Source organism: Apodemus sylvaticus, chromosome 3 (assembly GCF_947179515.1).
Source record: "Apodemus sylvaticus chromosome 3, mApoSyl1.1, whole genome shotgun sequence".
In the NCBI taxonomy this organism is placed as follows: domain Eukaryota; kingdom Metazoa; phylum Chordata; class Mammalia; order Rodentia; family Muridae; genus Apodemus; species Apodemus sylvaticus.
Genome location: NC_067474.1, coordinates 147450172 through 147590415, shown reverse-complemented (window position 1 = coordinate 147590415; position 140244 = coordinate 147450172). Strand labels below are relative to the sequence as shown.

The following is a 140244-nucleotide window of genomic DNA, read 5'->3' as shown; positions in this document are numbered from 1 at the left end:
CTCTAAGCACGACACAGCAAGGCTATTTCAGACCTAGGGACTCCAAAGACGCTGTTCACCTAACCTGGGTCAGTCCAGCTTCCAGTCTGGAGATGAGCCAGCCCCCAGCAGGTACCCCCAGAGTGAGAAATAGGCCCACTGCCCTAATTCTCTTCGCCCTCTCTACCTCCCTCCTTCGTGAGAAACTGGAAGGAACCAGAACTTTGACCTGCCCTGTGTCCCAGCAGTGACTCAGGTTTTATAAGGGGTATACATGAAAGGGCCTGAGGCCTACAGAGGGCTGACTCAGCTCCAGGACCACTGATGGCTACCACAGAGTCTGGGGTAGACTCTGTGGGGCCCCTGACAGCCTGTGAATGAGGATGGGGAGTCCAGGATGAGCCCCAAGACTTCCCTAGCCCGGGTGTGTTGAGAACAGACACACAGACATCCTAGGCCCAAACTCAGCTCCTTACAACAGCCTGATCCTCCCACCCTCACTGAAGTCTTGTTCCCTCCCCTGGGATCCCCCACTTTGTCCCTTACTCAGCACCACATAAGTCCCCTCTTCCTCCCAGAGTCTCCTATCTTCATTTTCCCCAGATCGCTCGTCACTGACAGCAAGCGACAAAGCTTGAGCTGTAACAGATTTGGTCACTCATTCATTCATTCAGTGCTAATTATTTGGGGCAAAGTGCCAAGTCCTGGCCAGACTCACCCAAGGCTAGCTTTCTTAGGAAGCTGATATCCCAGGAGTCCGCAGCTAAAGGATCAGATGTTTGGAAGGTCCCGTGGGCTTCAGCAAAGCCACCAGGGAAACAGCTCGGAGAAACTGAAGGAAGGCAGTCGGCTCACGGTCTATCAACGACTTCCCAGCAATCAGCTCCATGCCTTCCTCAGCCCAGCCCAAGCCGGAGACAACACCCCCAATGATCATTCATGCCTTAGGCATGTGGTCATAGCTTCTGCCTGCATACTTCTAGGGACAGGGAGGTCACCTCCTGACAGTTCACTTGTCCCATCCCTAGACAGTCAGGACGGCTAGAATGTTTTCCACGTGTGTTGGAATGTGCATGCCTATAGCTCCCCATTTTTGTCTTTGTCTGCAGACACACCCCAGTAACCTAGCTACCACCCCTGCAAACAGAAGTACCTGTTCCAAGAGCCCTCTATTCTCCAAGTCCACAAGTGGATTTGCTAGCAAGGTGACCTGTGACCTCTAAGCAAGGTGTGTGGGTAAGGGAAGGGAGAGGCTGAGGGGTGTGTGTGGGGGAAGGGGGGAGAGTGTGGGAAAAAAATCTCAGCTAACCCAACAAGCCCTGAGATTCTCCCCGCTTACCTGTGAGTCACCCCCAAACTAGGCCAAACCAGTCCACAGGCCCACATGCTGCCAAACACATGCGGCATCAGACAGGCATTCACAGGGTCTGAGACCCGCCACGTCACACAGCACAAAAACACAGAGACACCCACCTAGACAAACGCAGTCAGGAATGCACAGCAACACACACATGGTCGCACAGCCAGAGACAGACACAGAGGCACGGTAGGCATGCAAGCCACATGCTCCACCACAGAACACAGAGGCGCCATCACACACATGTGCACGTATCTCCCACACACTCCCATTCAGCTCACAGCCAACAAACAAGCTCTTTCTCCTGTCCAACCCCTCTGCCCTTGAACAGGGACCTGCACTTGGTACACACAGAGCTCACACCTTCCCACACGCTGTACTCTGCCCTTTCCCCACAGTAGTCAAGCCTGCTTAAAGAACCCTCCAGCAGACAGTGGGTACAGAGGACAGTGTCCCTGGGAGTCAACTTCCTTCCTCTCTACGTGCCTCCTAGATCCCAGCTCAGGCTTTATTTACCTAGACCCCAATCAACCAGAGCCCCATGTCTCTCACCTCAACCTCCTGCCTGGTCCCATCTGTTTCTAAAACCAGCTGACTTCCTACCCATTCATCCTTTTACAGGCTGTCTCCCCATACGAGGGTCCCCTGGCAACTCTCAGGGCTAGTTTGATCACCCATGTCCTCCTCCCTAGGGACAGAACCAGGCACACCAACAACTACCCAGGGAACCTGGATCTCCATGCTCTGGCTTCTGTGAAGGGTGTTTTCAGATCCACAGTATGTCCCACACAGCAACCACAAGCCACCCTGGGCTCTGGACAGGGCCAAAGAGACCTCTTTGCAAGGTATGTGGTGGGTGTGGGTGGGTGTGGCTAGGGCGTAGACAGACCTGGGTTCGAATTCTGACTGTCCGGTTTGCTTTGAGCAAGGGCCTTATCCTTGCTGAGCCTCAGTCCCCTGCTCTAACTAGCTGGGGGTAGTGGAAAGGTTAGCTCCTAGTCTGTGGATTAAATAAGATTACACTTGCCCTTAAAAAACAAACCACAGATGGTTGGCGCCTCTGACATCAGCAGGAGCTTCTCAGAGGCCCCTCTGGTGGCCTGGGACTTGCCTACCGAGGTCCCATCTTCATTCCTCTTCAATGAGTTTTGAAGACTCCATACCTCCCCACTCCAAGCCTGCCGGGATGATTTAGGAGACTCATTTCAACACAAATAAAAACCTGAGCTTGGGAGTCTCGGGCCTCTTTTTTGCGGCGACCAGCAGAGCCAGGTGGGATAATTACCCTCGCCAATGGCGTGTAATTAATAAGCATCCCTGCTATTTTGCCAGCCCAGCTCAATGGAGTTCAAAGCACGTTCCCGTAGCCACCTCCTTCTTCCTCATCTTTGACTACCATACCCATTCAGCAAAGCAAGACTCAGAGAACTGAAGTAACCTGGGCCAGGGCACCCAGCACCTTGGCTAGGTGCCTAGTCCCAGGCTGGGTCCGCAGCCTCTTGCAAAGAACCGGGAATGAACAAGAGTAACTGAGAGGAAGAAAGGAACGAAGGTTACCCTGACTAGCCCAGCCTCTCCATGATGGGATTTCCCTTCCTAATGGTGGGCAGGGGAGGAAGACAGAGGGGGCATTCAGCCTAGGGGGTGGGGAGAGAGACAGACAGACAGACACACACACACACACACACACACAGAGAGAGAGAGAGAGAGAGAGAGAGAGAGAGAGAGAGAGAGAGAGAGACATAGAACCAGGGAGTGGACAGAGTCTACTGGTACCCAAGGCGCCAAATGATTGATAGCCTGAAGCTTGAGGAGTCGAGCAAGAAGGCAGAGCGACCCACGTAGGAGCTGCCACATCAGCCTCGCCGCCTACCATCACGGCCCCCGGGCAGCAGCCTTTACTTACCGGCTGTGTGGGGATCCAGGTTCCCGGCCCACTCGGAGCTCCTGCTGGGCCTTGCTTCCCTGATGCTGTGGGACTCTCAGCGGAGACTCCCCAGGCGGGTTGATTGGATACCCAGTGATGGGGCGGAGTTCCTGGGGAGGCTCCTGCCAGCCCTTGGATTCCTCTGGGCCACAGGGGTGGGGAGCTGGTCGGGCCGGTTCCTTACCTTCTTCCGCAGGCGCCCGCCCGCACCCTTGCAGGGTGACAGTGATATGGTAGCGGGTCCTTCTGACACACAGATGAGTGTGAAGGGGCTCTGGCTCTGGCTGAGCTGGCCCCGGGGTGTCAGGCTTGCCCTTTGCCCTTGTCGCTGTGAGGAAGGACTCCGGGTGGGGCAGTAGGCGTGAGTCTTCCAGGTTGCCAGGTAGCTCTGGCTTCAGGAGAACCTCTGAGGCGCTGTGTTGGGGGCGCTGGCAGGGGCTGCCTGGCCATCCCTGTTTCAAAGAAGAAGAAGCAGGCTCTGGGCCGGAGGGATGGCGGGGACCACCAATGGCGTCAGCAGAGCCTGCTGTTGGCGGGCACTCATGCTCTAGCAAGCCATAGCTGGCCAGGTCACACGCACTGCCCACAGCTGGCCTCTGTAGCCTCCCCAGGGGTTCACTTTGTCTTCCTGAGATGTGGAGTCGCTTGTGACTCCATAAACCACCATGGCTCCTGACCCGAAGGTCCCATTCTGAATGGCTTTGGGTTTGGACCTGGTAGAAAGCAGAAACAGGGACAAAGGGACAAGGACATGCTGTGGCATCTCCCCTCTGGAATCCAAACCCTGGCTATCTTTGGCTGTCCTCCCTGACCCACAGGAAACTGAGTAGGACCTCTCAGAGCAAGACAATGGGACGGGACCCTGGCCCAGCCTCTCCTGACAGAGTCACACGGCAGGGAGGGGAGGACTGCTAGCTGTCAGGTACCACACTGCTGCCCTATGCACAGGGGTGGCGCCGAGCCACCTGCTCTTCCTGAAGCTACCTTACAACCATGTTGCTGCTTTCTGAGTCCCCAGCCTCTGGCCCTAATCTAGGGATTAGGGAATGTGTGGGCAAATCTGGCCCAACTGCCCATAGCCTCTGCCTGTTCCCAGTCATCAAAAGGCCTGCGGACTCCTCCCTTCAGCCCTCCCAGCCCCAAGTTCCCACAGTACAGTTGGGAGGATACATAGGGGCATTGAGGTAAACACGGGGCAGGAGAGAAGCAAGAAAAAGCTGTACAGAGGAGGGGGACAATTCCTGACCTGTCTGCTGTCCTCTCTGGGATCCAGCCAGTTGTGGGAATATTGGGAAGATAAGGATCCCAGATACTGGCCTCACATTACCTTTTTTTTAAAAAAAAAAAGATTTATATATTTTATGTATCTGAGTACACTGTTTCTGTCTTCAGACACACCAGAAGAGAGCATCAGATCCCATTACAGATGGTTGTGAGCCACCAAGTGGTTGCTGGGAATTGAACTCAGGACCTCTGGAAGAGCAGTCCGTGCCTTTAACAGCTGAGCCATCTCTCCAGCCCACATTACCTTATCTAGGGACAAGGTGCCATCTAGCAGGGGCCTTTGAACCCATCATTCTTTTCTGTTGTGTTTCTGTGTTTGTGTTTTTTAAGAAGGGTATCACTCTGTAGATCTGGCTGTCTTCATTCTGTAGACCAGGCTGGACTCCAGGGATACACCTGCCTCTTTATCCTCAGTGATGGGATCAAAGGTGTGCGCCACTATGCCCGGTGGGATTCCGTCATCTTTAAATAACTCATTTATGGCCTCAAGTTCCTCAGGCGCTAGACTGCCTGAGAGAGTCAAGAGACAGGATCACCAGGCCCTCAAGGAGGCTATCTGGGTTGGAATCCCTGCTCCTCAGCACTCTAACAGGGGTGGACAGTTCACACCTCAGTTATGTAAACTGGTATGCAAATTAGGTATGTAAATTAATCATGATCAGAGCAGCACTTGATTCCTGACATGCTGCACAGAGATAATCGGTGCAGAGTATCCAGGCCCAGGAGTACCTACTTATACCACTTATACAAAGAGGAGCAAACGGGGAGGACTTGGCTGCTTGATGACCTCAGGAGGGAGGTATCTGTTTTTTTGTTTTGTTTTGTTTTGAGACAGGTTGAGACAGGGTTTCTCTGTGTAGCCCTGGCTGTCCAGGAACTCACTCTGTAGACGAGGCTGGCCTTGAACTCAGAAATCTGCCTGCCTCTGCCTCCCAGAGTGCTGGGATTACAGGCATGTGCCACCACCGCCCGGCTCTATTTATTCTTTTAAACATTTCATCTTTTAATTCATTGGATATTAATTTTTAGTTATATTATGTGTACATGAATCTGGCTGCAGGCAGGCGTGTACAGGTGCCCACAGAGTCCAGGTGGTACTGGATTCTTTGAAGGTAAAGTCACAGGCAGTTGTGAATCACCAGATATGGGGTGCTGGGAACAGAACCTTGGCCTCAAAAAGATCTGCAAATGCTCCTAAACGTGGAGCCATCTCTCCAGCATGGAATGCACACACATTTGACACCCTGAGATCATGTTGGCCTTTCTGCAGCCATTATTGAATTCCCCCCACAGCTCTGACAGAGGTACTACTTGGCCCCTTCAGCAGAGGAGCTGGAGAGATCTCCAGGGCCACACAAGGCATCAAGAACAGGGAAAGCCCACAAGTCTGGGTCCCTCATCCTGCCCGGCCCTCCAGAGCTCCTTCCCCCAGCCCCTGCATTTCAGGTTTATCCTATCTTGAGGCTGACATCGTTGGTGCTGCCCTGACCCCCCTGAGCAAGGTCAGGGCAGCTCTGGCCACCCCAGGGCCTAAGAAGGAAGCACAGGGAAAAAAGAATAAGGAAAATTCTGCTGTCCCAACACCTTCCCAACACACAGAGTGAGATTAGCAGCCCCTGTCCACCTAATCCAGGCCCACAGCCCACAGCCCAGCAGAATGAGCCCCACTCAAACCCTTAGAGAAGGACTGAAGCAGCATCTTCTGCTTCCTTCACCAGTTCTCTAACACACACACACACACACATACATACACATGCACACTCACACACACATGCATGTGCATACACACATACAAAAACACACACACACATACATACACACATATACACACACATATGCACACTCACATACAAGCACGTGCACACACATACATATAAACACACACACATACACATACACTCACACACACACACTCCCTCGCACACAACAAGAACACAGTCCCCTGATAACTTTAATATTTCCTGTTTACCAAAGCCGTCTGGGTGCCAGGCTTAACCCTAGGGTCCCTACCTCTCTGATCATTTTTAGGCCTCAGAAAAATGTCAGCATCTGTGTTCTTCAGATAAGAAAAACAGAGGCACAGAGAGTCAAAGTCACTTGCACAGTGTCACACAGCTGGTGAGCCTTAGGCAGAAGGTCGGAAGAACTGTCCTGCTCCAAAGCTTGACTGGACATTGTACTAACTGGAGAAAAATTTAGAAGTGTGTTGCCCAACCTGATGCCCCTCCCCTGAGTGGGATCAGCCAAGATCAGAGGCCTGTGCCTCCGTTCAGGGTCCTATTCCCACGGCTGGTGAGAATGGGGCCCAACTGTATCCGCGGCCTGCATGTATCATCATGCCAGCTCTGCAGTCCCTCTCCGGCCCTCCTCTCTCCTGACTCACCTGCACCCCAAGCCAGCCTCCTCTCTGAGTGTGCAGTGGTGTGGGGAGAGCCTATCAGGCCTATAGGGCAGGTTTCTGCCAGACAGGGTAAGGGAGAGGGTGTGTCTTCCAGGTGGGAGTGGGCTGAGCTCTAGCAGGGTGTGGGCACCCCAGGGCACTCAGGCTTCCAGGCACAGGGTGGCTGGGCCCTTCCCTCTTCGGTGTGAGAGAGCATTCCCATCCCCTCCCTGCTGCCCCCGCCACGCCCTCTTCCCTCCTGGGCCAGCAGGCCTGAAGACAGCTGTGTCACGATAAGATCAGAACAAATTGCCCAGTAACTGCATAGACATACAAACACCCAACACCTGGTACCAACAGCACACCCCCACACTCCGCTCAGGCAGGGCCTACAAACTGTGGGGGCCCCCTGGATTTTCACTATCCCCTCGAAGCCATGGGGTTCAGCCGTCCACAGGGCAGGGCTGTTCTCCATCTGAGATAGCATGAAGGGCAAAGAGAGGAAGGAATTTTCCCAGGTTACTCAGCCAGCAGGTAGCCATGGGTGGTAGCCAACCATCACTGGCTTCTGTTCTCTCGCATCTCCATGGCGACAGGACTTTTGGAGAAGTGCGTTCAGAAGTCAGCCAGCTAAGGGGTGTATCTCAATCTCATCACTTCCCAACTGTGCGACTTTAGGTAGGTGACTTCACGTCTCTGAACCTTTACTTCCGGATCTGAGTCACACGGGATATATGTCTTCTAAGGCTGCCAAGAGGATTGCTTCAGATCATCCAGGGAAAGCAAATGGTGTATAAAGGTTTATTGTGGGTACAGTCTAGAGTTATCGCCAGGTTCCGGGGTGACAGGGGGAAACCCGTGCATGGCCACTGAGAGCAGAGACAGTTCCAGAACCTGTCAGACTCACAACAAAGGACCTCAGAGGCCAGAGAAACATTGGCCTGTGACGGGAGAGCCAAAGTCCACGGCCACAGCCAGCAGCAAGAGGAGGGACTGCTGGGTGGAAAATCTTTGGTCGGCAGCTTGCCTGACAGGAAGCTGTCAACGTCGCTTTAAGTTACAAAACAAAAACAAAAAACACCGACAATCCAAAGTAGCAGAGCGTATTTGCAATCCCAGCACTTGGGAGACTGGGCAAGAGGACAGGCACAAGTTCGAGGCCAGTCTGCTCCACATCCATACCCCACTACCTTATCTTCTAACATGCACACACACACACACTCACACACACACAGAGAAATTCCACAGTCCACAGATCCAAATCGTGGCACGTGGTCACTACTCATGCATGCTGATTAGAACTCTCATTACATTTTTATACACGCATGAGTAACAGCCGCATACCCCTAGGCCTGGGCTGCTCCACACTGCCTTTTTCCATCTCCCCTCACCTATCCTGGAGTCTGGCCTCCTTTGAGATCTTCCCTTTCCTCTCCCTTCGGCCCACTAGTCCAGTCAAGACCTGGGCCAGGCGAGCTCGGAAGCCCCTACGCTGCTCTCTCATGGCGAGATCCAGGTCTTCAGGTCTGCGGCTTTGGACCGGCGGCGGGGCACTTGGCTGAGGGTGCCACCCGGATCCATCCACCGTCCAGGCTAGAGAAGCGCCTCCTCCGGCCCGGCCCTCTGAGCAAACAGCGACCTTGGTAGCCCGGGCCGCGGGTGGGGACCTGATCCAGATGCTGTCCGTGCCCTGGGGCTGCGAGTGCACCCTTAGGGGGCCGTGACCACCCCAGGTCTCAACCCGGAGCACTCCTCCCAAGTCCCACACAGACCTCCCCCTCCCGAGCTCCTGCTCTCTGCTCGGTCCGTGATGGATTTGCGTGAGTACTCGGGGAGTTGGACCTGTTCACAAAAGTTTGCAAAGACGAAAGGAGTCTGGGACCCCCCACCCCCACCCCGGGACTAGGAAGCTGGACGGAGCCTAGGGAGCCCCGGGAGTTGCTAGACCCCTGGAGCAGAGAGCCGGCAGGAAGCAGGCAGAGTCCCGCCAACTGGGCCAACTGGGCGGGGCTTAGCCCGAGGGGGCTGGCATCCCCGCACCCCAAAGGTGTGATAGAAGGTGTGTCCTTCGTTGCTGGCAGGGCCAAAGCCCACCTCGCCGTTGTCTGGGCTCCCTAGGCGGGTTCTCTCTCTTGGAGCCACCTGTCACGTGGAGTGGGATTGTCACTCCATATAAGGAAGCCATGCGAAGCCAACAGGGGTGCGACTGGCACCCCCTGCCACAGAACCTCACAGTGGCTAGAAATGAGTCATTCGTTGTAGCCTTCTTTTATTGCGCCTCTAATCTAATCGTAGCAGGCAGTTGATGACGTTCCTGCCTGGCTCACGGGTCAGGGATAGGAACACTTCGCATATCTGAGGGGATCCCGGGAGGGAGGCCATTGGTATGATTCAATCGCCCCACTCTTTTGCCGGTTTTTCCCTTTCTGTAGATCTGATTGGCTGGACGCCCCTTGCCCTCTGGTCCTGATACACAGGGGACATCATGATTCTGGGTCATGAGAGGGCAGGAATATCTTTTTTTAAAGACCTATTTATTTTATGTATGTGAGTACACTGTCGCTCTCTTCAGACGCACCAGAAGAGGGCATCAGATCCCGTTACAGATGGTTGTGAGCCACCGTGTGGTTGCTGGGAATTGAACTCTTAACTTCTGAGCAGTTAACCACAGTCAGTGCTCTTAACCGCTGAGCCATCTAGCCGGACAGGGAATAGCTTATGTCTCTTTTTTTCACCCCCATCCCGGGAGAGAGTTGCATCCCACCGGATCATGGGAGGTAATACCAGCTGACCTCTCCTTTGGCTGAAGAAGGAACTGCAATTAGAAAGCGGTAGGCAGGAACCCACAGACCAGTGGGAGGTGCTGGGGAACGTGCCCCGGAAGTAATGCAACATATCCTGTGACTGGCCAACGTACAAATCCATTCCTGCTTCATTCTCCAGTTACTTAAAGATGCCCAGTCCATCAGACCGGGCAACTAAAGTGTCTGATGATAATCTCACGGCCGAGGTCCTCCTGCCCCTGCTGTCCCTCCTCCTGCCGAGCACACTCTGCCTACATCTGGTCCTGAGAAGTAGCACTGTCCACTGGTTGAGATGGAGAACTCAGTTCCAGATAAGTCACAAACAAGAGAGCGGAGCCCAAACCCAGCCTGAGGCACATGGCTGCATGGACCCGCCTGGACATGGGCTGTGTGCCCTGCAGTTTCCAGGTGACAGGTGGGATGTGGTAGGACCTCCCCTGGAGACACTCAGGAGGTCTTGACTCAGCACCGAGACCATCTTTTCATTGCCAACACTCTGCCCCCACACAAATCCCGGCACCACCGCTCAAGCTGGCTGCCCCTGCTTCGCCTTGGATTCTGAGGACGCCTTGTCCATCTTCTCCTCGTCCACAAGATCTAGTGCTCCTTGGTGCCACTGGGTAAGGCAGGTGAGAGAGGCGACGGGCAGGTGGGCGTGGGCCAGGCCCCGGAGCTGAGGAGCCTGCAGTCTGTGGTGCCGCTTAGGGTAGATATTCGGTGTGAGGCGACCTGGACAGAGACTGCACTGGAAGGGCCTGGCCCCTGAGTGCAGGCGAAGGTGGGTCTTGAGATTGCTGGAGCTACTGAAGCGCTTGTGGCACGCCTGGTAGAAACGGGTACTCCGTCATCCCTGCCCTCCAGCTGACTTGGGGACACTCTCCCCACCCCTACCCGTCTTGGAAACACCTCCCCTAACCCATCTCCCTGTCCATGCTGACCGGAAGCTCTTCCTCCTGGGTAGAGCCTGTGGGCGGGGCTTAGCTTTCTTCTTTCATTTCTGTGTGACCCTGTATGAGTGACTTGCCTCAGAGTGTCTTTCTTTCTCTGCCAGCCATGGATGGCCACTGATTTTTGTCCTCATCAGTTAGAAAAGACCAACTAAGGGAATCACATAGAGCACTAACGCAAGGGGCTGCAGCATCAGGGGGCGCAGACAGCACTTACTGGGGGGCGGGCAAGCCAGGCACGGACCTTGTGTGGGTCTTCCCAAGAAACCACTAAGTGAGCAGAGGCTCAAAGGAAAGGAGCCACTAGCCAAAGGCCACACGAGTTGGGAGGAGGAGCTAGGAATTGAACTGTGGTCTGACTTTGTATCTTAGACTCAGAACCGCCACACCGTTCTTACTTCTGCCCCCGTCAAAAGGGAGACTCCCTGCCTCTGCCCTCCCAAAGGATGAGGGCAGACTCAAAGAAGGAACTCAGGATCCGACTGTTGCCCTACTTGGAGTCTTAGCTTAAGCTATGACTCCTTCAACAACCCAGGGAGGGAGGAAAGGACATATGTGCTCCCTCCGGGACCTGTCTGCAACTTCATCATTCTCCATGTATAGACATGAGGCTGTGTTTTCTTCTCCAACATCACTTATTCCTGTCTCTCTCTCTCTCTCTCTCTCTCTCTCTCTCTCTCTCTCTCTCTCTCACACACACACACACACACACACACACACACACTCACACTCACACACGTGCACACCAGTTCTCTCCACTACCCACCTTCTCACCCTCCACACCCTCCTCCACATCTTTATGATTCTTAGGGGTTAGGTTACAGGTGCCACCCCTCCAGGGACTTCGGATTCCTCCCCAAGCTGCAAGTGCACGCGTGAAGGGGAGAAAGGTGTCACCTGGCACTGGTGGGGCCGCTCCCCGGTGTGCACCAGGTGGTGCTTTTGCAGGTGGGCCAGCTGGGTGAAGCGCTTGTGACACAGGGCACACTGGAACGGGCGCTCCCCACTGTGTACGCGTAGGTGGACCTGGAAGAAATTTTGCCAACTGCGTAGAACATCTAACAGCCTAGAGTCCACTCCAAATCCCCACCCACATCCTCTGCAGGATCCTTTGCTGCTACCCAGGCCTCTCTACCACCTCCCTCAGAAGTTAGTACCCAGATACTCTCAGGACCCAGACCTACCCTGTAGCAGAGATTCAGGAAGCTAGATAAGGAGCACCCTAGGTATCCCCTAGAATGGCTGCTTCAAGTACAATTCACAGACCAGCAGCATTGGTATGACCTTAGGAACATGCTAAAAATGCAGATTCTAGGGGCTGTCCCCTAGCCCTGATGAGTCATTAAGTCTGAGGCTGGAGGCTGGCCGGGAATCTGTAGGTTAGATAACTCTGTTTCTTCAGTAACTGTAACGTGTGCATAGTTTGTGGTCCTTGCTAACAGCCAGGGACCCACGGGCAGCCCAGGCCGGATGATGCCTATACAGACGACACCTATAACCCCTGGCCTTATTTGTGGGACTCCACTTGACAAAGGCTGCTGGTAAGCCTGTGGTCTCGATTTACCAAAGCCTACCCATTCCCCTTCTCTTTTTAACTTCCAAAAGCAATAAAGAGGCCTAGCTAGGAACCCAGAGAGGAAGCTGTCTAGGAAAGAGCTTAGTAGTTGATGCCAAGAAACTGAAATCCAAGCTTGAGCCCACTAATAATAAATTGTGGCTACCCTGGAAATTCCTGTCTACTATGGGCCTCAGTTTCCCCATTTTTAACTTACATAAGGTGATGTCAAAGACAGTCTTTCAGGACGGAGGAGACTTTGATATGCACCTTTTCCCTTTATTATTTTTTTTTTTTTTGACATGGGCTCCCACTAGGTAGCCCTCGTTGTCCTGGAAGTTGCTATGGAGACCAAACTGGCCTCAAACCTACTGAGATGCTGTGCCTGCCTCTGCCACCCAAGTGCTGGGATTAAAGGTGTGCACCACCACGCCCGCTTTTATTTTTAGATGGAGTCTCACTATATTGCCAAGGCTGTCCTTGGATTTGCACTGATACCCTCCTGCCTCAGTCTCCTGAATGTTAGGACCAAAAGTGTGCTCTGCCAAGCCCAGGTGGTGCCCAGCTCATCCTGTGAGACTGACGGGGGCAGCAGGCCCCGGGGAGCCGATACCTTGAGGTTGGAGAGTTGCCCAAAGTTCTTGCCACACACGTTACACTCGTATAAGATTTTCCCATTCTCTTTCTTCAGAGGGTAGGGCAGGGCTATGGCACCTGCCCGGGAGCCTGGCACAGCCCGCCTTGCCGGAGCTGCCACACCAGCTTGTCCTGGGGTCCAGGCATCTCCAGAGCTCCGACTCCCAACCTGGGAGTGCAGGGTGTGGCCAGCACTCTGAAAAGCTCCTGTGTAGAGAAGCAGGGTCTTCTCTTGGGGGACACAGGGTCCAGGCCCATTGGCTGTCCTAAGCAAGCTGGGCCCAGCCACTGTGGGGTATGTGGACTCTGGGGGCAGCATGAAGAGGTACGGGCATTGGGCAGAGGGTAGGGCCCCATAAGTCAATAGGTAAGAGAGAGGCAGAAGTGGGTACCCAGGAACGATGGGGTAGATGTAGGTAGGGGGTTCCTTGGAGATGAGAGTGGGAGGAAGCCAGGGCCAGAAGGTCAAGGGACTAAGGCTCTTTCCATCCAGCCTGGCATCTTGGAAGGAGCTAGGAAGAGGAGGGAGGAGTGAGTAGATGCCTCCTGTTTCTGGCCGGTTTCCCATCTCCTCTCTGTTTGGCGGGTCCTTGGTTGTGAGTTTCTCGCTGTCGGTAGAGGCTTTGTAGAGGCTTGGTGGCTGGTGTCCTAAACCAGAAAGGGAAGATCATCAGGCCCTGCACTGTCTGATGCCCAAGAGGAGCTCAGAGCTGGGGAAGAGCCCACAAGATGATGGGTCAACTTAGATGCGGCACATTCCTCTGGGACTCAGTTTCCCCACTGAGCCTATAATAAAAAAAAAACCTGCCAGTGTGCAGGGAATGACTGGCAAATTCAGGGAGAGAAAAATCCTATGAGCAGCCCACTAGAGCTCAGGGAGAGGTTGAGTGTATAGAAAGGCAACCTGGAGTTTAAGGGAGAGGCCCCAGATTAAAAATATGAATTTGGATGTCATAGGTCAAGAGGGGGCTGCCTAGGGGTCCCACGGGGCAGCTGCAGAACACATGACTAAACTTAAAGTACATTTAGTAAAATGTTCAGTTCTTTGCTGGGCAGTGTGGTGCATGCCTGTTGTCACAGAACTTGGGAGGTAGAGGCAGAAGAATCAGGAAGGAGTTCACTTCCATCCTTGACCACATACATAGTAAATATGAGGCCAGCCTGGACTACATGGGATCCTGTCTCAATAAAAGAAAAAAATTAAAATAAAAAATGATAGAGACCCCAAGATGGCTCAGCAAGGAAAGGTGCTTGCCAAGCCCAAAGCTCCAGAATCTACCTGATAGAAGGAGAGAACTCACCCCTGCAAGATGTCCTCTGACTTCCCCCTGCACTCCAGGTACACAGGCCGCAAAGTGTGCCTGGGGCTCTATCCTCATCAGTGACAGAGTCCCAGTCCCCTCTGCATCCCCAAACCTGTGTCCCCTTCAACCCACCAGCAGAGCTCTCAGATCCAGCCCCAAGGCCCCAGACTCACTAATGTTTGAGGCGTCGTCCTCTCTGAGATCCTGTGGGGCTCTGCCTAGGGGTGTCTTCTGCAGGGCACACCGGTATAGGCCCGGGCCTTCGGGACAGGGCAGCCAGGAAGACTTAGCTGGTGCCAGGGGTAAGGGGCACATCCTCTCGCTCCAGGGTAAGTCATGAGCATCCACTGTGTCTGGAAGTGGCTGGGAAGTATTGGCTGAGCGGACCTGGGAAGCAGAGAAAGGGACTTGGGGACCTGGAATTGGGAGTCTCTTGGATAAACTCTAAGGGGAAGAAGGTAAGCCGTGGACACACACCCACTACACCTTTCATTCAAATGGCTCTCCTTCCCTCCTCCGAAGGTTTCTCCAAGGGCTTCGTTCATTGACTGTCTCCTCTCCCCCATATAACTTGTCCTGTTCTCCCTCTAACCCCCCACTCCTGATGACCCTGGTTTGCATCTCTTGGTTATCCTGAATGGAACCAAGGTAAACGTAGGGGAAAATCCTCATCCTGGACTGCAAACTCCGCAGGATGGTGCTGAGCCCCCTTCCACTAAAGTTCCAGTCCATGCACATCTAGAGAGGTTTCTGTGTGGCCTTTCCCTTTCCTTGTCCATAAGACAATCTGAGCCGCCTAAAGCATGTACTGTCTGAGGCCTAACCCAGTCATGCACTCCGCCCTCCTATGAGTCGGCAGACATTCTCTGAGAGAAGGTTAGGCCCCACCCTACCTGAACTTCTTGATGGAGCTGGGAGCCCAGAGTGTGGTACAGGGAGCCTTCTAAACCATCCAGGGCTTTCATCTCGTAGCAGCAACCCAACTAGGCAGCTGGCTTTCCCTCCACCTTCCCACTGCCTGAAGGGGAGATGGGTCAGTTGGATGAGCTGAGGAGGCTCCGCCGGTAAGCAAGTCACTTTCTTCCTGGCCTCAGTTTCTCCATTTGAGAAATGGAGGACAGGGACTAGAGACATCAATTGGTTGGCAGCGTGGGTGTCTAGCATGCATGGGGCCGTGAGTTTGATCTCCAGCAATACATAAACTGGGCATGGTGGGGAACACTGTAATTCGGGCACTCAGGAAGAAGCAGGGGACTCCAAAAGGTTAAAAAAAAAAAATGGGTACGTCCTAGCTAACGTGTGTCTTTTTGTTTGTTTGATTGGTTTGTGCTATTTTTTTTCCAAGACAAGGTTTCTCTGAGTATCTGGCTGTCCTGAAACTTGCTCTGTAGACCAGGTTGGCCTTGAACTCAGCGATCCACCTGCCTCTGCTTCCCATTAGTACCACCACCATCTGGCTGACAACTGTCTTGGTCCTGACATGCAGAAGCCAATAACTCTTTCCAAGAAAGTGCAGAAAGGCCGGGCGTTTGTGGCTCATGCCTGTAATCCCAGCACTTGGGAGGCAGAGGCAGGCGGATTTCTGAGTTCGAGGCCAGCCTGGTCTACAGAGTGAGTTCCAGGACAGCCAGGGCTACACAGAGAAACCCTGTCTCGAAAAAACCAAATCCAAAAAAACCAAAAAAAAAAAAAAAAAAAAAAAAAAAAAGAAAAGAAAAGAAAGAAAGAAAAAGAAAAAAGAAAGTGCAGAAAGGATATTTAACGAAGAGGAAAGCCCCCATGAGGGCTCTGAGGGAACATTCTGGATTCCTCAAGGCTGATGAGAATTGAGAAGCCTGCTCTTCTTGTGAAGAACAGGACTATACCAACCAGAAGCTGCTACCATCCAGGCTTACCTAGGTGGCTTTTCTGGGAAACATGAGGAAACACTGGCAGATGCCCCAAGAGCTGCCTGGCTAGCCTGACAAGAAGATGTGCATCTGGATGCCAGTCAGCTCCCCGCTGCTCTGGCATCCTCATCTGAGGCCACACAATACGGGGTCAACTTGGCTAGGCAAATGCTTCCACCCCACCCTCCCTCCCAGGTGGCTCCAAATGCCGCCCAGACTCGAAAACCCTCAATCCAGGGACTCAGACCCCTCAACACCCCGATCTTTCCCTCTCTCCCAACGGTTGCTCTGCCTCAGGTCTCAAATACCTGAGGCATCACCAGGGGGCCATGCGGGCTCTTCCCAGCAGCGTCGGGCAGGGCGGCAGGGCAGGTTCCGTCGGGCAGGCTGGCAGCGGTGCTTGTATCTGAGGCCCCAGTGGGTGAGAGAGTTGACAGGAAGATGCAATGCATTTGAAGTTGTCTTAAATAGACTTCCAGGAAAGAAAGAGAGGGGTTCCGGGCAGGATGCCAAGGCCCCTTAGGTCCTAGGGCACGATCTTCTCTTTTGGATTTTTTTTCCTCTTTTTGAAACAGGGTCTCCCATAGCTGAGGCTGGCCTTCAACTCCCTGGTCCTCCTTCATCTGTTTCCCTAGCGATGGTACTAGGGGCACATTTACCACAACCACCACTCAGACTCGGGGTATGAGTTTTGGCTGTGGTCCTGGCTGCCTCCTGTCTCTATTTATGTATTATGTTGCTATTGTTGTTTTGAGACAGGGTTTCATGGAGTCCAGCCTTATAACTCCCTCTCCAGCCCACGCGGGCTCTGAACACTGGTCCCCTCCTGCCTCCACCTCTGCAGCCCTGAACTTCGACGGCTGGCCTTTTGTTTGTCTGCCTGATACATTTCTATCTCTGTGCAAAGTTAGGCAGAGGCTCTCCCACAGCAGTCTCTCCATTTTACAATGGGAAATCCATGTGACACACACTCCGACCGGAAGATGTAGCAACAGGTTAAGGATCAGAGGAAACAGCTGAGCGAGCAGTTTGCTATGTGCCTGGCCCTGTGCAAGGGCCTTCAGGTGCTTTTATCCCTTTTAATCTCCACCACAAATCTGAGGAGTTGGTTTGATTCTTCCCATGATCAGTGGGCTCAGATGGAGTACAAGAGGGCTGGAGAGATGGCTCAGCGGCTAAGAGCACTGACTGCTCTTCCAAAGGTCTTGAGTTCAAATCCCAACAACCACATGGTGGCTCACAACCATCTGTAATGAGATGTGACGCCCTCTTCTGGTGTGTACAGTGTACTTACATATATATTAAAGGAAAAAAGCCCAGCGGCAGTGGTGGGGCATGCCTTTAATCCTAGCACTTGAGAGGCAGAGGCAGGTAGATTTCTGAGTTCAAGGACAGCCTGGTCTACAAAGTGAGTTCCAGGACAGCCAGGGCTACAAAGTGAGTTCCAGGACAGCCAGGGCTACACAGAGAAACCCTGTCTTGAAAAAAACAAAAACAAAAAATGAAAAAAAAAACCAACCAAACAACAACAACAACAAAAAAGATAGAGTACAAGATTCAGCCAAAGTCAAAAAGCAACTAGGCAAGAAGTCTCTACTGTCAAACCTTAGACTTTGGGATCTCTTGGTAATGTGAGTTCCCCATGCTAACACACCAGAGAGAGCCAGGTACTTGGGTCCTGATAATTATTGCCCTACTACTGTCCTTTGTCATGTTTTGCTGGCTGTTTATGCACTGGGCTTCTTGGGGCTAAACCCAGGGCCTTGCACAAGTGAGCAAGTGTTTTACCACTATGCAATATCTCAAGCTTTCTCTTTACTTTTTTGGGGTGTGTTTGTGTGCATGCATGTGCACATATATATGTCCATCTGTATGCACATGTATCTGTGTGCACACACATCTGTGTGTACATGCATATGGAAATCAGAGGGCAACATCAGGTTTCTTCCCCCATCATTCTCCATCATATACATATATTCTTTTTATACGTATGCTTTTATGTATATATGTACTTTTAAAATGTTCATTTTTAAGTGTGTGTGTGTGCATGTGCGTGTGCATGTGCGTGCGTGTGTGTGTGGTGTGTGTGTGTGTGTGTGTGTGTGAGTACAGGTGCAGAGAGACAAAAGCAGCCAGATCCTCCAAGATCTGAAGTTACAGGAAGGCATGCTGTATGGGTGCTGGGAAACATACTCCAGTACTGAACAAGAGCAGTAAATGCTTTTACCCTTGATCCATCTCTCCAGGCCCTTCATCTTCTTTTTCTTTTTTTTTTTCTTGATATATTTTTTTATTTACATTTCAAATGATTTCCCCTTTTCTGGGCCCCCACTCCCTGCAAGTCCATAAGCCCTCTTCCCTTCCCCTGTTCCTCCATCCACCCCTTCCCACTTCCCTGTTCTGGAATTCCCCTATACCCTTGCACTGAGTCTTTCCAGAACCAGGGGCCACTCCTCCATTCTTTTTGGACATCATTTAATTTGTGGATTATGTCCTGGGTATTCAAAGTTTCTAGGCTAATATCCACTTATCAGTGAGTGCATACCATGATTGATCTTTTGACATCTTATTTTTCCAAAGTAAGATTGCAGTCCCCAGCTTTTTGTGAATGCTGGAAATCTGAACTCAGACTTATTTTACCCACCCAACCATTTCTCTAGTCCTTGTCTGTCTATCCGTCTTAAGACAAGGTCTTACTACGTAGCCCTGGCTGGCATAGAACACACGCTCTTTAGGCAAAGACAGCCTTGAACTCACAGAACTCTGCCTGCTTGTCTCCTGACTGCTGAGGTTAAAGGCATGTACCACACCTAGCTGGGTTTTGCTTTTTTGTTTTGTTTTGTTTTTTGTTTTGTTTTGTTTTTTGAGACAGGGTTTCTCTGTGTAGCCCTGGCTATCGTGGAACTCACTCTGTAGACCAGGCTGGCCTTGAACTCAGAAATCTGCCTGCCTCTGACTCCCAAGTGCCGGGATTAAAGGCGTGCGCTACCACTGCCCAGTGGGTTTTACTTTTTAAAAGACAGGATCACACTAAGTTGCCCGGGTGTTATGTGACAAGACTTTTCCTGGGAAAGTATCACATGTGTACCTACTCACGGATGTGAACCACCCAAGTCCACGTTGGTGAACCAGTGAGTTTTACTGAGGTCACTTTCTTTTTCTTTTCTTTTCTTTTTTTTTTTTTTTTTTTTTTTTTTTTTTTTTTTTTTTTTGGTTTTGGGTTTTTTGGATTTGGTTTTTTCGAGACAGGGTTTCTCTGTGTAGCCCTGGCTGTCCTGGAACTCACTCTGTAGACCAGGCTGGCCTCAAACTCAGAAATCTGCCTGCCTCTGCCTCTGCCTCCCAGAGTGCTGGGATTACAGATGTGCACCACCACTGCCCGGCTTACTGAGGTCACTTACAGGAATATGGCTGAGGGGTTATTTACAGGAGCAGAAATATGACTCAAAGACTCAGGGTCTTCTAAACAGCTGGTCTGGCCTGCATGTCTTCTTCATTGTTTGCTCTGGGAGGGAGGGTCCTAATGGATCTGGTCTGTTTCAGGGACTTCCTGAACTTATTTTGAGTTGTTTACCCGCTGTCTTAAGGAGCTTCCGTATGGGACTGAGTGTTTCAGTGTAGGAGGAAATCACCACAAAGCAAGAGGCTGCCTTTGAGTTTACCATGCTCCTGCCTCAGTCTCCAGAGTAGTTGGGATTACAGGTCTGCTCCACAACCCAGTTTCTTCTTCTGCTTTAAATTTTTAAAAAATATTTATTTTGCCAGGAATGGAGGAGGTGACAGCCCTGGCTGTCCTGAAACTCACTCTGTAGACCAGGCTGGCCTTGAATTCAGAGATCTGCCTGCCTCTGCCTCCTGAGAACTTGGATTAAAGGTGTGTGCTACCACCAGATAGCCTTTTTTTTTTTTAACTGGGTAACAAAATTTCTATTAGCATTTTTAACGGAGGCTAGACTATTGTTGAAACTTGCAATTTCTAAAGTGATTTGGGGCAAATGAACCAGTAAACAGGTGAGTGAACCTGTTTTTCGAGTTTTTTGGGGGAAGGGGGGGTGATGGTGGTGGTGGTGGTGTTAGATTTATTTGTATTATTTTTAGCTGTGTGCATACATGTGCCCATATGTGGGTTTGTACAGATGTGCACAGGTCCCTGAGGAGGCCAGATGAGCCGGGCATGGTGGTGCACGCCTGTAATCCCAGCACTCTGGGAGGCAGAGGCAGGTGGATTTCTGAGTTCGAGGCCAGCCTGGTCTACAGAGTGAGTTCCAGGACAGCCAGGGCTATACAGAGAAACCCTGTCTCGAAAAACCAAAAAAAAAGGAAGTTCTCTAACTGCTGAGCCATCTCCCTTAGCCCCTAAATTTTGCTTTTAATCCCTGCATTGAATTACAGGTGCATGTCCTCTGCTCTCTTTCTGCCCCCAGCATCACCACTGCGCCTCTCTTGGTTCCTGTCATGCCTCACACACCTGTCACCTACTCTGTCGTAGCTGGGTAGTGCTCCTTTGGTGCTCCTTTGGTGCTCCTTTGCAGGGGTGTGCTCCCTTATGGTCTTTCCCTATTGGTGGACAGTGAGGGGGAGACAAAGCTGAAGAGCCCGGCAGAGTCAAGGCTGTGCTGTGCGGAGTGGTTAATCCAGCCCTGCTAGATTTAGTTCCTGCAACTGTAAATCTCCTAAACTGTCTTGTTTCTTCACCTGCCAATCTCTGCTTCTGGAGGTTTGTCCAGGATCCCTCAAGATAATCCGTATAACGCCATTTAGGGTGGGCCTGGGCCTCAGCAAGCACTTGGAACAAGTGAGTAACTGTTTAGTGTGTTTCCCTACATCTGTCAGGCAGGGACCTCCTAAGACAGCTTCCTAGAGGGTTCAAAAGGGCGGGGCTGCACTGGGGTAGACACATTAACCCCTTCCTGGCTGGAGAGTGCTGCCCATGTGCAGCGCAGCCTGTCCCATCCATTCTGCAGTGCCGACACCCCTCCTCGTGGCCTGGCAGCCGTCACCATGTGCCAGCAGCTGGGTAAGTCCCATCTACCACACCATCAGCAACAGGATGCGTCACCCCTTCAAGATGGATGCTATAGTTCCCAAACCCAAACCCACACACAACAAAAGAAAGTGACTCCTCGGTCAACATCACAGAACTCCAAGTGCGATGACAGACAGGAGTTTTTGCAGGGGTGCAAGGTGAGCCAAAGGGCACAGAGCTGCAGATGAGTAAGGTGATCTGCTCAAAGACGGATGAGGAGGGAGGGAGGGAGACTGAGTGTGCCAGAGAAAATGGGGGATGGGGGTGGGGGGGTGGGGTAATGATCCAGAAGAGGAGGATCCCAAGTTCTAGGTCAGCCTGGGATTTTGTGTGTGTGTGTGTGTTTTGAGACAGGGTTTCTCTGTGTAGCCCTGGCTGTCCTGGAACTCACTCTGTAGACCAGGCTGGCCTCTTGAACTCAGAAATCCGCCTGTCTCTGCCTCCCAGAGTGCTGGGATTACAGGCGTGTGCCATCACTGCCCAGGCCAGCCTGGGAATTCTAAATGAAAAAAGAACAGGGAGGAGGAGGAGGAGGAGGAGGAGGAGGAGGAGGAGGAGGAGGAGGAGGAGGAGAAAAAGAAAAAGGAAGGAGGGGAGGCTAGAGAGATAAGGGAGCAGCTCTTTCAAAGGACTAGAGTTGGAATCTGTCACCGCTGCTAGAAAACCCCTGTAATTACACCTCCAAGAGATCCAATGCCTCTTCCTGCCTCAGAACATACCTGCACATGAGCACAGTCACATATATAAAAACTTACCAAAATCTTAGCTGGGCCTGGTGTTACACACCTTTAATCCCAGAACTGGACAGGCAAAGGCAGGAGGATCTCTGTGGGCTTAGAACCACCCTGATCTACATAAAGAGCTCTTGCCAGCATTCTGAGACCCTGTCTCAGAAATGAATGAATGAATGAATGAATGAATCTTAAAGCAAAGAAAGAGAAAAGGGGAGCTGAAGAGTGGCTCAGTGGTTAGAGACACTGGCTGTTCTTCCAGAGGTCCGGGGTTCAATTCCCAGCACCCACATGGCAACTCACAAGTGTGTATACTTCCAGTTTCAGGGGATCCAACGCCCTCACGCAGGCATACATGCAGGCAAAACACCAATGCACATAAAATAATAAAAATACATTTAAAAATTTTTAAGCCAGGCGATGGTGTTGCATGCCTTTAGTCCCAGCACTTGGGAAGCAGAGGCAGGCAGATTTCTGAGTTTGAGGCCAGCACAATCTACAAAGTGAGTTCAGGAGAGCCAGGGCTACACAGAGAAACCCTGTCTCAAAAAACCGAAAACCAAAAACCAAAAAAAAAAAAAAAAAAAAAAAAAAAAACCCAAAAAAATTTTTTTAAAAGAATTTCGGAATATCCTGGGAATTAGTCATGAGGGACAGATTTTAGACACTTTTTGTCTGTGGTGCTGGAGACTGAACTAAGGAAATGTCATCTGTTTTAAGCACATTTTTATGTGAGTTTGGTTGCTTTGAGACAAAGTTTCCAGTAGCTCAGGCTGGCTTTTAACTCACTAAGACAAGCAGAGCCTGAAGTAGACCCTCTTTCCTCTACCTCCCAAGAGCTGGGACTGCAGATGTGCGCCACCATGCCTAGTTTAGCACGGGCGCGCGCACACGTGTGCACACACACACACACACACACACACACACACACACACGGTCACTGTGGGCATGATTACTATGTTATTTGACTGGAGTAGTCCTTTCACTGCATGAATTTGTGTGTGTATACATACACATAAAACTTGTCGTTAAACCTTAAGTATATGTATGTACACATACATGTACACATATGCACATATATTTTAATAAATATATGGATACATTTATAAAAATTACATTAAGTTAGTATTGGAAAGTCCCCTAGGAGAAGGAACGTACAGGCTCTATAAGATGGTATGATAAAAGACCATAAAATGCCCAGAAAAATCAAATACAATGGACAGGGGTCCAGAGTAAGGGCTGGGGAGAGGAGCTGTGAAATGGGCACCTGGCATCCCTCAGGAGCCTGCCACTCATCACCCATGTGTTCTGGGACAGGATCTCATGTAGCCTAGGCTGTCTGAATTTCTCTGTTAGCCAAGGATGACCTTGAATTCTTGATCCTCCTGCCTCTGAATCCCAACTACTGGGACTCAGGCATGTATCACCACATCTGGTTTTCTGGGGTGCTGGGGAGCCCTACGCAGGGTTTATTCACCCTTGGTAAGCACTCAGCCAACCCAGTTAAAGCCGAGCCCTCGTTCACATTTTCATCGATTGCCCATGAGATACCAGGCATTGACAGCTTCCTGAGGGCTGTCTTGCAGGAGAATATGGCCCAGACCTTGGACTCTGCAGACAAGCTCACAGAGGGCTTGCTGGGTGTTGTGGACTCAACACCAGGACCTCATGGCTGTGAGGACAAAGCTTGCAGGACAAGGCGGAGTTGGGCAGTTTAGGGTACAATGGCAAATCCGCTTCCTCCTCGAGGCCTTCTTTGTCCTGTAGTCAATGCCACCTCTAAGGCTGAGACTAAGCAACCGAGTGTCATCCGGCTCTGCCCGTGCCTCCCAGAGCTCTGTCCCAGGCATATTTTTGAGGGTACCGTGCTGACACTCCGGCTCAGGAGAGGGCCTGGCACTGTGGCTGACTCAGAGGGAGAAGCAGACATGTAGGAAGGGTGTGTTTCTGAGGACAGTGCTACAGGCTACAGGGGTGGGGGCAGCGGTGGGGGGGGCGTGTGGATATGGGGGGGCTCCCCTACCTCTGTTCTGTGGTTGACACCTTCCCTCCCTCTGCCTGACACCTTCTCACTTATCTCCTAGGGCAGCATAAGTGTCAGTCTGTCAGATGCCCTGAGTGGGCGCTGACTTTACACCCCTGGGGGAGGAAGAGATCGTGAGATAGGGTGGACCAGCTCTCACTTGTGCAGAAAGCCAAGAAGCCTCTTGCATCCTTCCTCACCACCATCGGTACCAAAAGTGCAACCATGTCTTCAGGTGACATCCAAGGTCTTTTCACCAAGCCTCTCATTTCCACCATCCCCAAGGCTTGGAAACCAGAAGCCACGTTGCTGAGGTTCAAATCCTCCCCGTCCTGTTCTTCGCATGCCTAGGAATGAGTGTGGTGCGCATGCGTAAATATATGCACGTTCGCATTTACAGGTGCTGGTGCTAATGGAGGTCTGAGGCTGACGTTGAGGGAGTCTTCCTCAGTTGTTCTCCGTTCTGCTCATTTCTGCAGGTTTCTCAGTCATGCCCAGAGCGTTCAGGTGAGGTTGGTTTCACTAGCCAGCTCTCTCCAGGGAATCCCCCATGCTCCACCTCCCCAGAGCTGGGATTATGAAACTGGGAGGGTCCGAACTGGACTCTGGCACAGAAGTGCTCTATCCACTGAGCCATCTCCTCGTATCAAAAGAGCTAACATACTTAGCCACTAGGCAGCATCGCCTATCGTGTGCACGGATGTGCATGGTCCAGTGCTGCAGGGCACGGGGTGGGGTGGGAAGGAGAGCCCACCTCTACAGCCACGGGAAAAGGAATGCTGTATATAACGGACATCCACATACCAGCTCTTGTGATGCCCAGGAAGAAGCAGATGCTGGATTTAGTCGGGGTCTCCACTATGCCAAACCTCTTTAAATTTGTCTCACACAATAGCTGTCATCATGGCTGACGGCAACAACTATTACTGTCCCCATTTAACAGCTGAGTGTCCCAAGACCGTGGGTCCGGCTGACGGCTTCGATGCAAGAGGTGGTGAGGCAGCCAGAGAATAGGCAAAATGAGCACAGTGCCTGGTGTTCAGACCTGGTGTCAAGGATGCGGCCGGGAGGCCTAGGCCTGAGGCAGCGCCCAGAGCAGCGGCCAGTTTTGGAACAGCTGTATTGCACCTTATTAGAGGTTAGTACTGCCAAAGATCTTAATTGTTCTAAAATAGGGGAAAAATCATGATTTTTTTCTTTTCTTTTTCTTTGGTTTTTTGTTTCTTTGTTTTTTGTTTTTGAGACAGGGTTTCTTGGTGTAGCTCTGGCTGTCCTGGAATTCACTCTGTAGACCAGGCTGGCCTCCAACTCAGAAATCTACCTGCCTCTGCCTCCCAAGTGCTAGGATTAAAGGCATGTGCCACCAGTGCCCGGAAAAATCACGATTTTTAAGGGGGAAAAAAATCTCAATTTTTGTTTTGTTTTGTTTTTTTGAGATGGGGTCTCACTATATTGCTCTGGCTTTGAAGATTTTTCCAAAACATAGAAGAAATGGGAACACTAAAATAGTCTATAAAGTCAATGATGTCCTGATGCCAAAACCAAAGACAGAGTGATGTGCACCTTTTAAAACAAATTCTAGCCATGTAGTGATGGTGTATATCTTTAATTTCAACATTCAGGAGGCAGAGGCAAGCAGATTTCTGTGAGTTTGAGGCCAGCCTGGTCTACCAAGTGAGTTCCAGGACAGCCAGGGCTATACAGAGAAACCCTGTCTTGAAAAACAAAACAAAACAAAATTCCGAAATTATAAAAAATATGCAAGGTAATATTGGAGGCACTATTAGTGGTAAATATATTTCTATTTATCTATCTATCATCTTGTAGAATATTTTATATGTATGGGTGTTTTGCCTACATATGTACCACTTGTGTGCTTGGTACCCATGGAGGCCAGAAGAGAGCTTTAGACTCCTTGGGACTAGACTGAGAGATGGCTGTTAGCCCTCTTGTGGATGCTGGGAATCAAACCCTGGTGCTCTAGAAGAAAAATCAGTGCATTTAACCACTAAACTGTCTCTCAAGCCACACCTCCATGCTGTGTCCTGTGAGTGTGTGAGACACAGAAGGTTTCACGATGTAGGCCTAGATGGCCTAGAACTCACAAAGATTGTCCTGCCTCAGAAAGCCTGTACCACCACACCAAGGTTTATTATTCCTTCACCCCTCACCGAATCCCCACTCCTTATCCCCACCCTGGGCCCCCAGCCCCAGAAGCATACATGTCATACACAGACACAGTCCCAGGCAAAACACGCACACATAAAATAATAAAAAAAAAAAAAATCACAAAATAAAGCCGGGCAGTGGTGGCGCACGCCTGTAATCCCAGCACTCTGGGAGGCAGAGGCAGGCAGATTTCTGAGTTTGAGGCCAGCCTGGTCTACAGAGTGAGTTCCAGGATAGCCAAGGCTACACAGAGAAATCCATGCTTCTTATCTAGAAGTGCAGTGTGCCAAGCAGGCTGGATGCCAGGCCATGCCTGCATTTTCTTGTAATATATTCGTGGGCTCTGGGTATGTACATGGTACACAGACATACATGTAGGGAAAACATATAAATAAAGTATACATATAAAATAAAGCAAATCAGAAAATAGAAAATTTAGAGAGAGGGGTGGAAAGGGAGGGAAAGAGACAGAGGGAAAGAGGAAAAGAGGAAAAGAGACAGGGATACATTCAACTCCATGAATGACGTCCCCGGAAAGATTTTAGAAAATTCTGGATTCCATGGGTTCCTGGCTGGGGGAGGGGAACCTGGAAGCATGAAGCGAAGAAGGCACGGAGCAGAGCGGGCGTGGCTCAGTTCCGGCCTCTTTCTGACCTTAATGTGCTTTAGTGGTGTCTTGAAGCGACTTGCTGGATTCCACCACCTGTATGGAAGTTCACTTGGTTCCTATCTTAGATGGGAGAGAGAGAGAGAGAGAGAGAGAGAGAGAGAGAGAGAGAGAGAGAGAGAGAGAGGAGAGAGAGAGATTGCAGTCAAGCTCGACCGGGTGAGTCTGAACCCCAGAACCCAAAATAGAAGGAAAGAATTCATTCCTGCAAACTGTCCCCTGACCTCCTGATTAGGGATTTGGCACACTTGAATACATATGCATCCATCGTATACATGCTCACACCCTAACTAACTAACTAACTAACTAACTAACTAACTAACTGTTTTTAAAAAAATAATGGGTGGCCGGGAGGTGGTGGCACATGCCTGTAATCCCAGCACTCTGGGAGGCAGAGGCAGGCAGATTTCTGAGTTCAAGGCCAGCCTGGTCTACAGAGTGAGTTCCAGGACAGCCAGGGCTACACAGAGAAACCCTGTCTCGAAAAACCAAAAAAAAAAAAAAAAAAAAAAAAACCAAAAAAAACAAAAACAAAAACAAAAAAAAAAAAAAAAAACCCAACCAACCAACCAAACAAACAAACAAAACGGGTGGAAGAAAGAGGAAACCCGCACTTGAGGAAGGCTCTTCTTAGAGACAGGGCAGGGGGTTCCTCACGGCCCCTGACCCTCTACCCTACCCCTCTCCGTGCCCACTTGGGCCTCTAAACCAGGGGCCTTATTCCCCCACCCACTCTCCCCAGCAGAGCAGTTGCTTCAGCTGCTGGTCTGTGGTTTCCCTCTGCTATTAGAACAGCTGTGGGGGCAGCAAGGTGGGGAGGAGTTGAGAGGGCTGTGGTAGACCAAAAGAAGGTGTCACCTCCCTAAATAGCCTCTGAGGAAAGAGTAGAAACCATTCTGAGGCAGACTCTCACCACCCCCACTTCCAAGAACCCCCCCTCCTCGAAGTTCCTAAGAAACGTAGCCTTTGCTCCAAAATCACAAGCCCTCCCGCATAGGTTGGGGACATGCCCAGGGTCTCATGGGTCTGCCAGGTTTGGAGGGCGACCAGGGAGCACAATGAAGAGGGACAGAGCTAATGACTAGACAGTCAGTCAATCTGACGTGCTAAAAGCAAGAGCCGTGTCTCCCTGTCTGAAGGTTCCCTGATAGAGAGAGCATGACACCCTCCCCTGGAGGTGGAGATGCTCCCCTGGAGGTGGGGATGCTCCCCTGGAGGTGGGGATGCTCCCCTGGAGGTGGAGATGCTCCCCTGGAGGTGGGGATGCTCCCCTGGGGTGAGGATGCTCCCCTGGAGGTGGGGATGCTCCCCTGGAGGTGAGGATGCTCCCCTGGAGGTGGGGATGCTCCCCTGGAGGTGGGGATGCTCCCCTGGAGGTGGGGATGCTCCCCTGGGGTGAGGATGCTCCCCTGGAGGTGGGGATGCTCCCCTGGGGTGAGGATGCTCCCCTGGAGGTGGGGATGCTCCCCTGGAGGTGGAGATGCTCCCCTGGAGGTGGGGATGCTCCCCTGGAGGTGGAGATGCTCCCTTGGAGGTGGAGATGCTCCCCTGGAGGTGGGGATGCTCCCCTGGGTGAGGATGCTCCCCTGGAGGTGGGGATGCTCCCCTGGAGGTGGGGATGCTCCCCTGGAGGTGGGGATGCTCCCCTGGAGGTGAGGATGCTCCCCCTGGAGGTGGGGATGCTCCCCTGGAGGTGGGGATGCTCCACATTATAGCCTCTCTTGTCTCCTATCAGAGTAGATTTTATATAAACCTCAAAATGTAGCTGTCTTTATTCTGACACTGGTGAAGCAGGAATATAATCTAAAAACTAGGAAAGCTGACGCAAGAGGATTAGAAATTCTAGGTCAACCTGAATTCCAAGTGTTTTATTTGTTTCCATTTTGGGATTTTTGGGTTAGTTTAGTTTGGTTTGGTTTTTTGAGACAGGGTTTCTCTGTGTAGCCCTGGATGTTCTGGAATTAGCTCTATAGACCAGGCTGGCTTCGAACTCACAGAGATTTGCCTGCTTCTGCTTCCCAAGTATTGGGATTAAAGGCATGCATCACCCCTATCTGGCTTGAGTTACAAGTCTTAAAAGCAAAGAAAGACAGGGCAGGGACTGGATTGGTGGCTCATGTGTTTAATCCCAGCACTCAGCACTTGAAAGGCAGAGCAGGAGGTCTCTGTGATCAGATCTCTGAGTTCGAGGCCAGCCTGGTCTACAGAGGGAGTTCCAGGACAGCCAGGGCTACACAGAAAAACCCTGTCTCAGAAAGAAAGAAAGAAAGAAAGAAAGAAAGAGAGAGAGAGAGAGAGAGAGAGAGAGAGAGAAGAAAGAAGAGACAACACAACAAAAGAAAAAAAGAAAAAAGAGACCGCAGCCGCCGGGCGGTGATGGCACACACCTGTAATCCCAGCACTCTGGGAGGCAGAGGCAGGCGGATTTCTGAGTTCGAAGCCAGCCTGGTCTACAGAGTGAGTTCCAGGGCAGCCAGGGCTACACAGAGAAACCCTGTCTAGAAAAAAAACAAAAACAAAAACAAAAACAAAACACCAAATCCAAAAAAACCAAATGAAAGAAAGAAAGAGAGAGAGAGAGAGAGAGAGAGAGAGAAAGAAAAAAAGAAAAAAAGAAAGAAAGAAAAGAGACCTCCGCTGTCTGAGTCTCCAGGAAGCAGGGCCTCCACCACGACCACCTCTTCCAACCTCCTCCCTGAGTGTCCTCCTCCTGAGGCCCAGCCTCCACCCTCAGAGCTGCTTAGCTCCCAGGTCCAGCTCCCTGGACTCTGCTTCCTTCCCAGCATCGCCAGGCCAGGTTCAGCTTTGTCTGTTTCCAGCCTCTGCCAGGGGCAGATGCTGCTGGCTAGGTCATTAACAGCCCATTTCTGATAATCAGCTCTGCTCTGGCCACACATGAATGGATCACAAGACTGGTCACACCCTGAAAAGGATAAGAGCGCCGGGCCCTGACTGGCTGGCTGTGTGCCAGGCGCGTGCTAACTTTTCCCAGCTGTTCCCATATACCCAAGCAGCTGCTTCAGAGCCTCTCCTCCTCACAGGCCTGAGCTGGCAGAAGGATGCTGCAGAGATTTCTGTCTCCTCTGTGGGCACACTCTCCCAATTCTAAGAGGTCAGCATGCCGGTCCCCATGTCACCTCATCAGAGGTCCTGACTTGGGACCTCTCAAAGTGGCAGGAAGCAGTGATGTAATCTAAACACTAGGGAAGATGAAGAGCTGTCACATGAGGACCAGTCTGCAGATGGCTCATACGGCCTGGATCCCGGAGGGTCTAAAGCTCAGACACTGAGGGTGTTTCCTGTGTGGTGCTCAGTGGTAGAGCTTAGCGTGTGTGAGGGGTTGGGTTGGATACCTTAGACTGAAAAATAAAGTAATGAATGAAGAAAGGATGAGTTAACAGATGACTGGCAGTTGGGGGTGGTAACCCTCATGAGGAACGCATTCATGGGGGGGGGGCAGTCTGCTACCATGGGAGTGACAGGAACTGCTGCTTTTGATACATATAGAGGGACAGTGTATCTAGGAAACAGCAAGCTGGGTTCATACATATATATAACTCCTTGATGTCATACCGAGAGAGAGAGAGAGAGAGAGAGAGAGAGAGAGAGAGAGAGAGAGAGAGAGAAGCCGGACGGTGGTGGCACACACCTTTAATCCCAGCACTCTAGGAGGCAGAGGCAGGCGGATTTCTGAGTTTGAGGCCAGCCTGGTCTACAGAATGAGTTCCAGGACAGCCAGGGCTACACAAAGAAACCCTGTCTCGAAAAAACCAAATCCAAAAAATCCAAGAGAGAGAGAGAGAGATGGGGTGGGGGAAGCAAGGGGAAAGGGAGGAAGGAAGGAAGGAAGGAGGAAGGGAAGGAAAAAAATCACCTTTCTATAACATAAAAAACAGTCACTGGGCCCAAAGCGATGGCTCAACAGTTAAAAATGTGGGCGCTCTCCCAGATCATCCTAGTTTGATTCCGGTCACCTTGAGTGGCTCAAACCATCAACTCCAGTCCCTGGAGATCTGACCCCTTCTTCGGGACCTCCATGGGCACCAGGCACACACACCCATACACACAAAATGAAGTCCATCTTTGGAAAACATCTCAAAGTCATTGAAGTGCTGTTGGTCAGGGTCACAGTGTGTGCACAGGATGTCAAAATCCCTGGACTCCATCCCGGGTGCCGTGGCTCATAATAACATGGATGTTAAAATTACTAGTTGGTGTTTTGTCTTATGTCAAGTTGACATAAACTAAGAACATCTGGAAAGAGGGTACTTCTATTGAGAAAATGCCTCTAAAAGACAGGCTGTAGGCAAGATGGTGGGGGGGGGTTCTTTTTACATGTATTTATTTTTCATTTATTTATTTTTTAATTTTAATTTAATTTATTTATTTATTTATTTATTTATTTATTTTGGATTTGGTTTTTTTTTTTGAGACAGGGTTTCTCTGTATAGCCCTGGCTGTCCTGAACTCAGAAATCTGCCTGCCTCTGCTTCCCAGAGGCGTGCGGCCTCCACTGCCCAGTGAATTTTATTTTTTGAGACAGCATCTCTCTATGTAGCCTTGACTGTTCTGAAACTGGCACTGTAGCCCAGGCTAGCCTTGAACTCACAGACATCTGAGTGCTGGGAATAAAGGTGTACACTCCCACTGCCTGACTTAGGAGCATTTTCTTGCTTGGTAATTAAAATAGAACAGTCCCCTGAGCAAAGGATCCTGAGTTAAACGAAAAACAAAAGAAATAAACAAAAAACAGGCTGAGGAAGCCACAGGGGCAAACCAGGAAGCAGCGTTTCCTCCATGACCCCTACTTCCAGGACGCTGCCTCAGTCTCCAGCCCTCCCCTCCCCTGGCGATGGACCGTGGTCAGAGATATAACCCAACGAAACCTTTCCCTTCCCATGCTGTGTTTGGTCACAGTGCTTTATCACAGCAATAGGCAGCTAACTGAGATGGAGCTCTAGAGAGATGGCCCAGCAGTTAAGAGACTGCACAGTTACAGGAAATAGCATTCATTCAGGTCCCACCACACACTGAACAAGCTGGATGTGCCATTGCTACCTGTGACATACCTGCTCTGAGCAATCCAACACCGTCTGCCTGACTCCGTGTGTGCAGGTGTGAGCACGTGTGAGCACAGGCACTCAGATACACACACATGAATAAACCATTAAAACAAAACAAAAGCCGGTCAGGTGATGATAGCCGGTGAGGCAGAGGCGAGTAGATCTCCATGGGTTCAAGGCTAGCCTGGTCTATAGATCGAGTTTTAGGACAGCTAGGGCTGATTTGAAAACCAAAATCAAACCAAACCAAAACACCTTACTTGGATGAAGGTTTAGTGAGAAAAAGGATATTTACATAATGTCAACAACTGTCCCTATGGGATATTTAATTCCAAATGGTTAATAGTGGCTTGTCCTGGAGAAAGCTGGCAAACACCACCCCAATCATGTGACCCAAATTCAATACTCCCCTCCTCTAATGCGGCAAAGTGACATCATGTACATCTTTGTGTGTAGGAAGAAACATACATCACATTGGTGATACTCATGCCAAGAACGAGTAATTTGAATCTAATTATGAAGAAACATCAGACAAACCCACACTGAAGGATCTTCAGCCCTGGTTGCTCTTACAGACGATCTGAGATCAATTCTCAGTCCCTAATAAAAGTGGCTTACAACCATCTGTAACCCCAGTTCCAGGAGATCCGACACCCTCTTCCAGCCTCCTCAGGCACCATGTGCCTATGGTGCACAGACATACATGTAGGCAAAACATCCATAGACTTTGAATAAAAACAAATGTGTTATGTGTGAGTGTTATGCCAACATGCGTAGTATGTGTGTACCACGTTGGAGCCTGGTGCCTGCAGAGGTCAGAAGGGGCCATAAAGTGGAAATTCCTGGTTTCTTTGAAGACTCAGGTTCTAGTGATGTTTTGCTTGGGCAGATAGGTGGAAGAATGTTTTGCTGAAGCAGACACAGGTGCAAGGAAAGGATGCTTTGCTATAGCAGACATGTGAAAGGACACGTGATATTTAGAAAGAATATAGCTGGGCGGTGGTGGCACATGGCTGTAATCCCAGCACTCTGGGAGGCAGAGGCAGGCGGATTTCTGAGTTCGAGGCCAGCCTGGTCTACGGAGTGAGTTCCAGGACAGCCAGGGCTGTACAGAGAAACCCTGTCTCGAAAAAACCAAAAATGCAAAAAACAAAAAACAAACAAGCAAACAAACAGAATATAACTATGAACCCCAGGCAGTCAGAGCTCAAGCACGGCCCGCCTTGCTCCAGCTCGCTAGTCCTTGCTGTTGACACGCATGTATTGCTTCATTTTCCACAGAGATGCTGAGCTTCGATTGTGGTAACTTCATGGAAATTCACCAAAGAACTGCTCGTGAGGGACTGGAGAGCACTGATTGCTCTTCCGAAGGTCCTGAGTTCAAATCCCAGCAACCACATGGTGGCTCACAACCATCCATAACAAGATCTGATGTCCTCTTCTGCAGTGTCTGAAGTGCAGCTACAGTGCATGTACATATAATAAATAAATAAATCTTTAAAAAAAATCAAAAACAAACAAACAAACAAACAAACAAAAAAACCAGCTCGTGAGATTCCTGTGGTATCTTGCCACTTCCGAGGGACTTTGGCTGATTGAGGAGCCTCAGGGTTTCTTTTGGATTGAGCTGCTGCTGCTGCTGCTGCTGCTGCTGCTGGTTCGTGTGCAGTGTCTGCCGAGTGGATGAGTGGACTGGACTGAGAACAACGCAGATTGGAATCACTCCAAAGAATGATTTTTAAACATGTCTGCCTCCCCTGCATCCTAATAACCTTTCTTTCCCACTCCCTCTGGTGGGTGGTGGGTTAGAGGGGGGGATGAACCCTTGTTAAAGTAGGTTGTAAAAAATATATACAGGGCCATCCCTGGGGGGAGTCGGGACTGAAACCTAAGACAGAAATGAGAAGCAGACAAGCAAGGAGTGCTTGCTGGCTTGCAGCTTATATTTAGCTAGGTTTCCCGTACTGTCCAGAGTCACCTGCCCAGGGACCAGTGCCACCCGGAGTGTTCTGGCCTCCTCTACATCAGTTAGCTCGATCAAGACAATTCCCTATAGGCATGTCCACTGGCCAATCTGATCTGGGCAGTCCCTCAACTAAGACTCCCTTCTCAGGTGACTCTAAGCTGTGTCAAGTTGACAGCTAAAGCAGGCTGGAACTGATGGACAGCAGTTTGAGTGCCACAGACTTACCGTCTCAAGTGAATGTTTATGTGCAAGTCTTAAATTTCAAAATGCTGAAAAAGCCAGAGATATTTAAAACAACAACAACAAATACATAGCACCATCAATATTACAAGAATAATATTGTAGATTGGCTCATTGCTCTGCCATTTTCCAATGGCAGATAGCTAGCTCCTGGCTATCTATCTACATGTTAAATTTTCAGTAGTAATTAAAATGTCATCAGGGCATTTCCTCCCAGGAAGGAGAGACAGACACTGGCATTGAGAACCCCTCCAATCTGCTCACTTCTGAGGAGTAGATTTGTGGTACTTGGTTACTCAAGAAAAGCCCCCAAGATCAGCTGACTGGGAGAAATTGCAAAGAAAATTGAATGGTGGTGTGTTGAGGGGCCTGGAGCTCCAGCTATAGGAGGATTCTGCTTCTGACCTCAGCTGGATTGGCCCACTCACCCCCATCTCCCTACTCGCCTCATCTTCGACCCCCACACAGGCATCCCAGATTTCCTCCCAAGGCACATCGTCGTTGTCGTCGTCATCATCATCTTCTTCTTCCTCCTCCTCGACACTTTCCATCCGGCCAAGAGTTAGGCCTCTGTTAAGTTTCAGTTTAAAAATCCATTTCTCAGGAGTTTTGTGTGGTTTCCTGTCCTTAACATTAAATCGCTATACTTATGCATTCGCTGTCATCCCTTCTGTGCCACGAGGTCTTGGAACTTTGTGTGTCTTTTTCATGCTTGTGTTTTTCCCGTCTGCGCACTGGATCTGGTGCACAGTGCCTGGCACACAGCGGCACGCAAACCTTTTCAAATGAATGAATGAACAAAAGAACTAGCTGGTGGCTAAGGAAAAGAGCCGCGTGGGGAACGCGCGCCCCCTGCTGGGAGCCCAGAACAGCATCACTAATCTGGAAGGTGTCTGGGAATCCTCATCTCTGGATTTGGGCCAGTTCTCCTAGATCAACTCTAGGATCACTCTCCTCCCAACCTTCTCGGTATCTATCTAGTCCTGACTCCCAATTGTTTGGCTTTTATCCCCACCCTCCCCCACCCTGCAGACTGCTTTGGCCCAAGCTCCAGTGACCACTGTCCAATTCTACCCACAATTAATATCCCTCCCTCCCGGACCTTTAGTTTTGAATAAGAATAGGACCAGATTCCGCCATCGATCCTCTCTCTCTCTGCTCCCTAATCAATCAATCAGAGCGATTGACTGAGGCATTGGGGTGGGGGTGGGGGAGATACAGGGGCAGCAGTATGTAAAGTTGTTTGCGGTTGGGGATGTGTTTTGTTTTGTTTTGTTTTTCTGAAATAGCCTTCTGGCAGAATAGGGACTAAGGGCTTGGTTTTGGGGCAATGGGGCATTAAATGAAGAGTCTCCTGTGCTGAGGTATTTAGACAAAGATGAACGCCGAGTTGCCAGATACTGGTTTTCCCTGAGGAGTCCGCTTATCCCACTACCCCGGTTTACACACTCCGAGTGCACCTAGAGGAGAGGAGTTGAGAAGAGGAGCCAGAGCTGAGAGCCACGTGGGGACAGGAGGGCACAGAGAGTACCACAGAGCGGGGCGGGGTCAAGGGGAGATAGAGGTCGCCTCCCCAGCAGGAAAGATGGTAGAAGAGGCCACAGTGTCACTCCGTCTGGGTCCCCATCCCACTATGCCCCCAATCAGACGGAACTGGGGTAAAGTGACGGTTATTTAGGTTATTTAACCACGCAGAGTCCTGCTAGCTCTTTTGCACATCCTTGTAGTCCCTGGTGAGCTAAGGGGGGACTGATGCCAAAGTCCAGGTTATTGATCTCTGGCCCAATAGGTCAGCTGCAGGGCCACGGGCATGCTGCCACTGTGGGAGACGGAAGAGACCCCGAGACACTGGGGATGGGCGGCAGGCTGATTTCCACACCTGAATTCTCGACTCTCCATGGTCTTACACACTTCCTCCTCAGTCCTACCCCGATGGAGTGTCCCACAATAGACTTTGGGTATCTGGACTTTGAGGTGTCTGGGGAACAGAAAGCTGGGCTTCCGGGGAATAATTTACAGCCACCTCACCCACAGGACAAAGCCCTGGAAATCCATGATTTCCAATTTCCTAGAATCCGGGGAGATAACGAAGATAATGAACATACTTCACGATGGCTGCAAAAGCGCTGATGATGGCGAAGGCTCCAACCCACAGTGGGGGGCTGGGGGGGGGGGAGGGGCGCGCCGGGAGCAGAGTCTGGGCACCATCTGCTCTGCGGCTTTCGCTTTCTGCGGGCTGCGGAACCTTTAAGACCTTGGCACTCTCATCCATAAGAAAATTGGCGCACGCTTTTAATCCCAGCACTTGGGAGGCAGAGGCAGGCAGATTTCTGAGTTCAAGGCCAGCCTGGTCTACAAAGCAAGTTCCAGGACAGCCAGGGCTACACAGAGAAACCTTGTCTTGAAAAAGCAAAACAAGCAAGCAAACAAACAAACAAACAAACAAACAAACCCCAGAACTACTCTAGGCCTTTGCAAGTAAAAGATCTCATTCTTAGCAGAGCAGTGGTGGCGCACGCCTGTAATCCCAGCACTCTGTGAGGCAGAGGCAGGCAGATTTCTGAGTTTGAGGCCAGCCTGGTCTACAGAGTGAGTTCCACGACAACCAGGGCTACACAGAGAAACCCTATCTCGGAAAAACAAAAAACAAAAAAAAAAAAAAAAAAAAAAAAAAAACAAAAAAAAAAATCTGGTTCTTCTTCTTCTTCTTCTTATTATTATTATTATTATTACTACTACTACTACTACATTCACTTATTCTCTCTCTCTCTTTCTCTCTCTCTCTCTCTGTGTGTGTGTGTGTGTGTGTGTGTATGTGTGTGTGCCTACTTCCTAGAATGTGTGTGGAGATCAGAGAACATGAAGGAGTCAGACCGCTCCACCATGATGGTCCTAGGGATCGAACTCGGGTCAGTAAGCTTAGCAGCAAGCACCTTTACCCACTGAGCCAGCCCCTCAGCCCACATCTGATTCTAAGGAGGGCTGAGAGTGGTGAGGTAATAGAGTAGGTCAGATTAGGAGCCGGCAAAGGGAAGTCTTGGAAACAAAAATGCAGATCCTAATTTTGGCCATCATTAACTGTGGAGCTTAGACAAACCATACATTTCTCGGCAAATAGATATAAGGAATTGTGCCAGGTCTGGGGCTGGATCTTCATAGACAATACAAACACAGATTTCTGGATTCAATTCTAATAGTTGGTGGGAAAGGAAAGTAGGTAAAGGAGTTGGGCGAGCGTCCTGTCAGAACTGAGAGAACCCTGGGCAAAGGTGTTGGCTAGGTGAGGGGTGAGGCCAAGAGGCCCCTGAATAGGTGGGGTGACAGCTTTGTTGGAGCCTAAAAAATGACCAGTGGCCGGGTGTGGTGGCTCGTGTCTGGAGTCCTCACCCTTAGGGGGATGAAGCAGGACCAGAGGGAGGAGGCTCGGCTGGCAAAGGCGCTTACTGCCCAGAGCCTCGCAACACAAGTTCAGTCTCCAGAGCTGTCACTGCAAGGTTGTCCTCTGACTTCTCCACGCCTTATGTCACATGTATGCTAATAATGATGACAGGAGGGCTGGAGAGATGGCTCAGCGGTTAAGAGCACTGGCTGCTCTTCCAGAGGGCCTGGGTTTAATTCCCAGCACCCACGTGGCGGCTCACAACTATCTATAGCTCCAATTCTAGGGGATCTGACACCTTTAAAAGTACATGCAGGCAAAACACCAGGGCACATAAAATAAAAACAATTCCTTTAAAATAGAAAATAAAATTAATGATAAGCTAATAAGATGAATTTTAAAAAGAATTCCAAATCAGGAGGCTTGCCACAAGTTTCAAGGACAATCTGAGTGACAGAGTGAGACTCTGTCTCAAAAATAAACAAAAGAAGTGTCCTGGAGAGATGGCATTAGGAGCACTTGTTGCTCTTGCGGAGAACCAAATCTGGGTTCAGCTCCCAGCACCCACCTGGTGGCTCTCAATCAGCCTCCAGTTCCCAGGAGACCTGGAGCCTCTTCTGATCTCTGTGGTTACCATGCATGAAGGCAACACTCACGTACCTAAAATATGATAAATAAATCTAATTTCTTATGAAGAAGATGGAAGTAGTGGCTCTTACATTTAATCTCAGCACTTGGGAGGCAGAGGTAGGTGAATATCAGAGTTTAAGGGCAGCCTGTTCTATATTCTGAATTATAGGTTAGCCAGGCAAAGAGGAGAGGAGAAAGGTGGAGTAGAGAAGAGAGGTGGTGGGGAGGAGGGGCAAAGATGGAGGGAGGGAGCGAGAGGGAGAGACAGGGACAGAGAGAGAGAGAGAACAAAAGAACACTGAAGCAGAACCTGGTGTGTGTCTGTTGGAAGGCTGAAGCAAGACGATCAGAAGTCCAGTCCGAGGCCATCTTTGCTATATCGAAAGCTAAAAGCCAGCCTGGGCTTCATGAAACCCTGCTAAAGAAATAAAATAAAATAAAATAAAATAAAATAAAATAAAATAAAATAAAATAAAAATAACTACAACAACAATAACAACAGCCACCAACAAACTGAAAGTCCAGGAAATGGTTCTTTATGTCGAGCCAGGATCACAGGGAAATACCAGGAAGAGAGAGCCAAGGGTGTGTCAGAGTAAGAGATTATTATTTATTCCCTTATTAATAGAAGGGATGGGTAAGTCAGGGAGCAGAAGGGTGGAAGTGAGGCTGGAACCAGGGCGGAGACCTGCCTCACCTGACCTAACTGCATACCCCTCCTGTTCTGGCAGCTGGAATTTCTAGGATCTAGACAATAAATGGGAAATCACCTTGTGGTTAGAAGAGCATTGCACAAGAGAGTATGTAGCCAGGCGCAAGGGGTCAGGGGTCATGGAAGCTGCCTCAATAGACTTTGTGACTATTTAAAAACAAACAAACAAACTTGTCTGAGGCCACACAAGTGGGGATCCAGGATTTGAACCCAAAGTCTGCTCTCCAACCCCAAGTCTTTGCAGAGGACTCATCCTAAGGATGCCAGTGGGTAAAGTCTACAGAGATCAGGTTCAATTCTGCAGAAGAAGCGACTTCGCTATTGCTGCCAGAAGTGTGTGAGATGGTGGTGGACAGCAAGCGGAGTCGGCTTGGGCAGGACAGAGAGCCTTGTCTCCTCTGTGGAATGTGACTGTGGGCACCTCCATTCCACCCCGCTCCTCCTGACAGAACTTGAGCGGGGACATCTGCGTGCAGAACCTCACAGTGCTGCCAACCCTTGGTAGAGGCTGGAGAGAGAGTGGGCATAGAGTAGGCAGGTTATGCCTGTGTTTTCTCTGGGATCCTTCTGAAACCATAGACACCCTGAGGTTAAAAGATGACGGACGAGAAGGGAATGCCTAAATGTGCTGGCTAGGTCTTCCTTCCTTCCTTCCTTCCTTCCTTCCTTCCTTTCTTTCTTTCTTTCTTTCTTTCTTTCTTTCTTTCTTTCTTTCTTTCTTTCTTTTTCTTCCTTCCTTCCTTCCTTCCTTCCTTCCTTCCTTCCTTCCTTCCTTCCTTTCTTTCTTTCTTTCTTTCTTTCTTTCTTTCTTTCTTTCTTTCTTTCTTTCTTTCTTTCTTTCTTTCTTGTCAACTTGTCACAAGCTAGAGTCACCTGGGAAGAGGAACCACACTTGAGAAAGCTGGCTGATAGGCAAGCCTCTAGGGCCCCTTCTTGATTAATGACTGGCATGGGAGAGCCCAGTGGTCAGTGCCAATCTTGGGCAAGATGGCCCTGTGTTGTGTAAGAAAGCAGGCTGAGGAAGCCATGAGGAGCACGCCAGCCATCAGGGCTCCTCCATGGCCTCTGCTTCAGCTCCCGCCTCCAGGTTCCTGCCTCGAGTCCCTGCCCTGCCCTCCCTCAGTGATGGAGTGTGTGACCGGAGACTTATAAATTGAAATGAACCCTTTCTTCCCTGAGTGGCTTCTGGTTGCGATGTGTTGTCATAGCCTTAGAAGACCTGACACACGTGACATTTAGTAGCCTTGACTCTGGGATGACCTATATGTGTTGCAACTCCCCAGGAAATGTCTTGTCTCAAAACACCAGGTGAGCCAAATATTCTGGCTGTTCCTCAAAGAACCTGCTCTGTTCACAATCCTAACTCCCACCGTTTCCATAAGGCTCTGCCCTCCCTAGCTTTCCAACTGATATCAGCGGCACACGCCTTTAATCCCAGCACTTGGTAGGCAGAGGCAGGCAGATCTCTGAGTCTGAGGCCTAATCTAAAGATGTAGTTCCAGGACAGCCCGGGCTATACAGAGAAACCTTGACTTGATAAAAAACAAGAAAATTTCAAAACAAATAATCACATATATACATATATACAAGTACACACATATACATACACATACATATATACAGAAACATATATACACACATATATACATATAAATATACATATATATGATATACATGTAAATATACATATATGTGATATACATATCATATGTTTATATATAACAAAAGAAAACTCTATACAAGGTCTAACACAATGCTACACCCTATTTGAAGCCTGCTATAACATATAACACATGTGAGTGTCTACTGTGTGTCAAAATCACAGTTTCATGTATTTGTGTTTATCCTTCTGTCTGCCCCACTGATTTTAGCCCTGGTAAACACAGACTGGAGGACGTGAATATGACCTTACAAATCTAAAGAAGTTTGAACAAGAAAGGCATCCATAGGTCCATATATTTGAAAACTTGATTTCTAGTTGGTAGAACTATTTAGGAAGGATTAGGAGGCATGGCCTTCTTGGACAGGGTGTGTCACTGGAGTTAGGCTTTGAGATGTTGAAGGCCCTGCCAGGTCTGGTCTCCCTCTGCTTCCATCTTTTGGATCAAATGTAAGATCTCAGCTCCCGCCATGCCTGCCTGTCACCATGATGACCATGGGTGACCCTCTGAAACTTTAAGCAAGCCCCCAATTAAATGCTTCTCTTTAAGTTGCCTTGGTCAACTTAAATGGTATCTCTTCACAGCAATAGAATAGTAACTAAGACAATGTCCTACTAAAAGGAAGATACCCCAAGTCACATATCAGGATATCAGTTTTTGTTATTTACTGGCTAAGACCTCAAACAAGTTACTTGGAGAGAACTATCTCTTCATTTACTAAATGGGGCAAGGACAACAATATGGGGACACTAAGACTTAAGCCTCTTTTCTTTCTTCCTTCCTTGTTTTGTTTTTGTTTTTGAGATGGGGTGCCATGTAACCCCAGTTGTTCTTGAATCTTGTTATTGTTGTTGTTGTTGTTTGTTTTTTTGAGACAGGGTTTCTCTGTGTAGCCCTGGCTGTCCTGGACCACTCTTTAGACCAGGCTTGCCTCAAACTCAGAAATCTGCCTGCCTCTGCCTCCCAGAGTGCTGGGATTACAGGCGTGGCCACCACTGCTCGGCTGTTCTTGAATCTTTAATCCTCCTGCCTCCATTTCTGGGGTGCTGGGATTATTGAACCTGAAGTTCACCTATTCAGCTGTCTGTGTACATTGTACATGGCTCTAACAACCCTCTTACTCTTTTAACAGAAGATGCATCTCTGTGTGTGTGTGTGTGTCTGCGTGAATCTATGCCATGTGCATGCATACCCACGGAGGCTGGAATACATTGTCCCATCCCCTGAAGCTGGAGTCACAGGTAGTTGTGAGCCACCTGGGAACCTAACTCAGGTCCTCTGTAAGAGCAACCAGTGCTCTAACCACTGAACCTTCTCTCCAGGCACTTTAACCCTCTTCTAATGAAAGAGGCATAGAGAACTGATTCCAAATGACAATTCCAGAATCAACCAATTAGCCTTCTCCACAACTGTCTCTCCACTTCATCAGTGACACAGTGAAATTAGCCATGTCTGTCTCATAGAGTTGTTGGTCACATTGATGGATTATTGTTGGCTTTTGGGGGGTAGCTTTTTTTTTTTCTGAGACAGGGTTTCTCTGTGTATCCCTGGCTGTCTTGGAACTCACTCTGTAGACCAGGCTGGCCTCGAACTCAGAAATCTGCCTGCCTCTGCCTCCCAAGTGCTGGGATTAAAGGCGTGCACCACCACTGTCAGGTGTTGTTTGTTTTAAAGACAGGGTCTCACTATGTAGCCCTGTCTGTCCTGGAACTCTCTGCAATCCAAGCTGGTCTGGAACTCACCTAAATCATGCCTCTGCCTCCTGAATGCTGAGATTAAAGGGCTGTGCAACTATGCCCAGATTGTTGGGAAACTTATGTATAGCACTTGGTACATTGCCTGGCCCACGGTGCGCCTTCAAAGAAAGTTAGCGGTGTCATGTGTTTTGCTCCACTGATAACTCAGAATCTGGAAAAGACATCTCCCACTTCAATGTCCTCAAAGCAAGCCATACATGTGTCCTTCATTTGGCTCCAGTGTGCAGAGCAGAGTATAAAAGAACATACGCTGAAATCACCAGCGGAGGTGAATAACTGGGATACAGCTCAGCAGCTGAACATCGGCCTCCCTGAAGGATAGTCAAGGCCCTGGGCTTGATCCCCAGCCTCAGCACTGGGAAAACACAACACAAGCAAAATGCAGAGGAGCAAGCTCCCATGTGCATGGTCTGCCAGGCACCTCTTTCCCCTGTGTGTGTGTCCATCTGTCTGTCTGTGTCTGTCTGTCCATCCATCTGTGCCAGTGTATATAGAGGGCAGATGATAACACTAGGGTATCTTCCTCAATAGCTTTTCCTCTTGTTTGTTTAATAGTTTCACTCTGCAGCCCTGACTAGCCTGAAATTTTTTATATAAACCAGGTAGCCTCGACCTCGCAGGGATCCCTTTGCCTTCTGAGCACACCACACGAACACTTCCAAGCATCTTTCACTGACCCTGAAGCTTACCAGCTGGCCAGAGAGCTCTGAGGATCTCCTGTCTCCTCCGCCCTCAGCGCTGGGTTTACAGCCGGATGCGGTGATGTCTGTCCTTTCATGTTTGTCTTTGGGGGAGCCAAACTCAGGTCCTTATTCTCACCCAGCATGTGCTGTACCCACCTGGACACCTCTCTGGTCGACTCCAGCATGAATGTTTTCTTGGGCAGTTACTAGAGGATATTCTCCTTGATGCCCAACCCCCAAACTAGTTCCTGTATGAGCCACAGGATGGTGATACACAGCTTTAACCCCCGTGCTCAGGAGGTGGAATCTGTGAGTTCAAGGCCAGGCTGGTGAGGCAGAGGCCGGCAGATCTCTGTGAGTTCAAGGACAGCTTGGTCTACAGAGTGAGTTCCAGGACAGCCAAGAAACTAAGAAACCAAGAAACCCTATCTCAAACAAACAACAACAATAACAACAACAAAACGAGAAAAAAACAAACCCAAATCCCCATATGTATATTTATATATTTTGCTTATTATATATATTTTATTATAATATATATTTTATATATCCAGAAAACACTAGTTCTAACCTGAAAAGCAGGACTCCTTGGAAGACCGCTGGGAAGCAAACCTAGAGAACAGGCGAGATAAGGAAGAGGAGACTGGCTCCAGGAGACGTAAAGATTTAACAAAAAAGAAAACAGTCAATCCTTTGAAGGTAGGTAGGTGTGCATCAGCAGGAAAAGTGGCTACAAAGTCCAAGGAAAAGAAGAAGCAGTGTAAGGAGAGAAATGTCGCGGTGGGACATTTGCGTAGTCAGGACAGAGTAAACATCGGTTACCAATTTAGCTGAAAAAGGTGATTTATCTGTACTTGGGAGGAAGGGGAAAGGGCCCTGTAGGGGCGAGTTCTCATCCATCATAACAGGAAATCAATAGCAAAGGGCTAAAACCAATAAATCAAGGACCAGACATCCATGTATATTACTTAGAGATCCGGAAGTACCCTCCAAAGAGGTTCAGAGAGAGGCTGTGTAAGGGAACGGAGAGCGGTTTGGCCGGGTGCTCCCTTGGATTAGAACTCCTTCCACACCAATTGACGTGCATTCATTGCTTCATCTGTCTGGATGGAGAAGAATATCTTCTTTTGTCATCTGTGAGTTGAGGCAAGCTGTGACACTACACTACAGGGTCCTATGTCTTATCTGGGGAATCACAGCTGGCTGCTTGAAGACCGGAACAGACAGTGAGCAGGGCACATAGGAAACAGACTCACGTGCAAAGAGTAGCTGCTGTGTCAGGAGAGAATGGGTCAAAGTCTAAGGCTGAAACGGGACTTAGGAAATGACAGGAGACCCTCGGCTAGCAGGCACATCCCAGCGGGGTATTAGAAGTTCTACCGTTCCTTCAGGATACCTGGAGGGACCGACCTTGGACAGGGGGCTATCATGTGCTCATCATTTTCTCTTGTGGGGGACGTGTCAGAAAGAAAAGATTTAGAGGCTGTCAGGGTGAGGGTCAGAGGTCAGCTGGGGTCAGGAAGTCTATTCCATTGAGGTCACTTTTGTCTCCTTTCAATCTAATGAAGCCATTATTGGTGAAAGCAAGCGCCTGGCGTCTTGCTCCGTGAAGCAGGGCCAGCATGGGGAGCAGATGAAAGAAGGAACGGGGCTCCCTCGGCTGGTCCTCCTGCCAGCTCTGCAGGCCTATGAGGTGAGCGGTGCACGGTCTGATGGATGTGGGAAGCACTGATCCCTGCAGCGGATGAGATAGTAGCACGGGGCGAGAACAGATTGCTTCTTATTGTAGTTAGGAATGGGATTTCTCTCGTTTACACATACATATACATATATACACATACTTACATACACACATATATGCATACATTCATATACATAGACATATAGAAAATACATATATACACACATACATGCATATACATACATATAGACACATAACACACATAAACATTTACACACATATACAGGCACATACAAACATATACACACATACACATATATACACACATACACACATATACACATATATGTACATAGACACATATATACACATGTACACACATATACATATATGCACACACATACACATATATACATACATACACACATATATGTACATACAGACATATACACATATATACATACACACAAACACATATATGCATTTACACATAAACACAGTAAACACACACATACATACATATACACACATACACATAAATACACATACATACACATTCTGGTCTAGAAGACACATTTTGTCACCAGTGAATCCAACTCTCAATTTAGCCTTAAAGCCTATGCATGTTAGCATGCCTTTAATCCCAGCATTCAGGGGGCAGAGGCAGGTGGATCTCTGTGAGTTCAAGGCTGACCTGATCTACATAGTGAACAAAAATAAACACTTGTGATCTTCTCTTGAGACCACAGAGATGAACAGACTAGAAGTGTGTGCTCTGCACGGTCTCCAGGGCCCCCATGCCTGTTGTCTGTCTTTCTCTAGAGTGGGTCCATGAGGACAGGAAGTTGACCTCTTCCGCTCATTGCCGTGTCCCCAGCCTTTCACAAAGGGCCACCTCAGAAAAAGTAGATGCTCAGTAAGTATTTGTTCCGTGAATAAGCTGATGAAACATCATGTTGTTTTTAATGTTACTTTCGTGTGTGTGTGTGTGTGTGTGTGTGTGCATGTGTGTGGTGTTCAGCCATGCACCTGTGTAAAGGTCACAGAAGTGTCACCATGTGGGTCTCCAGGATTGAAATCAGGTCATCAACCTTGACAGCAGGTGACTTACGTGCTGAACATTCTTGATGACCCCTTCTTTATTTTATTATTTTTTTACTTTTGCAGAGTGTCTCACTCTATAGCCCTGAATATCCTGTAACTCACTCTTGTAGTCCAGGCTGGCCTAGAACTCACAGAGATCTCCCTGCCACTGCCTCCTGAGTGATGGGATTAAAGGCCTGTGCCACCACTGCCCAACCACATTTTTTTTTGTGGGTGGGGGAGGATTGAGACAAGGTTACTTTCTACAGTCCTGTCTATCCTGAGACTCAGACTCAGAGAGACCTGCCTCTGCCTTCCAGGCGCTGGGATTAAAGGTGTGCACCACCATTCCTGACTTCTCCCTTCTAATATAACATTACATTTTTTTTTCTTTTCAGTGTGCACACATGAGTATAAGCACAGATGCATTAGTGCTATGGTGCACATATAGACATTAGAAGGTAACTTTTGAAACTTGGTCCCCCCCCTTCTCCCATGTGGGTCCCAGAAATCAAGCTCAGGCCATTTGGCTAGGTGGCAGGTTTCTCGCTGAGCCCTCTTACAGACCCCTTTCTGGATGAAGCTCAGACCATTCCCTTTGCACGGGAAAGATGACTAATCCCCTGCCTTTTAGATACTTTTACTGCATGTTCTCCAGCAGGGCAAATGATGACTTGCAACTTCTGATCTTCCTGCCTTCACATCCCTGGAGCTGGGACTGCAGCATGTTCTTGTTTGACAAAACCTTTTCCTGGGGGGGGGGGACACTGCATATTCTTCTCCATCCACCCCCAGATAGGGAGCCTCCCAACAGATCAAAGTACAGAGTCTACCAAGGGCCAACTTGAAGAACCTAGGGGTTTTATTGAGGTTACAGACAGGAACACAGGTGAGGGGTTACTCACAGTAACAGAAGTGACTCAAAGACCTGTGTCACCAAGGCCCACCCCAGCATGGGTGACAGCTCACAGACGCTGGGAACCTGGAGCACACTGTACAGCCTGCGGGTAGTTCAACAGGCTGGAGAGTGGCCTTTCCAGGTACCTCACTTGGTCTAAATCTCTTTCAGGCCACTGGGACGTCTTAAGGGTCTTCTGAGACGCCCAAAAAAATTACTGGGTCAGGGAGGGGCTTAGTGGATCTGCTCAGTTTCAGGGAGTTCTTAAAGTTTTTCTTTTAGGCTGGACATGGTGGTGCACGCCTGTAATCCCAGCACTTGGGAGGCAGAGGCAGGTGAATTTCTGAGTTTGAGGCCAGTCTGGTTTACAGAGTGAGTTCCAGGACAGCCAGCACCACACAGAGAAACCCTTTCTCGAAAAACCAAAACCAAAATAAAAAAAACAAAAAAGTTTTTCTTTTAGATGTTTACCTTCCCCCTTAAGGAGCTCCCCTGCAGGATGGAATGTTTTGATCTCCAGAGGAAACTGTTTCACTTCTTGCTTACCACCACATCCAGCTTAGGTAGGGCTCTGCGCATGCTCCACATCTGCGCATGCTCCACATGGGCGCATGCTCCACATCTGCGCATGCTCCACATGGGCGCATGCTCCACAGGCCCTGACCTACATCTCCAGCCTGTACTGCGGAGCTCTCTTCAGCCCATGTTGGAGTGAAACTCATTCAGTATCCCAGGCTGGCTTCAAACTCACGTCCATGCCTCAGCATCCTGGGTGCTAGGCTTATAGGTATGTAATACCACCCCCGGCCAGTGGGACAGATATCTTGAGGGACACATTGGGGGAACAGTTTTCTTAGGGGGCACTATCATTCATCTTTGCAGATGGCTGGGGCTTTACCTGCAGAGCTTTTCTGGTAATGGAATTTAAATACATAGCTGAGGAAAATCAGAATTGGAAGTATTTCGACAATGCACGCTGTTTCAATTCAAACCTGTTGAGGCTGGGTGTGGTGGCTCATATCTGTAATCCTAGCACCCAGGATGCTGAGGCAGGAGGATGGACATGAGTTTAAGGCCAGCCTGGGATACTGAATGAGTTTCACTCCAACATGGGCTGAGGACAGTGATCTAATCTTAAAAAGCCAGCCAACTTACTAACAATAACAACAACAAAATAATAACCCATTTAGGAGGCTCTTCTTGGTTGATTTCTGCAGCCCAGTCACATGGCTTTAGTAGTGGGAAGTTTGGAAAAGAAAACAAACATGGATTTTTACATTGTATTTTCTAGCATTACAGATGCATCATATCTATATCTACATCTATAAGATGTATCATATTATAGCTGCACCACACTCCTGTGATATAAAATAATATTGTGACTGCTTTATAATACATAGTCATGAGCATGGTTTATCAGAGTTAGGATTTTCAATTTTGTTTATTTATTTTACGTGTATGAGTGGTTTGCCTACATGTCCATCCTCCTGCCTCAGCATCCTGGGTGCCAGCAGATACCAGAGAGGCTGCTGGATGCACTAGGACTGGAGTTTCAGATGGTTGGGAGCCACCATGTGGTTGCTGAAAATTGAACTCGTGTCCTCTGGAAGAGCAGCCGAGCCATCTCTCTTGCCCCCACAGTTTTTGAGGTCTGGTGTATTAAGCCCAGGCCTTGGCTCAAGAGGCCTTATGTGTGCTCAATCGACACTTTACTCAGCTGAGCTGCATTCTGAAAAGATCTCCCTGGACTCCCTAGTGCCCATCCTTTCTTCTCACAATACCTCTGAGCACTAAATATTCTTTCTCATGGTCTCCATGGACAGGGGAGGAAACTGAGTCACATAAATGCTTAGCAGTGTTGCCTCCTATCACAGAGCCGTGAAATACACAGGCAATGTGACTGAATCTGTTCTCATATGATAGTGCAAAGTTGGTGCACACGTTTAATCTCAGAGCTTGAGAGACGGAGGCAGAGAATTAGGACTTTGAAGTTATTCTTGGCCATATAGTCATTCTGAAGTCAGCCTGGGCTACAAGGGACCCTGCTTCAAAACACCAACAAAAAAAAGTACTCTTCAATAATGGAACTAATGCCCTGGGCAGTGGTGGCACACTCCTTTAATCCCAGCACTTGGGAGGCAGAGGCAAGTGGATTTCTGAGTTTGAGGCCAGCCTGGTCTACAGAGTGAGTTCCAGGACAGCCAGGGTTACACAAAGAAACCCTTTCTCAAAAACAAAACAAAACAAAACAAACAAAAAGTGGAACTAATTTTAAATTATCAGTAAATAAATTACTTTCTCTTCTACTCTGGTCTTATTATATTCAAAGATCTTATCTTTTTTCATGACCAAATAAGTAGGCCTAAACTTTTTTTTTTTCTGAAGCTGAGCTTGCAATGTGTGCAATGTTCTGACAGAATCATTTACTCCCAGAAATGTCTTCCTTAGTATTCAAGAAATATTCAGACATGGAGAGATGGCTTAGTTATAAGAACACTGACTATTTGTCCAGAGGACTTACGTTTGGTTCCCAGAACCCCAATTTGATGGCTTACAACCTTATATCACTTCAGTTCCAGGGGATCCAACATCCGTTTCCAGATTCTGCAGGCAGCTGTCCTTATGTGACATAAAATAACCACGTACAAATAAATACAAGTAAAGTAAAAAGAAAGAAAGATCAAGGCCAGCCATGCGACAGCCCCTGTAATTTCGGTTCTGAGGAGGCAGAGGTAGAAGCCTGCAATGTGATTAAGGGCAGCACGTGACACGCAGCAACACCTCGTCTTAATCAAAAACAAAAAATAAAACATCTATTTGTCCCATGTGTGTCAGGGGACCTCGGGGGAGAATCAGGCTTTGTTTTGGAAGAACTTGGACCTAAGAACACAGGAAGGACAAGAAAGCATAGACGTTTCAGCACCAGGGACAGAGCCGTAGGCGTCCTCAGCACCCTGGACAGAGCAAGTGACCGTGCCTGCCAGGGGAAACCCAACCTTGTTGGAGTCTAACCAAGAGAAACCTCATGTTCACCTCTGTCTTTCTTCTTCCCTTCAGAAGACCACAACCACCAACTCATGACCCTCAAGAGCAACTGTATAAGGAACAGATATTGTAAAGGCGCTACTTGACAGGAGCGGGTTGTATAAATAAAATGACTTTGGTTGATACACTCGGACAACTACAAAAAGGTCCCTAGTACTTAATGATACTTAAATTTTTCAGCTAAGTAGCACAAGGCTCACCATAGTCTTTTTTGTCCCCACCCCCAGGTCCTATCTCATACTTTTTATGCTCATACAAAGCACTTGTAGAAAAGAGGAAAATATTCTTCTTCATAGTCGTCTCCTATCCCACCGTCTGTTTCCCTACCCCATCATCTTTTTTTCCTCTATCTTAGATACACACTTGCTTACGAGCGCGCGTGTGCACATGCGCACCTGCAGCGTGTGAACCACAAGAGATTTCTACACACTTGTGGAGAAGACTGAATTCAGGATAAGCTGATGCCCCTGAAAGCAGGCTCTGTCCCTTTAAATGGGTTGTAGCTGTGGGGGAGGGGAACTGACCGGAGCTGGCATTGTCCAGTTTGAACTGAGCACCGGAAGTGAAGGGGCAGGGCCAGGGCCGTGCACTGAGCCCCGGGCCATTGTCCATCTCTGACCAGGGCAGTGGCCACCCCTCTGGTCCACCCTCTTTATCTTCTAGTAGGGAGTTTACCCCTTTAAGTGAGAAGCCTTCCTGTCCAGTCTTTTTCACCAGGCACACTACCCGATGGGTAGCTCAATTTGGGATGGTGACTGAAAACAGGAGGGTCTGGGAATCAGAGTGTCCCGAGTCCTGGAGGAAGTGCCTCCACCCACCAACGGATCTATTCTCTGCTACCAACGGATGGGACAGGACGGGACACGGCAGGCAGGGGCCCGATGAGAACACAGCTAGCAGAGGGCAGTCTTCAGGGTTTCCTCATGCTTGCCCAGGGTTTCCTCATGGTCTCCCAGGAACCTGTACCTGGAAGCAACTTTAGGTGTAGGCTTAGGAGGGAGCAAAGGACACTTCGCACAGTATCAGTTAGGAGCTTGTCTCTGATTGGGACAAACCCAGAGAAACTGATGCTGAAATTTGGAGATGGAGACATCCAGTGGCAGTCAGAGAGGCTGAGTTGGAGAGGCAGCCCCTAGGTTGAGACAGATCAGCTCTGTGGGGGCTCCAGCCGCTTCCTTGCACCCCTATCCCGGCTTCCTAGTGCCCAGAACTCCAGGTCTATCTAAGCACACAGAGGTGGGGGGTGAGAGCAGGTCAGCGCCAAGCAGCCGGGTCAGCTCCGGAGGCCTGAGGGGAAAGAGGGGGAGGGGCGCTGAGGGGCTGGGGGAGGGGGAGGGCTCATCCATTTCTCCCTTGACAGGTGGTTTGTGTTTCTGATTGGACAGCGCCACCAGGCTCACACCTCCCTCCCCCAACTCTCTGGAATGTATAATTATCTGCCCGGGGGGTGGGGGTGGTGTGTGTGTGTGTGTGTGTGTGGGTGTGGTCACGTGGTTATAAAACTACCCCCCCAGTCCCCCACCTGTGTCCGCTTTGGATACCCGCATTGAGTCCTCAAAGTGCAGGATCCCAAATTCTGGGGTACTGAAGACTTCTAAGGCAAAAGATCCCCATCTCCAGATGTTTGTATGTGGAGGGGGTGTCAAATCTCAAGGTTCTGGGAAGGGACACCCCAGAGGTGTCAGAGACCAGAGCAGTGGGGGAGGGCCGAAGCCAGAGCCAGAGGGAAAGGGAGGGGTAAGAAGAGAGGGGAGGGGAGGGGGCTGCCCGCGGGGGGTTGGGTCATTGTCTTTTAGAATTTGGGAGCCTTTGAAAAGCCGTGGGCCCTCCCACCGCTATTGTGCGGGGGAAGATGTAGCAGCCTCTTCTCCGAACCACCCCTTTGCCTCCGGACTTCTCTGGGGCCAGCAGCCGCCCGACCTGGGGCCCGGGGCCACGGGCTCAGCCGACGACCATGGGCTCGGTGTCTAACCAGCAGTTTGCAGGTTCGAGCTTGCGATTCAGCGGGCACACCTTAGGGTGCAGGGCGCCCAATGGCTACATAGAAGGGAGGTGGGAAAGTGTCCCATGGACTTGCCCGCGGGACCCTAAGTCCCTGTGGCCTCCTCCTTGGGGCCATCTCTGGACTAGGGAACCCGGAGTTCCCGTGGCTTGTACGCCGAGCCCGTGGGGGCGGAGGGAGAGAAGAGGAGGGGCCTGTCCCGCCGCGTGTGCATGGGCAACTTGTTGTGGGAAGATGAGCAAAACTTTCGGGGCGTCAGCATCCTCGGTGTAAGCTTGGGGAGGCAGCCAGGACAGGTTTCTTCTTACCAGATGCTTGGTAACTGCCTCCTCCTGGGTGTCTATCCGCGGGCTGACCACCGCGATCTCCCAGACGGGTCCCCGCGAGGGCCTGCGGTCCCCGGGCCCCCAGCTGATCACCTGGCCCTCCCTATCTCCAGGTGGCTGCGCCAAGGCAGCGGAGAAGGCGCCCGAGGAGGCGCCGGCTGACGCGGCCCGAGCGGCAGACGAGCCGCAGCTGCTGCACGGGGCCGGCATCTGTAAGTGGTTCAACGTGCGCATGGGGTTCGGCTTCCTGTCCATGACCGCCCGCGCCGGGGTCGCGCTCGACCCCCCGGTGGACGTCTTTGTGCACCAGGTGAGACTCATTCTGGAACTTTGCTAGGGGGGGAAAAGGCTGGGAGTTCCGATGTATGGGCTTGACTGGTGACCCCCTCCTGTCGGTTTGGAGGAGATAAAGGACCCTCATTGTGCGTCCCTATCTTTTCCAGGACACCCCAGTTTTGAGTTTGCAGTCTCTGCGGTGGTGCCAGGAGGAGGCACTACTGACTACCAGCACCCCTCCCCGCCCCCTTCCGGGAACCCCTCTGGCTTACCACGTGTCTATTACCTCTTTCCCCTGGGAAGGGAGCAGGGGGCAGGGAGGTGACCCCATGTGGCAGAAACTAAGGTTGTATTGTGCTTGCCGGTGGGGGAGGGCGAGGAGGCCGACCAGGGAAGCACATGCCGGGCTTGAGCTGGGCGTTAGCGCCCTGAGTTCTGAATGTCTGAATCTAGTTCCCAGGGAGGAGAGAGTGAGCAATTTGCTACCCTACCTACGGGCATGAACCTGCGACGTCAGGCTCTTCCCGTTTCAATGCAGACCTCAAGTCAGGTTGGCCACCCAAAAGCCAGGTCCTGTGTCCGGGGTAGATTTGGCAGATCCCGGAAGGAGCAGTGTGTGAGCTCCCTTAGAGGTCTGGCTATAGCTCAGGACTGGCAGGCACCTCTGGCTGTCCACCCGGTCCTGCCAGGGAGGAGGACCTTCAGAGCCCAGGCCGTCATTCCTGGCCGTGGCAATCCCAAGTTCTCAGTTAAAGAAGGGCAACACAGTAGGGAGTGAAATTCAGTGTCGAGGGGGCAGGCGGTGGAGGGAGACTGGCCTCTGGCTCTATTCTCCTCAGCTTGGCATTTATGGCCCCAGACAGCCATTGATTGCTCTGCCTAGCATTCCTAACCCTAAACAAGGAAGAGAGCAGAGCTTTCAGGTTTCCCTTTTCCCGGTCATTCCCTTTCTTACGGGGGCTGGGGGGGTGGTGTCCCAGCGGTGCCATTCCGGCGGAAAGGAAGTCCCTGCTCCTGCCCTTTTCCACATTTGGTGGGTTAAGGCTGGACCAGGAAAGAAGAAATTGCTAATCCCTGGCCCGGGAGCTTGACACCCGGGCCGGGCAGGGAGGGGTTACTTCAGGGAGGTTAGCTTTAGGAGCTGTTGGGGGAGGGGAAAGGAGGATGTGGGGATTAAGAGTTGGAGCCTGAGGGATGGCGTTCTTGAGGGGGAGGGGTGGGGAAGGAGATGCTGGATGGACTGGTTGGGGGCTGCCGGGAAGGCAGAACACTGCCCTCCAGTCAGGAGGTTGGGGAGTGGAAACCGATTTGGGTTGAAGGAATTTGAGGACCAGCTCTTTGCTGTTGGTGTCCTTGGGTCACTGGGCTTCTGGAATATGTGCTTTCTTAAGGGACCTAGAGCAGTCCCCTCAACTTTTCTGCACCCCCCCATCACTGCCCCCAGACTGCTGGTTTCAGGATGGTGGCTTTGTGCCCCCCATCTCATTTGCATATGTGAATGATAACCCACAGGAAGTAATTGTGAGACAGAAGGGAATTGGCCTCCTTAGATCTATTAAATCACTTTATTACAGGAACCAGTTCTGAATGGCCCTCCTCATCGGGGTGGGTGGCAAGCCTCCCCAATTCCGTCTATTTATCTGATCACAGATTAAAATATTTCCTGGTCTGGAAATGGGCTGGGGACCTTCTTCATTTTTGGGAGGCTGGGATATAAGAAGGCTCAGCACTTTCTTGACTCCTTGCTAAGGCTAAATAGGGAGGCGCTGGGGAGAAGGAGCCTGGGTTCATTGAACGGAGAGCGGTGCCTCACTTCGGATCTATACCAATTGGAAAGCTATAGGGTATCGAGGAAGGAGAGCAGCCGTCTCCAGTACGGACCAGCTTGGAGACTGGCCCACACTTGTGGTTTTTGGGTTTGGTTTTCTTTGTGTGTTTTTGTTTTTGTTTTTTGAGATGGGATTTTTTTGGGGGGGTGCTCAGTGTGGCTGGCTTGGAATTTTCCCTGTCACCTAGGCTGGCCTTTAACTCAAGAGGCGTCTACATCTTACTTCTGGTGCCTACCTCTGCCTTCTGGATGTTGGGGTTTAAAGGCCCAGGCGCAGGTTCCTGGCTGGCACCCCTGTTTGAGGGACTCAGTCACCTCTCCACTCTCCATACACTTTAAACTGGTGTTTTACCATAACCTGCCTGGTCCACTCTCTACCAGGAAATTTGGTTGTTGAGCTGAGGTATCTCTTCCGGAGGAATGTTTTAGATACAGGTTAATCTCTAAAATTTGTTTACTTTGGAAGGGGAGTGTAGAGAGGGTGGGAAATCTTCAGCACAACTTCTTCTCCTGCTGGAGCCTGGGAACAGGGCAGGATTGTGTGGTGGGGGAGGGGATATTTGCCATGCCAGGGAAAGGGGGGATCAAAGGACCTTTCCAAGATTGAGGTAATATGGTTCCCAACATCCTGTAAACCACTGTCCTTGTGCTGGTCCATACACACACACACACACATCTCATATATATACATATATACATATGTATGAGATGTGTGTGTGTGTAGCCGAGTTGGCTGGCAGTTGGGTGACACCCCTTTATCTTGATGTCTGACTTGTACATGCCCCATTCTGTTCCCAGTAAGGGTGAGGGGCCGATGACACAGGTCTCTCTAAACACCCATTTTATTTGGCCTTTAGATTGTGAAATCTGGACGTAATTGGTAGTGAGAACCAAAATGTCTCCCTATCTTGCCAAAGGTCCCTGGGGAAGCAGAATCACATCTAATTGGGAAAGGGTTTTAGCAAGATATTTGTCAAAATTATTAGAAGTCTCTTACCACTTTTAAGTTTGGCTTTAACTCTGGTTTCCTGTGGTTCAAAATCGAAACCACCAAGATCTGTAGAAATTAGGAAATAAAGTGTAGTGGTTTTCAGCTCCTCAGAACATGTTTTGTTTCTAAGGCAGGCTCTTTGGCAGCACGTGTTGGGTGGCTTGATGCTATACCTGCATAGGCCCGGTGCTCAGATCATAGGTGTGCACAACTGGGCCACCTTCTGGCCCAGGTACGTTTTTATTGGCTTTTTTGCTTACAGGCAAAGGAACTAAGTTGGTTTGGAAACAAAAAAATGTCAATATTGACCCAGAAATTTAAGCCAAACCAACTGCATGAGCCCCAGTGGTTTGCACCTTCAGAGAATGCCTGAGGAATGACAAATAGCCTCCTCCAAGGGCCCGGGTCGGGCAGCTGGGTTGAGGGGCATATGTGGGGTCTTGCCCTCCTGCACCTCGTTAGTGATGCCTTTTGCTGTCTCCACCAATGTGGATGTCATTTCTAGAGAAGGACTTGGCTGTCTGGGTAGGTTTATAGTTCCGACTTGATCTATGTGAATGTGGGGGGGAGGGGGGCCTGTTACAATGTCTTGAGGAACTTGGAGGTTGAGGAGTAGATGCAGTCTTAACCAGAGGAAACAGGGAAAGGCTGTGTGTGAATGAGGCAGCTTCTTCTGTGCTGGCTAGGAAATAGGACAGCACCATGTGGTGTGCCATGAGTATTTGTGGGGTATTTTGAACCCCTTTACTTTGGTTGGCTTGATCTTGGACGCTACTTGTCATTCCTATGTCAGTGGGAAGAGGTGGCTTAGGAATGTGTGTGTGTGTGTGTGTGTGTGTGTGTGTGTAAAGATAATATGAAGAAGTCTATGTTATTTTGTCATCATGAAATATTTGGCACCTTTTTCTGAGGAGATGTGCTTTTCCTGGGTTAAGGCTTTGCCTTCCAATATGGTAAGGCCTTGTGGGTGACATTGCTGATTGTCACTACCACTACTAGTGGTTTTTCAGTGACTTGGTCCAGGGTATAGGGCATAATCATTGCTCAAACATTCCTAATCAGAAGTTAAATTTCATCTATTAACTCTTTAATTCATTAATTAATTTTGAGAAGCTGTTACTGTCACCTGCTTGAAGAACAGGTCTGTGTAGTCCAAGTCTGGGGTGGGGTTTGGAGAAACATTTCTTAATTGTGACTACCTTTTAAGCACGATTTCATGTTGCCATTAGACAGACACTGACATGATGGCTTTCTCTGTGGTTCTGGAATAAACTCCAGGAAGCTTTTTCCTCCCATTCCTGCACTCCTTGCTCACGGCCTAGGGGAACCCTGCCTGCCCTGGCAACTCCACACACTTTCTGGGAAAGACCCAGAAAACCATGGTGCAGATGCCAAGTCCCAGTGCTTCTGAGCCTGGGATGGGTAGATGCACCATCTGGTGGAGAACTGCGGAGGAGCATTTGGCCTGCGCCACTGAGCGGAGGTGAATGGCAGTTAACCTTAGGTTGGGGACATTTATGACACCAACCGCCCAGCCTCTAGCAGTGAAGCTTTGACGCCCCGGTATCTATCACTGCACTGTGACGCCAGTGTTGACTCTTTGAAATGAAGAGGTATTATTTAGGGGTTTTAAGAGTATATCGAGCAAAAAATGATATCCTTTTTTGACATCTTGCCGACCAGCAAAACCAGGCTCATGGCAATGGGACCGACACTTGTCCTTTTCGTTACTGCGACCAAGTTGCTTATTTTTATCACAAGCTCCCGTCCGGGACACTCTTTGGCTCTCCCAAATACATACTTGGCTGCTCTCACGTCCTTAGGGTGTCTGATCAGATTTCTCCTCTTAAGCAGAGCATTATTAACCTTCAAGGCATTTATGAACGAACCTTCTGGTTGGGATGCTGCGTGGGTTTGAGCGTTTTGCTCCCTTCGTGGTCTAAAGTAAACATTTAATATGCATTTTGGTTCCTAAACCCAGAACTGCTCAGGGACATGTATGGGGTCAGAACTGGGATGGCTCTGTGTGCTAGAGGAGAGAGCCCTGGTCCTGGTCATGGTGAACTAGTTGGAATACAAAGAAATTCTCCCATAAAGAAAGAAGCGGGTGGAAGGAAGTGTGTGTGAACTGGAAGAGACCGGATAGTTCTAGTTATAAGCTTTGACAAATGAGTCCAAGAATCAGTATTTTGCTTATTCTTTGGTCCGAATTGATGTTGGGCTGGGGTATTCGATGTGGGGGCGGGTGGGGATTCGTCAAAAAAAAAAAAAAAAAAAAAAAAAGAAGCAGAGGCCAGGAAGTGCTTGTAACTGAACCGGGAGGAAATGCTGTAACTGTCCTAAGTGTCATCTTCCCCCTTGCAGTGGCCCAAGCAGGCTGCACACCTGACTTAACTTCAACAGGTTGGAAAAAGAAAATGGGATTCCTGGCCCTCCTCCCTTTGAAATATTTATCTGCTGCGGGGAGGACTTGGCTGAAGGCGCCTTAGGGCAAGCATCCTCTCTAGCCCGTCCTGGAGGTACGGGGAGGGGGAGGGTTAGCTGGGAAGGAAGATGGCTGATAGTTGACGAGCAAACTTCCCCTTCCCGCAGTCTGACTGGGGAAAAGGTTCAGAGTCCGTTCCTCTCCTCCCGACCATGGTGGGAAGGAAGGAAGGAATGGGTCCGGTTTGAATGTGGGGGGAGGGTGGGGGTGAGCCATCCTAGGGGGGTCTGTGCCCTGGAACTCCAGGAATCTGACCACCAGAACCAACCAGTGTCAACTCTTTGTTCCCCCCGGGGCTGGGCTCTATTGGGGGAGCTCAGACCATGCCCCTCCCCCCCAGGGCCTTTTCTTTTTGGAGGGGATGGGAAGAGGGGCGGGGCCCTGCTTTGTGTGTGGTTAGGGGTGGACTGGGGGTGGTAGAAGAATTTCAGGCTCCTTTTAGATTCTGGCCCTGGGAGTCTGGCTTGGTGGGGCTGCACACTGATTACCTATCTGATAAGAGAAGAATTCAAACTATGTTTTAGAAAGGAGTGGGGGAGGGGACGGGACAGGACGGGCAGCCACCCCTGGAGACCACCAGTTTAAATCCTGCCTATCCTTTCTGTTGAGTTGCTGGCAGAGGCGGTCTTAAGCAGATCTTGGGGGGGGGTAGCTGAGGGGGGGCTAGTCAGTGGCATCCTCTTACTTACTAATACTGTCCCTTTGGGCTCACCAGTTGTGGGTGTGGGTGGAGTAGGATGTTGCTCTTAGTAAACCGGACCTCTTAGAGGGCTGGGTTTTTTTGTTTTGTTTTGTTTTGGTTTGGTTTTGGTTTTTTTTGAGTTCTTAAGAATGGTTAGTAATAAAAGGAGAGTTCTCTGAGCGTCTCAACACTTGGTTCTTACTGTTAACCTGTCTCCATCTAGCTTGAAAGGTAGTAATTGGTACTCCCTGATGATTTACACATGGCTGGTGAAGTGTTAACTACTCTTCATGCATAAAACCCCATAGCACAACCGTAAAATCAGTCTATACTCCATTTTACAAATGAGTGAGGAGGGGACTGCCCAGAGACCTGCGATTCTTCCTAATAGCCTATCTTCTGCATCACAGCTGGACCTGGGAAGGACTCTGCTCAGGCAGGAATCCCTGGGGAGAGGCAGCTGGCCCTAGCTCCTCTCCAGCTAGTGCCTCTTAACTTTTTAGGAGTGGTTTTAAGGAAGTTTCCTGCTTTTTTATCACCATACCTTGGATATTTCTGTGTGTGTAAAGCACTAGGTGGGGGGCAGTCTGGTTCTAACCATGTTAGTAGTGTGTGGCCCTAGGTTCGATCCCTAGCACCCTTTTTGGTTTTTCAAGACAGGGTTTCTCTGTGTAGCCCTGGCTGTCCTGGAACTCACTCTGTAAACCAGGCTGGCCTCAAACTCAGAAATCTGCCTGCCTCTGCCTCCCAAGTGCTGGAATTAAAGGCATGCACCACCACGCCCGACACCCTAGCACCCTTCCTAAAAAGCAAAAGAACATACCTTTGCAATATTTCTATGACAATGTTTCTGGGACAATTATAAATAACCATAAAGTGTTTAATTTGAGTGTATGAGACCATGCCCATTAGAATCTGGACCTGACACACTGTTTAGGTCAAAAGGTACTGCATGTGCTAAGATGCCTACTAGGGACCTACTATGTTATTCCAGCACTCTGGAGGCTAAAGGTGGGAGATCCAGTTTGAGGCTAACCTGGTCTATATAAGCAAGGTAAAACGCTGGTTACAAAATATCAATTAATTATTTGAATACAGAAGTTAGCATGGTGGATGATTTGTGCCCCTTTGGCTAAAGAGTCTAGAGTGGCTTACTCTGCCAACTAGAATATAGCGGCACGTGCTGAGGCCCGACAGTCCCGGCTATGTGCTTGGGGTCTGTTCTGTTTCTCTGAATTCATTTACTTTTTCTTTTCTTTGCCTGTGGGTGTGGGAGGGTGTGGGTGTGTCCCCCTCTATAGGGTCTCTGCATAACCCTGTCTGACCTGGAACTATGTAGACCAGGCTGGCCTCAGGTGCCGAGCCTCTGCTAGCATCAAAGGCTTACACCATCTCTCCCAGATCAGTTCCTTTTTCTTTGGGGGGAAGTGAGAAAGAACTATTGTCTGTTAGGCGGGCACCCTGCCATAGAGTCCCACTGAGTCCCATGCTTTTTCGTGACTCTTGGTGGACATAGATATTCTGAATCCCTTACTCTGAAGGGCTAGGAGGTGCTGTTGCCTACACTAATGCTCTGGTATGTGCTAAGGTGACAGCTGTGACTAAGGGGTTTTTGGTTCCTCTGATGACCACCTGCTTTTTAAAGGGAGCTAGACTTCCCTGCAAACTACTTATCCGATATTTTTCAAGTTTTGGTGCAACCTGTAGTGTTTCTAGGACACTAGTATATAGAGATTGCTCTAAATCCTTATTTACATTCCAAATCAAATAGTTTATTGTCTGTTAACTTGTTGGGTATGTTCGCCTGGTCCAACTGTCCCAGGGGCTGAAGCAGGAAACTGGGAGCTGAAGGGAAGTTGAGCAGCTTAGGTAGCAGAACTGTCAGAGAGAGAGAGAGAGAGAGAAAGAGAGAGAGAAGAAAAAGACAGCAAAGAATAAACAAACCTACCTCATTGCTCTAGAATACATCTGGAATTGCAACACCTTGGAGGCTGAGGCAGGAGAATCATTAATTTGAGGTCAGGCAGTGGCATAGTTGAGACCCTGTCTCAAAAACCCCTGAAACCCACAAGGCTATGGTGTCAAGTCTTTAATCCCAGCAATTGGGAGGCAGAAACAGGTAAATCTCTGTTGTGAGTTTGAGAGTTTGAGGTCAGTCTGGTTTGCAGAGTGGACAGCTAAGGTTACAGAGAAACCCTGCCTCTAAAAAGGTGGCATGAGCAGCAAATTTGTTAATTTTTTAAAAATGCTTTTTAAATGTGTGTGTGGAGAGAGAGGGCACATGTGCCTCAGTGTGCATGTGGAGGTTAGAAAACAACTAAGGAGCCGGGTGGTGGCAGCGCACACCTGTAATCCCAGCACTCTGGGAGGCAGGTGGATTTCTGAGTTCAAGGCCAGCCTGGTCTACAGAGTGAGTTCCAGGACAGCCAGGGCTATACAGAGAAACCCTGTCTCGGGGGGAAAAAAAAAACCAAATCCAAAAAAAACCAACCCCCCCCCAAAAGAAAACAACTAAGGGGTCTGTCCTTTTGTCATGTGTGTCCCAGAGGTTTTCAGATTGAACCAAGGTTTTCAGACTTTGCAGCAACTGACTTTACCCACTGCGCCATCCTGCCACCCCCTTAATAATATCTTTTAAAGTAGATCTGCCATTCTAAGCCTTCTGGCCTTGAGATAACCATGTAGCCCAGGCTGGCCTCCAGCTGCAGCTGGTGCTTTCTGTCCAGGCTCCCTGGGTGCTGGGGTTGCGGGGCGGCAGAGGTGGATTACCAGGTCAGCCTCACTTTCTGTGCAATTTCCCTCTAAGTGTGAAGTGGCTTTTCGTAGATTCGTCTGATTGTGTCTGGCTTTTTTAAAAGAATTGTTTATTGGCGCTGGAGAGATGGCTCAGTGGTTAAGGGTACTGACTGCTCTTCCAGAGGTCCTGAGTTCAATTCCCAGCAATCACTTGGTAGCTAACAACCATCTGTAATGGGATTTGACTCCCTCTTCTGGTGTGTCTGAAAACAGTGTACAGTGTGCTCACATACGTCAAATAAATCTTTAAAAAATTATTATTTTATGCGTATGAGTACACTGTATAGCTGTCTTCAGATACACCAGAAGATGCCTGGAATCTCTTCCATTTTATCCTCATCCTGAAACTGACTTCGATTTTCAGAACCACAATCTTTATGACTTCAAACTTACAAGGTTATAGGAATAGACAAAATTTGTCATAATTGTGGCCCCCAGATTTGTAGATTAACATTTTGCCTTCTTTATTGTATTTTTAAAATTTATTTATTTATTATATGTAAGTATACTGTAGCTGTCTTCAGACGCTCCAGAAGAGGACATCAAATGGTTATGAGTCACCATGTGGTTGCTGGAATTTGAACTCAGGACCTTCGGAAGAACAGTCAGTGCTCTTTGTTGTATTTTTATCTCTGTAAAGTTTTTGTTGTTTTTTGGAGGTGGGGGTGCGTGGGGAGGAGGGAGTTCAGGAAGGTTCTGGCCTGAAATACATTTGTGTGTATATAGGTCAGACTGGCCTCAACCTAGAGATCCACCTGCCTTTGTCTCCCAAGTCCTGGGATTAAAGGCTTGCACCTCCAAACGTCGCCTAGTTATATTACGTTAGTAACCATAAATACAGCATTCACTATGTTTCTGTCTACATATTTTCATGTGTATCAAACTGGGGTGACAGGCATGTGCTGCCACACTCCACTCTGAGTTCTGTTTTCTCATCTGTGACATGGGAGTTCTGTCACTTCTCCTTCTTCCTGTCTTATAGGGATGACAGGCTTGCAGTTTTGATTTCTGGCACAGTTATGGGGCAGATGGTAAAATCTCATGTTTCCACCTGACAGAGCAAACTGCACATGGAAGGTTTCCGAAGCCTCAAGGAGGGCGAGGCGGTGGAGTTCACCTTTAAGAAATCTGCCAAGGGTCTGGAATCCATCCGCGTCACTGGCCCCGGTGGTGTGTTCTGTATTGGGAGTGAGCGGAGGCCAAAGGGGCGGAGCGTGCAGAAGCGAAGGTCCAAAGGAGACAGGTAGGGCCTGGAAGGGCAGCTTGGAGCTTGTGTAAGTTGCCAAGGAGACGGGGAACGTCACTCAGGTTGCCACTTGGATCCCATTGACAAAGATAATTTAAGCCATCAGACTAGCCTCTGTTGTGCAGCGTGACACTGTCCACAAGGACTTTAGAAGCGAAGGTTATAATGAGGATGTCTGTGTGATGGGTGAGATGGTATATTGGGTATCTATAGTTCTTGACCAGGAGCTTTCTGTTGATTAGCAGTTTTGCTATGGAGCTTAAAGAACCTCTTAGCCTCTGAAGAGGTAGTATAATTTGGCTTTAAAAATTCTTTCTTAGCCATGGTCTCGTATGCCTTTAATCCCAGCACTCAGGAGGCGGGCAGATTCTTGAGTTTGAGGTCTACAGAGGGAGTACCAAGACAGCCAAAGCTACCCAGAGAAACCCTGGCTCAAAAAACAAAGCAAAACAAAACAAAAAGCACTTCATTCTTTAGCCAGGTCAGGTGGTACATGCTTGTAATGCCAGGACTTAGGACAAACAATGGACCTCTACCAGTTCAAGGCTAGGCAAGAGTATATAGTGACACGTTATCTTAAAAATGAATGAATAGACAGGGAAATGGGGCTGAAGAGATGGCTCGGGCTTGAGAGCACTTCCCCTGCAGAAGACCTAATACGGCAGTCCCATCTATCACTCACACAGTATCTCACAGCTGGTATGTATTTTTGTTCTCCATCTTTTCAAGTAGATGGTAACTGGAAGATCATCTATAATGTTGCAGGATATTTGATCCCATTGCGAGCCCCGAGATAGACTGTGAACTGGAAAAACCTGTTTCTTGACGTGTTGCTGCTCAGTCCTAGCAAGCGCCCATTTAACTCACCCGAGAGCTTTCTCTTTACTGTGACCAAGGAAGTTGTGGTGAGCCCCAGCAGGGACACACACCTTTAACCCAAGAGCTCTCTATGAACAAGAACTAAATAAAGTCAAGGATGAGTCATGAGGCAGAACTAGCAACCTGCTGACTGGGAGTGAGCATAAGAGAACCCAGGGGGGAGAGAGGAATTGAAGGCGCTTTGTTCTTGTGTGGGGTTGGAGGAAGGTAAGCTGGGTGCTTTCTCTGGCTCTGAGCTAGCTGGCTTTCTCCATAGCGTCTGGTTCCTGAATCTTCATTTGGTAATTCAAACGTTTGGGTTTTTTGGTTTTTTTGTTTTTTTTTTTTTAAATAAACAATGCTACGTAGATCAGGAAGGGGAAAAGATTTATATTTTAGAAGCAGGAAATAGGTCACCAAGAAGGGGGTGATCATCGTCATAAACATGGATGGAAGTGTCAGCCTATCGGGAGGCTTCAAACGTTTTCCTGAATATCTCTTTCACCGTTACCATCTTGTCTTGTGCCAGGTGCTACAACTGTGGTGGGCTAGACCATCATGCCAAGGAATGCAAGCTGCCACCCCAGCCCAAGAAGTGCCACTTTTGCCAAAGCATCAACCATATGGTAGCCTCGTGTCCACTGAAGGCCCAGCAGGGCCCCAGTTCTCAGGGAAAGCCTGCCTACTTCCGGGAGGAAGAGGAAGAGATCCAGAGCCCTGCCCTGCTCCCAGAAGCCCAGAATTGAGGCCCAGGAATCGGGTTATTCTTTGGCTAATGGGGAGTTTCAGGGAGGAGGCATCAATCTGCAGAGTGGAGAAAGTGGGGATAAGGGGGGGGTTGCGCGGGTAGCTTGCACTGCCGTGTCTCAGGCCGGGGTTCCCAGTGTCACCCTGTCTTTCCTTGGAGGGAGGGAAAGGGTGAGGCAAAGGAACTCCTACCATGCTCTATCTCAAAGCAAGTGAAGGCTTTTGTGGGGGAGCCACCCTAGAACCTGCATGCTTTATCTGAGGCTTGGCCAAGTGACTGGGATAGAGAAGTTCTTCTTTTGTAGAAGGCTGTGTGATATTTCCCCGTGCCAGACAGGATGGGAAACAAGTGTCAAACCAAGATTCATGACCCTCCAAGCTACTGTGTTCTGCGGAAGGGACTCTCAGGAGCAAGGCGAGGCTATTTTCACACCGTGCTTACTCATAACCCAGTCCTGCGACGCTGTGCTGGGAACGGTGTCTAGCAACAGGTTGTGATGACAGGAAAAGAGGGTGGTTGGGGGAACAACTGCAGACCACCTGCTCCCACCCCACTCCCAGCCCTCTCTGGGCCAATGGGATTTTAATTTATTTGCTCCCCTGGGTAACTGCACCTTGGGTCCCACTTTCTCCAGGATGCCAACTGCACTATCTACGTGCGAATGACGTATCTTGTGCGTTTTGTTTTGTTTTTTTTTTCTTAATATAAATATTGGGTTTGTATTTTTGTATATTTTAATCTTAAGGCCCTCATTCCTGCACTGTGTTCTCAGGTACATGAGCAATCTCAGGGATAAGTCCGTAGCAGCTCCAGGTCTGCACAGCAGGAATACTTTTTTTGTTTTGTTTTGATCACCATGGAGACCAACCGTTTGGAGTGCACAGCCTGTCAAACTACCTCATTATTGCCGATTACAGCTGGCTTTTCTGCCATAGCATCCTTGAAAAATGTCTCACAGGTTTTAATTGAGCTGCCCCAAGATTTGATCTGGTTTTGGCAAAATATAGGAAATCATTCTAAACAGGAAAGGGTGGTGCCAGAGACATTAAAGGGCTGGGCCAGGTGAAGGCGCAAGAGTGACTTTCCGTACCAAATCCATCCTTTTGCCAGATTAGTCTAACCTGCCACGCACAGCAGAGTGTGAGTGTTTGTGTGTGTGTATGTTGATTTTTTTTAATGCAAATTTATGAGAACGAGGTGGTTTTTGTTTGTTTGTTTTTTGATACTGGGGATTCTGGACTTCATATGTGCTAGGAAGTACCCTGCCACTGCGTTATCCTGGTAAGGATGCAATTGAAGACCAATACCCTTATTCCCACACTATGCTGTCCAGGCATGGGAATCCTTAGCCTTCCACAATCTTGGCTTCCAGAGAGACTCACGAGTGTGGGCCTCTGTGGCAAGTGTCCTGCCCTGCTGTATCGTGATAGTTGATGGGTAAAGGAAAGAGGGGGTGGGGAGTTTCGTTTACATGCTTTGAGATCACCACAAACCTTCCTCACTGTGTTGAAATGGGACAAATGCAATAGAACACATTGGGTGGTGTGTGTCCGATCCTGGTTTCTTGTTTCCCCCAAATGCTGCCCCCGCCCCTAATTAATTGTATTTGTCTGGCCTCTGTAGGACTTTACTGTCTCTGAGTTGGTGATTGCTAGGTGGTCTAGTTGTGTAATATAAATGTGTTGGTCTTCATGTTCTTTTAAGGGGTTTTATTGTTTACAAAACTTTTGTTGTATTGAGGAGAAAAAAATAGCCAAAGCATCTTTGACAGAAAGTTCTGCACCAGACAACATCTGAAACCTAAGTGTGGGGGTCCTCTTCTCAAAGTGAGCCTCTGGAACCAGGCTTTCCCTTCCGTGCTCCTCCCCTGTCTCCCATTCTGGACCACAATGTCCTTAAGGCATCTCTACAACTCTTGAATGACCCACGTGAAAGTTCTGAAGAAGCCACCAACCTCATTCTCCCATTGTTCCCTAACTTGATGAAGAGTTTTTGGTTGGTGGTTTTGAGGCAGGGTCTCACTCAGTAGCCGGAGATAGCCTCAGGTTACTGGCTATCCTCCTGCCTCAGACTCTGTGCAGGGATTGCAGGTGAGGCACTTCTCCTTAGCAAGACCATCACCATCTCATGGTGTGATTCGCCTTTGGACAGATCAAACCAATGTCATCTGTCACCCTAGGTAGCGAGAAGCAATTGTGGGGCCTTCCATGTAGAAAGTGGAATCTGGAGAGCAGAAAAGGGACTATGAATGAATGTCCAGGTGAGGCTCTCAGGAACTCAATGCCGGTGCAAGAAACTTATGTCAAAGAGGCCACGAGATTGTTACTAGGAGACGGACGAATGTAACTCCATGTTTACTGCTAGAAACCAAAGCTTTGTAAGAAATCTTGAATTTATGGGGAGGGTGGGAAAGGGTGTACTTGTCTGTCCTTTCCCTGATCTCTTTCCTGAACTGCAGGAAACTAAGCCCCGCCCCTAGGCTTGGGTGACCCCGCCCCTGGGGTGTTTTATTTCATGGCTGATTTTTGCTGTACCCGCGTCCTTGTATCCCTATCTCCTATCGTATAATCATTTTGTAACCTTTACCTTCTTCCCTTTTCTTCCCTGGGAAAAATAAAAACTTATTGGTACTCAAAACCGGTACTGTTCTCTCATCCGATGCCTAGGATGCTTTTCCCGTCGTCGCATAATCCCCACCACGGATTGGGAAGTCACAGGACCATTAAGTTTTCCCCTTCCCACTTTGTTAGGGATGAATCTTGAAAGTTCAGCCCTTGTAGCACCTCATTACACTGGATTTTTGTTTCTAGTTAAGGCCTCTTGTCCCTTCCTTGGAAGCTGCCACATTCAAGAGGGGATTAGAGGCCTGGAATGCAGAAGAATGGCGATGCCTATGGCTCTGCTGGGATGAAAGGCTGGGGCCAGGGCTTAGGGCATGAGACCCTCATAATACTCTGTCCTTTACTCCTCAAAGCCCTTTACAAATCCTAATTAACCCCTTGCAACACCCCCAAAAGGAAAGTACCATACAGAAACGGGGAAATTGAGGCCAAAGGAGATTCTCCAACTCTAAACCACGATTTTGTTATACAGTTTGCTAACTTTCTAGTGAGCGCTTACAGGAAGATTTTTCAAAGGGAGCAGTTGGAGGAGGGGGGGAATACTTTACCAAAGGAAAACCTAAGTATTAACAGAAAGTGGATTAAATAAATCCTCAAACTGTTACCAGAGCAGGAGGTTTGTGACCCTTTAACTAATTGCACCAAAAGTTAAAACCCAGCCGCGCGCTAACTACTAGGCTTCAGCGAGCTGAGCCTTCCTGAGAAATGGTGTGATTAGCAGAAGCTTCTCCTCTCACAATGGAAATACAAATGTGAGAGCTGATGAATGGGGCATTCATCCTCACAGCTTCGTTGAGTCGCATCTTGTGCTTTCCTCAGGTAAAGCTGGACAGGTGACATCTTACCCTGTGGAGTCATGAGACCACAGAGCAAATGAGGTTAAAAAAAAGTGGTGGTGGGGGGCCGTTAGAATTGTGAAATTCTATTACAGATAGAAGTATGATTTGAAAGACTAGTTGCATCAGATCCCGAAAGTTCAGTTTTTGGGCGCTTTATTTATTTATTTATTTATTTATTTATTTATTTATTTTCAGAAAGCATAACAGCTGCTTTCCCATATCATTAAAGGCAATGGCTAACACTTGAGGAGGTGCATCTCCTGAAGCCCTGTCCAGGCCCAATCTTGTTCTGTGAAGTATCTCAAACTCCTTCAAGACTTGCTGTACAGCTAATGCTTTGGAGTTTTTGCTTGGCCCCCCAAAGCTAAGATTTTTTTCTATTTTTTGCTTACTTTTGAGGCTGAGTTTTTCCTGTGTAGGCCCTGGCTAGCCTCAAGCGCCGTAGGTGACCTAAACTGCTGATGGTCCTGCTTTCACTGGCACTTCACTTTTTTTATGCTGGCCTGGAAACTGAACCCAGGGCTTCTGGCATGTTAGGTAAGCAAGACCACATGGGCTGTATTCCCCAGAGCTATGGACTGATTTTAGAAATCCTAAAAGAGTGAAGCTCTTTCTGGCTTGTCCTTTTAATTCCATTAATGTGGGTCTTTGGAATCTGCAAATTATAAAGTCATGATGCTTTAAATCATTCCCCAAAAGTGACCAGAGCAAGAAACCTTTCCAATGAATTAGCAGCATTAAAAGGCGACAAGGAAAAACACGTTATAATTTTTTGATGAGACAGTATCCCTTAGATCGGGGTGACTCTAAATTTACTACCTAACAGAAAAGACATTAATCATCATGGCCTCAAGCCTTCTGAGTGTTGAGTTCGATGACGACGCACCACCAGTTTCCACCAAAAACGATTTTAAGACAATTTAATTTTTTTAAAAGATTTATTTATTTTATGTAGGTGAGTACACTGTAGCTGTCTTTTAAAACACACCAGATACCATTACAGATGGTTGTGAGCCACCATGTGGTTGCTGGGAATTGCATTCAGGGCCTCTGGAAGAGCAGCCAGTGCTCTTAATGGCTGAGCCATCTCTCTAGCCCCAAGACAAAATTTTTAAAGAAACGCAGTTCACTTTCCCATGGTTTACGTCCATATCCCCAGCGATTGGGAGACTGAGATAGGAGGATTGTCAAAATACGATGTTACCGTGTCTCCCAAAATATAAGCATTGCGATCATCCATAGAGAAACTCATTTTTGAGGTGGAGCAACCCTATCCTCTCTCCGTAACAAATTGCAACAACTCCTGAGACCACGCAGCGTGCGTGGGCCGAGAGCTTCTTAGACTCGACTCTCTCACCTAACATGCAGGGTTTGCAGCAGGAGACCCTAACCATAGCAGTATCAGCTCGCTAGACCTCGGCCTTCCAAGCCGCTGTTTCCACGCCCCGCGAGAGCGGCCACCAATAGTCAACTGGCAAGAACTCGCACCGCTCCGCCCCTGAGTCCGCAGCGGCGGCCCCTCCCACCACGGACGGAGGAGGCGTGTCCAAGCGCGCAGAGGTGACGTGTTCTTCCAGCGCCAAGTCGCGAGTCATCCCCGGAGTGGTGGAAAAACGCCTTCTCCGGGTCCTAGGTGAACACAGAGACCCAGAGGAGGGGGAAGCTGGATGTGGAGTTAGCCGCGGGAGGCACTAAAGTCCAGCCGGGAAAGTGGCCATCGAGGTCACAAGTGCGACGGCCAAGGACGGTAGCGATTGGTTAGCCCAAAGTGAGAAATGGATTGCGGGACAATAGAGAAGGAAGTTGCGGGGATTGACCAAGATGTAGGTACCATGATGAGGCAGGATATTTGGAAGAAATCAGTGCACGTAAGAAGGATAAGAAAATGGGAGCCACCTTGTTCCAAAGGTCTCCCGTTGGCGTATAGAGGCCTGAGTGGATTAGAACAGTCTCTGGATTCAGACGCGAGTGGCCGCAGTCCAGGAGAGTCTCGTCAGTCAGTTTTATTGCAAGCACGGATGACTTCTCTCTCTTTTCATTTATTCAGGGTTATCTGGCTGTCTTTTTTGTTCTTGTGTGATTTCTGACATAGCAAGAACTATGTCATGGATCAAAGAAGGAGAGCTGTCACTTTGGGAACGGTTCTGTGCCAACATCATAAAGGTGAGCGAAAAAGAAAAAGGAAAAGTTGACCTTGTAGTTGAGTAGTCGCGTTAAAGTTTCAGCAATACCTATGAAGTGGAATATAGCACAGGAATGAGAGAATCTTGAAAGTATAATGTAGTTTTCAGGGTTTCATTTCTAGTATTTATTGTACTGAGTGACTTTTTTTTTAAAGGCTAATCAGGGTCTCTTAATATCATTAAATCACACAGACTGTTAGATTTTTCCTTCTGGAAAACCGAATTGTGGCGTTGGGAGTGTCAAAAGAGCTCATTGGTAGGATGCTTTCTTAGTATTTGCAAGATTCTAAGTTTGAAAAAGGAAGAGAGAATGTGACTCTGAATGGGAGGGAGCAGAAATTTGTCTCACTAGAGCAGGAGTTCTCAACCTGTGGGTCCCGACCCCTTTGGAGGTTGAGCAGTCCACGGGGATATCAGATACTGACATTACAATTTATGATAGTGCCAAAATGACAGTTATGTAGTAGCAGTGTAAATACTTTCGTGGTTGAGGTCAGCACAACATGAGGACCTATACTGCAGGGTCCCAGCATTAGGACAGTTGAGAACTACTGCCCCAGAGCTTCCATCCACTTCTTCTTGTAGTATCTTCTGAGCTAATGTTTCTTTGATGGTTAAGACTTTAACCATCTACACTAGAGGCAGACAACCATGAGGGAAAGCCCTTTTATTTACCAACCATGTGGCTTAACAAACTTGTCTTTTTGAGGATTAAAAGAAATATAGACACAAAGAATTTAGCACAATATCTAGTGGTCCTCGGTTATTTATCTTGGTATGGTGATATATAGTGTACGTTTAAAGGACAGAGAACCAACTTTCAGGATCAGGCTTTGGGGCAAGTACGTTTACCAGCTGAGCCATTGAAGGCCCCATCAAGAATCACAGTGATGTCATATTCTGTGCCTGAGAGAGGTTTTCATGCAAGCCAGTCAGCCTGGCTTTATTTTTAGATACAGACGGTCAAGCAGTGTTTAACAATGAATTTGAGTCAGTAAGCCTTGTATTTCCACATTCTTGCCTACAAATGTCAAATAATCACAAGTAGGCCAGAAAATGGAAACTCTTTCCTTAGGAAACTATGTGTGACAGCCTCGTGTTGGCAAAAAGAAGTATAGCAGGCAAAAACAAAAGACTGTGGAGGGGCGAGTGTGAACGAAGGCTCAGATGACTCAGTGGGTAAAGGTTCTGGCAACCAAGTGTGCTAACCTAGATTCGGGCCCTACAACTACATGGCAGAGGAGAGAACTGTTGAAGCCGGGTTCTGGTTCGTCCTCCCAGCCTCGTGCTCCAGAAACAAGACTCAGATTCAAAATATATTTACAAATACCCTATATATACCCCATATATTTACAAATACCCCATATAGCTAGGCTCATCTCTGACTAGATGTAACTTAAAATACCCCAGTTATTTAGCCTCCATTCTGCCACATATCCATACTGCCCGTATCCTGTTCATGATGTCTTTCCAGTGAATCTTCCCCCTCCTTTCATAGAATTCTTTCTCCTCCTGATGTCCCCCCTCCTATTTCCTGCCTAAAGAGAGGTCTGGTCTCAAAAAAAAAAAAAAAAAAAAAAAAGGGAAGGAAAGAAAGGAAGGAAAAGAGAAGAGGAAAGGAAAGGAGAGATAGAAATCCCTGAGTCTAAGTTTCTTATTTTGTTTCTTCCCTGTCTAAGACTATATTTATTTGTAAATCATCCCCTAACCATACCATCATACCATCCCAACTTAAGGGATTGGGAAGACAGTTCTTTTTTTTTTCTTTTTCAAGATTTGTTTATTTATTATATTGTACATTTGTACAGTATTGTAAGTACATTGTCACTGTCTTCATCAGATCTCATTATGGATGGTTGTGAGCTACCATGTGGTTGCTGGGATTTGAACTCACGACCCTCGGAAGAGCTGTGAATACTCTTACCCGCTGAGCCATCTCTCCAGCCTTACAGTTTTCTTTTTTTGTCATCAATGTAATAAGTGAAATATAATATTGATTTAAATTTGCATTTCTTTGAACATTAGAGAGATGGAATCTTTCATACAATCCTCGGTTGTTTTGTTTTCTTCTTATTCAAATTGGTCCTCCATAGTCTTTGTTTCTCTTCATAATAGGGATGATCTTAGTTACAGTTTTATTGCTTTTCTCTCTGGAACCCAGTCTAGCTGCTGTGTGAAGGAAAACACCACACAAACTTAGTTCAGAATCAATGGTAACTCAATCGCTGGGTGCTACAACTAACATCCTAATTATGAGCTATACTAAGTTAAATCCTCCAGATCCGGATCCAAATGGACCAGCCACCTGAAACGAAGTCTCCACTATCTACATCTTCTCCTCCATCTCCCATCCTCCAGCATCTTCCTGACAGTTTTCTTATAGAGAACTGACTCTTACGAATTGTCTTCTGACCTCCACAGTCACACACATACACACTCACACTAAATAAATAAATGTAATTAAAAAATTAAAGATGAAAATAATGAGACAAAGAGTTAAATCAATTGAACAGATTTAAAATAAAGAATTACAAATGAGTCAATAAGTACCTGAAAAAAATGATTAGTATCAGTAGCTACAAGCTAAGTAAACCTCAAAACTCAGATCAGGTTAGAAAGAGCTGGAGCAGTGGTTCAGGTGCTAAGAGGACTTGACGTTCATGCAGAGGACTCGGGTTCAATGTCTAGCACTCACCGGGAAGCTCACTGTAACTCCAGTACTGGCTCATGTGCGGTACACAAACATGTATGTATGTATTATGTATGTTACATGGAGGCAAATACATGCCACAGCACACATGTGTAAGTGGAGCACGGTGTAGGAGAGTTGTTTTCCTTCTCCAGCACATATCCAGGTCCTGGGCAATCAACTCAGGCTGTGGGGCTTGGCAAGAAGCAGGGCAGCACTGGCTCATCCCGAGGCCCTGGGACTTTCTCTGATTATTGAAAGCTCCTGGGAGGGACGGCTTGTGCGCCTGTTATCCCACACAGAATGAAACTGGCTTGTTATATGTCCTCTGTGATAGGTTGGCCCAGTACCCAAACATGTCGCATTCATAATGGATGGCAACCGTCGCTATGCCAAGAAGTGCCAGGTGGAGCGGCAGGAGGGCCACGCTCAGGGCTTCAATAAGCTTGCTGAGGTGGGTGCGGGTGACAGCCTGGGGTGAGTGATTTGAAGACCTGGATGACAGCTAAAAAATGACACTTGGAGTTTCCTGTGGTTTGGGTGCTTTTTATTTTCGTTTTGTTTTGTTCATTGCTTGCTACCTAAGGGTCTCATCGTGGCATTAACACAACTGTCATCATCCCAGAATATTAGGATTAGCAAGCTTCTGTGTTCTGCTACCACCATTAGTCATTTTATTTTAATTGTATCTCACATCTAGGCTGCTACTAAATGTCTTACCATTTAGGAAGTTGCTGGGTCAGCAGGTCAGGGTGCTAGCGGCTGTCTGAGTTCAATAGCTGGACCACGTGTAGTAGAAGGAAGGATCCAGTGCCTCCAACTTTGTCTGTAATTTTCATACACATTTTGTGCTGTGAATGAACACATCCACACACATGCATGGGTGTCAATCAACTTTTGTAATTATGCGTATCATTTTATGACTTTATGCTTGTCAAGGATATTTTTATTTGATTTTTTTCCTTTACCTATATTCTAGTGACGGCTGCATATTTATTTATTTGTTTGTTTGTTTGTTTGGGGTTTTTCTCAGTATATTCCTGGCTGACCTGGAATGTGCTCTGTAGACCAGGCTGGCCTTGAACTCACAGAGATATGCCTGTCTCTGCCTCCCAAGTGCTGGGATTAAAGGCACGTAGGACCACTGCCAGGTCTGTTTGCTTATTTTGTATAGATGCTTTCACTCTGTAACCCTGACTGGCCTGGAACTCTGTAGATCAGACTGCCTCAAACTTATAGAGACCTGCCTTCCTCTGCCTCTTAGTGTTAGTATAAGTTATGAGATACCATGAGTGGTTACATTTATTTTTGAGACAGTATCTTACTTATATAGCCAGGCTGGCCTCAAATTCCATGTAACCAAAAGGAACCCTGACTCTGATCTTCTTACTCTACTTGGGAGTGCTAGGATAACAGGCATGGTGCCACTGTACATGGCTTTAGCCCAGGCATTTACTCACGCTGAGCAAATACTTTACCAACTAGGCGACTTTCCCAACAGTGGTTTATTTATTTATTTTGCATTATTAGGGAATTTAGCTGGGCCAAGTGGCCACATGCCTTTAAAGCCATGTAGATCTCCTGAGTTAAGGTCAGCCTGGTCTACAGAGGGAGTTCCAGGACAGCCAGGGCTACACAGAGAAACCCTGTCTCGGAAAAACCACACCAAAACAAAACAACAACAACAAAGACAGCATCTTGCTATGTATCCAAGCTGGACTTGGCCTCAGGGTTCTCCTGCCTCAGTCTTTCAAGTGCTAGGTGTGTTGTGTCAGTGCCGCCAGGCGTGGGTGAGCTTTCAGAGGTGGCTGCTGTGCTCAGAGAGGTTGGTTAATCATTGCCTGCAGCTCATTTCAAGTCCAGGATGGAGTCACTGGGTAAAAACCTAGGACTTTATGTTCTTGCTGAAAATTTCTTTGGGATAAAATAAGAATGACAGTTTCGAGTTTTTCTTCCTGTTTTTTTTTTTTAATATTTATTTGTTTATTATATGTAAGTACACTGTAGCTGTCTTCAGCCGCCATTAGAAGGTGTCAGATCTCTTTACGGATGGTTGTGAGCCACCGTGTGGATGCTGGGATTTGAACTCATGACCTTTTGAAGAGCAGTCAGTGCTCTTACCAGCTGAGCCATCTCTCCAGCCCCCTGTTTTGTTTTTTTAAGGTATTATTTCTTATAGCCCATGGTGGCCTCCAGTTCAGCATACATAGCCCAGGCTAACCTTAAACTCAGGGTCTTCCTGCCATCCACCTCCCAGAAGCACAGGTTGTAAGTGTTCCTTAACATCATAGCACACCTGGATTGCTTTGGTTTCATGATTTTTGTGGTTTGTTTGTTTGTTTTTGTTTTGTTTTTTTTTTAGAAAGACTCTTATTGTGTAGTCTCACCTAGCCTTGCTCCTGGTGCCTCGGGTTTTCAGATTCCTGAGTGGTGATGACTTTCTCCCTCAGGTGGCTCATTATTCAAACATAAGCGCTGAAGTCACCCTAGGGAGGAGAAAAATCCTCGGTTAGAGCTGAAGAGTCCGTCACCTCTCCCTGTTCCTCCTGTGGTCTAGCTCTGTCTTTGCCTCCCCCTCAGACTCTGCGCTGGTGTTTGAACCTGGGCATCCTAGAAGTGACTGTCTATGCATTCAGCATCGAGAACTTCAAACGTTCCAAGAGTGAGGTTGACGGACTCCTGGATCTAGCCCGCCAGAAGTTCACCTGCTTGATGGAAGAACAGTAAGACACTGTCCACGTGGAGAATGGCCTGTTCCTCCATCCCTGTCTAACCTTCCCTGACCCCAGCCCTGAGCTCCTATATCTGAAATGTTATCAAGAAGGCTGACATCCATGGTTATCCACTGGTCTCCACATTCACATGCAGGAAAAACACAAAACTGCTAGTCTACTTGCATTTCATGGTTGGGACATTAAATCTGAGACATTAAAGAGAAGAAAAGGCCTTGTAGGTGGCCACAGTAAGTTGGTGACAGAGCCAGGTTAGGAACCCCAGTCCTCACTCCTCCAGGCCTTTATAGTTCCTCTGTGACCCTCAAGCACCTTGGTTGTGTTGTCGTAGAATGAGCACTCCTGTGCACCTCTTCCAGGTGAGCAGCCTGTCAGGATGTTATAGCAGGCTGGCTTCTCCAAGGGTCCGGGTAGGGCAGACTGAGAGACAGTACCACCAAGCTCAGAGAAGTCAGGACTGCATCAGGAGCAGCAAAAGTGAGTGTCCGTGGATTGAAATCTAGGTACTACTCAAATTTGGCTTTGATTAGACTATACATTGAACTTTTATAGTCTTATAGATCCCGCAAAATAGGTAAATGGGTCTTGTTTCACAGGCTCGGACAATATGTGGTTGAAGGTTATATAGGCAGATGAGCCACGGATGTGGCCTTTAATCCTGGGCCATGTCCTTCAGAGCCTGCCAGAGATTTCTACCACACAGTAGTAAGCTCCTGTCTCTCAATATAAAATGCCAGCTTCCTTGTGGCATTCCCAGAGAGAGGCTGGGTAGACACAGTGAGTACTCACCTGGGGGGGGGGGCTACTGTGTGGATGCACTGTGAGTGAGGGTGTGGTCGGGCTCTAGAGCTGGACTGCCCAGCTCAGGCCTGGCTGCTCACTCATCCATCCAGATTTCTCAACATTCTAAACTTTTTGGACTTGAGTCTCCTGGTCTGTGGAGGGGAACTTACGGTCTGTACCTCAGCGGAATTCAGTGATTGGACTAAAGTATTTCAACTATCTAACTCTATAAATATATACTCTCTGCTGTCTTTATTCTCTTATTGCACAAGAATATTACAGATGCCATCAATAATACAGTTCCTACTCTGGAGCAATTTACTGACTTGGGACAGAAATCACAGATGTGTAAACTACAACTCTCCCAAGGACACCTGAGGTATTATTGTGTGGCCCAGAGTTTGTGTTCTCAAGGCAGACAGATCTGGTTCACATGAAATGACCTTGGGCAAGTCTTATCTGAACCTCATTGCAGTGCTGGGTACCTCTCAGAGTGTTGACACGGTTCTAGAAGTGCATACACACAACAGTGCCTGGCATAGGCGACAAGTTTGTGGTTGGTTCTTACTCCCAAGCCTGCATTCTCCTGCTCCGTGGGTGCCCCTGTCACAGTGCCGCCTCCTTTCTCCCTTCTCAGGGAGAAGCTGCAGAGGCATGGGGTGTGCATCCGTGTCTTGGGTGATCTGCATCTGCTGCCCTTGGACCTCCAGAAGAAGATTGCACAGGCTGTCCAGGCTACTAAGAACTACAGCAAGTAAGTTATCTAAGACCTACAGCAAGTAAGTTATCTAAGAACTACAGCAAGTAAGTTATCGGCTTGTTTCTTAGGAGAGGCACCCAGAGCTTCCAAGGTCTGTACTCCATGCAAGTCTCTCAAGAGAGTAGTTTGTGATGCTTAGGGACTCTGACCTGTAGAAGAGACCAGGTGCTTTTCCTTTCCTTCACATGCAAGCCCAGCCCCTTGCCCTCCCCACCCCAGTTTGTTCGGGAACTGTAAATGTGCACACATGCACACAAACACCCACACACACTGCATAGACTTGAACTTGACAAGTGTCAGAATAGATAGTCCAGTCTTAGGCTGGTGTGGTAGTGCATACCCTGAATTCCATCACCAGGCATATCTCAGTGAATTTTAGGCTGACCCTTTAAGCTACATGTGGGATCCTACCTCAAAAAATTAAAAATAATATTAACTAAAAGAAATCCAGCAGTCCTAACCCTGTCTATATGCCTTTCAAGAGTCTTTTTCTGTCCTACTCTGTGGCCCATGGACAGATTTAGAGGACAAAGTTCAATAAGGCACGCTCCACTGTGTGTGCCTTTGGAACAGCAGTGTCACATTGATTTTACCTTGTCTCTGGTCTCCTCCCTTCTACCCTATCCTTGGGCTAATATCACAGAGGATTTCCTTCCTCTGTGGACTGGTTGGCAGTAGTGGCAGTGGGGGAGGGGATGTGGTTAGGAAGGCAGTAAAGATCATTTAGGCTTGATCTTATTAGATGAAGAAATCATGAAACCACCCACAGTCCTACCCTTCAAAAGTAAATAAAGTGTCTGTGTCCTTCCGGGAGGGGCTGCTCCGGACTCAGGCTCTGGCCATCAGACCCTGTCTCTCTTTGGTGAATTGTTCTGCTCTGCCGTCCTCAGGTGTTTCCTCAATGTCTGCTTTGCATACACATCACGTCACGAGATCACCAATGCTGTGAGAGAGATGGCCTGGGGCGTGGAACAAGGTCTGCTGGAACCCAGGTACCTGGGGTGTGGCTCCTGGTGACTGGTACGGAAGACAGTGAACTAGTGTTCCAGCCCTGCTGAGCCATGCACTGGGTCAGAGCTCAAACTAGGGTATGTGTGGGAAATGCTTAGGGGACTCCCCCCAAACAGATGGGGTCACCTGAGTGCACCACACTGAGAAACCGCAGATAGCCTTCAGGCCATCCTGTCCAGTGAGAAGGGACGTGCTCGCTCCTTGCACATTTTTTTCCAGTAATTAATGTTTGTTATGGAAGAGAATCTTTTAGGTATCTCAAATTACAGTTTCATAACACAGGATTAAGGTGTTGTGAGGGATGGGTAGAGGGAGGGAAGAAAGTAAGGGAAGTTTTTAATCGTTGCCAACATAGTGCAATCCTAATAATTGGGCTTAGAGGAATGGAGGAATTTTTGAAGCCATCTGTCTATTTGTCCTTCTAATGTTGTTACTAATGTAATCTTTGGAACTGTTAGTAAATTACTAATCTTAGTAGTAAAGTCATGGTAGCAGACATAACTGGACAGTGCAGTACGTTAATGCTTTACTCTTCCTAACCTCCTGGGAGGGAGCCTCAGCTTCTTCTCAGTTTATAAATGTGAAACTGAGATAGCGTGTCCACCGTCAGTCTGCTAGTAAAGCAATCCAGAGGCCTTGTCTTCATTTTTATCATCTGAGATCTTGGGATGCAGGAAATTGAGCTGGGCATGGTGGCACAAACCTGTGATCCCACCCACTTAGGATACTGTAAGTTTGGGAACAGCCTAAGCAACATCCTGGAACTCCATGTCTCCGAACACCAGGATGTGCAGTTGGTATAGCGAGGATGTAGTTCAGCTGTGGAGCGCTTGCCCCGTGAGTGTCCTTAGTAAGACCTTGGCTTTGTCTCCAATGTCATAAAAGAAAGGCAAACAAACCAACAGAAGACCCCCACCCCCACCCCACAACTAACACCCAGAAAGAAAGTACTGTTTTAATGTTTTGTTATTTAAAACTGTGTGTGTGTGTGTGTGTGTGTGTGTGTGTGTGTGTGTGTGTGTGTGTGTGTGTTGGGGTCATGGAGTCTGCACATGAACTTGGGATGTCCTCTCCATTGATTTCAATGGTGGACGTTGGTGCCCTCTGCTGTTCTACAGAACCCTAGATAAGATCCCATTTAAGAAGAGGGAAGTTTGCCTCAAGGCTTGTCAGACAACAGAGGTGTTGGATCAGTAGTCCAGGGGGCTCAGGACTAGAGGCTCCAGGGGAAGATCCTCTCTGGGGTGTGGACCGAGGCAGACATGAGGGACCTGGAGAGAGTTCTGTGAATAGATGGCCAAGGATGAGCTCTGAGAAACTGTCTTTGTGACCATTGGACAGACAGATCGGCCCTTACAAGAAAAACAATCTGTTTTACAGAACACAAAAGAGGGAATTGGTTGGTACTGGTTGAGGAGGTGGGCAGGTGTTGGCACAGTAGCGCTAATGCTCTAGAGGGGTGGATTAAGTTATAGATGGTAAATTGGCAGTTAGGAAAATTACGGTGCTGGCTAAGCGGATGGGGTTATGAAGTGGTCAAGTGGCGGAAACAGAAGGGGAATGTATGGGGGAGGTGTGTGTGTGGGTCTAGCCTGTGCAAGGCCCCGGGTTCACTTTCTAGTACTGCCTAGCCTCAGGGAAAGACAGAAAACTTGCGAACATATATCTATGTAGGCGTAAGTTAATGGTAATTAGCTTGGGAGTAATTTCATTGTTGTTTGTTATGTTATGCTCTATAATTAATGTTTTAGTAGTCTTGTTTATATGAAATAATAATTGAGCTAATGATGGAAAATATTTGTGCTAGAAAGAATCCTCTAGTTTACAAGCAGAATTAGCACAGGTTAGCTCCTGGGAGTCTAATACAGCATGCATCTGATCGAAGTCCTAATACAGCATGCTTTAACCTTGCCCGATGCTTTGTATCTGACCTTATGTCTGCTGCCCTTCCACGAACTGTTTCTGACCATCTTCCTGACTGTCATTTATAATCTGCCCTAGTGGGCGTGGCAGGTGGAATCACCAGAGCCAGCAGCACCCTGCAGCTTCATTCTCCGCATGCAGATCTCACTGGGGCTTCAGCTGTACTCTGTCACATTTGTATCAGGGTTATTAGAATTTGCCTCAACCAAGTAACTAACTAGACTCTGTTTGCTGGACACCACTATCTGACTCCTTTCCTCTTTCTTTATGATAAGGGCTCCCCCCCCCACCCCAGAAATAAAATTAACATGGTGTTTGGGAGACTGGAATTAGAGAAGAAATAAGGTTGACCCTCAAGGCTGGTTAAAACACTGTCAGTGACTTGCTTTGAATAGGCTGTGTGGCCGCCTATAGTCCTGCTTCTGTGTGATAAATAATAATTGTGACCATTTACTAATGAAGCACAGGGCCATGCAGATTTACTGTGTTGTTCAGGTTTGATACATGTGTACTTGAGATGGTCACTAACCTTAAATTCTTAATCCTCCTTCAGCTAAAGAGGGTTGCAAGCCGCTGGTGCAGTTCCCGGCTCCCTCACCCTATATTGGACAAGTTGGTTTTATCCTCATTTACTTATTTGTTTAGTTTATGTGTGTTGTGTAGGAGCAGGTTTATGTGTGCCACAGTGCACAACTGAAGGTTAGAGGGAAGGCTTCGGGTGTGGTGTCACCCTTCTGCCTCATCTGAGACAGTCTCTGTGCTGCTGTGTGAGCCAAGCTCGCTGGCCCTCCGGCTTCTGGGGGGGGGGTCTCCTGGTCTGCCTCGCCCCATACAGGAGGCATCCGGTTTTCACTGGCTTGTGGAGATCCAGCCTCCAGTCACCAGCAAGTATGGTCTCATGCTGAGCCCTTCATCTTTGTAGCCCTTCATTTTAAAGAAGAGACTACAGAAACAGGAAATAGGAATCTGCAGAGCTGGCCCACCTGCCTTGTGTCCTTTCAGTTTGGTATCCTGACCACCACATAGGAAGGCTGAAGTGGACAAAGGAATCTAACATAAAAGCAGCCTACGGGCTGGAGAGACACCCGGCAGCGAGAGCACTGGCTGCTCTTGCAGAAGACCCTGGTTTAATTTTTAGCACCCACATAATGTCTCACAGCCATCCGCAACTAGGTCCTTGGGATCCAGTCCCTTCTTGTGACTTCCTCGGGTACCTGGTGTGGCATGGTACACGTTCATACATGTAGGCAAAACACCCTTACACATAAAGTAAATATAACCTGAAAGAAAAAGTGAGCAAGTGCTCAGATGTGGTATTGCATGCCTGAAGTCTTCGTGCTCAAGAGGACGGGTCCAGAGGACTGAGCTACAGGGCAGGGCTCTGTCCAAAAACAGGGCTTCGAACTCGGAGGTTAAGAGCGCCTGCTGCTGTTATAGAGAACGTGTATCTAGTTCCCAACACCTGTGTGACGGCCCATAGCCATCTGGAGTGCCAGTTTCAGTGCACCTGACCTCCTCCTCTGGCCCTTAATCTTTTTTACAAATGGATTGGGGATAGTGGGGTTGAATGTCCCCACCACACAACAGACCTTAGGGTCCATTGCAAGTACAGCATTGAAAAGTAAAAAATTAGTGCCAGCAGGATGGCTCAGCAGGTGCTTGCTACCAAGCCTGGAGACCTGAGTTTAACCCCTGAACACATGGCGGACGGAGAGAAGCAGCTCCTCTGTGTCCTCTGGCCTCCATGCACACACTGTGGCACATGCACTCTTACATGCACAAGCAGTGGAGTACACGGGCCGACTCACCGGGCCCACGGGTCAGCTCTAAACCCAGTTCCAGGAGATCTGCGCACGCCAAGTGCATGGTACACAGATGTGCATGCAGTCAAATTCTCAAACACATAAATTATGCTGAGTGGTGGTGGTGGTGGAGGCGCATGCCTTTAATTCCAGCACTCAGGAGGCAAAGGCTGGTAGATCTCTTGAGTTCAAGGCCTGCCTGGGTCTACCTAGCAAGTTCCAGGTCAGCCAAGGCCACACAGAGAAACTCTGTCTCTAAAAAACTAACTAAATAGATCTTTTTTGAAAAATAAAGTAAACCTTTAAAAAATAATTAATAAATAAATATATCCCAATGTAAATATTTGTAACTAGAAATCACACTGAGGAGTTTAGGCCGGGAATACTGGCTTGCTTCTCCATTTAATGTTGTAACAGTACGTTTTCATGCCCTGTACTTTAGTACATTTTCCACTACATTTTCAGTAATTTTCACTAGCTGAAAGCTAATGTACACAAATGTATTGTAACTTAGTTTACCTAAATCTCTCTGCGCTTCTTCTGTATTTAAGCTGATTCTGATTTCTCATTAATTCAATGGTGATCTCCTTGAGCATAGAGTTGTCTGCACCTGGGATCCCTTCCTCTGGAGCTGGAGCTGGTGGGTTGTCAAGATTGATTTGTCTTTTCATTTTGATTTTCTTCTTCCTCGTGGTGGGGTTCGAATCTAGAAACAGAAACATGCTAGGCATGTGCTCTACCATTTCAGGCCCTGTGGTTTCTTAAATGTTTTCTGTTTTGTTGGTGAATAATGGTATTTCTATTGTTATTTAATCTAAGTTATTTCTAAACAGTTTTTATGAAGGCAACCAATACTGTTTACTTAGCATTGGGGCTTTCTTTCTTCCTATGTTTTTTTGAGACAGGGTTTCTCTGTGTTGCCCTGGCTGTCCTGGAACTCACTCTGTAGATCAGGCTGGCCTTCAACTCAGAAATCCACCTGCCTCTGCCTCCCAAGTGCTGGGATTAAAGGCGTGCACCACCACTGCCCGGTGCATCAGAGTTTTAACTATAATCAATAGATCCTTGGTTTCCTTTTGTCAGCTTTATCTTTCCCCACAGTTTCCTCCTTTTCTGTTTACCTTCTGCCCACACCCTGAAGCAGGCAGCAGAAAGTCCTCAGAAACTTTCTACTAGGACTCTAAGTGGATGTCCGTAGTCAAGAGGCCCTGGCAGTGAGACAGGAGATAGTGTCATTGTTATCCCGTGTTTGCTTAGATGGCCTTGTCATCCCGTGTGTGTTTGGGCATTTCATAATTCCATGATGCACCCAGATATGTCGTTGGATTTGATTGACTCGGTATAGCCATGCGGTAGATGATGATGATGATGATGATGATGATGATGATGATGATAATAATAATAATAATAGGTAAGTGGACCTATTTGAAAGATGAGGAAGCTGAGCGCGCATGTGGATTGTACTGTCTTACATACTTACATACAGAGACTTAGGACCATGCAGTCAAGACAAGAGTGTGTGATTGCCACGGCAGTCTGAACCCTTCTCTTGCCCAGTCGTAAGCAAATGTTGTTTGCTGTACAGTTATACAGAAAATACATCTCCTTCTGTGGTTTGAAAAAAGGTAATTAAAAAGTGAAGGCACGTGCCCCAAGCGCCCAGCTAGTAAGTATGTTTATTTTTCTTTTCTTTGTTTTTAAAACTCGTTCTGTGGGCTTTTTTGAGAGTATGCTTTCCTGTACAGCCCAGCTGTCCTTGAGCTCCTGCCCCAGCTTCCAAGCTCTGGTTTCTGGTTTTGAACACTCACTCCAGGCATTTATGCTTTAATTCTTCTTAAAATATTTTCCTTGTTTTTTTATTTTTGTATATGGATGTTTCCTTTATATATATGTCTGTGCACCATATGTGTGCAGTGTCCTTGGGGGCCAGAAGCGGAACCTTGATTTGCCCTAGAACTGGAGTTACAGAACCACCACGAAGGTGCAGGGAATTGAACTTGGGTCCTCTGCAAGAGCAGCGGGAGCTCTTACCACTGACCCATCTCTCCAGCCCCTTTCTGCTGTGTTACCCTGTGACATGCTCTCCATAGAAAGTTTGGTTTTTTTCACATTTCACAAGATACAACTCATAAATTGGAGATTCTTGGTCCTGTTCGTGTGTCCACGTTAGGGTGGGCAAATACTCCTGGAGCCGTCAGATACCAACCTTGAGAACACCCTCCTCTGTCAGTGGGAAAGCTGTATTTCCAGAGTCTCCCTCAGTTGTCTCTGCTCGTCTGTCTCCTTGAGAGTGCCTTTCTTACCAGCATAAGAGAAGTCGTCATTCTCCTGCTTCGGTTTTCATTTTGTTGTGGGGAGCAGGTGTGCCACAGTACACTTGTGGGTGGCACAGGCCAGCCCTGGCAGGTGTGCCACAGTACACTTGTGGGTGTCACAGGCCAGCCCTGGCAGGTGTGCCACGGTACACTTGCGGGTGTCACAGGCCAGCCCTGGCAGGTGTGCCACGGTACACTTGCGGGTGGCACAGGCCAGCCCTGGCAGTTCATTCTCCCTTTCCACTTTTACGTGGCTTTGAGGAATGAAACTCAGATCACCTGGCTTGTGTGGCATTTGCCCACTGAACCATCTTTCCTGCCAGCCTTGGTTCTTTTTATTAAATTCTGTGTGTAAGGCCTGGGGTTCAGTCTGCAGCATAAATCACTAAATAGACAAAAGTCTTTCCTTCCTTCTTGACCAACTCACTGTTAAAAACTTTTGTGTGGCTTTCTCAACTTCATTTTTTTGTACATAAATATACATACATATATGTATGTGTATATATATATATATATATGTGTGTGTGCATATATGTTTTTTATAATACAGTGATTATCATAACTCCCTTTACATAGTTTGTGGCTATAGACTGGTGTATATTTTTCACAATATGTTTTCTCTTTTTTTGGTCTTTTTCAAGACAGGGTTTCTTTGTGTAGCCCTGGCTGTCCTGGAACTTACTCTGTAGACCAGGCTGGCCTCGAACTCAGAAATCTGCCTGCCTCTGCCTCCCAAGTGCTGGGATTACAGGTGTGCGCCACTGCCGCCTGGCTCACAATATGTTTTCTTAAAGTTGCTTTTTTTCATGTAACTAGTCTTGGAAGTCTTTCCAAACCAGTATATTTAATTTATATTCATCTTTTTGTTGTGTTTTTGTTGTTTTCAAATCTAATTGTCATTTTGTAGTTCTAGCGATTGAATTCAGGGCCTTATGCCTTGCAGGTGCATACACTACCACTAAGCCACATACCCAGCTTTACATTTTCTTTAAAAAAAATGAAAAAAGAGCCTCAGTTGCAGAGTGTCCTCTCACACTGCCAGGGCAGAGCGTGTCCAAGGAGAGAGGCAGGCGGGCACGTGTAGCTCTAGGCCAGTAAGCAAATGAGATTGGGCGGGCACTTCCTGCCATCCGAGCCTCCTCTTCTGTATCCATAACAACGGGCATGGACACCCTCCACAGGACTGTGGATGGTGCCCTATGTGTTAGAGTGCGTGTTTGGCACGTACAAGGCCCTGGGGGAGAAGCAGCGCTGTACACGGTCCGCAGATTTAAAGTCACTCTTGGCTTGGGGATGTGCGGGCAAATGTATGTGATGGTGGCCAGTCACCAATGGGGAGGCCGTGCGTGGGAGTGGACGGAGCGAGCACCACAGAGAGACGTGTGCTTCTGTCTCCTGCCCACCTAGTGATGTCTCCGAGTCTCTGCTTGACAAGTGCCTCTATAGCAACCACTCTCCTCATCCCGACATCCTGATCCGGACTTCTGGGGAAGTGCGGCTGAGTGACTTCTTGCTCTGGCAGGTAGGTTGTTTTGGAGCATGTTTTTTGGGGTTGGGCTGAACCCCGGAACTGAACAAGAATCCCAGATGGAGTGACTTGTTCCTGTTCTCCACCATTGTATGAGCAGGGCAGAGGGCTTCCATGTAGAAGTGTCAATCCTCCAGGTCGTACCTAGTAACACTGTGTTGCTTTCTTCACCTGACCACGGTGTCTAACATGCTCCTTGCAGTCCAGAGTGCAGAGCTTTCCTCCTAAAGAGAGCCCAGAGCCGTCCTCCCTGATGAGAACTTACAGATGCCCTTGAGACCCTGGGTAAGCTGGGTGTCTGACCAGCACCACCAGAGCCTTCCCTTTCCGTTTGCCATCTCCTCTTCAGAATACAAGTCTCCATCTGCACAGGCAGGTTCTGTGAGAGTTCCACTGCGTCCAGACTCTTGGGCCTGCGCTTGCTCAGCTGTCTCAGCATAGCTCGTCCCTGAAAGCTCACACCTAGTTAGTACTGTCTGCTTAAACATCTCAGCCGGGCGGTGGTGCTGCACACCTGTAATCCCAGCACTCAGGAGGCAGAGGGAGGTGGATAGCTCTTGAGTTTGAGGCCAGCCTGGCGTACTGAAAAAGTTCAAATCCCAGCAACCACATGGTGGCTCCCAACCATCCGTAGTGAGATCTGACGCCCTCTGCTGGCTTGCGGGCATGCCCTCAGCACTGTATACATAATAACTTTTTACAATAAGGACTGGTGCATACACATGACAACCTGTATTTGATCCCTGGCATCCACTTTAAAACCCTGCTGTGATGGGACACACTTAGAATCTCAGTGCCTAGAGTGACAACAGAAGTCCCTGAGCTCTGGCTGGCCAGCACTGCCTCATCTGCAGGCCCCAGTCTCAGAGAGCGAGCCTGTCTAATGAGGAGCAGAATCCAAGGTGACCTCTGACCTCCACGAGCACGCAGACACACGCAGGTGAACTGGCAGCTAGCTACTGCAAATGTTTTGACTTAAAGTTTGGGTATCATGAAGGAAATTTAGTGTCTATCTAATGTTTCTGGTACTAGAACACACTTAAGAAATGACAGTGGCGGTGGGTTAGATGCGTTACAACGTGCACAAAGCCCTGCTTTGATCCCTGACACTTCCCAAAGAGGACACAAAGGAAGGCAGAAAGAAGATGGAGGAAAGAAAGGAGTTAGAGATGGGGAAGGAAAAATAAAGAGAGAACATATTGCAACAGTAGAGACCATACCAAAAAGGGTCACCCAACAGGTGCTGGAATCCCAGGCCTTTATAATGAGACTTAGCATCTGGAGGTGGTGGTGCATGCCTTTGGTGGCAGCACTTGGGAGGCAAAGGCAGGTGCATCTGTAAGTGCAAGGACAGCCTGTTGGACAAGAAGTCTGGGGGATGTCATTGCATCCTTAGGAACAAGAAGCGGCAGCTCTCCGGCCAGCCTCCTGCAGAGGCCGCTTTTAACTGGCCGTGGTACCTCCTGCCTTAATATTGCCCAACATTCGGAGGCAGAGGTGGGCTATTAGTAGGAACCTGGAGGCTGCCGTTCTACAGAGCAAATCCAGGCCATCCAGGGCTACATAGGGAGACGCTGTCTCAGACTAAAAAGCCACTTTGATTTGTTCTGGAGAAAGTACTTGGCATCTTGGTAGAAGCTCCAGTGGGGAAGGTGGCATTGCTCTACAATAGTGAGCAGGTTTGCCCCCGGGGTCGGGGTGGGGGGGCATTTGGTCATTCAGTCCAGCAGACAGTACACAGTGGCTATCAGGAGTGTTGGGGTCCTGGGTGGTCATGCTCCCCGTTCTCAGCTTTTCCTTCATGTGTATTTCATCCTCATGGTTCTGTAAAGACTCAGTGAGGCCTAGAAAGGTGAAAAAACTCATCCAGTTCTGTGGTAATGGTAGCAAGGCAGCTTGGCTCCAGAACCCATGGGCTTAAAACACAGAGTCACACTGCTGCTACTTAAAATAACGGGAGCGGTTACCATTTGTTCTGGCTGACTTTACCAGACTGTGTGTCTCAAATGACCTCCAAGGGCCAGGAGCCAATAACATAATCCAGATGTCATTTCATAGTCCTAAAATTGGCTTTTAGAGACATGGTGTAGCTGGGCGTGGTGGCACATGCCCTTGGTCCAAGCTCTCAGGAGACAGGCAGATCAATGTGAAATCCAAGCCAACATGGTCTATGTAGCTAATTCCATACCAGCCAGTGCTGCACAGTGAGACTTTCTCTGGCAAAGAAGAAAAGAAGGGAAAGACCTGGTAGAAGCATTTCTCTAAGTTAGTTTAGCTCTTCTTTGCCACAGGCAGGGAATATAGTTGCCTTGTGGCCCTTCCACCAAGAGTGAGAGAAACTGGGCTGGCTGCAGACACATCCAGGGCTCTGGAAACGGGTGCCATCTTGTTCTAGGCTTTTCCCAGCCCGCCGCTCCTCCGTCGGGGTTCTGAGCAGTATGTGTCTCCTTGGCTGTGGCTAACTCAGACTCTGCCGCTTGTTTTCACCAGACTTCCCATTCCTGCCTCGTGTTCCAGCCTGTCCTGTGGCCAGAGTACACGTTCTGGAACCTGTGTGAGGCAATCCTGCAGTTTCAGATGAACTATAGCGCACTTCAGGTATGAGTTGGGCAGGATGGCGTGGGAAGGATGGCTTTGGCAGGCCCGCCTCACACTAGACCTTGCTGTGTACTCCTTTTTAACAATTTTTATTGTATTTGTGAGTTTCTGTGCTAGATGTGCCATAATTGATGCATGTGTGTGATGTAATGCATGTACAGAGGGCAGCATTTGAAAGTTGGCTCTCTCCTTCGTATGGATCTCAGGAATTGAACTCAAGTTGTCAACCTTGGTGACAAGTGCCTTTACCCTCTGAGCCATCTTTCTAGTTCACAAACATTTCTTGACAATGGTGGTCAATATAATACTACTTCCCACCCACTGATCATTTACTGTCAGACACTGAGCGTTTTAGTCCAGTTCCTCGTTTCTGCTTTCAAGAACTCAGTCAGTCAGGTCTTCTCAGTCTCTCTATAAATGAGTGAGTGGGGGGATGGCTGGGGCCTGGCGTTGATGCTTGTAATCCTAGGAGCTTAAGGCCAGCCAGGGCCTGGAGAGAGAAGGAGGGGAGAGGGGGAAGAGGGAGGGAGAGAGGGAGAGGGAGAGGGAGAGGGAGAGAGAGAGAGAGAGAGGAGAGAGAGAGAGATTGAGATTGTTTAGGGTCCAATATGATATAAGAATAAGGTGTCCTGAAGACACAGGACAAAGCTCAGAGAACCTAATCCAAGTCACAGCTGTTAACACCCACCTCTAATACTTGCTTTTGGGAAGCTGAGGCAGGAGGATCTAAAGTTCAAAGCCAGTGAATTTGAGACCGGATCTCAAATAAATGTTTGTGTGACAGTAGGATTCTTCAGAGCCCAGAGCGCTTCCAGAGCAGAGCAGCCAGGCTGTCTTTATTCCGCTGGTGGGCTCCCGTAACTCTTGCCTGAGTCCTACCGACCACCTCTGCCCATATGGTGGAGGCACCAACCCGGAGCTGCCACGCTGGTTCTGTCTGTATTTATCTGTGTAACTCTCCCTAAGTGTATCAGCCTTGTGTCCTTATTTCTTCAGATAGGAGAACAGGCACAGGAACTAACTGTGCCAAGGCCACAGAGCTAGGGACCGGAATTTTGCAATCATAGATGTTTCCTAAGTGTGGAGAGAAAATGGGCAGGAGGAAGGAATGATGTAAGTATTAGCGCCCCTTTTGGGATCCTAATGGAAGCCATAGAAGATATCCAGTGCCTTGCAGGGGTGGTACTTACACTCCATCACATAGACTACTTCAGGGTTCACAGATCCCCGAAATCTGTCCACAAGCCCCCATCTGGAACTTCTAGCATTAATGACTTGAATTATGAGGGTTTTATCATTGAGTCTCACAATATGAGTATTGAACAAGGTGGCTCAGAACAAGTAGAACGAGAAATAGTAGAGCGTCTGCTACCTGCTGCCAGGGAGGGTCACCATCTGTCTGTCTGTTACCTGCTGCCAGGGAGGGTTACCTTCTGTCTGCTACCTGCTGCCAGGGAGGGTCTCCATCTGTCTGTCTGTTACCTGCTGCTGGGGAGGGTTACCTTCTGTCTGCTACCTGCTGCCAAGGAGGGTCTCCATCTGTCTGTCTGTTACCTGCTGCCGGAGAGGGTCACCTTCTGTCTGTTACCTGCTGCCGGGGAGGGTCACCTTCTGTCTGTTACCTGCTGCCGGGGAGGGTCACCTTCTGTCTGTTACCTGCTGCCGGGGAGGGTCACCTTCTGTCTGTTACCTGCTGCCGGGGAGGGTCACCTTCTGTCTGTTACCTGCTGCCGGGGAGGGTCACCTTCTGTCTGTTACCTGTAGCTGGGGAGGGTCACCTTCTGTCTGTTACCTGCTGCTGGGGAGGGTTACCTTCTGTCTGTTACCTGCTGCCTGCCAGGGAGGGTTACCTTCTGTCTGTTACCTGCTGCCTGCCAGGGAGGGTCACCTTCTGTCTGTTACCTGCAGCTGGGGAGGGTCACCTTCTGTCTGTTACCTGCTGCCGGGGAGGGTCACCTTCTGTCTGTTACCTGCAGCTGGGGAGGGTCACCTTCTGTCTGTTACCTGCTGCTGGGGAGGGTCACCTTCTGTCTGTTACCTGCTGCTGGGGAGGGTTACCTTCTGTCTGTTACCTGCTGCTGGGGAGGGTTACCTTCTGTCTGTTACCTGCTGCTGGGGAGGGTTACCTTCTGTCTGTTACCTGCTGCTGGGGAGGGTTACCTTCTGTCTGTTACCTGCTGCTGGGGACTCCGGTTACCATCAGATCTTTTTCCTGCAACTGAAGCTGCACCTGAAACTGAAACATTTTTTAATTCTTATTTTTTTGATGAGAAACTTTCTGAAGTACATCTTGTGATTTGACACCTGCAGTATAGGTAGCGTTTTTTTGTTGTTTTTGTTTTTGTTTGGTTTTTTGGATTTGGTTTCTTCGAGACAGGGTTTCTCTGTGTAGCCCCGACTGTCCTGGAACTCACTCTGTAGACCAGGCTGGCCTCGAACTCAGAAATCCACCTGTCTCTGCCTCCCAGAGTGCTGGGATTACAGGCGTGCGCCACCACTGCCCGGCTAGGTAGCGGTTTTTGCTAGTGATGAATAGTATAGTCACTTTCTGATGGTGAGGATGCTGGGAATGGTGGCCGCCACCACCTTCAGCACCTCATTGTACAGTGATATAGAGTAGGACTCTATGCTATGTAGATGCTCCCAGATACCTGGCTCTGAGACCTCTTAGAGAGTTTTCTAAGACCTTCCTCTTTCTTCTCCTGCTGTGTCAGTGGCTAATTTCAACAGCGTACCCCCTTCCCTTTCCTTCCTGTTTACTGTTTTAAGTCAACTATAAGAAAAAGAAAAGCAGGGCAATTAACACAAGAGAGTGTGTGAAGTGAGAGTAAACTGTCTCTGCACAAAGCCTGGAGAGAGCTTGGTGTGAGAGCCTTTGTGAGGAGACGTTCTTGTGTGGAGACCTATAATTTGAATGCCCAGAGCCTTTATTATGTCAAGTTTCTTTGAGCCTTGCACGTGGTTTGTAGAGGAGTTGCCTCTGGCTCTGTGCTCTCCATGTGTTTACTGAGTCCTTGCTATGAATCAGGCATGTAGTCATGCACCGGGCAGTCAGCAGTTACCCTGCCAGACAGCTGTCTGTCCTCGTGGAGTGGGCATTCTTAGTGGAGTGACAGACAGTAGGCAAGCAAACAGGTCAGGAAATGCTCAGCTGTGGTGAGTGGAAAGGATACGGACGCGCCCAGGGACAGCGTGGAGGGGAGGTGGGCTGAGGGAATGGAGGTACTGAGAACGCTAAGGGGGAAGGCGGGACAAGCTGGGGGCGCTAGGCTTCTTAAGCATTCAGAGCTTGGTACCTGGAACTAGCACAAGCAGACGGCTTAAAGAATGAGCAGACACTGATAAGGCATTTTACTAAAAACAAAACCACTTGAGACTCTAAGGGGCAGAGGCAGAGCTGGGAGGCTGAGCATGTGTGTGCACAGTAGGTCCAGGACTTCATGCATACCCGGCTAGCTGCTTCCCCAGGCCTGCACCTGCTTCCTACTGTGCAGGGGTATGTGCCTGTGAGTGCAGTTAGCTACAGAAGCCAGGGGTGTCATCCTTGGGAGCTGGGGGTGTCTGTGAGCTGTATGTGCTGGGACTAAAGAATAGTTCGTGCTCCTAACCACAGAGCCATCCCTCCCCTCCCCTCTGCCCCCTTAGCCCCCTCCGTTCCCCTCCCCTCCGCCCCCTCCCCTTCCTTCGTCTCCCCTCCTCTCCCCTTTCTGTGGACCAGAGAAGTGGTTTAGTAGCGTAGAGCACTTATCATTGTTACAGAGCACCCACTTGGTGGCTCACAACCGTCCTTAACCCTAGTTCCTGGGAGTCCTGTGTCCTCTTCAACCTATTAGGGCACTAGGCATGCGCAGTGTACACATACATGCATACACACATGTAAGGAAACACATACTAAGTAAGTCTTCAAAACCTTTGTTTTTCCCATCTGTATTTGCTTCTTTAAAAAAAGGTCTAAGCTTTGTGTGGTACAGTGGTACCTTTAATCCCAGCAGTGTGGGGCAGAGGTTCTCTAAGCTGGAGTGAGTTCCAGGACAGCCTGGGCTACAGAGTTGCAGGGTTGAATGCCTCATACATTCAAGGCAAGTGCTCTGATTACTCCCTCTTCATGAATGTTTGGAAGCACGGGCGCCTGACTCAAGGCTCGTCTTGTCTTTGTTTCTTCTGGTGTTCAAGAACAGGCTCAGTGCTGTTTTCAGAGTGAGCTTCTTTGAGCGTTTGCACAAAGATGTCCTAAGATCTACACAGACATTTTAAAGAATTAATGCTCTTGAGATTCAAGTGGGAGTGCCCACCTGTAACCCCAGGGCTTTCCATGGACAGCAGGAGGACCTAGGGGTATCGTCTTCCCAGCTGCATAGCACATTTGTGGCCAGACTGCTTATGTGAGACCCTATCTCAAAGAATGTTCCCGATTGATGTATACAGGGTACTACATATGCTCATGAGAGACACTGACCTTTGGGACTGCTGTTCCGTGGGCACGGTGGCCCATACACTCCTGCCGGCCTGGCACCCAGGCATCTGGCAGGAAGGAGAGCCATGTGTTTGAGGGCACCAAGGCTACATAGTAAAACTATCTCAAAAAAACCCTAAAAGGGTGGGAGACCTAAAGAGATCCATCAGCTGGTAAAGTGCTTACCGAGCAAGCTTGTGCACTTGACCCAGGACTTCTATAAAACGTATCGGACTGCGAGATGGCTCAGTGACTAAGAACACATACATCTCTTCCAGAGCCCTTGAGTTTGGTAGCCACCATCCACACTGGGTGACTGACAACTCTGTGCAACATCAGCTCCAGGGAGGTCTGATGTTTCTGGTCTCCATGGACACCTGTACATAATGTGCTCATACCCACATAGAGAAGCAAATAATTAAAAATAAACCTTAAAAATAATCTGGGTGTAATGACATACGGTTGTAATCTCAGTGCTGGGGAGGTCGTGACAGAAAGAACCCTGCGATTATCTGGTCAAGCATTGTAGCCTTCTTTATTGGTAAGTATCAGGCTACTGTTGAGGTGCTGTCTTTAAAACCAAACCAGAGCAGGTACACAGAGCAGGTACACAGACCCTGTCTTCAAAATAGAAAAACTGTAAACAGAACCTGAGCAAAAATGTGAGGTTGACCTGTGGTTCGCATGTGCTCGCTCATCTGCAGTCACATGGGCCTGCATGCAAGTACATACATGTACACAGACATAAAGAAAAGGGAGGAAAAATAAAGACTTAGGGTAACTTGGGGGGGCTGTTTTCCCCTCCTTTTTTCTTTGAAATGAGATCTATAGCTCTGGCTTGCGTGGTACTCACTGTGTAGTCCAGGGTGAGCTTGAACTCACAGCGGTTCTACTTGGTCCTCTAGGATGTGATTACAGGTGTGTGCGGGAACTGCCAGAGTACACTGCTGTGTCTCACTCGCTTGGGTTTCCTAAGGGCAAATAACTGAGAAGAACCTAGGGCACCGCTGTGGCTGAGCGTGGCTCCAGACTCGGGCGTATGGGCGGCCGTATAGAAGATGGTCGGCTTCCCATTTCTCTGCAGGAACTGCCGCTGTGCACGGGCATGAGACCTACTGCCCATCCCTTAAGAAGCCACATTGGGCCAGGTGTTGTAGCACATACCTTTACTCCTAACACTGGAGGCAGGTGAAACTCCGTGAGTTCAAGGCCAGCCTACACAGTGAGTGCTAGAAAAGGGCAGGTTATATAGAGAGACCCTGTCTCAAAAAGGTTTTTTTGTTTTGTTTTGTTTTGTTTTTTGATTGGAAATTTAAAAAGCTACTTTGGAAAAATCAAAAGAATTTCAACCCACTGTGTGACATAAACCAAGTCCCTTTATGTCTCTGCCTTAATATCCTTGTCTGTAAACTCCAGAGGCTAGCTGATCAGCTGCCCTTGTCCTACAGATAATGGCCAGACTCTGCCTGGACTGCTTCTGCACTGTGGCACTGGACTGAGCCTTCCGAAGACCTTCAGGGAGCTCTCTCTTTCCTCCCTCTGGGGCTGTTGGTCCTCCTCTTGGTTTGGCCAGGCCTTTGCCTATGCAGCCCCTGGCCACCAGCTCTGGTGACAGAATAGCAGACAATTCTAAGAGGCATTCTTTACCTCATTTTCCTAAATTAACCCAGGGAGGTGGGTGTTGTTAACCATTTCATAGATTAAGAAAAAGCCTTAAATGGCTGGAGAGGTGGGGCAACGATTTAAAATACTTCTTGCTCTTGCAAAGGGCTCAGTTCACCTTCAGGCATCTACATGGTGGCTCACAACCATTCATAACTAGTTCCAGGCTTTCAACACCCTTTCTGACCTCCAAAGGTGTGTCTATATGTAGGGGTGTGTGTGTTTGTGTGTGTGTGTGTGTGTGTGTGTGTGTACAAGCAAACCATTTATACTCATTTAAAAATCTAAAATAAATTTTTAAGGAACAAAGGAAACCTTGGAGCCTGGTATAGTAACTGATGACTGTAATACCAGTGCAGGCACCAGAGACAGAAGGATCATCATAGGTTTGAGGCTATCCTGGTTCTCATAGAAAGTTCAGGTCAACCAGGCCCACAAAGCAAGATCCTGTCTTTAAATAAATAAATAATTTTAAAAATTATGTTATGATCCAAAAAGAAAATTTATAGCTGGTAGTTTTTTTCAACCAATTGAAAAGTTTTGTGTAAGATATGCAATATCTAAAGTAAATATTTGACTAGAGATATTTGTTGTGTTACCAAATCTTAATATCTTATCTATAAAATAGAATCTGTAATCTCTCAGGATTATTCTTTTTTTCTTTTAAAGATTTATTTATTTATTATATGTAAGCACACTATAGCTGTCTCCAAACACACACCAGAAGAGAGAGTCAGATCCCATTACAGATGGTTGTGAGCCACCATGTGGTTGCTGGGCTTTGAACTCAGGACCTCTGGAAGAGCAGTCAGTGCTCTTAACGGCTGAGCCGTCTCTCCAGCCCTCTCAGGATTATTCTTTTTTTTTTTTTTTTTTTTTTGGTATAGAATAGAGTTTATTCAGAGTAGGGGATGGGAGTTAGTGGTAGAGAGAGGGAGAGAGAGAGAGAGAGAGAGAATAGAATAGAGAGAGTGAGAGAGTGGAGGCCAGTCATGACCACGTGGAGGGGGAAGAGCCCCAGGGGCAGAGAGGTGAGAGAGTGTGGGAGAGCAGAGAGCAAAAGAGTCAGGATTATTCTTAAAGAAAATAAAGTTTCTTGTATGTGTTATGGGAAATTCATGGTTTTTCCTACAAATAAAAAGTTTATTTGAGAAAGAAAAGAAAAAAGGAGAAATGACTCCACTGTTAAGATGACGACCTGGTCATCCAAGGTATGAAGTCCAGTTCCCAGCATTCACAGCAACTAACAGCCGCCTGTAATTCCTGCTCTGAGGGGAGTCTAGTGTTCTGGTCTCTGTAAGCATCTGGATTCATGTACACACACACACTTTAAAAAGTAATAAAAATCCTTTAGGGGAGGAAGGCTTTGAGACAGGGTTTCTCTGTGTAACTCTGGCTGTCGTGGAACTCACTCTGTAAACAAGGCTGGAATCAAACTCACAGAAATTCACCTGCCTCTGACTCCTTAGTGCTGGGATTAAAGGCGTGCGCCACCACAGCACCTTCAGCTAATCTTTTCTTTAAAAGGAAAAGACAAAATATAGTCTTAGGTGAATCTTTTGGACTAGAATTTCTCAAATTTTGGGGCTTCAGTTTCATTCTGATCTGAGAAAATTCATGCACCTGTGTGTGTGTGTGTGTGTGTGTGTGTAATATACATAGGCATATGGTGTGCCTCAGTGTGCCTGTGGAGGACATAGGACAACGCTGAGTTGATTTTCTCCTTCCACATTCTTTGTTGTTTTGTTTTATTAATCTTTTTGAGATAGAATCTCACTATATACTCCTGGCTGTGCTAGAACTCAGTGTAGATCAGGCTAGCCTGCTACTTTCTGTATACCAGGCTAGCCTTGAACTCACAGAGATCTGCCTGTTCTGCTTCCTGAGTGCTAGGATTAAAAGTGTAGACCTCCATAGCGAGCTCTCCTTCCCGCTTTTCATGGAGTCCAGGGACTGAGTTCCTGTCAGGCGTTGGCCAGTCCTCCCTCGGCAGGATCTCTCACTACAGGTGACACTATCTACTCTGCTAGCTGGCACACACATACTTTAACCTTTTGTTTCTGGAATCCAGCTTCAGTTATTCTCTCTCTCTCTCTCTCTCTCTCTCTCTCTCTCTCTCTCTCTCTCTCTGGAATCCAGCTTCAGTTATTCTCTCTCTCTCTCTCTCTCTCTCTCTCTCTCTCTCTCTCTCTGTCTCTCTCTCTCTCTCTCTCACACACACACACACACACACAAATTGTGGAAGAGGGGCTATATTTGTTTTGTTTGAGACAGGGTCTGTTATGTAGCCCTGGCTGTCCTGGAACTCACTGTATAGACCAGCCTGGCCTCAAATTCATAGAGATCCACCTGCCTCCTGAGTGCTCAGATGAAGAGTTCACTGCCATACCTAACCTGCTCCCAGCTCTGCATTGAACATCAGTGAGACAACGGCTGAAGGGTTTGTGGGCATGAAGGATGCTCCTAAAGCATAAAGACAGGGTCTGGGCCAGGGTGGTGCACACCTTGACCCCAGCACTCAGGAGGCAGAGGCAGGCAGACCTCTGAGTTTAAGTCCAGCCAGTTTCCGTATGGCCAGGGCTACCCAGAAAAACCCTCAGCAACAACAACAGAACACAGTGAGGACACAGCAGGCAGAGCTTACAGGCTGGGTAGAATAAGACTTAAACACAAAATACCACAAGTTTGGAGATGGTAAAGGACACCAGGATTGAAAACCCTATAGTTACCCTATCTGAAGAGCCCACTGCTTACTGGTCAGTATAGTGCATGCTTGACCCAGCTGCTTGGAAGTCTGGACAACATGGTGGAACTCAAAAACAAATACGCTCCACCAGGTTGCTGGCTCATGGGTTCTGCTCAGTAGGAGGAGTTCTCTGTAGGCCACAAGATTGGCAAGGCCTGAGTCCATGAGACGAAGCAGCCCTTCTGCTCCAAGGGATTCCCCCCTTCTTTTGCCACAAGTGTCCTTACTATCCGTTTATGATCACATGGTCAAGTGATTAAATGCTTCCTGTGCAGAGTGCTTCACGTGCCAGAGAGGAAAGAGTAGTCTCTTATTATTTGTTCAAAGACAAATGCAAGGTCTAGAAGGTGTTGCCAGAGACTGGTTTCCACCACCTGCTAAAATTGATTCCAGGGGCCCTGATGGCTTTAGGGCGCTGTCAAGGGATTCTTTCCTAAGAGAAAGAGCCGACTAGAGGCTAATACCTAGTCTAGGCAGCAGTAAGTGGCTTAACAGAGTTGAGTTTGCTTCTCGGTGTTCCTAGACGAGCCATTTGCTCAGAGTCAAGCCTGTCTTCATTGTAAGAGGCAAGTCCAGTTCTAGACCCTGAAAACAGATTAGAAAGTTGGAGAGCAGCCCCTGTCACCAACCTAGGAACCACAAGAAGACCCAGTGAGTATTTTGTCACAGACAGTAATAACATAAAGTCGCTGCCTCTCTGCCTGCTAATGCTAGAGTGGGTTTTGCATTTATTAACCCTAATCCTTTAAACCTCTCTTCACGGTAGGTACAACCCCCACTTTACAAATGCAGTTTTAAAAGACTAGGGTCTTCCCAAGCCACAAAGCTAGTTGGTAGAAGAATCAGAATCAGACTATTCACCTGTTTCTAAGCATAAAGTTGAAAAGAATTTTAAGAAATGCAGACACTTCCACACAAAACAAACCAAGATGAACTGCCACTGAATTGGCTGTGTAGCACAGGTGCACTGGTTAGCCCTCCCAAGCCTCCCACACTGGTGGAAACTCCAGAGTTTGTGTACTTGGCCATTCTGTGCTCTACCCCCTACCTTTTCCATGCCACACCTGAAATTGTATTCCTACCTCAAACCCTAACAGAAGGCCCGAGACATGTACGCTGAGGAGCGGAAGAGGCGCCAGCTGGAGAGGGACCAGGCTGCAGTGACAGAGCAGCTGCTTCGAGAGGGGCTCCAGGCCAGTGGCGATGCCCAACTCCGACGGACACGCTTGCACAAACTCTCCGCCAAACGGGAAGAACGGGTCCAAAGCTTCCTGCAGGCCTTGGAACTTAAACGGGCTGACTGGCTGGCACTTTGGGGCACAGCATATGCCTAAGTGAGGCTGGCGACCAGCCACCTTGCCTGCCCTCTGCCTCCTGGGCCCTGACTTTGTCCTTTTCCTTTTCTTTTCTTTGGGAAAGACACCTACCAGTGGGGCATGGTGGCGCACGGCTGTAATCCCAGCACACTGGGAGGCAGAGGCAGGCAGATTTCCGAGTTAGAGGCCAGCCTGGTCTACAGAGTGAGTTCTGGGACAGCCAGGGCTACACAGAGAAACCCTGTCTCGGAAAAAGAAAAAAAAAAAAATCCAAAAAACCAACAACAACAAAAAAAGACACCTCCCAGCTTTTGATGAATTGGGGCTCCCTCTGTTTTGCAGGGAACCCCAAAGGCAAGTTCTGCTGCCTATAGATTCCTTTGGGCTACCTTGACAGTTACTCTTAAAGTTTGAGGTAGAATCATGTGTACGCTAAATCCAAGTCCAGCCACTAACACATTTTGGGAACAGGAGACCCTAACTCATTAGCTCTATGCCCTGTCCCTGTTTTTGGATGCGTGTCTTTTTCCACCAGCATATCCTTCAATGTGCAGAAGAGAAAAACCTAGGCCTTTACCCGCCTGCCTAAGCCCTCCCCATGTGACTTCCACAAAAGATTTGGATCTACTGGTAAATTTAACTGATAGGCAGCCAACATTATTGGGCAGGGAAGAAAGGGGTGGGGAGGCCAGGAAGAAATTCTGCCCATCTGCTGCCCCTCCCTTGGCTTCCCACCTGGGGTTTGCTATTAAATCTCCACCCCCTCCCACCACCAGTACTGACTGCTCACTGACAGGCTCAGCGCTCCTGATGGCTCCTGGAAGCCAGGCAGTGATTACAATCCAATTACCTATTGTTGACTCAGCCCACACAAGCTTTACCCCCCATGCAGGGCATGGGGCCAGGCTCCATCCCCTGTGAGACCCAGCCCCCTCCACGACTCCAGACAGGGTGGCAGAAGGGCCTGTTGAGGTCCTAGAGTCTAATCCAACACTGGCCGGTTGGGGTTTAACCTGTCAGGACTGAACAGAACCAAGTGTTTCCCAGTTGACTATCTCCTTCACTCACCTCTCAAACTGATTCCCACTCCCGCCTTCAAGGTCCTCACAGCTCCTGGGCTAGGTAGCTCCTCCCTAGGTAGGCCCTGAGACAGTTTGCTCTATGCATGGCAGAACTTACTCTAGGCCTCTCAGCCTGTGAGGCCAGCTTCCCCCAGCAGGAAAGGTGCAAGGTTGCATCCTTTCCTGGCCTCCCCATAAGGCGGTGGAGAGAGGACCACCTTTGAGGAAAGGTCTGCTGAGCTATTCTGCTTCATATATCTGAGAGCTGTACTAGCCAGAAACACCAAACAAATGCCACTCTGGTATCAAGCTGTCCGTAAGCACTCTCCCCAGCACCTCCCTCCCCAAATGTACGCTTTAGATTTCCAACTTTCTAGGCCGTGTTCTCCATCCCCACTTCTGTGCCCAGATGCCTGGCACTGGTGAACTTGCCATCTTCCTATCAGAATCCAAAAAGGACTGGCTGCAACCAAGAGCCAATCAGTGCCCCCTTTGGCCAGCCCCCTGTACACCTGGCACTCCCCAAAACCATCCCTGGCACAGAGATCCCCAGAGCAGGTGCTGTACATTTTCCAGCTTTACAATGAGGCTGTTGACAGCTTTAATTAGGGAGGCATGAATTATGTGGCTATAATACAGAGCCCTACAATTAAGGCGGGAATGAGAGGCTGGAGGCAGCAAACGGAATCTGCCCAGCAAGCATGGCTCTGAGTCCTGGCTTTCTCTTAAGATTGGAGTACAGTAGCGGTGATTAATGGGGCTGGTATCTTCCAGCCTGGGGACCTGTATTCTGGGAAAGTGCACAGGGGTGGGGTAGAGGATGGCTGCTTCCGGACGCACTGTGGGAAGAAGAGGCAAAGGCTGCAAAATGCTTGATTTGAATTCGCAGATGTTTGCTTTCTGCTGGTATGGTTATTGCAAACTAGCTTCAACCCTTGCCTCAGAAATAAGGGTGGGACCTATTTTGTGTCTTCCGCCTGAGCACCAAACACCGTATTGCAGATGTTAGCCAGTTGTGTTATGGGTATCAAAAGGAATTTAAAAAAATTTTTTTTTTGAGATACACGGTTTGTTTGGCAACTGCAACGAAAGAACGTTTCCCTTTACTGCTGCAATTGGCACCCTCCCTCGGGTGAGCGTGGCTAGCTCTGGGAGGCCGGGCTGGGGTGCACTGGAAGGGCCCCTTCCATCACACCTGTTCATCTACTTGTTTCCTAAGCTTCCGGCGCTTTCCTTCAACCGCCTTTCCCGCACGCAACCGAGAGCAAGCCGGCTTGGTAGTGTTAGGAGGGGTTTGGCCAGCTGTGGCATCTGCAAGGCCCAGGTTCCATGGCCTCTGCTGAGTGGGGGCAGCTGGGCTAGCCATATCCCGGAGCCAGCGAGCTTGGTGGGAGGGGCGTGCTCCCGGGCAGTGGTGGCGGCTTTTCGCCACCATTCTGTGACAGGGTCCAGAAGGCCAGACGAGCCGGGATTTAAGGACGCCGCCGGGCAGATGTTGGGGGGCTGTTTAACGTTGGGGAGGCGGCTCCGCGGTAGGTGCTGAAAGGACAGCTCCTACCTGCCCCGCAGTCCCCGAAAAGCATCCCCGTGTGCACCGTCCCCACTTCCAGCCCACCCCTCCACAGCCGTGGACTGCTTTCCAGGTGAGGCACACGGAGGGATTTCCCCAAGGTGGCAACTCCAAAGGATGCACGTCCGACTGCGCCAAGCTAGCCTCCCGCTCGCAGCCCACTGGAGCCGGTGGTCCCCGGAGCTGCCGCCCGCGCCTCAAGCGGCGTGCTTCCCGCCGCCTACGGAGCTGGGCGGCGCGGCCAGGCCTCACAAGCCCCTCTTCTGGGGCCCCCAGCGAGAGCAGGAAGGAAAGCGGCCGAGCTGTGCCCAGTGTCGCACAGCTTGGAGAAGTGGTAGAAGGGTTGCATAAGGTGGAAGGAACTTGGTAGTTTGCAAAAGCCAGGTCTGGGCGGGAGCGGAACCCGAAGCCCGCCGCCTCGCGCGCCCCTCATTTATTACCTCCGACTCCGAGGCGCGCCCCCTCCCCCAAGGCGCGCCGCCGTCACGAGCGCCCTCCCCCTACACCCCCTCCTCACTCCAGAGGAGGTGAGTTTAAACCCCGCCCACGTGACCCCAACTGGGCCAATGAGCGGCGGCGGGAGGTGAAATCCGGTTCTAACCGGTCCGGGGCTCCCAGCGCTATAAAAACTTTATAAACCCCCCGGAGCCCGAGCAGTGTGAAGAAGCAGCGAGGACGACCCCCGGACGGACCAGACCCGCGAGCCGCTGTAATCCCGTGTTCAGCGCCGAAGTCCACTGCCGCCGCCGCCATGCCCAAAAGAAAGGTACGTGGCGCGAGCGCGCGGGCGCCCTGGAGCCGCCGCTGCCGCTGCTAGCCTCGAGCTCAGGACTCGGCGGTAGATCGGGCGCGGCGCGAGATTCCAGCCCGACTCGGGCTGCAGGCGAATCATGCGCGGCGCGCTGCCCGCGGGCGCCAGAAGCCATATTGGAGGATCGGTGGCGGCAGCAGGAGGAGCCATGTTGGCAGCTGTTTATCCCGCTCCCTTTGGCCGCCCGCGCCCCCTCCCCCACCGGCAGCCCCCTCCCCTCCTCCCGCGGGCGAGCGAGCGAGCGGGCGATTCAAACCCGAAAGGGCGGGAAGGCGGCCCTCGGTTAGGCGGGCGGGGGAGCGCGCTGCCGCCAAAACTGCGTCCGCGAGGGGCGGGGTCGCGGTGTAGCTCCGCCCCCAGCCGCCCACGTTCCGGGCGCACGAGACGCGCGCCCCCGCCCACGGGTTCCCCCGAGCTCCCGCCCTCGACGGCTGCCATAGCAACGGCGCTGGGCTCCGCCTCCGGAGAGGTTTGTTTGCACAATCTGCAGCTGTTGTTACTGCCTGGCTCCGCTGGCTCCCAGCGCCCGCCCGCCCGGCCGGGCTCCAGCTTCTCCCGCGCTTTGCGGCCAACCTACCCGGTCTTCCGTGCGCGCCGCGGGCAGTAGCTGAGCCCATTCCCCGCTAAGGCTTCCTACATAAAAATTGAGTGGATACCTTTTTAGAATGGTGTCTGTTAAGTTCCTGTTGACTGAGATTTACTTCCGAGCTTACAAGTTTTGGTTTGTTTTCATTTTGTAGGCTGAAGGGGATGCTAAAGGAGACAAAGCCAAGGTGAAGGACGAGGTGAGTCTATATCCGTTACAGGATACAGGCCTGACGTAGTAAAGCCCACCAGGCTCCTCGGATAATAATTGACCACAGCCTTGGTCTAGAGTATTGGCCAAAAAATGTTTCATTCACTCTCCTTTAATGTGAAGCTGACGAGTGGGGAAACTTGTGCTTATTTTTCTTGTTTCTTTTTTCTTTTATAGCCACAGAGAAGATCTGCAAGGTTGTCTGCTGTAAGTGTGTAATGCTTCGATTTCCTCATCCTTACCTGAGATTGGGAACCACTTGGAGATCTCTGTGATTTCATTGAATTATAGATTGTGGCTGATTTTGAGGAAGCTACTTGAGATGTTGCACATCTTGAGGTGTTTGCTCTTGTCCCAAGTTCTGATGCTTCTGAGTAAAGTGTAAAATGGCTTTTACATTGTAAAAGAAAGGCATTCCTGAGAACCTAGTTTTCCACTTTGTGGTTTGGTGGGTTGTTTCTGTGGCCTGTGGTACTAATGGTTTCCTCTTCTTCCGCTCTGCCCACCAAAACAAGAAACCTGCCCCTCCAAAGCCAGAGCCCAAGGCTAAAAAGGCTCCTGCAAAGGTAAGCTGGACTGAGACACTGTGGAGCTAATACTAGATTGGGAATTTTCACAGAGAACTGTCTTTCCCCACCTTAGCCTAATTCAACAAAACGATGACTCCTTCGGGGAATGTTATTTTGATAGCTTTGTTCCTGATAACTTGTCAACGTTTAGTGTCCTTGGCAAAAGTTACAGAAGACTACAATTGACTATTGAAAGCATTTTTAGCTATTACTTTTGGAGGACTGCAAGTTGTAATTTGATTTAGCCTAGTGAGGGGGAATAGATCGTCAGTAGGCAAGCCTACTTTGCAGGAATTTGAAGGTTGTATCACTGTAAAACAAGCCAAGAAAACTGTTGTGTCCGTCTCTCCTTGGCTTTAGAAGGGAGAGAAGGTACCCAAGGGGAAGAAGGGAAAAGCCGACGCCGGTAAGGATGCAAATAACCCTGCAGAAAACGGAGACGCCAAAACAGACCAGGTACAGTGGCTGTTCCAGTCCTTGTCTGGTGTGCCTGCACTTAGTGATAGCTCAACTTTTTGTTGCCTGTTATATCTGTGTCACACTGCATTTGATGAGATTTCCCTCCTGTCTAAAATCCTCCATTTGAAAGTCTTATCAAAATCTACAAGGCTTATCCTGATATGTCACTCATGCTGGTACCATAGAGTTTTAAAGCTGGGAGTGACCTTTGGTATTTATGTGTGGGAGGGGAGGGGTGACAGGTGGACCGTTCTTCAGGTGCTGTCATGGTATCTCTAAGTACCCAAGACTGGATTTTAGTCTGAAAACAAGATGATTCCGTATAATACTATGAGCAGATAAGTTTTGGTGTACATGCTAACTTTATCTGTTTTTTATTTAGGCACAGAAAGCTGAAGGTGCTGGAGATGCCAAGTGACGTGTGTGCATTTTTGATAACTGTGTACTTCTGGTGACTGTACAGTTTGAAATACTATTTTTTATCAAGTTTTATAAAAATGCAGAATTTTGTTTTACTTTTTTTTTAAGCTATATTGTTAGCACACAGAACACTTCATTATTGGGGGGAAGGATCATGTGTCACTAACAAAATATCTCCCAAGTGGGATTGAGAACAGAAAACCTCTTTCCCTGATAATTTTGAAAGGCTCCTGTTGGCTCCCAGGAGAGATGTCCTGGTCTTGACACAGGTGGCCACCAAGGCACAAAATGCCTTGAGGTCTGGGAAAACTCTAAATTCATTTTTATATTCTCTTCCCCCGTACCATCAGCATAGACTTAATTCCCTTAAAACCGGAGACCCATTGGAACCTGGCCCCCAAAATTGGTTTCCAATCAATTGGGCGATGTGGACTTTGCCATGACTTTTATAAGATTGTGGATCTTCAGATTGATAATTCTGCCGTGTTCGCTTCCTGAAAGTCAGGGTCGGCTTGTGAAACGTTGTTAAACAACATCCTTAATGTGAAATGTCAACCCTCACTCTAACCTACTCCCCCCTTTCAAAGCATTGAATGAAGACTTCATTGGGTTTTATAGTGGCTTTCTGATTTCGGTAGTCTATACAAGAAGGGAATTTGGAAGTTCTTGTATATTGTTGAGTGTCTGCCCATGTCCTGCCTGAAATACCATGACTGTTTATGAAAAGTATCTTTAATAAAGCTGGTTACAGTTAGATTGGAATGCTGCCTCTGTTCTTTTCCCAACATTGGGGAGCCAGGCTTGTTTTGATGGGTCAATCTTGGATCTGGTGACATGCTGGTAAGGGGAGGTGGATATCCTGTGTCAAGGTCGACATGACAGTTTACCTTCTGAAGCATGAGATGGGTTCCTGTCTGAGGCAGTGGGTACAGGTATGTAAAAGAATGTCAGACCTGTACCCTTGGGACATTCGTTCTAGCTATTGAGGTAGTTCCCAGAGAAGGGAACCTGTAAGCTGTCCTTGGACTTATGGTTAGCAGTTTGGTGTTTGAGCAAAACTTGAAGCTATAGTTGGGTTCTTTACTATTCAGATGGTAAATATAGTTCAACCATGGACTGCATGGAGTTCTACCATGGGCTGTGGTAGTCTTTGGGCCAGTTAAGTAGACATTACCATGTATCATAGCTGGTAGCTTTCCCAGTTTGGGGTCACTTGCCAAATAGTGGGCTAAGTGTGCTGATCTTTATTCCCGTAGATTGGTCTGTTTAGCACCAGCTCTGTGCTAAAGGGTGGACATAACCATGTGGCTGTACTTTCGTACTGTAGCCTCACTACACTTGGGAGGCTTAGTCAAGGCCTGGAGTTCAAGTCAGAGGTGCCTTGATATCAAAACCATTTCGGCACCAAAAAGCAGAGCCTTCTGGGGGCACTTAGTGACTCTCACAGAAGATGTATGTAGGTCTGGGTGCTAGCACACAGGTGGTCTGCTGACCCCTGGTACTTCTAACTAGTTCCAGTGAATACCCTCTTCTGACCATCCTGCTCACCGGGCACACATGGTACACAGACATGTAGACTACAAAATTTTAAGAAATTTTATTTCATGTGAGTACACTGTAGCTGTATTGAGAGACACACCATAGGAGGCAATAGGATCCCATTACAAATGGTTGTGAGCCTCCATGTGGTTGCTGGGAATTGAACTCAGGACCTCTGGATGATCAGTAGGTGCTCTTAATCACAGAGCCATCTTTCTGGGCCCCCAACAAAAATGTTTAATAGTGGACTCTTCCCAAATCAAATCCTACTGTAACCAGTCTCAGCTCCCTGCTACCCACTCCCTACCCGCTCCCCACCCATCCCCAGTGTTTCTTTGCACAGCCCTGGCTGTCCTAGAATTCCCTCAGGAGACCAGGCTACCCTCATGTCCTCAGACTATCTGCCTACCTCTGCTTCCAGAGTGCTGGGATAACAGGTGTTCCCCACTACTGCTCTGCCCAGTCTCAGCACTTAGAAAGGACATCTACATACCATGTTATTTATCCACATTGTCTGACTCTTCAGGAAATATACTAATATGCAGAGGCAGGATTTCAGGGGTTTTTTTCTCAGAAAGCTCTATGAGTTGCCAGGGTTACCTAAATGCAGATATTTATGGTTCACAACAGGAGCAAAATAAGTTACAGAGTAGAAATAAAATACTTTGGTTGTAGGTCAGCACGACATGACAGGATCCCGGGACAAAAGACCTGTCGATGTACCCCTTAACACCTGTTAACTGTGGCTCCCAGACCTGGCCTCATCTGCTTTGGTCCTCCAAATGATTGTGAGTGTGGTGTGCAGGTTTGTGTAGTGATGACTACTCTAATTCCAGAATGCCTTGATCATTCCCTTCCCACCCTAAAAAAAACCCACGTGCTCATTGGCAGTTAATACCCCCCCTTCCCCAAGCCAAATCAGCGATCTAAAGATTATTCAGAACTTTGTTATTTTGTTTTGTTTTGTTTTGTTTCGAGACAGGGTTTCTCTGTGTAGCCCTAGCTGTCATGGAACTCACTCTGTAGACCAGGCTGGCCTCGAACTCAGAAATCTGCCTGCCTCTGCCTCCCAAGTGCTGGGATTACAGGCATGCGCCACCACCACTCAGCTCAGAACTTTTTAAAAATGTGACTAGACTGTTGTCTTTTGAAATGTAGCATTGTGTTCAAGGCCATTCCTCTTACAGAATTAATCCACTGCTGCTCCTGAGGATGTTCTGTGGTGTAGACACATGCCACATTGTCTCTACTCATGAATTAAAGGACATCTGGGTTTCCACTTTGGGCTGTTCTAAGTGCTCTGTTAGCTCATTTCAATGGTGCATGGTCCTAGGAATGGAGCGTCTGCATTGCATGGTGACTCAACTTTCAGAAGACGTCCAGGTTCTTAAAGTTTCCACTAGTGACCTGTGAAGGTTCCATGTCTTCACATCCCCTCAACCCGTGCCTGTTTTTCTTGTAGGAATCTTAGTGAACTGCATCTATGGGTTTTTTTTAAATTTGAATTTAACTAGTGACTAGGATACTGGTTATCTGGTGTTTTTATAAGCCATTTGTATATCTTTGTATGTATTTGTGTATACACATGGTGGTTGTATGTCTCCCTTGACTGCTCCAGTTTACTTTTTAAGTGAAGGTCTGTAGTATTGACCTGGGATTTTCAGCAGTTCTTGGACCTAGTTCACTCTGTTCCCTAGAACTCGCCATCTAGTCCATGCTGGCCTCACGTCGCAGCGAGTCTGCCTCAGCCTGGCAACGGTGGGATTACAGCAGGAGGCACCATGTCTGCCTGGTGTGTGTGTTTGGTTTGGTGTTTTGAAACAGGATAATCCATATAGCCAATATGGCCTTGCACTCTGAGCCGTCCTGCCTCTACTTCCACAGTGCATCATACGGATATGTGCCCCAAACTCAGCTGGCTTGTTCTGAGATGAGGCCTCCCCGTGTAGGCGGCTGCTCTCAAGCTTCTGGCCCTCCTGCCTCAGTCTCCCTGGCCCTTGATTACAGATGTCAGCTACTGCACCCAGCTGAAAGTGTCCTTGGAAGAACAAATTTTATTGCTGGGAACGTGGCCTACACAGTGGTTGACTCTTGCCTGTTAAATTTAAAAGTGCTGGGTTTACATTGGAAACCAATCTGGCAGTTCCTCAGAAAATTGGAAATAGTTCTACCTGAAGACCCGGCTATACCACTACTGGGCATAAATCCAAAAGATGCTCCAACATATAACAAGGACACATGCTCCACTGTGTTCATAGCAGCCTTATTTATAATAGCCAGAAGCTATAAACAACCCAGATGTTCCTCAATAGATGAATGGATATAGAAAATGTGGTACTATATTTTTTTTACTACAGTTTTTAATAGCTTATAGTACTACAATGGAGTACACTAAGCTATTGAAAACAATGACTATGAAATTCACAGTCAAATGGATGAACTAGAAAATATCCTGAGTGAGGTAATACAGATAAAAGAACACACATGGTATACACTTTGATAAGTGGATATTAGTCCAAAAGCTCAGAATATCCATGATACAACTTACAGAAGGAAGACCCAAGTGTGGATGCTTCAATCCTACATAGAAGGAGGAACAAAATAACCCCAGGAAGTAGAGGGAAGGAGGGACCTCGGGGAGAGGCGGAGGGAAAGGGGGGAGTAAGGGAGAGAGAAGTCCAGAGGGTCAGGAAATTGACTAGAAATATGTAGCAGTGGAGGACGGGGAACTGGGGGTAGCCACTAGAAGGTCCCAGACACCAGGGAAGGGAGAGGCTCCCAGGGCCCAATGGGGATGACATTAGCTGAAATACCCAACAGAGAGGACATAGAACCTGTAAAGACAACCTCCAGCAGATAGGTACACATGGCCCCTAGTTGAGGGATGGGACCACCCACCCATCTCAAAAATTTTAACCCAGAACAGTTCCTGTCTAAAGGAAATGCAGGGACAAAAATGGAGCAGAAACCAAAGGAAAGGCTGTCCAGAGACCCCCGCCCCCACCTGGGGATCCATCCCACATGCAGATACCAAACCCAGACACTATTGCTAATGCCAAGAAACACTTAAAGATAGGAGCACAGTATGGCTGTCCCCTGAGAGGCTCTGCCAGCACCTGACTAATACGGATACAGATATTCACAGCCAGCCATTGGCCTGAACCCGGGACCCCAATGGAAGAGCTAGGGGAAGGACTGAAGGCGCTGAAGGGGATTGCAACCCCATAGGAAAAATAACTGTATCAACTAACCCGGACCCCTCAGAGCTCCCAGGGACTAAACCACCAACCACAGAGTAAACATGGAGGAATAATCACAGGAAGTAGAGGGAAGGAGGGACCTGGGAGGGAGAGGGGGGAGGGATGAAGGGGGGGGTAAGGGACAAGAGAGAAGTCCAGAGGGTCAGGAAATTGACTAGAAATATGTACAGTAGGGGATGGAGAACTGGGGGTAGCCACTAGAAGATCCCAGAAGCCAGGGAAGTGAGAGGCTTCCAGGGTGCAATGGGGATGACATATGTAACAGAGGATGGCCTTATCTGGCGTCAATGAAACAGGAGGCCCTTAGTCCTGTGGAAGCTTGATGGTCCAGTGTAGGGGGATGCTAGAGTGGTGGGGTGGGAGTGGGTGGGTGGGTGGGTGGGTGAAGGAGCATCCTTATAGAGGCAATGGGGAGGGAGAGTGGGATGGGGGGGTTGCAGAGAAAAAACAGGGAAGGTGACAACATTTGACATGTAAATAAATAAAATAGCCAATTAAAGAAAAAAAAAAAAGCCAGTTGTAGTGACCCATGCCAGTAGGATTTGCTAAAGGAGGCAGGGGCAGGAGGATCACGAGTTCAAGGGCAGCCTGGGCTACATATTTAAAAGCCAGGTAATGGTAGCTATTCCAGCACTTGGGAGGCAGAGGCAAGCAGATTTCTGAGTTCGAGGCCAGCCTCATCTACAGAGTGAGTTCCAGGACAGCCAGGTCTACACAGAGAAACCCTGTCTCGAAAAAAAAATTTTAAATGACTAAAAAAATTAAAAAAAATAAAAGTTCTGGGTTCAGTTCCTGCACCACACAGAAAAGTTTTTGTTTTAGCTGGATGTAGTGGAACACGAGAGGCAGAGGCAAACGTATCTCTGTGAGTTTCGTGCCTACCGGAGTTCAGAGCTGAGACCCGGTCTCAAAGCAAAAACTTATTCTGGTGAGGATACAATCTATTTACGTTTGGTTGCTAATTACTTTCCTAGGAAACAATGGCCTCATTTTAGGATCATGAAGGTTTACCTGTGCTTTACAAAACATTTGCATGTTTTTAGCGCTTAAGTAGAGGCCTTTGGTCTGTCATGTTTACATATTGTGTGGTACAGGAGTTCCAGTGCCCCTTCATAATTTGTTCTAGAGTTCCTCCACTGCTGTCGGGGATACCTCATTACGATTCTCTTGGGTTGCTTAGTTCTTGTTTCTCCCTGAGTTGTTATCCAGAGACATGTTTTTATCTGTGGCCTCATTTCCCCTGAGGCTGGCATCTGCCCAAACGCATGGCCAAGCCAAATCCCAAAGGCAAAGGAACTTCACAAACCATCTTCCTGCCTCTCTTCATCAGGTTGAATACCAGCAGGTATCACCCAGTACTACCCTACATTCCATTTCCACAGATGCACACATGCACACACACACAGACACACAGACACACACACACACACACACAAAATCAAAACCCTACACTGATCCCTGATAGCCCCAAAGTATTCCTCCCTCACTGAAGCCCATTTCCAGTGAATACACAAGTTTTGGGGTCTGACTTTGAGGGGGAAATTGGGTTTTGTTACAGAGATTACAAAAAAGTAAAAACGTGAAATAGTGCAATGTAGTCCACGTGCAGTCGTCCTTCACACAAGGCCAGCAGTGGTCACCTCCAGGCTTGCCTCAGTTTTTTTGTCTGTTTTTTTGGTTTTGGTTTTTCAAGACAGGGTTTCTCTGTGTAGCCCTGGCTGTCCTGGAACTCACTCTGTAGACCAGGCTGACCTCAAACTCAGAAATCCACCTGCCTCTGCCTCCCAGAGTGCTGGGACTAAAGGCGTGCGCCACCATGACACTGGTGAGTGAAGCTGGCCTTATTTAATTAATGTCACTGTCCATCTTCAAGCATAATTTAATAAGCCATTTCATCTGTAAATATTTTGACATATATCTTTAAACAATGTGGCCATTTTTAATGAAATGTCACACCGGGCAGTGGTGAGTACCAAGGCTTGCAGAAGCAGAATCAACATCAAGATACAAACAGCACCAGGGCAATCCACAACACACAATTGTCTGTAATGATCAAGATCTGACACTCTCACACAGGCATACATGCAGACAAAACACCAATGTATATAAAATAAATAGTTTTAAAAAATACATTTTATAGCTGGGCGTGGTGGCGCACACCTATAATCTCAGCACTTGGGAAGCAGAGGCAGGCAGATTTCTGAGTTCGAGGCCAGCCTGGTTTACAGAGTGAGTTCCAGGACAACTAGGACTACACAGAGAAACCCTGTCTCAAAAAAAAAAAAAAAAAAAAGACTGTATGCCAGGCCTTAGTGGCACATATTGAGTCCCAGTACTTGGGAGGCAGAGGCAGAAGCCAGCTCAGGCTACAAACAAGTTCCAGGACAGCCCGGGCTTCACTGAGATACCCTGTCTTGGAATATATATAATATATATAATTGTAGCCTATTAGTTCAAGTCCAGCTTTTATTTCCCAGTGTTTAGATTGCTTGTTTCTTGAGACAGAATTTCTCTGTGTAACCCAGGTTATCTTGAAACTCTGTAGACCAGGCTGGCCTCAAACTCAAGATATCCACCCGCCTCTGCTTCCTGAATGCTGGGATTGAAGGCATGTGCCACCACAGCCTGCCAGTGTGTGTCTTGCTGATTGTGTTCCTAGGTTCTCTAACACACTCTCTGCCTTTGGTTTCTAGTTAGGAATGGATCTAAAGTGTGGACGGATGCAGACTTTGTGGTAAGAAAACCACTCCCCCCTGTGCTTTTATTACACTTGACTGCACATTGCAGCATTGAAACTTAATGGCTAAATCAGTTACAGGGTTCTAATGGTAATGTTTGAGTTTTCAAATGCACTTCTATAATGTCTGAAATGTACAAGAAGAAAGTTTTAGGCTGGAGGTGTAGTTCAGTTAGTAGAATACTTGCTTAACATGCAGGAAGCCCTGGGTTCCACTTCCAGCACCACATAAGCCAAGCTGATGGCACACCCCCGTAAGGACCGCAAACTGATGGCACACGCCCGTAAGGACCACACGCTGATGGCACACCCCCGTAAGGACCACAAGCTGATGGCACACCCCTGTAAGGACCACATGCTGATGGCACACCCCTATAAGGACCACAAGCTGATGGCACACCCCCGTTAGGACCACAAGCTGATGGCACACCCCCGTAAGGACCACACGCAGGCAAGAGAGGCAGAAGGATCAGGAGTTCAAGGCCATCACTACATAGTGAGTTTGCCAACCTGGGCCAATGAGACGTGTCCTGAAAGAGGACAGTAACAGGCAGTGAGGTTGCTCAGTAGGTAAAGCTGCCTACCACCAAGACTGACTGAAGCTCAATCCACAGAGCCCATGTGTTGGAAAGAGAGGATAAACTTCTGGGAGTTGTCCAACACGGCCTCAGATAAATTCTATGGGCTTAAGATTTTCGTGTTGTGATTCCATTCAGTCCCCCACTAAAAGCTTTGGCTTTTGGGGGTCATGCATCCTTAGGCTAGCCTCACATTCACAGCAATCCTCCTGCCTCAGCATTCCAAGTGCTGGGATTACAGTGCACCCCACAACTGCCTTGGAATCACCTATCTCTAGGTCAGGTGTTGGGGAATAAGCTGGACACAGTAACAGATTGAAATTCCAGTAGGCTGAGGCAGGAGAATCACTGTGAGTAAGACTGTGTGAGATGTAGGGTAGAGAGGTTATTACAGATGTGAAGCAGGAACTGAGGTCTAAGCCTTTAAGGCAAGATAGATGCTCAACTAGACTCTCAGTTCAAATTTAAGACCTCAGAGTTCTTAATTCTAATTCTCTGTGTATGATTTTTCTCAACACTAAATAGCATTTTCAGTCAGACTGTGACTTTGGCCCTTGCCATTATCCCACATTACCCAGTATGTCAGCCTAAGACCCCCTTCCAGGGTTTTCATACAGTGTGGTTTTTGAAAGTATTTCCTGTAAGTTTTTGATGCAATACATGTTCCCTGTGGATCTTGTGACAGCTCTTGGTTATTAGGGTGGTTTGAATAGGTTTGGGCCCCAGAGAGTCATGTCTTTCAATGCTTGGCCCATAGAGATTGGCACCATTGGGAGGGGGTATGGTTATATTGTAATAGGTGGCCTTGTTGGAGGAAGTGTGTTACTGTGGAAGTGGCCTTTGAGGTCTCTTTTTTTTTTTTTCAAGCTCCACCCAGTGTGGATGTCCAGACTCCTCCTGGCTGCCTTTGGATAAAGATGTAGAACTCTTGTCTTATCCAGGACCAAGTCTGCCTTTACCACTCCATACTTCCTGCCATGATCATAAGGGACTGAATTCACCTCTGAAACTGTAAGCCAGCCCCAATTAAATGTTTGCTTTTATAAGAGTTGCCTGGGTCATGATGTCTCTTCACAACAACAACAAAAGCTAAAGCAGTTGTCAATTCAATTATATCTAAAAAGAATCTACAATCCAGAAGTGGAGGGCACACCTGTAAGAGATTTCCTGTTTGGTCTGAAGTGGATGAATACCTTTCTAGTCCCGACCTTTAGGTGGGAAGACATGTTCATGATCTGGATTTTTTTTGTTTGATTGTTTTTTGGATTTGTTTTTTTTCCGAGACTGGGTTTCTCTGTGTAGCCCTAGCTATCATGGAACTCACTCTGTAGACCAGGCTGTCCTCGAACTCAGAAATCTGCCTGTCTCTGCCTCCCAGAGTGCTGGGATTACAGGCGTGCGCCACCACCACTCAGCTCAGAACTTTTAAATGTGATTAGACTGTTGTCTTTTGAAATGTAGCATTGTGTTCAAGGCCATTCCTCTTACAGAATTAATCCACTGCTGCTCCTGAGGATGTTCTGTGGTGTAGACACATGCCACACTGTCTCTACTCATGAATTAAAGGACATCTGGGTTTCCACTTTGGGCTGTTCTAAGTGCTCTGTTAGCTCGTTTCAATGGAGCCTGGTCCTAGGAATGGAGCGTCTGCATTGCACGGTGACTCAACCTTCAGAAGACGTCCAGTGACCTCCTCTCTGTCTGCAGCTACCAGCACCACTTTACCCCTCTCCTTTCAGACTTGGAGAAAAAACCTCCAGGGTAAAGAGTGAGGCTCAGTGTGGGATGGTAGCCTAGTACATGTGGCACCTGGGCTCCACCTCCACCGCTTCAGTTAGAAAAGGCAGAGGAAGACACACCTGGGGGGCTTAACCCTGGAGCCCATCTTCCTCTGACACCTCCAAGATCTTCGAAATTCTTTATTTTCTTCTGAGATAGGGTTTCTCTGTGTAGCCCTGGCTGCCCTGGAACTGGCTCTGTAAACCTGGCTGTCCTCAAACTCAGAGAGATCCTCCTGCCTCTGCCTCCTGAGTGCTACAATTAGAGGTGTGTGTCACCACTGCCCAGCTCCAAGATTCTGAAGAAGTCCTTTGTTACAGGGTCTTACTCTGCAGTTTAGGCTGGCTATTTGTTGTAATCCTCCTGTCTCAGCTTCCCCAGTGCTGAGATTGCAGGCATGAGCCACACTACCCAGTTTTAGAAAAGTCTCTTTGTTAATCCTACCAAATGAGAGTAAAGACCATTACCTAAACACAGGAGAAGGTGAGGTTTATATTAACTCTAAAACTGCAAGGCTAGGGGCTCTCAAGGAGTTTTGGTTATGTAGGAATTTGGCAGTAGCTTTCAAAATTATTTGGTAGAGCATCTTATGTGGTGACGGTGACCAGGAAATGGGTGTGTGTGTGTGTGTGTGTGTGTGTGTGTGTAGACAGAGCCCATGAAGATTCTAGGGATTTGGACTCTGGAGACCATTATTGGGGTGCAGATCTAACTTTATTGTTTAGTGCATAAGCTTATATACAGTTTTTCAGCCAATTAGGATACTTTTGTTATGACCAGATCACAGGATTCTCACAGACCACCAGAGATCACTGAGAATCCAACTTCCACTGGGAATGCAAAAGCAGAGTTTTTATTCGAGCTTGAGCTCAGACCTCCAACCTCTCCATCACAGCGGACAGAGTGGAAGGTAGCAAGCTGGTCCAAGCCTTGACTTTTTATCATGGTTGCAGCAGGGTGAGGGACTTTCCAACTTAGCAGTTACATGATTGGTTAACATTTGCTTGGCACATTTCTTTATTTTTTAAAGATTTTTTTATTTTATTTTTTTTTAATTTTTTATTTTATTTATTTATTTATTTTTTGTTTTGGATTTGGTGTTTTTCGAGACAGGGTTTCTCTGTGTAGCCCTGGCTGTCCTGGAACTCACTCTGTAGACCAGGCTGGCCTCGAACTCAGAAATCTGCCTGCCTCTGACTCCCAGAGTGCTGGGATTACAGGCGTGCGCCACCACCGCCGGGCTATTATTTTTATTTATATGAGTATACTGTAGCTGTCTTCAGGAATGCCAGCAGATTGCATTGGACCCCATTACAGATGGTTGTGAGTCACCCTGTGGTTGCTGGGAATTGAACTCAGGACCTCTAGAAGAGCAGTCAGTGCTCCTAACTGCTGAGCCATCTCTCCAGCCCACTTGGCACATTTCTATTGGCTAGTAATGATTTCAGCTTGGTATGAACAATGGTTGCTAGTTTAATCAATCTGCTTTGAGACATTAGCTACTTTCCACTTAAGAACTGATTGGTTGTTGTTAGGGATCGAGTAGCTGTTTGTCTAGGGGAATTTTGGTTGTTGCTCATGGTTTTTGGAACAAATTGGGGATTTTCCGGTAGCTGAGTTTATTCTAAGGACAAGTTAAGCATAAAATGGAGTCTGAAAACAAGGTGGGATTTGGAATGTTAACCTGGGCCCTTCGTGTTTATATATTTAAGGGCAAATCAGTGCACAACATATGTTTAGCTCATTCTGCCCATGAGCCTGTAGCAGAGAATCACCCAGGGAGATGTTCATGAAGACGGGAACAGACACCTCCCTGGCCTCGGGTCCCTTGTGTTGTCTCACTGATGCCCCAGGAGCCATCTGAGATCGTACACTGTGTAGGCACATCAGGCCTCCTCGAGGAGTTGCAGAAGCCTGTGTTACCCGGCTCTCCATCTCACCTGCTCCTCCTCCAGGTGTACTTGCCCATCCCCCACACCCTTACATGATCAGGGTAGAGGTTACGGTATAGGGTGTGGATCATGTCAAATTCCATAAACTAGGTCAAGACATGATCCAACCCAAATTTTACAGGAAACAAGAATGAACATATTCTTACTTTGTATTAAAATGTCTCATGGAGTCAAGCCAATCCATCCTAACTCCTTGTCTTATGTGTCCTTTCAAAGCCTTGACAGGGACTGGCCATTTCTGTCTGTTGTATGGGCTGATAATGCCAGAGTGGGACAAGTATCTTAGTAGTTTTTATTTGGCAAGAGACAAATATTGTATCATGGTGAATGTCTCTGATTGTCTAGTATAGAAATAATAAATTTTTCTTAAAGTCGTCCATTTGTTCTGCATTACAACAGAGTGAGTACCCTATCACTGTAAAACAATTCAGCTAATGAAATTAATTGTGGGTAGATCTTGGTCTATTTGGTTTTTAAGAGGTACCTTTCTGATAATGAGGGAGGCAGGTGTGCCAGTATACATTATATATAGTCATTTATATCCCATTTGCTGGCGAGCTTCCTCTGTATGTGAAGTTTCATACGTGGTTGAGGATAAGGATGGCATACTCTCTTCTGTGACTACTTCCTGATGAAATTAGGACGTTGCTGTCAGAGCCGAGGACGGCTGGAATGCTAGTCAAAGGCCAAGAGTGGATTCAGGCAATGAGGAATTCAGCAGAAGCATCTGGTTAGCTGACTCAGCTAAGAGACAGGCAATCACGTCAACCAGACTGGTTTATATCAGTATTTCAACTTTCAGCAGCCCAGGGCTCCTAGCCATTTGGAACAGTTTGTAGCCTGCAGCTGATTTTTCTGTGGTGTCTGCTGAGTGGAAATCCGCACAGACAGACAGACGGACAAGACAGACAGACTAGGGACTGAAGTTCAAGTTAATGAACTTAAAGTAAAAATCTTACATTTTCCTTTAAGTTTCCAGGCCCATACTCCCTGTAGTTGGGGGAAAGGGAAAGGAGGAGTCCCAAGGTGGGGGGGGGGGAGGGACAGAGAGAGAGAGAGAGTAAGAGAGCAAGAAAGCGAGAGATTCCACTCTCAGGAGTAGACGGGGTGGGGAAATGTATGCTCTACTTATCTGGAGTCCATTTGACTCCATAAGAGCAGGATCCAGGTTTTATGATTTCCTCAGCTCCTTGAATATTTTTAGTTTACAAAAGAGAGAAAAGTTTTCAGATATATTAGCATTACCTGTGTTGGTGTATTCATTTAGCTATTTTATTGAGTTGTTACCTACTATTCTTCCAACCTTTATTCCACCCTAATCCCTCCCAACCCCCTAACCCTAGGTGGGAGAGAAAGAAGGTTAGAGGGGAAAGGAGCCATAGACCTCTTTAGATTACCTCCTGCTGATTAGGGGCATCGAATTCCTAGGGGCAAGGCCAGTCTTTGTTGTCAGGGTATTCCATTTCTTCTTGTCTCTGCTCATGACCACTTGACAAACCACAACAGCAAAAACCAGCAGCAGCTGTCACAGACCCTCTCCTGGCTCTCCCATTTATACCCTCTCCAGAGTCCCCAGAATTAAAACTATCTGCAGCTGGTAAAGATCATGCCCCTGTTAGTGCATGAGGCAAATCATCATCACCTGCTGTGAAGCAGCCTCTGACCCCACACCTGGGATTAAAACAAAAACATATTCCTAGAACATAACAGGGTTTTTAAAGAAACCAAAATTCACTCCACAGATCTGTATTATAATCCATATTGTAAAATTCTTTTTAAAAAGCAGCTAACAGGTATGTGTGAAACAGCTGGAGTAGCTGGGCAGTAGTGATGGATACCTTTAATCCCAGCACTCAGGAGGCAGAGGCAGGCTGAACTACCAGTTTAGTTTGAGGCCAGCTGATCTACTGAGCAAATTCCAGATCAGCCAGGGCTACACAGAGAAACTGTCTCCAAAACAAAAAGACAAGCCCAGCGTGGTGGCGCACACCTTTAATCCCAGCACTTGGGAGGCAGAGGCAGGCGGATTTCTGAGTTCGAGACCCGCCTGGTCTACAGAGTGAGTTCCAGGACAGCCAGGGCTACACAGAGAAACCCTGTCTCGAAAAACAAACAAACAAACAAACAAAAAAAAAAGACAAAAGCATTTAGAGAAGATTTATGCCATTGAGTCAAAGCAAAGGCCATAGCTTTGGGTTGAAAAGAATGAACATTCTTTTTTTTTTTTTTCTGTCAGAGGGTTGGATATAGATTGCACAGGGATGTTTTTAGCATGGGAAGTATGTTTTAATTCTATCTTTAGAAGACAACCAAGGGAAATTTAAAATCTTGAGCTTGTGGCATAATAGTGTTTTTAACCAGCTTATCAGAATTCCATTGATAGATGTTAAAATTCTGAACCTTTGATATTTAGGTATAACAATAACTTGTATTTATGTATCTTGAGGAAGTCATTTTCTTAGACCTTTATAATTTATTTAGGCCTTTATATGGTTAGATGTTACAATTAAAGTTATTTTAGATTTTTATAACCTTAAACTTTTTTGTTTATTTTGGTTTGTTTTTTTGAGACAGGGTTTCTCTGTATAACCCTGGCTGTCCTGGAACTCACTCTGTAGACCAGGCTGGCCTCGAACTCAGAAATCTTCCTGCCTCTGCCTCCCAAGTGCTGAGATTAAAGGCGTGCGCCACCACCTCCCAGTGAACCTTGAGCTTTTTTATCCCATTATTTATCATTCGATATATACAAAAAAGGTTGATTACTGAGAACAGCTTTTGTGAAGCAAGGTCCTTTAAAGAGCAAAAGTTACATCTGAAAATTGTTTATCCTTCAATTCGAGGCCTGTTAGTCAGTCAAACCTGGGTGCTTGACATCAGCAGTAGGAGCCAGTCTTCTGGACTTCATGGCTTGCTACTAACCTCTGTATCAGAGCATCCAAGCTTTTGTCCTCCTATCATGCAGTCCTGGAGAGCCAGTGACCAGCTTGTGTAAGTCACCAAAGCCAGCAAGTCACCAAAGTCAGCAAGTCACCAAAGTCAGCTTCTTTGTTTCAAGGCAAGACAGACTCTAAAATGAGCTTTTCTCTAGAGCCTTCTATGGGGCCAGCATTTGTAAAGTCTTTATTCCCCTCCCTGTTTCTTTTTATTTTTATCCTATATCTATCCTTTCTTCTGTTTTGCTTTGGAAACTTTAGCCATTTTCATCTAGACCCTTAGTTTAGGACCCTGCTATAAGGAACTTTTAAGATGTTCACTGTTTCTTCAGGTGATGAAAAGTGCATCTAAGGCTACCTAGAAATCATTTCATGTAACCTTCTGGCTATGTCTGGCAGCAAAGGACATCTGAGCATGTGTGTATGCTTGTGTGTATGTGTGTATTTGTGTGTTTCACTCTCTGTGTGTGTATACATGTGTACACATGTATGTATAAAATAACAAGAAGTAACCTGTGTGGTGGACAGAGAAGCTTGCTGGGCACAGGGACAGACCTCTGCTGGTCCTTCTAAGTTACATTTACTCAGAAGACCCAACTAAGGATGCTGGTCCCTGCAAGTGGTTGTCGGGTTGGCATCAAAATCAGGAGAGGGGCAACCAGCCCTAGGCCAGGAGTTGGCCTGGGCTGATTTTTTTTATCATGAGACAATTTCTATCGTCTCCTCTTGTATTTGGTTTTGCTTTGGGCAGCAATTTTTCTTGTGTTTTAAAATGAAATTTTTTAGGGTTTAGTCCTCTAACAGGTAAACTTGAATTGGCAAAATTATTAGAATTTTTGCATATATCAAATGACAATGTCACTTGTTTCATAAATACAGACTCAAAGAATCTGAGGATGTTTAAAGATAAACATTTTTATCCAATCCATGACATTTGAGATAAAGCTGGCATCCCAGAAGACCTGTTATTTAGGTTTTTTTTAAAGACTTAGTTATTTATTATATCTAAGTACAGTGTAGCTGTCTTCAAATGGACGAGAAGAGGGTGTCAGACCTCATTACGGATGGTTGTGAGCCACCATGTGGTTGCTGGGATTTGAACTCAGGACCTTCAGAAGAGAAGTCAGCGCTCTTAACTGCTGAGCCATCTCTCCAGCCCTAGTTTCTTTTTAAGATAAGTAGTTAGCCAGGTGGCAGCAGCGCAGGCCCTTAATCCCAGCACTCAGGAAGCAGAGGTAGATGGATCTCTGAGTTCAAGGCCAGCCTGGTCTCCAAAGCAAGTTGCAGGTCAGTCAAAGCCAAACAAAGAAAAAACCCTGTCTCAAACAAACACACAAAAACAGAATTGAATATATATAGTATATTCAATATATATATAGTCTATTCCAAGTCATATATATAGTATGCTGTAGTAAATTACAAATACTTATGTATAGAATTATCAACCTTTTTATAGGGTTTTAATTTTTTTATTATATATACAGCATTCTGCCTACATGTGTGCCTGCAGGCCAGCAGGCACCAGATCCCATTTCAGATGGTTGTGAGCCACTGTTGTTGCTGGGATTTGAACTCAGGACCTCTGGAAGAGCAACTCTGAGCCAACTCTCTAGCCCTTATTATAGGTTTTAAATTAACCTTTTGTTATTAGACTTTATAATCTTTAACCATACCCAATAAATTTATAAATCTTGGAAAGTTTGTATAATAGTTTTCTAAATCTTGAGATGAAGTTTATATTTTAGCAAAAGTCTTAGAAAGTCAAATGAAACCAAAAAGTCTCTATATTTTTTTGTTTTCACTTGCTTGCTCTTTTTTCTGTCACAAATTGAAATGGCTTATCTGTCATAGGACAGACAAAAAACTTCTAAATATGCACGTTTGAATCTAGAGAAGGGGGGCATAATCCAGCTCCAGAGCCAACTTTTCAATAAAGTAGAACAGCATAAAACAATATTACAATATTATCCATAGCTAAAAATTGAATCCAATGACCAGGGAAGCAAGCTGGAAACAGAGAAGCCTCAGAGATGGAATTTTTAAGCTCTGTTATTGAAGTGGCCTTGGCAAACCCTGTCTGGAAAAAACCAAATTCAAAAACCAAAAACAAACAAACAAACAAACAAACAAAAAGAATGGAATCTTTGGAATCTTTTCTTCCCCCCCCCCCCCACCCCCCCACCCCCAGCACTCTGGGAGGCAGAAACAAGTGGATTTCTGAGTTTGAGGCCAGCCTGGTCTACAGAGTGAGTTCCAGGACAGCCAGGGCTACACAGAGAAACCCTGTCTCGGAAAAAAAAAAAAAATTGGCAGAACACTTTATATGACCAGGGTGGAGGTTATGGTATAGGATGTGGAATATGTCAAATTCTTGAAACTAGATCAAGACATGGTCAAACCCAAGTTTTACAGAAAACAGAAGTGAACTTATTTTGACCTTGTAAAAAATGGTTTTTAATCTTAAAATGGAGTCAGGCTGGTCCATCACTGTTGTGGAAGCAAATTCACTTGCTGATGAGCTCACTGTGTCTGTGGTTACACACTGTGATGGCTACTCTTGGTCTCCAACTCGACTACGTATGTCTGGAATTAACTAAAACCCAGACATACCTGTGAGGGATTATTTTTTTAACTGAAGTGGATCATTTAAAGTGGGAAGAACCACTTCTAATCTGGAATTTCTTTTTTTTTTGTAAAGATTTATTTATTTATTATATGTAAGTACACTGTAGCTGTCTTCAGACACACCAGAAAAGGGCGTCAGATCTTGTTGTGGATGGTTGTGAGCCACCATGTGGTTGCTGGGTTTGAACTCAGAACGTCTGGAAGAGCAGTCAACACTCTTAGCCGCTGAGCCATCTCTCCAGCCCCCTGGAATTTCTTTTTCTGAGACAGGGTTTCCTTGCATAGCCTTGGAACTTACTCTGTTCATCAGGCTGGCCTCGAACTCACAGAAGTCTGCTTTCCTCTGACTCCCAAGTGATGGAATTAAAAGTGTCCACCACCACCGCTTGCCTCTAGTTCAGATCTTTGAGGTGGGAAAACACACCTTGAATCCAGATCTTTTGGGGTTGAAATAGCCACCTCTAATCTGGGCCACACCATCTGCTGGAAGCCCATAGAAAGTCATAGAAGTAGGAAGCTCTCCCTCGGCCTGCTTCCTCCTGCCCTCACTAGCAGGCCTGTTCCTGCTATGAAAGCCTGCTTCTTCAGGATTCTGGTATATACTGGAGACCAGCTGAGACATCCAGCCTTGTGGGCTGAACAACTACTAGTGTTAGAACTTTCATACTGGGCTGGAGAGATGGCTCAGCAGTTAAGAGCGCCAACTGCTCTTCTGAAGGTCATGAGTTCAAATCCCAGCAACCACATGGTGGCTCACAACCATCTGTAATGAGATCTGATGCCCTCTTCTGGGGTGTCTGAAGACAGTTGCAGTGTACTTACATATAATAAATAAATAAATCTTAAAAAAAAAAAAAGAACTTCCATACCATACATAGGCAGCCATTGTTGTATTAGCTAGACCACAGCATATAAGTCATTATGTAGTTATATACTTATATAGTCATATATATATATATACATACATACATACATACATACATACATAAATGCCTTTTATATGTATGTCTATGTATATATATGAGAGGGAGAGGAAGGGAGAGATTTATTACATAAGGTCTGCTACTCTAGAGAACCCTGACTAGTACACGTGCTGACTGGACTGTAAACTCACTGCTCTGCTTTCTGTGTCTTCCCCACCTTCCTCATTATGGATTTGTATTTTCCAAATAAAATAGCAGCATTCCTGTCTATTCATAAGGGCATCTTAGTTAGGGTTTCTATTCCTGAGATAAAACACTGCCCGAAACCAACTTGGGCAGAAGGGGTTTATTTCATCACAAGTCTAGATCACAGTATGCCATGGAAGGACCTCAGGGATGGAACCTGGAGGCAGGAACTGATGCAGAGACCATGGCGGAGTGATGCTTACCTGCTTGCTCTCCATGGCTTGCTCAGCCTACTGCTTTCTAGAACCCAGGACTACCAGATGGCCCCGCCCACAGTGATAGGGGCCGCCTATATCCATTATCAATCAAGAAAAACGCCACAGTTCAATGTGTGTGTGTGTGTGTGTGAGGGTTCTCAGTTAAGGTTCCTCTTCCTTTTCTTTTTTTTAAAAAACAAGATTTATTCTTTGTTTTAAAGATTTGTTTATTTATTTCATATATGTGAGTACACTGTAGCTGTCTTCAGGCACACCAGAAGAGGGCACCAGATCCTATTATAGATGGTTGTGAGCCACCATGTGGTCTCTGGGAATTGAACTCAGGACCTCTGGAAGAGCAGTCAGTGCCCTTAATCACTGTATTATCTCTCTGGCCCAGAAGGTTTCCTCTTCCACACTGACTGGCTTGTGTCAAGTTGACAGAACTAGCCAGCACAGGAGGGCAATGGTTGAGTAGAAATCGCCTAAGTCCAAGCCACCCCGATGCTTGTGGGAACCTATGTGTTTCTGTGCCCGTGAACATGTGAGCAATGCAGTCTGGCCCTGTCCCAGATGGTCCAAGTCAGAATCTTTGGAAATCAGGCCCAACATTCTTTTTTTTTTTTTTTTTTTTTGTTTTTCAAGACAGGGTTTCTCTGTATAGCCCTGGCTGTCCTGGAACTCACTCTGTAGACCAGGCTGGCCTCAAACTCACTCTCTAGACCAGGCTGGCCTCAAACTCAGAAATCCTCCTGCCTCTGCCTCCCAAGTGCTGGGATTACAGGCATGTGCCACCATTGCCCGGCCCAACACACACACACACACACACACACACACACACACACACATATATGAAAAAATCTGCCCTCAATTTTTGAGTCCACTGGGAAAGGATTGTCTGGAGGGAAAATGTGGGTTAATGGTGTGTCCCGTGTCTGGTCGGGGCTCTGACCACTGGGGAGGTGGGACGCGGCAAGTTTTGACTGAGGTTTCCCCATGCCAGCCAGGGTGGGTGTCGGGCTATGGGACCCTGCTTAGGGGGTAGAGAAGCGCAGCCTGAGGTCCCCGGGGACTGCTGGGGCTGGCTTGGGGGTCCCCAGGCCTGTGAGGAAACCAGAACCATCTTCAGACTCTTGAGCACCCAGGTGCCATTGGGAGCTGCGGAAGAGCTGAGAGTGGAGTGGCGGCCTGTGGGCTTGATCTAGCTCGGGGTGCAGGGGAGAAGGGAGGAGAGCTCCAACTGGGTCCCTCGGGGAGGAGCGTCCTTGGCTTGCTTGGTAGGCAGCTTGGCTTGGTAGAGGCCACGGCTGGGAGCGCTGAGAGGTCTCGTCTCTCGATGAAGGCCTGTTCCATTGCTCCCCACAGTGGATCCCAATGAAAAGAGGCAGTACATGGTTTTAAAGCATTTATTGTCATGGCAGAGCTGTGATGAGTAAAGCCATACCCCACTTTCTCAGGGCGGGCCTCAGGTTAAATACCTTTAGCAGGGAGGATTGTCTGGGAGGGAGAGCTTAACTGACTAAGCCCTCAGGCCTTTAGGTACCTCATTAAAATGGAGATCTGTCTTGAGGCTATGTGGTTTGTAGTCATATCCTCTGCCTCTGGAGGGGCTTAGGGCGTTGCCCTTATGTGACTGATGGCCACAGACCTATGGAAATCTGCAGCCTGTCAGGGGCCTGGTGTCCAGGAACATGGCAAAACGCCTACTGTTCCTTGCAGGGTCACCTGCGGGAGTCACCGGAGTTTCAAACCTAGCCCAACCAGAAACCAGGCTGCCTTTCACGGTCCCACAGGAAAAAGATTCTAGAAGAGAGCTGTTATTGCTTCCTATTCCTGTGACTTGAATGTCATTACAGCCAGGCAGGGAGAGATCAAGAGAGCCACAGCTCTGGCTACAGAGTCATTCTAACCGCCGCTCCCCCCCTCCCCCCATTGCTTCCAGAAAGGCAAACCATGGCGGCCCTTAACGCTTTTCTATGTTGTTCCAGAGCTGTCATCCCTCCAGGCTGCAGATAACCGGGATCAGAGAGTCATCTGAGAGAGTGAACAGTGCTGGCCTTCCCCTCCACCCGCATCTTGTATGCTCCACCCCTATCTTGTATGCCCCGCCCCCAACTTGTACGCCCCACCCCTATCTTGTATGCCCCGCCCCTACCTTGTACGCCCCACCCCTATTTTGTATGCCCCGCCCCTACCTTGTACGACCCACCCCTATCTTGTATGGTCCAAGCGCGTGCTGTACCTCTTAGAGGCAAGACAAGTCTGATGATTGCTTATTTTTTTCTTGCCTCCCCACCTCATATATATATATATATATATATATATACATATACATATACATATACATATACAGAGAGAGAGAGAGAGAGAGCAGGGGTGGGGTGGGTCTTGCTCTGTACCTCAGGCTAGCCAGGAACTATCTATGTACTTCCACACTGGCTCCACCTTTGTGAGCCTACTGCCTCACCATCGTGAGTACTGAGATCTCGTGCCTGCACTACTATGCCTGCATTTGATGAGGTGGTTTTGGGGATAGGATTACAAACTTGCATCTGAGCGCCAGACTCCAGTGACTTTTTGTTTTTTTCGAGACAGGGTTTCTCTGTGTAGCCCTGGCTGTCCTGGAACTCACTCTGTAGACCAGGCTGGCCTCAAACTCAGAAATCTGCCTGCCTCTGCCTCCCAGAGTGCTGGGATTACAGGCACCCAGCTCTCTGACAACTTTTAAAAGCAGAAAGGGCTATGAGGAAATCTCGCCCTCTTTTATGAAACAAACACTCTACCTCCCTCCTGCTGTGGGACCGTTTTAGCCAGGTTCCTGAGATTACCTTTCCCATCACTGTCCTTATGAAGACAGAGGATGAAACACCAGGAGACTTAAGCAATACCCCAAGCCACATATTTGGTAGGTGACTAAACCTTCAGCTTGTGCAGTGTGAGTGAGCCTAAAGGCCACGTCAGAAAAGAAACATGTCTGCAGTAGCCACACTGACTTGGAGAGACTGCAGTTCACAAACCGCCTGCTCAATGGGTTCCCATCACCTCAGAGAAGCAGCCTCTATGTCTGAGTCTTAGGGCTGCTGGCCACCACCTCACACACACACACACACACACACACACACACTGCCCCTGGACCTCAGGAAGGGCCACCATTCCCCATTCCAGGACTGTAAGTCCAGCAGCTGGGTTTTCTCTGTTCTGTCACATGGAATTCTAACCCAAGTGTTAATGTCTGGGGGACCTGCCCAGGTTGATTTTCTCTGCCAGTTAAAGAATTAAAAGGCAGCAAAGGAAAAAGGAAAATGAACCTCAAGTACAACAGATACTCTGGGGGTGGAGGGAAATCTCAACCAGCAGAGAATCGGCTGTCAGAGAAGAGCTTCCTTACTGTGAAGGAGATAAAGCACTTACATTGCAGGCACACAGAGGAAAGCCGGGGCAGACGCCTGGATCCAAAGCCCAGTTCTTCCTGAGGGCCTTATTTTTTTCCCCTGAGGAGTTAGAGTTGTGAGGATTTTGTTGTTTGATTTGTTTTGTTAGGATTTTTTTTGAGGGGGTGGTGGTTTCTCTCTCTCTTTTGTTTCTTTTCCTTTTTGGTGATTTTTCGAGACAGGGTTTGAGTTTTGGGATCAAAGGCTTATGCTACCATGCCTTGCTTGAGGGCTGAGGGTTTTTAGGGTCTTATTTTTTTAATTTATTTATTTGTATTTTTATGTGCATTGGTGTTTTACCTGCACATATGTCTGTGTGAGAGTGTCAGGTCCCCTGTAACTAGAGTTACAGACAGTTGTGAGCGACCGTGTGGGTGCTGGGAATTGAACTGGGGGTCCTCTGGAAGAGCAGTCAGGAGTTCTTAACCACTAGCCATCTTTCCAGTCCCAAGTTTTAAGGGTTTTTAAGAGGGTCTTTCTCTCCCCAATTTAGTGTTGCTCTATTTGAAGAAACACAGGGAGGCCAATAGGTCCACAGATTTTGGGTAAATATGTCCTGGTCTGACTTTGAACTAGTCAGACCAGTTGTAATGAGCATGGTTAAAAACAAAACAAAACAAAACAAAAACACTCTTTTAGACATGTAAAAAACATAGCTTAGTCAGGATCCCCGCTACACCCAAGATAGCCAGTGACATCACTCACTCAAGGTAACCAGACACAGTCCTAAGTCCCCATGGTACCCACTGGACAGAGACCAAGGGCAGTGCTCTACCCTGCAGAACTGGAGAGGTCACCTTGATCTGCCCTGTGGCTGGACAGTCTTCCCCAGGATCCTGACTCTCAAATCAGAGACTTCTGTTAGAGACTGACCTGACCTTCAACCTTCTTACTCACACCGCTGGTCTACAGATGGGTGTGTGTGTGTGTGTATACCAGTGGGGTGGGGTTGCTACTGATGGGCGGAAAAAGTCTACCAGTTTTTTTAAACTTTTGTCTCAGGTCATCAGGATGAAGAAGAAGCCATCTTGGAGGTGAACCATCTCTATGGCCCCCTCCCTGTTTGTTGACCTACCAGGGAATCTGTCTTAACCTCCTCCCTCACAAGGACATAAGTGCAGAAGGGTGGGGGGAATCCTGCCTCCTCCTCCAAGCCTAAAGATTTAGCTCAGGAGACTACTGTTACTTGTGTGTCTGTGTACCAGCCAATGGGTGTTGGGAGAGCAGAGGTCAGAGGTCAGCCTCGGAGGTTGTTTTTCTGGAACTGTCTACCTTGAGTGTAGTGAGAAGTTTGGCTTCTTTAAAAACCCAGTTATGTGATTATGTTTTTGTTTTAATCCCAGATGTGGGATATGAGGCTGCTCCAATTTGTCAACAGCCGTTAACTATGATTGTCTCTTGCTCTAGGAGGGGTGTGATTTTGTCAGCTGCCCGTTTAATTCTGGGAACTCTGGAGAGGAAATAAATGGGAGAGCCAGGAGAGGACCTGTGGCAGCTGCTGCTCCCCCTGCTGCTGGTGGTTCCTGTTGTCGCATTTGCTGGTTAGCTGGTTTGCTATTGCTGGATTGGTGCATGTTCTGATAAGGAAGACTAGATATGCTCCTAGAAACTTGGTGCTGCTAATCAGAAGGAAGTAGTCTAAAGAGGTCTACAACCCCTTTCCCCTCTAACCTTCTTTCTCTCTTACCTAGTTTTGGGGCATTTTAAGGGATTAGAGTAGAATAAGGACACGAAGGATAGTAGTTATAAGAACCCAATAAAATAGATTTAAAAAAAAATAGCACCTATAAATAGCACTCAACCTTGGGCTTGGCATAATGGGAAATCTAGTTTCTAATGCCATAGAGGAGACAACAGGGTACGAAGGAATGGATACTCTCTCTGAGGACATCAGCAAAAATGTTTATTGCAACTGCTGCCCATGTGTTTTCCCCCTTTTCTCCCTGTAGGGGGTTAGTCTGCTGCTGCTATGTATTCAAATACCAAATACTGGCCCCCAAGATCTGGCTGCCCCTGACAAGGAGATCCTCGTGTATACCAAATGGTGCTCTGTGAATCTTGCCCCTCAGGATATCCCTGATTGACTAATAAAAATGCCTATAGCCTGAGCTGGGCAAAGAGAGAGGGGTGAAGCAAAGGTTCCCAGGCTTGGGGTCTCAGTCAGAGTGTCCCAGGCAGAAGGTGGCAAGTGACAGAGATCACCACAGAGAAGTAGGCATAATAACACAGAGAGCGAACATCTGCCTAACTCTAGTGCTTTAAAGCTGGTTATGGATGTGAAGGTCTCTGTGTCTGTTCTTTGGGATCTATATGGTCTAAGTGGGGTAGAAACCCCTAAGAGATAGAGAAGGCAACAGGGGGTACAGCAAACCCAAAATAATACTTTCTTCGACTGTTTCCAGAGGGGATTTTCCAGTTTTGCCTTTGTTTTTCCCTATATTGTTTCAAGAAAAGTTGGGAGAATGGCTGAGCAATTGGAAAAATTGCAAGTGGAAATGGAGGGATCTGAGGTGCAATGGGGGATGTTTTGAGTAGAGACAGAAGGAAGCACTTGGAAAGTGAAAAAAAATGGAAACTCTGGGAGGCAGAGGCAGGCAGATTTCTGAGTTTGAGGCCTGCCTGGTCTACAGAATGAGTTCCAGGACAGCCAGGGCTATACAGAGAAACCCTGTCTCAGAAAAAAAAAAAAAAAAAAAAAAGGATTCAGAGCTGGTGACTGAGCAAGAGAGCAGGAGTTTCCCACAGGATGAAAGAGGGAAGAAACCCTGGCTGGAAGCTACTCCACATCACACACTTTTGGTTTCATGTCCCCAAAGTCCCTGGGTGTGGCAGGGAGCCAGGAGGAGAGGCCTTGCAAGGTGACAGGGTTGAAGAGAAACAGCCCATTTTGAGAGAAGGGTTAATTTTGAGCCAAGTGTGCCACCAGAGGAAGGGCCTAGGATTAAAAATTCACCATCAGTTTTCCTCAGTACATGCCCACTAATGGTGCTGACCATGGTTGTGATGCAATAATGTGGCGTCCAATAGAAATGAAAGATCTGAGGCACTTTAAAGAGGCTATTATTCCCTATGAAGTGCATTCTCCTTATGTTAAACGAATATTAAGTAATTGGGATACCCAAAATAGTTATTCTCCAAGACTGGAAAGTTTCCTAACAGCTGTACCAGAGGCTGGACAACAGTTACAATGGTTAACATGGTGCAGGAAGGAAGATGCAAGAATTCAGCAATATAATAGAGCAACATAATGAATACTGTTAAAGAGCGATTGCTTGGTTCATAATGATATTCTGACCTACAAGAACAGATTCAGTTTGATGATGCTGTGGTAGAATAATATTGCTTGGTAGCTTTGAGAGGTGGGGACAAGGTTGGGAAGCTCAGGAAAAGATGTACCTCCCTTTGCTAGGATAATACAAGGCTCTGGATAAGCTGTCACAGATTTCTTGCAGATACCTGCTCCAGCTGAAAATAAATCAGACCCTGATACCAGACAAGTGTTGATAGGGTCCTTGGTGTTTGAGAATGTGAATACTGAATGTAAAAGAGTTATTAGACCATTTAAGACAGGATCAGCACCAATGGATGAGTGGATAAGGGACATGACTGATACTGGTGCTCAGGAACATCATGCCAATATATAGGACAAACTATAGCTAAAGATCTCAGATATCAAAATACCCAGTACTTTAATTGCAGTGAATTTAGCCATTTATGAAGAAATTGTGAAGTTAAAATCCTCAGAGCTCAAAATATCCAGTGTGGTAACTGTGAGAAATATGGCACCTCCCAAGCCAGATCTCAAAATTGTTGCTGCATTAACTCTGAGGAATGTGGTACTTTTGGCCAGAGGCACAAACAAGCCATTTCTGGTAGCAATGGATTCTCCAAAAGAAAGCTAAGGGCTTCCAGGGCTTTGCAGACCCTGTGGTAAGGGACAAGTCATTGGACTGTGGTCATTGGACAAGTGAGTGCAGGTGCAAAAGGAACATACAAAGTGATCTCTTGCTGTCAGGAAGTAGCTTTGGGGCCTTAACTCGAGGCTCCAGAGCAGAAAGTAGGAACCATCAGACAAGAGTCACCAGGCTACAGGAAGAAAATCTGCTGATCCAAAAAGCGTTTGGTTCATTGATCATCTTGGTTTAGACTAAGAAAGCAACAAGTCTCAAATATTTTCCATTGGTGTGAACTTTGTATATTGATAGAAACTTAAGGTTATATTTGCTACAACATTATATATATGTATATATATGTATGTGTGTGTGTGTGTTTCAACTCTTGTTTGAGGAATTGTACATGTGCAACGCATTTAAAATTTGATGTAAAATTCTAGTCCTTGAAATAGTCTAGTCTATCACAAATTGTTTAGGATAATTGAGAAATGCAAATGAGCAGTTAGCCAACTATAATCAAACTTGTGGTCTCGTTAGGTACTAGTTCAGTTCATTACAGAAATAAGCTTTATTTAGCCACCTGAAAATGTTTTCAAAGGTAAGCAGGAGATAAATAGCAGAAAAAAAGCAATGTTTGTTTAATCAGATTTATTATAGATAGTTAATTACACAGTCTTCAGACACTTCAGAGATATACAGAATATGGCTTCTAAGATTTTTTTATTATTTTTTTAAAGATGCATTTATTTATTATATATAAGTACACTGTAGCTGTCTTCAGACACACTAGAAGAGGGCATCAGATCTCATTTTGGATGGTTGTAAGCTACCATGTGGTTGCTGGGATTTGAACTCAGGATCTTCAGAAGAACAGTCAGTGCTCTTAACTGCTGAGCCATCTCCCCAGCCCCCCTAAGGTGTTTTTAATAATAAAAGACTTTTCTGACAGTCGCATCCGTAGCACCCCAATCTACTTCAAAGATGATATGCACTAACTAACCCCATGTAGTTTGCTTCAAACGAGGCTAAGCTGACAGTGGGCAGAACCGCCCTGGCCTTGACTGCTGACAGCATGCTGCCCAAACCGTGGACAATCAGGACTGGGACAGCCCAACTTTGCCAAGGTAGGCCACTGCTTCAAAATTCCTTCCTCACAGAAAAGCCTGCCACATATTCTGGGCCTGCAGGCTGAAGATGGATACTGCAACAATACAGAAGAACCTGCGATCGTCCGGACAGCAGGCCCTGCCATTTCTATAGTTTTGGAAGCTGCTTGCTTCTGCACTTCCTGCTTTTTCCAGTAATATTTATGCTTCTCACATCTCTGATGAGGTTAAAGACTAAAGAGTTATAGTTTTACAGTTTATTTTATTAAAGACATAAAGGTTTAAGTTGTGAAGGACTTACAACTAAGATCCAAGAAAGTGTTTTAGGGCCTAAAAGGATGTTTTCATGGAGGTAAATGCAAATTATGGAGAAAAGTGATTTAGGTACAAAACTTTGGACTCACCAGGATAGGAAAGATAGTGGAATACTTTCTCCAAAGTTACCAAATACATGTGACCTGGACATTGTAAATATAATTCTGATTTGATAGTTCAGATAATTGTTCTTGTTGCATATAGTTTATGTTAGAGAAAAGGCTACATTTTGGGACTAAAAGGGGGAAATGTAGTGAGAAGTTTGGTTTCTTAAAAACCCCAGCTATATCACGTGACTATGTTTTTCTTTTAATCCCAGATGTGGGATACCAGGCTGCTTCAGTTTGTCCACAGCCACTAACTATGATTGTCTTCTTCTCTAGGAGAGCTATGATTTTTGTCAGCTGCAGAGAGTTTAATTCTGGGGGCTCTGGAGAGAGTATGAATGGGGGAGGCCCTGAGGGCCTGTGGCCGCTGCTGCTCGCTCTGTCGCTCTGTTGGTGGTTCTTGCTGTGGCAGTTGATGGTTTGCTATTGCTGGACACTGATGAGGAAGATCGACTTGCCCTTAGGAACCTGACGTCGCTAACCAGCAGGAAGGAGTCTAAAAAGGTTTATGCCCCGTTCACCTCTAACCTCCTTTATCTCCCTCCTACCCAGTGTTGGGGTGCCATGCGGGGTTAGGGTCATACGGATTGGGGTTTATTGTTCAATTTGTTATTTGAGAAAGAGTTACATATTGAGATATGGGAGTCTCCAATCTGTAGACCAGGCTGACCTCAAACTCAGAGATCTGCCTGCCTCTGTCTCCTGAGTGCTGGATTAAAGGTGTGCCCTAGAATCCCCCATTTCTTCTTCTGCAGCAGTTGGGACTACGAATGCATATTGATATCTATGCCTAGTGTTTCTAACTCTTTCTGCTTTGGTTTTTAGTTTTATTTTTTTGTGTATGAAAGCTTTGCCTATGTTTTGTTTTCTTTTAGGGGGGTGGTTTTTTTGTTTTGTTTTGTTTGGAGGGGGGGAGTTGAGATAGGGTTTCTCTGTGTAGCCCTGGATGTCCTGGAACTCACTTTGTAGACCAGGCTGGCCTCGAACTCAGAAATCTGCCTGCCTCTGCCTCCCAAATGCTGGGATTAAAGGTGTGCGCCACCACCGCCCGGCATTGTCTATGTTTTATGTATGTGCACCATGTACATCCCCGAAACCCTTAAAGGTCAGAAGACATCAGATCCCTTGAAACCATAATTCTGCAGATGGTTGCTTGTCACCATGCTGGTCCCCTACAAGAGCAGCAAATGCTCTTAACCCCAGAGGGATCTCTGCAGCCTCTCTGGCTCTGGATTTTTGCCAGGGTGCTAGGGACTGAACTCAAGTCCTCATGCTGACATGCAGGCGCCTTACCAATTGAAGCTGCCACACTGTCTTAGTTAAGGATTCGTTGCTATGGCAACTCTCATAAAGGAAAACATTTAAATGGTTGGCTTACAACTCAGAAGTTTAGTCCTTTACTGTCATGGACGAAAGCATGGTGTCATGTGTGCAGACATGTTGCTGGAAAAGCAGCTGAGAATACCACATCTGGATGCGAAGGCAGCAGAAAGAGACCTTGCCATACTGGGCTGGCCTCACAGTCTCACACTTCCTTCAACCAAACCACACCTCCTCCACCAAGGCCACACCTCCTCCACCAAGGCCATACCTCCTCCACCAAGGCCACACCTCTTCCACCAAGGCCACACCTCCTCAGAGTGCCACTCCCTCTGAGCCAACCTCCACAGGCACCAAGGCCACACTTCCTCCACCAAGGCCACACCTCCTCAGAGTGCCACTCCCTCTGAGCCAACCTCCACAAGCACCAAAGCAGAATCCTTTAAATCTTTCTTTTAACATGTTTGTTTTGAGATAGGTTTTCACCATGTTGCCCAGACTGGTCTTGCACTCCTGGGCTCATCCTCCTGCCTCAGCCTTCCTAGGAGCTGGGACTCCAATCGTATGCCCAATGGAATATCTCTGTACTTACACCAAATACTTTGTGTTAAGTGTATGACCCCCATTAACTCATGTAACCGCCATATAATATTTTTGATGCTGGAAAACTTAAGCAACTTCCTTGAAAGGATTTGGCCAAGCTTGTGACCACTGCCACAAGCCTTGCCTTCTGGGTTTATTCTCGGTTGGTTTGGTTTGTTGATGATTTTTTGGGACAGGGCCTGTCTGCACAGCCCTGGCTGTCCTGGAATTCACTCCGTAGACCAGGCTGGCCTCAAACTCAGAGATGCACCTGTCTCAGCCTCCCACATGCTGGGATTAAAGGTGTGCTCTGCTGCTATATCCAGCCTTCTCCACAGCTCTGTGCCTTGTTAGGCTCCATGTTCCCAGCATAGGCCCTAACTTTAGTTCAGACATACCCAAGGACAAACAATGCTGTGTAAGGGTGACTCACAACTCAGACACACCAATCAAGACTCCATGAGCCTGGTGTTGCAGTTCGTCCTTTAATTTCAGCACTTGGGAGGCAGAGGCAGGTGGATTTCTGAGTTCGAGGCCAGCCTGGTCTACAGAGTGAGTTCCAGGACACCTAAGGGCTACAACAAAGAGATGCCCTGTGTCAATAAACAAACAAACAAATAAAAGGCCCCTGTGTTTCTGGTCAGACCCATATTCCACACAGAGTCATCCAAAGTCCAGAACATTAGTCCAGAACCAAACCGTTGTCACTGGTGACAGCAGGGGCCACCACACCGAGAACTAATGATGCCTCTTCTTCCCCTGTTTCCTCCCCATACATTTCTGACAGCCACAGTGGCCAGGCATTCTCAGTGGTTGGGGTTGGGGTGTTTTATTTCTTCCTTCTAAACCTGAGTTCAAATCCCCAGCACCCAGGTAAAAACTGGGAGACCAATGGATCTTCTCTAGGAATACTGGCCAACAGAGCAAAACAAACAAACAAACAAACAAACAAACAAACCCAAAAAGCGAAAATCAGAGGCTCCAGGTTCAGTGAAAGATGATCTCAGGGCAACAACGTTGGCACTGATCGAGTAGGTCACCCAACATCATCTGGCCTCACTGCGCGCAAGTATGACTACAGCCCACACGAGTTTTGTAGGGATGGGGGACAGAAGACAACCTGAGGAGTCACTTTCCCAGTGCCTTCTGCCTCTTTTTTTAAGTTACCCTTCTGGGTGGAACTTGCGAGGTAGGCTGGGCTGGCTCCCACCAAGCCCCAGAAATCTACCTGACCCCTGTTTCTCAAGTGCCGGGATTAGAAACACACAGATTCACAGTTCGTGAACATGGTGTCTGGGATTGAACACGTAATGCCTGTGTGTAAGGCAGCCTTTTTACTCACTGTGTCTCTGGGATAGAAATTCCTTTACCTCCCTAACCCATGCTCCTCCTCGAGGCGACCCCCACCAGCAGTCCGGTGGACAGGCCTCAAGCATTTTTCTTCTCATTAATTGGTGCAGGGACGTCATTCAGACATCTCCTGAGGCTGCTTTTCCTCCAGAGATGTAGAACAGATGTTGAAACTGGCTCAAACCTTCTCCAGATCAATAGACGTTCCCCAACAGCCCTGTCCCTGTCCCACAAATCTTCAAATTTGAGTCCCAAGTAAGTGTTACTATATTCTCTCAAATCCTCAGTTCACTCACGGCAGGCCCGTTGAGTGAGAGCAAGGTTTGAGGCAAAGAATGAGGCTTTCTTAGGAAAACCAGGGAAGATGGAGGACTCCGGTCAAAAGCTGCCTTTCTGGGATGCTAATTTAGGAGAGATTAGATGATTGGTGGCTGTTTCCAGACTGGTGGGCATCTTCTCTCAGTCGGGGTGGGGTGGAAGGCGGGGTGAAGGCAGACGCCGCACCTCCGATCCTTATCACCCAATCACTAGATGCCTGGCAGTCCCTCGGATCTCTGGAACAAAGATTGTGATTGCCTGGAGCCATTTCTGGTTACTGATTAGTTTTCCCACAAGCAGTTCCTGACTGTTACACAACCAGAGGGGCAGCTGCGGGGAGGCCTGGCTGAGGGCTCCCAACTCACGTCAACGAAGGCAAAGACCACTTGCTATTGTTAGCAGGAAGACAAGGGTCAGAGGAGGTCTGGTCTCCTCTTGCCTGCAGAAGGTGAGTCTGTAAGAAGTCAGGGAGAGGGAGTTCACTACTTCCTGAGCCACAGAGCAATCTCTCTTCTTCCATCTACTCAAAACCCCTCTCGACTCTTCTGCCAAAACGGTAGTGAGTTAAACAGACTTGATGGGCAGCTGCCACCGCTCTGCCAGATGCTGCCTCTAGCTTCAGCCAAAGGAGAAGAGGGATGGTAAGGAGGTTCTCTATAACCATGACACTTAAAAGTATGGACAACCCAGGGGCCTACTGACCACAAAAACGGCGCAGCACAGCGCCCTCTACTGGATGGGAAGAAACCTCATCATTGCCAGCCCGGGACTGTGGAACTCTAAAACTAAACCCCTTCATGTGTGTGTCTGGTGCAAGAAATTGTTCAGGGGGCTGGAGAGGTGGTTTGGCCGCTCTTCCAGAGGACTGGGGTTCAATTTCCAAAACTCACAAGGCAGCTCAGACCTGTCTGTTACTCCAGTTCCAGGATTTCTGACATCCTCATACAGACATGCATGCAGACAAAACACTAATGAACATCATATAAAAATAAATTACACACACACACACACATTGTTCAGAATCTTAAAACAGATCCGTGAATCCAAAGTGCTCTACAGGAGGCAAGTGAGGCTTGTTTGGCTGGCCTTTTTGAAGATAACAACCCTGTGCTTTTCATGCCAAGAATGTAACAATTATGCCAAAAGATACCCAGCTAGCACACTACACCACACCACCTGGAAAGTGCCTAAGAATCTACTCTAACAGGAAACATTTCATTCTTTAAAAAAAAAAAAAGACAAAACTAGCTTTTATTATATATGTATTTTTTTAGATTTACCGGGGGCTGGGGTGGGGCTGTGTGTGCATGGGTGCCTTCGAGGCCAGAGGAGAGCATCAGATCCTGGAGCTGGAGCTGAGGCAGCTGTGAGCCACCATATAGAATAGCAAATGCCCTTGGCCATTTGCCTCAGACCCACCAGCTCCCCAATAATGACACCGAGCTTTCTTGATATTATTTATAACCGCTTAGGCACCAGAGCTAGGCACCGCCCAGCTAGCGTGCCCTGACTCGTTCTCTCGCATTATCTCTCCGTGTCTCTGTCTCGCTTATGAATCCTCTTCCCCTTCCCCTCACTGATTCTTCCCACAATTCCTATCTCTGCCCAGAAGTCCTGCCTTTTCTTTCTTGCTTCAGCTATTGGCCATCAGATCTTTATCAGAACTAATCAGAAGGTGATGATGGAGAAGATGTCTACAAATACTGAGACAGGCGATGATCAATAAAAGTAAAGCCAAAGAGTGGCCGGTTCTCAACTCTCGGGGCTGCAGAAGTCAACCCTTGAGTGATGCAAAGACAGCCTTTACACACAGCACACAACGATTATTCCGACAACTAAGCCTTCCATCCAACCCCAAATGTCCTGCTTAATATAGTCCTGTCTTGTGTACCTGTTATATTCCATAGGGTCAAAAAGCACCTCAGTCTACAAGTAGCAAGGTGGTGCAGGAGTCAGATATCGACAAGTGTGTAAAATTTAAGTAAAGGTCAAAAGTGTCTCAGTGAACAGTTTTAACAATCAGCTTTATAGTGATTAATCTGTAAATGTTTCTAGAAATTTTGGAATTTTGAAAAATAAATACATTTCTTTCTCTTTTGACAGGGACTCATATAACTCAGACTGGCTTTGAATTCCCAATCCTCCTGTAGTATTAATCCCAAACGCAGGAGCTGATGCAGAGGCCATGGAAGGGTGCTGCTTACTGGCTTACTCAGCCTGCTTCCTTAGAGATTCCAGGACCACCAGGCCAAGGATGGCACCACCCACAATGGGCCAGGCCTGTCCCTATCAATCACTAATCAAGGAACTGCTCTGTGGGCTTGCCCACAGCCCAATCTTAGGGGGGCATTTTCCTGATTTCCCTCACCTCAGATGACGCCAGCTTCTGTCAAGTTGACATAAAACTGGCCAGCACAGCCTGAATCTTTGTGATTTCCTGAGTTGTTCTACATACAAGTACATGGTGTCTGTCTTCTATGCTGTTCCTGTAAATTTACCAGCAAAAATCTGTTAAAGCATAAAACAGAGGGTGTGGTTGTCTAAAGGAGAAATATCACCTGGGTTCAGGTAACTGAACACCGGGTCTCCGGTGAGTCGTGCTGCTCCTGGGAGGTTATGGGACCTTTGGGAGGGGTAGTCTTTGCAGGAGGAAGAACTTCATCTGGACCTTTAAAAGGTTGTAACCCCACTTCCTCTTAGCCCTCTCTGCTTCCTGCTTGAGGAGTAAAGCGATCTTCAAGCTTCCTGCTCTAACAGCCAATAGGACTCTCTCTCCCTGGAACTGTAAGCTCAATTGAACACTTCCATAAGTAGCTTTTAGTCACAGCATTTTTATACAGCAACAGAAAAGCAACTCATACAGACGGCGTGGGGATCCCTTGGAGTATGCACCTTAGACCCTGGAATTTTAAAAAAATAAAATTAAAAAAAGAAAACAACAAAATCATAGTATCTTTATGCTCGGCTCCAGATTTCCTGTCATTGCCCATCACAGACAGGCTTATCCCATTGTGACACGGTGGTTCCGGTCCCTCCTGGGTCCCAGTGGGAGGGTTCTTGCCTGGAACATGCTTTTGTTCCCAGTGCTGCTGAAAGTGGGGAAACCAAATCGAGTTCTCTTCCCTTATGTATCCAAACAGTTCACATCCGCAGACTTCACCAGACTTCTCAGGGAGTTAAAGACACAAGAGCCACCAGGTGGTGGTGGTCCATACTTTTAATCCCAGCACTTGGGAGGCAGAGGCAGGTCTTTGTGAGTTCAAGGCCAGCATGGTCTACAGAGTGAGCTCCAGAACAGCCAGGGCTATACAGAGAAAACCAGTTTCAAAAAACCAAAACCAAAACAAAACAAAAACAAAACAAAAAAATGGAATCAGTTCCATTAAGGAACTCTACTACTGCTACTACTACTATTATTATTAACAATAATACCTCACTGTGTGTGGTTTTGAACATGTCTGCCCTTCCCCACTTCCACCCCTATATCCACAGTCTTAGCCATCACACCAACCTAAAGACATCATATAGTTGAGAAGTGCTGAGGGCATAAAATAGATTCTGGGCTCCAAAGAGTTTATAGAAAAAGATGGAACGCATCCAATATAAAAAATAGTTTTATATTGATGGTACTTTTGGTGAACTACGTTCAAATCAAGTTCTTGAAGCAGTCTCATTATTATACTGCCCATGGTGGTCTCACACTCTGGGCCTCAGATGATTTTCCTGCCTCAGCTTTCCAAGGAGCTGAGACTTTAGGCAGACACTATGACATAATCTGTGGTTTAAAAACATATTTTATTAAAAATATTTTTTAGAATTATTTATTTTATTTATGAGTACACTGTAGTCATCTTCAGACACACCAGAAGAGGGCGTCAGATCCCATTACAGATGGTTGTGAGCCACCATATGGTCTCTGGGAATTGAACTCAGGACCTCCGGAAGAGCAGTCAGTGCTCTTAACCACTGAGCCATCTCTCCAAGTCCTAAAAATATTTTTTTGAGGCAGGGTCTTACTATATAGGCCTGGCTAACTTGAGACTCCCTAGGTAGATTAGACTGGCCTTAAGTTCACTAAGATCTTCCTGCCTCTGCCTAACCGCTGCTGAGATTAAAGGCATGGTCCACTCTGCCCAACTTATTATGATTAAAATTGTATAATTAGGTTACTATCTCTCACCTGGAAAAGCTTGCCCTTACTAATTTATTATCCCCATCTCTCCACAGTCCTCTGTCAAACATCCTTCGCCTCACCCTGTAGTAGTGGCCACAGGCTCCAGCTCCCTGCAAGACCTCACACGGTTTGTATGCTAACTTTAAAGAAGTTAAATAAAGAGCTGGATGTTGGAGGGGGGAAGGCTTTGTCCCTGTAGGAATCACAGCTGGGGGGGGGGGGTTGGGGGGAAGAGCCTTGAAGAGATGAGAAGGGAAACCGGCCAGTCAGACTGGACCAAACCTTTCAGAGTGGCCCGGTGGTTTAACTTCTTACACATTTAAAGACAGTAAAACTTTAGGGGAAAGTCTTCATGTGGCAATTTTCATAACAAAGTTTCAAGGCTGCCTATGTCAAGTCGAAATTCCCTTACAAAATACCCCACTAGAGAAGTGCCTGAGCGCCTTAGCCTGAGTTGAGTCCTGTTGACCGGGAGACAGCACTCAGGACTGGGGCCTAGAGAGGAAGGATCTGGGTGGATTCTATTGATGGAGGAGACAGAGTCCTAGGCCTCTTCCACAAAGATGAGTTTTGTTCTCTGAGAGACAAACCCCAGGATTAGGGCCTAAACAATTTTCAGGATTGGGGGTGGGGTGGGGTGGGGGATCTACAGGTCGGAGCTGTCTCCTAACCAGATAGCAAAGGAATGCCGGGCTGTCTGGTCACTTTCAGTCCAGCCTTCCAGGTGACCGCCACCATTCCGCCTTCCTTTGAGGAAAGCAGGCCCGTGTTTAACAACTCTGTTTTCTCCAATGCTTTCTTGAAGCTGTGCCTCTTACAGCCGAGAGATGGTTTAGTGGCTAAGAACACCTACTTGTTTGCAGAGGATTCACTCTGGGTAGCTCACAACTACCTATACCCCAGCTCCAAGGGGATCTGAGCCTCTGGCCTCCCAGGGCTCCTGTCCTTACATGTACACACCCACACAGAGACACATAACTTCAAAATAATAAAATTAGCCACCGGGAGGTGGTGGTGCACACCTTTGATCCCAGCACTTGGGTGGCAGAGGCAGGTAAATCTCTGACTTCAAGGCTAGCCTTGTCTATAGATTAAGTCCCAGGATAGCCATCTATGCTAAAAAAAAAACAAAAACAAAAACAAAAACAAGGGCTGGAGAGATGGCTCAGCTGGTAAGAGCACCGACTGCTCTTCCAAAGGTCATGAGTTCAAATCCCAGCATCCACATGGTGGCTCACAACCATCCGTAAAGAGATCTGACACCCTCTAATGGCAGCTGAAGACAGCTACAGTGTACTTACATATAATAAATAAATAAATATTTAAAAAAAAAAAAAGAAAAGACAAGAGAGAGGGGGGGGAAGAGTGGGGGAGAGAGAGGAAATAGAAAGGTAATAGGATAATAATTTTTTTTTAATTTTTAAAAAATTTTTAAAAAATTAAAAAGGCCGGGCATGGTAGAGGGTAGCACACATCTTAGATCCTGGAACTCTGGAGATAGAAACAAGTAGATCTCTG

General features: G+C 47.8%; 4 protein-coding genes across 8 annotated transcripts; 3 read left to right on the top strand and 1 right to left on the bottom strand.

The window, feature by feature from the left end:
- Positions 1-9373: 9373 nt before the first annotated feature.
- Positions 9374-16775, bottom strand: Znf683 (zinc finger protein 683). 2 transcript variants are annotated; one of them, XM_052177673.1, is made up of 6 exons: positions 16371-16465; positions 15067-15191; positions 14347-14560; positions 12847-13517; positions 11576-11704; positions 9374-10554 (listed from the first exon to the last, which is right to left on the bottom strand). In XM_052177673.1, the coding sequence occupies exons 2-6, from the start codon at positions 15136-15138 to the stop codon at positions 10258-10260; spliced, it is 1383 nt and encodes a 460-aa protein (XP_052033633.1). In that variant the 5' UTR covers positions 15139-15191; positions 16371-16465; the 3' UTR covers positions 9374-10257. The 2 variants fall into 2 exon arrangements, with proteins under 2 accessions (XP_052033633.1, XP_052033631.1); XM_052177671.1 differs by lacking the exon at positions 15067-15191 and having other exon boundaries at positions 16371-16775.
- A 34655-nt stretch (positions 16776-51430) lies between these two features.
- Lin28a (lin-28 homolog A) lies at positions 51431-66351 on the top strand. Its single transcript, XM_052177670.1, has 4 exons — positions 51431-51461; positions 51918-52114; positions 61921-62105; positions 63496-66351. Exons 1-4 carry the CDS (start codon positions 51431-51433, stop codon positions 63710-63712), a joined length of 630 nt encoding a protein of 209 aa, XP_052033630.1. The 3' UTR covers positions 63713-66351.
- Positions 66352-68724: 2373 nt separating this feature from the next.
- On the top strand, positions 68725-98450 carry Dhdds (dehydrodolichyl diphosphate synthase subunit). 4 transcript variants are annotated; one of them, XM_052177665.1, is made up of 9 exons: positions 68725-68807; positions 69222-69337; positions 72384-72500; positions 74627-74769; positions 76199-76315; positions 77212-77313; positions 84780-84894; positions 87391-87498; positions 97457-98450. In XM_052177665.1, exons 2-9 carry the CDS (start codon positions 69275-69277, stop codon positions 97691-97693), a joined length of 1002 nt encoding a protein of 333 aa, XP_052033625.1. In that variant the 5' UTR covers positions 68725-68807; positions 69222-69274; the 3' UTR covers positions 97694-98450. The 4 variants fall into 4 exon arrangements, with proteins under 4 accessions (XP_052033625.1, XP_052033628.1, XP_052033627.1 ...); XM_052177668.1 differs by lacking the exon at positions 68725-68807 and adding an exon at positions 68817-68921; XM_052177667.1 differs by lacking the exon at positions 68725-68807 and adding an exon at positions 68819-68942.
- A 2491-nt stretch (positions 98451-100941) lies between these two features.
- Positions 100942-104123, top strand: Hmgn2 (high mobility group nucleosomal binding domain 2). Its single transcript, XM_052177669.1, has 6 exons — positions 100942-101072; positions 101858-101902; positions 102091-102120; positions 102429-102479; positions 102843-102938; positions 103324-104123. The coding sequence occupies exons 1-6, from the start codon at positions 101058-101060 to the stop codon at positions 103357-103359; spliced, it is 273 nt and encodes a 90-aa protein (XP_052033629.1). The 5' UTR covers positions 100942-101057; the 3' UTR covers positions 103360-104123.
- Positions 104124-140244: the final 36121 nt, after the last annotated feature.

What these genes read in the sequence shown, in the direction of transcription:
- Znf683 (XM_052177671.1), bottom strand. Translation starts at nt 16,685, where the DNA reads ATGAAGGAGGACCAGGGAGTTGAAGGCCAGCCTCAGCTATGGGAGACC. An exon ending in GCCCCCTGGTGATGCCTCAG is followed by an intron (nt 14,561 to 16,370) that starts GTATTTGAGACC and finishes TCTGCTTCCCAG; the next exon opens with GTCCGCTCAGCCAATACTTC. An exon ending in AGCGGCCCCACCAGTGCCAG is followed by an intron (nt 10,555 to 11,575) that starts GTGACACCTTTC and finishes CGTTTCTACCAG; the next exon opens with GCGTGCCACAAGCGCTTCAG.
- Lin28a (XM_052177670.1), top strand. Translation starts at nt 51,431, where the DNA reads ATGGGCTCGGTGTCTAACCAGCAGTTTGCAG. An exon ending in GTCTAACCAGCAGTTTGCAG is followed by an intron (nt 51,462 to 51,917) that starts GTTCGAGCTTGC and finishes CCCTATCTCCAG; the next exon opens with GTGGCTGCGCCAAGGCAGCG. An exon ending in CGAAGGTCCAAAGGAGACAG is followed by an intron (nt 62,106 to 63,495) that starts GTAGGGCCTGGA and finishes GTCTTGTGCCAG; the next exon opens with GTGCTACAACTGTGGTGGGC.
- Dhdds (XM_052177665.1), top strand. Translation starts at nt 69,275, where the DNA reads ATGTCATGGATCAAAGAAGGAGAGCTGTCACTTTGGGAACGGTTCTGT. An exon ending in TCTGTGCCAACATCATAAAG is followed by an intron (nt 69,338 to 72,383) that starts GTGAGCGAAAAA and finishes CCTCTGTGATAG; the next exon opens with GTTGGCCCAGTACCCAAACA. An exon ending in CAAGGTCTGCTGGAACCCAG is followed by an intron (nt 77,314 to 84,779) that starts GTACCTGGGGTG and finishes CTGCCCACCTAG; the next exon opens with TGATGTCTCCGAGTCTCTGC.
- Hmgn2 (XM_052177669.1), top strand. An exon ending in AAGCCAAGGTGAAGGACGAG is followed by an intron (nt 101,903 to 102,090) that starts GTGAGTCTATAT and finishes TTTCTTTTATAG; the next exon opens with CCACAGAGAAGATCTGCAAG. An exon ending in CTAAAAAGGCTCCTGCAAAG is followed by an intron (nt 102,480 to 102,842) that starts GTAAGCTGGACT and finishes CCTTGGCTTTAG; the next exon opens with AAGGGAGAGAAGGTACCCAA.